General features: G+C 41.7%; 13 protein-coding genes across 21 annotated transcripts in view; 10 read left to right on the top strand and 3 right to left on the bottom strand.

Annotated features, from left to right (window-relative positions):
- myt1b (myelin transcription factor 1b) overlaps positions 1-759 on the bottom strand; it is a 103,051-nt gene extending 102,292 nt beyond the window's left edge. Inside the window, exon 1 of the mRNA XM_054608475.1 lies at positions 654-759. Coding sequence (XP_054464450.1) covers positions 654-759 — 106 coding nt within the window. The remainder of the gene's footprint in view (positions 1-653) is intronic.
- Positions 760-3,967: 3,208 nt separating this feature from the next.
- On the top strand, positions 3,968-17,463 carry tbc1d22b (TBC1 domain family, member 22B). The gene is made up of 13 exons (XM_054609040.1): positions 3,968-4,236; positions 8,133-8,322; positions 8,417-8,579; positions 10,715-10,882; positions 11,022-11,092; positions 11,299-11,427; positions 12,123-12,188; positions 14,326-14,440; positions 14,707-14,810; positions 14,917-14,992; positions 15,330-15,457; positions 15,620-15,715; positions 16,109-17,463. Exons 1-13 carry the CDS (start codon positions 4,181-4,183, stop codon positions 16,235-16,237), a joined length of 1,491 nt encoding a protein of 496 aa, XP_054465015.1. The 5' UTR covers positions 3,968-4,180; the 3' UTR covers positions 16,238-17,463.
- A 1,498-nt stretch (positions 17,464-18,961) lies between these two features.
- On the top strand, positions 18,962-21,713 carry si:ch211-148l7.4 (uncharacterized protein LOC563603 homolog). Of its 7 annotated transcripts, none has more exons than XM_054609495.1 (2): positions 18,962-19,140; positions 19,551-21,713. In XM_054609495.1, exon 2 carries the CDS (start codon positions 19,570-19,572, stop codon positions 21,145-21,147), a length of 1,578 nt encoding a protein of 525 aa, XP_054465470.1. In that variant the 5' UTR covers positions 18,962-19,140; positions 19,551-19,569; the 3' UTR covers positions 21,148-21,713. The 7 variants fall into 7 exon arrangements, with proteins under 7 accessions (XP_054465470.1, XP_054465466.1, XP_054465468.1 ...); XM_054609491.1 differs by having other exon boundaries at positions 19,548-21,713; XM_054609493.1 differs by having other exon boundaries at positions 19,545-21,713.
- A 1,360-nt stretch (positions 21,714-23,073) lies between these two features.
- snrpg (small nuclear ribonucleoprotein polypeptide G) lies at positions 23,074-24,993 on the top strand. The gene is made up of 4 exons (XM_054609620.1): positions 23,074-23,210; positions 23,401-23,423; positions 24,010-24,134; positions 24,749-24,993. Exons 1-4 carry the CDS (start codon positions 23,179-23,181, stop codon positions 24,797-24,799), a joined length of 231 nt encoding a protein of 76 aa, XP_054465595.1. The 5' UTR covers positions 23,074-23,178; the 3' UTR covers positions 24,800-24,993.
- Positions 24,994-29,307: 4,314 nt separating this feature from the next.
- plpbp (pyridoxal phosphate binding protein) lies at positions 29,308-33,321 on the top strand. Its single transcript, XM_054609033.1, has 8 exons — positions 29,308-29,569; positions 30,194-30,301; positions 30,432-30,467; positions 30,566-30,641; positions 30,722-30,862; positions 30,966-31,108; positions 31,923-32,021; positions 32,507-33,321. Exons 1-8 carry the CDS (start codon positions 29,480-29,482, stop codon positions 32,684-32,686), a joined length of 873 nt encoding a protein of 290 aa, XP_054465008.1. The 5' UTR covers positions 29,308-29,479; the 3' UTR covers positions 32,687-33,321.
- A 617-nt stretch (positions 33,322-33,938) lies between these two features.
- Positions 33,939-38,601, bottom strand: tmed4 (transmembrane p24 trafficking protein 4). The gene is made up of 5 exons (XM_054609319.1): positions 38,427-38,601; positions 37,723-37,823; positions 37,513-37,638; positions 37,203-37,349; positions 33,939-36,336 (listed from the first exon to the last, which is right to left on the bottom strand). Exons 1-5 carry the CDS (start codon positions 38,563-38,565, stop codon positions 36,187-36,189), a joined length of 663 nt encoding a protein of 220 aa, XP_054465294.1. The 5' UTR covers positions 38,566-38,601; the 3' UTR covers positions 33,939-36,186.
- A 439-nt stretch (positions 38,602-39,040) lies between these two features.
- On the top strand, positions 39,041-52,354 carry ikbkg (inhibitor of nuclear factor kappa B kinase regulatory subunit gamma). 2 transcript variants are annotated; one of them, XM_054609728.1, is made up of 15 exons: positions 39,041-39,391; positions 40,141-40,282; positions 41,322-41,593; positions 42,039-42,113; positions 42,205-42,306; positions 42,910-43,095; positions 44,166-44,227; positions 46,011-46,113; positions 46,257-46,372; positions 46,474-46,626; positions 46,845-46,917; positions 47,020-47,154; positions 49,151-49,287; positions 49,684-49,760; positions 51,167-52,354. In XM_054609728.1, the coding sequence occupies exons 2-15, from the start codon at positions 40,144-40,146 to the stop codon at positions 51,337-51,339; spliced, it is 1,803 nt and encodes a 600-aa protein (XP_054465703.1). In that variant the 5' UTR covers positions 39,041-39,391; positions 40,141-40,143; the 3' UTR covers positions 51,340-52,354. The 2 variants fall into 2 exon arrangements, with proteins under 2 accessions (XP_054465703.1, XP_054465704.1); XM_054609729.1 differs by lacking the exon at positions 42,205-42,306.
- Positions 52,355-53,051: 697 nt separating this feature from the next.
- On the top strand, positions 53,052-60,094 carry sephs3 (selenophosphate synthetase 3). Its single transcript, XM_054609242.1, has 8 exons — positions 53,052-53,451; positions 54,085-54,188; positions 55,039-55,146; positions 55,360-55,514; positions 57,436-57,526; positions 57,664-57,763; positions 58,515-58,727; positions 58,895-60,094. The coding sequence occupies exons 1-8, from the start codon at positions 53,175-53,177 to the stop codon at positions 59,143-59,145; spliced, it is 1,299 nt and encodes a 432-aa protein (XP_054465217.1). The 5' UTR covers positions 53,052-53,174; the 3' UTR covers positions 59,146-60,094.
- A 1,860-nt stretch (positions 60,095-61,954) lies between these two features.
- Positions 61,955-78,456, top strand: ap4b1 (adaptor related protein complex 4 subunit beta 1). The gene is made up of 14 exons (XM_054609189.1): positions 61,955-62,215; positions 63,037-63,261; positions 63,369-63,499; positions 65,810-65,957; positions 66,345-66,590; positions 66,647-66,689; positions 70,158-70,256; positions 70,740-70,851; positions 71,480-71,563; positions 71,717-71,820; positions 72,585-72,792; positions 73,568-73,882; positions 76,018-76,170; positions 76,419-78,456. The coding sequence occupies exons 1-14, from the start codon at positions 62,103-62,105 to the stop codon at positions 76,898-76,900; spliced, it is 2,463 nt and encodes an 820-aa protein (XP_054465164.1). The 5' UTR covers positions 61,955-62,102; the 3' UTR covers positions 76,901-78,456.
- Positions 68,310-84,133, top strand: LOC129099805 (alpha-1,3-mannosyl-glycoprotein 4-beta-N-acetylglucosaminyltransferase C-like). 2 transcript variants are annotated; one of them, XM_054609187.1, is made up of 5 exons: positions 77,771-77,848; positions 79,659-79,740; positions 80,329-80,470; positions 81,289-81,543; positions 82,235-84,133. In XM_054609187.1, coding segments are annotated over exons 1-5 (960 nt in total). In that variant the 5' UTR covers positions 77,771-77,846; the 3' UTR covers positions 82,714-84,133. The 2 variants fall into 2 exon arrangements, with proteins under 2 accessions (XP_054465163.1, XP_054465162.1); XM_054609188.1 differs by lacking the exons at positions 77,771-77,848; positions 79,659-79,740; positions 80,329-80,470 and adding an exon at positions 68,310-68,733.
- Positions 84,134-86,915: 2,782 nt separating this feature from the next.
- Positions 86,916-88,714, bottom strand: cfap126 (cilia and flagella associated protein 126). The gene is made up of 5 exons (XM_054609979.1): positions 88,665-88,714; positions 88,517-88,579; positions 88,281-88,355; positions 87,925-88,113; positions 86,916-87,192 (listed from the first exon to the last, which is right to left on the bottom strand). Exons 1-5 carry the CDS (start codon positions 88,686-88,688, stop codon positions 87,088-87,090), a joined length of 456 nt encoding a protein of 151 aa, XP_054465954.1. The 5' UTR covers positions 88,689-88,714; the 3' UTR covers positions 86,916-87,087.
- A 2,448-nt stretch (positions 88,715-91,162) lies between these two features.
- On the top strand, positions 91,163-96,003 carry ccnq (cyclin Q). The gene is made up of 5 exons (XM_054609706.1): positions 91,163-91,619; positions 92,437-92,620; positions 93,718-93,850; positions 94,224-94,442; positions 95,636-96,003. Exons 1-5 carry the CDS (start codon positions 91,478-91,480, stop codon positions 95,723-95,725), a joined length of 768 nt encoding a protein of 255 aa, XP_054465681.1. The 5' UTR covers positions 91,163-91,477; the 3' UTR covers positions 95,726-96,003.
- A 12,757-nt stretch (positions 96,004-108,760) lies between these two features.
- The window catches only part of atp2b3b (ATPase plasma membrane Ca2+ transporting 3b), a 43,628-nt gene continuing 11,962 nt past the window's right edge, over positions 108,761-140,426 (top strand). Inside the window, exons 1-21 of the mRNA XM_054608354.1 lie at positions 108,761-109,007; positions 115,058-115,255; positions 117,545-117,802; positions 118,455-118,580; positions 119,999-120,124; positions 122,283-122,324; positions 122,457-122,621; positions 123,272-123,343; positions 123,490-123,632; positions 126,121-126,253; positions 128,941-129,050; positions 129,234-129,368; positions 130,203-130,309; positions 130,478-130,553; positions 131,690-131,848; positions 132,630-132,809; positions 135,571-135,658; positions 135,757-135,863; positions 136,992-137,183; positions 138,052-138,265; positions 138,543-138,754. Of these exons, the coding sequence (XP_054464329.1) occupies positions 108,761-109,007; positions 115,058-115,255; positions 117,545-117,802; positions 118,455-118,580; positions 119,999-120,124; positions 122,283-122,324; positions 122,457-122,621; positions 123,272-123,343; positions 123,490-123,632; positions 126,121-126,253; positions 128,941-129,050; positions 129,234-129,368; positions 130,203-130,309; positions 130,478-130,553; positions 131,690-131,848; positions 132,630-132,809; positions 135,571-135,658; positions 135,757-135,863; positions 136,992-137,183; positions 138,052-138,265; positions 138,543-138,754 (3,090 nt within the window). The remainder of the gene's footprint in view (positions 109,008-115,057; positions 115,256-117,544; positions 117,803-118,454; positions 118,581-119,998; positions 120,125-122,282; positions 122,325-122,456; positions 122,622-123,271; positions 123,344-123,489; positions 123,633-126,120; positions 126,254-128,940; positions 129,051-129,233; positions 129,369-130,202; positions 130,310-130,477; positions 130,554-131,689; positions 131,849-132,629; positions 132,810-135,570; positions 135,659-135,756; positions 135,864-136,991; positions 137,184-138,051; positions 138,266-138,542; positions 138,755-140,426) is intronic.

Below are 140,426 nucleotides of genomic sequence, written 5' to 3'. Positions count from 1 at the left end.
GGTGTGCATTTTTTAATTAATCTTAAATCTTAATTTGGTGTAGTCTCTTCATCCCTCCATTTTCTTCTTGTTTCTGTCTTGTCAATCATTTGTTAAAAGCAGTTGGAATTTAATTTGATTGTGAAATATATTATTATTGATTATTTGAGCTAGACCAGCAAGTAGACACTAATAGGAAGGACCAGAAATTTTGTGAAGACTTGAAGATGAATGTCACTGTGCCAATGTAACAGTGTGACCGGACCTTGAATCTATTTATTTGTTTATTTTTGGTTCATGAAACATAGTATTTGGCAGTACTACACAAACTTCTCTTCATAAAGTTGCCGCTTATCACATTACAGGGTGAGCCTGAACGTCCATGAATTTACTGTGGCTTTTATCAGTGTATCTAACCATGTCGTGTTCTTGTCCAGTGTACATAGAGACTACAGTATGTGAGCTCATATACATACAGACACAGTGTCATTGAGGTATAAATCTTGAAAGCATAGAAGTAGGGGAAATCTACAAGTGTATGATGAAGCGTGTAGGAATCCCTGGTGTAAACGTAACTGTACATTGTGGTTCTACTACAGTAATATGGTGTTGGATGGAGGTCAAGAGTTAAGAGGAGGGAGACGTTAACACACACAGTGAGACGTGTGTCTTACCTTTCTCTGAGAATTCACCATCCCTCATGGCCTGTTCAGAGCGAGGGAGCAGAGCTGTTGATGACCCATTGACCTTGAGGTGAAGAATCCGGCTGAACATCACCATGTGCCTGAAGGGCAGACTCAGAAAAATCAGGTTTTGTTGTATAGTCCACAGCGTAGCCATCTTATTGACAACTTAAATGATATTTCACTAGTTGTGTCATTATACAAAGTCCTCAGTTTGGTAAAAAATGTGTTGTTGTTTTTTTATCTATCAAAACAATGTTCTCATGTGACTTATGTAGCTGAACATTTAAACAAAAAGAGTCAAACTATACATTAGTGAGAAAGAAAAAGTATCATCAACAAACACATGACTTTAAGTCCACTTACTTAGCATTTATAAGCAGCATACAAACGTTAACTAATCGTTAATTACACTCTTTAATGTATCGACGGATTTAAGTGTTTATTAATGCATCTGTCAACAAATCTAACTCCCCATGACTAGAGGCTGCTGTATACACAGATACTGAAAGGACAATATAGTAAAACACAGTAGTAATGTGAAACATATCTTCATAGGAGAGGTTATAATTCTGGACAAATGTTTTACATTAATACACACTTAACAATGTCCGCTTATAATTTCATTGTAGCATGTTATAAACCATTTATTAAATATCTATATAGCACTTCTAAATCTTAAAGGGGGACATAAAGTAAAGCATTACAGAATTGTAAAGTTTACATTCGTGACATGAAGAAAAAACTTACCTCTTCTGACAAAAGCTTTGAATAAACTCCTGCTTAATAGTTAGAATCTGACATTTAAAAAAATATCTGTGCAACTATTCTTCAGAGACTTTTCACTATAACTCCCCAAAAGTTCTCTAAACTTGAAAATAACTGCAGAGCTGAGCAGGACAACAGAGGTTTAAAAGTTCCTCTTTACTTAAAGAATGCTGTCAGAGCGTTTTTATTTTTTTTACACTTAAGCATTCAGCAAAGAAGAAAAATCACAATGCTATCCTTTCAGGGGTTAGAGGGAGAACAAGACAAGACGGTCACACAAACCAAACTGTAGCCGGGGGCTTAAACTCCACTGAGCATTTGCCACGAGAAAGCACATTGTACATTTCTTTTTTTAAATAAAAGAGTTATATTCGCTGTATTCTGTTAAAGAAATGGCATTAAAGTGATCATTTTGGGGTTATAAGTAAAACAAATCCCATTTGCATTTACAGCAGAGACTTAGTTTAAAGAAGAAATGTCACCCATCTCAAAGAAATTAAAAAGAAGCAACAGTGGTCTGGCCCGAAAAAGTTCAAAGTAAACGTAACAAACTGTTGTGCCTCGGGCAACTCCAGAGGTCCCACACACAGGTCCCCATTGTCTGCCTTGTGACTCTTTTAGTGAGTCTCCTCTTAGCTTACTACTTTCACACCACTGATCTCCTCAGGGCGCTGGTCAAACCAAAAGCAACGCACTGACAAAAAGTCACAAGACCCGCTTCAGGGAAAGGTTCAAAATCTCTCTCTTTCTCAAAAAAGAGGACTTAGAAATAGATAATCCCAGAAAATGTGTGAATGGAGCTATTCTCCACTCGAAATGGCATTTGTTCTCAGCCTTTAAAAATGCTGCATTTGAACAGCTAGTAACCCAAATATAAACTCTCACCTGGATGTTGTCAGTTGAAGTTTGTCAGACTCTGGAGGAGGTGAGGACAGGTGGGGAACTACAGTGATTTCCCTAAACAAACAGACACAGGAGAGCACCTGCCATTCAAATACACGCTGGCATGTAAAGGAAACTCGGTCGAGTCTTCAAATTCTCTATTTGCCTGCATTTGAATAGGACAAAAGGACTTTAAAATATTCAGAGAAATGAACAATGACTTTGTTCATCAACAAATGATTTTTCAGTTGATTTCCTTACAATGGCTACAAATCATTCGGGCAAAAAACGGTTGTGATGCTGTCAGCTGTCTGTTTCTGGACTCACTTTTCAAACATTTACAGTAAACAGGAGGTTGTTCAACTGGTTTCATTTTCACCAAAGCTCTGTGATTGTAGAAGAAAATGTCTGCCCTCGTGTGGACAGAGGATCTAGATGCAGCATCGGATAAGATACATGGGTTAGAATGGAGAGGAAGTATTTTGGTTTGTGTGTGTTTGTGGTTTGTATAGCTGGTAGCTGTAGGAGGACTACTTAGAGCAGTACAGACTTCTTAATTTATTTATTTTTCTATACCTGAACTGATTTGCACGGTGGATGTCTGGATTTTTCCAGTGAATGCAATACAGGATTTTATATGAAAATGATGGGGTGAAATTGTTTGGTTCACAGCTGTTAAAATGTATGCTCAAGAAAAGATGTTTTCTAAAGTAATTAAATCATTAAAAAAACTACAACTAAGTAGGGCTGTCCTCCACCAAAGAATGTCTTAGTCAACTCAACTCATTCGATTTTGTCGACTATCAGTGAGTTGTTTTAATAGACAGATCTGTAAAAACTAAATCTTTCCACAAAGAATCACATAGGAGCACCACTTTAAATCTAGTTTTCACCAGAGGTGTGCTTGTAAATCTCTTGAATAGAAGTCATTTAGCATGAAAAGGCCTTTTAATCTTAGTGTTCAAGAGCAACGACTGATAACTTTACAAACAGACTCAGATGAAGAAGTGTTAAGTGTTAAGAGTTTTTTAACTGTACATTTTTTTCAAGATCAGTACCATCCAAGAAAAAAGTTAACCACTAAATGAAAATTGGCATCTTCCCTCTGTCTACCCTAACTATAAGGTCAAATGTTCGTACTTTACAGTTTGTGATATGAACATTAAGGGGTTATGAGTTTTAGTTAACAGCTAGCAAAATAAAAACCCATGGAGGCAAAGGTTTCGTTAATAGCTGTCAAGATTCAGTAGGTCTGCAGCTAACGTTTCTTTTTCTTTTTCAAGTTTTCCATTAATCATTTGTAGGAAAAAGCCCTAATGCACTAATAAACCGTGGGTCACAGAATGTGGTGTAACACCTGTGTCTCGGACTTTGCAGCCATGTTGGCCTGTTGTGGGAATTCCACCACCTGATTGGTCGAGAGACATGTCAACATGCAGGTGTCAACATGTCTACACAACGGCTCTACCTCTTAACAAGAACAACCCCGTCCCACACTGTCCCCGCCAGCGCGTTCCCCGTGTGTCTTCGTTCCTATATCAGCGAGCATCCCTGACGTCACTCCACCTCCTCCTCCTCCTATTGGCTGTTCCCCACTGCACCTGCTCTTCTCACCCGCCAATCACGCGCCTCGGTTGGTGTGCTCCAAGATGGCGGCTTCCAGTGCTCCTGTATCAGACACCATCGCGTATGAAAGCCGAATGTCGCTATCAGCCGCTCGTTTAAACTTCTAAGAAAAAAGGCGCAGCAGCAGCAGCCGAGCGGGGCTGAGTAGGCAACGGCGAAAGGCGGAAACGGTTTCCCTATGGTTTGTTCGTGCGAGGAGCCGGTCTCGGTGTCGGTCTGAAGGGGGGTTGTGTTATCCGAGTATGGCCACCGAGAACAGGATCAATTTTTGGAGGAGAAACGCAAAGGTTCCCGGAAGGTGGGTTTCAGTTGCGTCTAACGTGACACTCCTTTAACTCTCCTTTGGGACGTTTCACACTGACACTGTTAAATGTTGGGACGTACCATCTGTACAGTTAAAGATAATATTGTTAATATGTTATGGTAGCTTGAATCATGTAAAAATGAAGCAGGCAATATATTGAAAAACAAACGCTATGTTAAAACTGAGCTGACTTTAACGTGCAGTAGTCATTAGGTGACTACATTGTAGTAATGGGAGTCACGTCATTCACTTGAGGACTTCTCCGGCCTGCCCACTGTCTGGTTCCAGTGTGTATCTATGTGCTAGCCTCCAGCTGAGAGAAAGACAAGACAGACCTTCATCTCCATCTTGTCTCTAACGCTCAGAAGTGGAGGTGTCACGCCCGCCTTAATGCTAACCCAGTGTGTGCTTAGGAGAGAGGTGGTAAGCTCTTAGGAGAGAGGTAAGAGTGGAGGAGATGAGGATCACAGCTGTGACCTCAGATCTCTTATTTTGTCAGTGTGTTTTGGTAGATGAGTCATAGAGGGAAGAAGTTAAATGACAGTTTGATGAGATGACCAACAGCTCACCAACTAGTACAGATTAACCAGGTGGTAGTTTGTGTTTGTCTTACAGGGGACGCTAATTACAATGTACAGACTACTATGTGTTGTGTGGGGGGGGAATACCACATGATATTCCTGAATTGGGAGGAATCGTGCGGACCATTGCTTTTCATTTAGGTCAGATCACTAGGCTAATCCCCAGCTTGTAGAGCTTGCTCAATAGGCATCCTGGTAAAGAGTTGTGGTTGTTATGGGCACTGAGGACCTGCAGGTCTCCTCCTCACCCTGCACACTAGTGGGGGAAAGGAAATCTTTTCAGACTTCATAGATCAGACATCAGGGGCTATTCATACGTATGTGTTTATTTATCTGTATACAACAGACTCTGAGTGGTTGTCATGAGCCACTATCAGAGAGGTGTGTGTGTGTGTGTGTATGCAGTGTGTTTGGGTGTGTGCCATGGGGGGGGGGGGGGTACAGTACAGTGTGTTTGGGTAATCATAGAGGAGAGGCTCTCTAAGGAAAGGGTGTTGCTGTCCATGTCACACACACTGGTCTCTCTCTAACTGGTTGGTGGAAAGCTGGAGAACACGTTGGAACAGGAAAGAAAGCCGCTGGGCTCGCTGCCTGTCCTTGAGCAGCTGATAAACAAGAGACTCTGGCACTGCCAGATAATCAGCAGGCCCAGTTCTCAGCCACCAGGATTACTGTCAGTTTGTTAATGCAAACGACGTGAAATGGGTTGACACAGGTTAGCCCCAGGCGTGGGAAGCTACCGTTTGACAGTCCACAATACTAATATTTGTTGCTTTGTGATATTCACACAAAAGCCTCTGAGCTACTTTGAATGTAGAGCTTATCATTATTGAAATTTCTGCCACTCTGACTGAGAGCATTTTAAATAAACCGTCATATTAGACTTAGTGTTCGCCACCACTTTGGACAAAGAAAAATAGAAGTTGTTAACAAACTCCTTTGTTCCCAATCTGTGATCAGAATGCTTAAAGAGAGCAGTCTTGAACAGAAGATCTTTAGTTACTTTGACCAAAAGCTTCCCTCTTTTGACAAACCGTCTGAAAAGTAATTAGTTGTTTACAACACTCTAACTTATATCTGATTTGTGCTGCTAACGCAGAAACAGATATGACCACTTGCCTTAATTCCCACACTATGTTATCACAATTATAACTTAAGTTAACTTAAGTAGACTGCATTACTTAATCCATTAAATATTTTACTTTTTAGAAAAGCCCAAACGCTTGATTAGGGTGAAAGAGGCTGCTGCCTTTGGCTTTCTATATAGGAAACGAGATAAGGAACGGAGTGTAGTCAGTCTGGCCCAAACCCCATCCTGTTACTCTTGACTGCGTCTGCTTTGGGTCGCCAGAGAGTTGGAAAGAAGATTCTCACATCCGTTGAACATAATGGCCACCACAGGGTGGAGAGGAACGGGGGTTGTGCAAGCTGTCCCCTAGTTCTGTTCAATAAGCACTGCAGACAGTACAATCCAAATAAGACGGGGTGAGAGTTATTTAAAAGAAGGGAAGAACTGAGCAAAGGCAGAATGCATGGCTGAATTTGCTGGCTCTATGCTTCACAAAAAACTCCCCACTGTGGTTTTCAATTTACGCTAAATCATCCAAAAACACTGGCACGTCACTGAGCGGTCCATCAATCTCAAGCATCTTCTGATCAAAGCTGATACCTCCGCCTCTGGTCTATTCTCAGAAATCATCACTCGCCCAGCAGGAAACCCCGGATGTGGTAACTAGCTACACCCAGGGTGCCTTCAGCCATAAGTCTCTTAGCCGTCCTCACACAGGCTGCAGTAGACCTAAGCATGGTGTGCAGCAACTCACAATGTAATAACTGTGCATAATGTAATCATTTATATGTAATTAAAGCTCATATCATCATAATTAGAGCATAATGTTATAAAAGTTTGTGCATAATATAATACATTATTTAATTATGTGGAAATTATTACATAAGAAACACATTTTTTTTTAATGCTATAATATATTCAGCACATAGTGTAGTGTTGAAAAAAAAACTTTGCATAGTTAATACAATTTTTTCATATTGTAATAACTTATTACATTATGCACCAAACCACTATTATGTTATGTGCTTGTGGTTTTCTTACATTGTTTGCTGAATTATCACATTATGAGCTATGATTACATTATGTGCAGTTATTATATTATGAGTTGTTACATGGTTTAATCACCTGTAGTACCATTTATGTAATCTACCTGATTGAACCAACATCAGAAGTGACGATGCGTGAAGATCCATAGCAGTCCATCTCCAACAGGCCGGCCATGCCATCACCGGCCTATGGTCTCCTGTTACTGAGACAGTATAAGGGTCTTATAGGGGTGGGGATTTCAAAAAGACCTTGCATATACAAAAAATTTACATTAAACCCTTCTTATGAAAACAATAAATATAAAACTCCATTTCTTTTACCCCCTCTTCTTCTCACATTACCTCTGTGTGGCACTGATTCTCCTTCTAAATGTATGTAAAGCAAAAAATGCCCCATAAATGTGTATCACATGGAGTTGTAATTTTTGTCTGTTTAGTTTTGTTCACATGGATGTTTTGATAACATGGGTGTTTTGTTCACATTGATGTTTGCCTGACAAAGGCCTTGTAGGTAGAAACATTGCATCAATAAACTTTAAATTTTTTAATTTTTTCACATACATATATATATATATATATATATATATATATACACACACATCATACATACATTAGAAAACAAGGGAAACGATGTCCACAAAGAGCAACACATACAAGGAACTTTCCTCTGAATAATGATGGATGAGTAGATTAGCTGATTATTAGCATTAGCTGGGTGAAAGACTGGGAGGCTACATGTGTTTTTCCGCACAGAAGTGACAGCAGCTCACATGTCATCTTCTACAGCGTACAACCAGTTTATGGAGCGCAGCATCCTCCTCTTGACCCAAGGTTGCGACGCACGTAAGTGCTAAACCCAACCGGACTGCATGGCGTCACGTTACCCGCACGGATGCATTTTATTTGTGTTTGTTATTGGTATCTCCCATATTCAAACCTTGTTTTGCAGCACATTGTTCCATGCTTCAAGGACTTGAACATGTATGGATTGCATGCACCAGTGCCGTACCAGTTTGACTCAGTGCTGACGTTTACACTGTTCAACCTATCTGATTTTTATTGGACTGGCTGTTTAGGTTTTTTTGTGTTCGTTTGGGTGATATCATCTCCTCAATTTCTGTGTTTATTATGCACCAGCACCGTCTTTCTGTCTTATTTTCTTTCCTTTTGATCCCATGATCTGTCCCTCTGCAGGTATCCCAAAGACACAAAGCCCAAGTTCAACAATCTCAAGTCTAAAAAGGCCTCTAGCTTTCACGAGTTCGCCCGCAGCACCAATGACGCTTGGGACATCGACGAAGAGGAGGACGAGGATTTCCTTGGGACCCCAGCCCAAACTTCCTCCCATCCATCAGGCCTCCATTCTTCGTCCACACAGAACCAGGTAGCTACAGGACATCCTGTTTATCCCTGAGCGGTTCATGGGCATTGAGTCGGTGTGAAATGAAGGGAGATGTTCTGAATGCGTTTCCACTCAGCTGCAGCAGAACCAGTCCAGGGACACAGAAACCAGGGTGGCAGACAGTCTTGAGACAGACGATCAAGACCTCCAGGATGCGTGGGAGGAGGACGCGGAGTGCGAGCACGTCAACGGCAAGGTTGTCAAGTCTAGCAGTGACGTCCATCTCAACACGTCCTCAGGTATGTGGGTAATACGCTGCAGAGCTGAGGAGCTTATCAGGTGATTCATAGTGAAGCTAATTACAGACGTTGACATTGCAGATGGGAACAGTGGGATTATATCAGGCCTTTAGCATGCGCTTGGCTGAAAATGTTTCTCCAAATTCGGCACTAATGTGCTTCCAGTGACAGACACTGAGATAATTAACATGAACACCACATTAATGTGCACTCATAGTGTAGCTTATCACAATTCGCATCCTGGAAAAACTGGAAAACAGTTGACCAGTTTTCCAGTCAATAAAAACACCTAGTAAATGAGAGTAGAAGTCAAATGTTTCGAAAAATCTTGTCTTATCCGGGGAAATTATATCCGAGACATTCTCATATATATCTATCGGAGCTCCCAAAAACGGATAGCATTACCATCTGAAAGTTATGTTAAGACTCGTATTAACGTTCAAATGCTAGTTTAGGGACCAGAGTATTTTCAATAGGCCGCTCTCTGTTATGTTGTGGAAACATCACATGGTAGCACATGTAGGTTGGATGGCATTTTAACTTAGGTAACTGAAACTCTGAATAATGTAAGTTACATTAATTAATTAAATATCGTATGTCAGTGCTGGCTGCTAACTGGTCGTTTTTATTAATACATTTTTCCCCGTCATTTTGCCATCTTTTCTAATCACGAAAGAGATTATAGCCACAGACTTTTAATGAGATGTGCACAGAGAGGAACATGATCATTGTCTGGTGTGATCCCTGTCTGTCATACCAGCTAGATCATCACTGAAATGTGCTGGGAAAATGATCCGTAGGAAGGAGTGGGAAACTGTTAATATCTTTGTGCAAAACGAGTAATAAAGGTTATAAAATAAATGACAATGAATAATACTGTATGTCTGAGCCCCAGCATTCCCATATGGTCTAGCGGTTAGGATTCCTGGTTTTCGCCCGGGTTCAACTCCCGGTATGGGAATGTACTTTTCCCCGGGCGTATATATGTAACAATGTATATATGAACAGTAAAGCTGATATTCATATTCATCTTTGCTGCAACACTCTGCCGTTACTGTGCAATTCCCATTTGCACATGCATGAACCTGTGTGATTGTGAGACAGGGTGTTTCCAGATATGGGATAAAGAATATGACACTGGTGCATGAGCTGAAAGCGTGCAATAATTGGAACAACATTTGAATATGTTTTATAATGCCAAAGAATTAAAATGTGAACAGGTGTTAGAAGTCCCTGATTCCATTGGCCCTGTCTCCTATAAGTCGGAGTGTTCTTTGATCCTCCGGGTTTGTTGTGGCTATTTATCAGTCCAGCTGACTTGCTGTGAATAATAAGTTATTCACTGGTCACCTGGACAGCTCAGAAGTCAGCTGGCTTCTGAATATTCAGGCTGTTATTCATAAGTCACCCTCTGAGCCTGTTCAGTCAGGGCCCCATGGCTCCAGGCTTGGATCCCCTTAGGGACAGATAAACAATGAGATCTTTATATCAATGATTCATGCTGCGTTTTATTCTTTTGTAGGTGTTTGGGGGGTTGTTTGGATGTTGAGTTCAAACTGCAACAATCTTTCTCCAGAACCGCTGACTCTCCCATCAATGCTTGTTAATGACTATAGTAAAAACTCAATGTAATGTCAGAATAACCAAAGATTGATCAATTCTGGTTTGATCTCTAACTAAAGTACACATAAAATACTTTCAGCAAGTAATTACATAGGACAGGGTCACACCCAATTAAAGAAAGTGACCCCTCAGCTGATTTATACCCTACACATCACTATGATGCTGATGACAAGATTGGTTTGTTTCGTTGTATGTTGGAATAGTAAATTATTATAATCCACCTCTGTGATCTAAATCGTCCCTCGTTCCAAATTTCATCTGGTACCTGTACATTTAAACGAGTCCAACCGTCCCTAACATTAGAAGTTTTAACCATAGAAGTAACAAAACGGGAAATGAAATGTCAAGATTGAGATTTTTGGCCTAACTTTGGGTGTTAAATTGAACATTATGTCTCCTTTGCAGTGGTTTCATTTAGTGGTTGTGGGTTGTTTACTGTTTGTGAGGTCTACAAAAGGTTTTTATGTCTATATTATTGGATGTTCTCATTTTTCTTGTGTGGCACCCTACAGTTCGCTCCACACCACAGAAGCAGCAGTCTCTCCCAGTTCGTCCCATCATTCCACTGGTGGCCCGCATGTCGGACCAGAACGCGTCGGGAGCACCACCCATGACAGTGAGGGAGAAGAGCCGACTGGACAAATTCAAGCAGCTGCTGGCTAGTCCCAACACTGACCTCGGTAGGAGAGCAACACTCTCTTAGCACTATTGAGAGGAAATATTGGCTCCAGACCAACACTACTCTCTCTCTGTCCGTCACTGTGTGTGGATCCCTGCTGGTGATGAACTGTGTTTATATCCTGCTCTGTGCTCTTACAGAGGAACTCCGGAAGCACAGCTGGTCGGGCATACCAAGAGAAGTCCGGCCAATCACGTGGAGGCTTCTCTCTGTAAGTCTAAATTCGAGTCCAAGTTCCATTCTTTTTAGTTTCAGTGTGAGCCTGTTGCATTCCTTTTTTTTTAAATGTTCATAAGCCTTATCTTTTACAGGCAGCCTTGTCTCCTCTCTCTCTCTCTCTTATCTCAAATGACGGGCCAGTTCAGTTCCTCTGAAACTCTACATGTAACTCTCTCTCATCTGCTCGCTCTCTGACAGGGCTACCTGCCGGCCAACAAGGAGCGCAGAGAGCTGGTGCTTAAAAGGAAGCGAGAAGAATACTTTGGCTTCATAGAGCAGTATTACCACTCCAGAACAGACGATCACTATAAAGACACATACAGACAGGTGATACTACAGTTCAAGTTAAAGCCAGCTCCTATGTGGATGTTCAATCAGTGTTCATGACGAATGAAGTGGATGGAAGTGTGGAATATTGTTTATCTCTTGTACTTCCTGACTCCAGCGCCGTCATAGGTGGAGGGAAAGAAGAACTACAGGCTGTTTTAAGCTTGGGTTTCTAGTCTCCACGTCTGGGTAGCTAGGGGGGAAGCTATAGGTGCTGCTTAACAACAGAACTTCCTGAATCTGATGTAAGTTCCATTTTGTAAATAACGATAAAAACAGAACTTGGCCAAATGGCATCCAAGATATGAGCGCCGAGGATGTTCTGGACGAGGGCACATTTTACAGTGTTTTGGCTCAGATATTCAGCCGTATTAATTGGTGCCAGTGTATATTACCGAACAAATGCAGGGACAGAGAATTATCGGCGAGGATCCAAGAGGCGTCAGAAGCCTGCAAGCAAAGCATCCTGGTACATGTAGGCACTGATGGCACAGCTAAGCAAGTAGAAGAACTCGGCTTTCTGGGTCAATATAACACGCACTGAGGAACTTATTGCATTTACCATCAACAATGATTGGACATCCACGTAACAGGTGTTGAATTTTCCCTTTTAACAAATGGGCAAAAAAACTCCACACAGCATGATCGGCTTTAATTATGCTGAGTAACATGTCAATCATGTTTCTTCCTGTCAGATCCACATCGACATTCCAAGAACCAACCCTCTGATTCCCTTGTTCCAGCAGCCCGTAGTACAAGAGGTAAGATCTGAACTGCTAGAGAGCAGTGGAACAGCTCATCAGCTTTGTGTACTTCTTCATAATCTTCAAATCTTCAGTTTGTCTGTCACATTAAAAGTGAAGCAGGAGGCTGTTTCATCAAGGTCAAAGGGTTAGCCAGCTGGCTCACTTTTAACTGGGCTGGATCACCATGGCAACCTATGCTGCATTGGTTTACCTGCTCGTGCGCAGATTAACAAAAACACAGTTTAAGCTTACAACAAAACTACAAGCAATAAATAGAAATCAATAGAATCCTGATAATTATATCAGAGAAAAGCACCATGTGTCCAAACTGGGTTTAAAATAGGGCTTCCAAAGAGAACCTTATTAACAACCTAATAAATGGTGAATTGTGGCTGTAGTTTCTTTAACACTCTTACACGGTCTTTGCAGCTCAGAGTCGACTTTGTGAGTGTTAAATCTGCCTAGACTCAATGAGATGATGAGTGGGAATACAAGGTATAATCTCTATCGTCTTTTATTAGGGAATAGAAATCCACAGATTTTTTTGTATAAATTCATTGGTCAAACTCTCTTTCTGTCCTTTAGACCTGGTTTTGCTCAGAGTTTGTGTAGTTTTTAGCCTTGATTTTAGTTTAGTCATGTGATGGTTTGTAAGTAGGAAATCTTTCACACACGCTCATAGCTGGATTAGAAAACTCAGCGTTCTGATAGGGGTTATCTAGGATCACAGACGTAAGCCTCAGTGACGCCTGGTAACCTAAACAGAGAGCCAGACTAAGTCGAACTTGTGCCGTGATACAGGCCTCAGGCTTCATTGTAAAAAAATCCCAATTTTGCTATAACTGATGTCCAGCAGAGACAAATGAGATGTGAGACTCTCTTTAGATACACTTTGATGCTATGTACTGTAGATAAGTCATGCCCCTGTGAATGATACAGTGCTGTGACTGTGTCAGTCACTGAGCAGGGACCAGCATTAGATTGCTACACTTGCTGTAAAAAGGAACTTGGCTTGTTCCTCAAATGTGGTGATATATTGTTTTCAAAACACCAAAAGATTTGTGTCCAGATTTACCAGAAACGTGACTGGGTTTAATCACAGCCTCATTAGATCAGGCCACTATAATACTTTATTTATGTTCAGCATTATCCACTTCCAGTCAGTTTACTGTAACAATATTTTAATGTTATGACTGTGCAAGTTTTGTTTTATGCATGGGACGAGTTTTGACTGATGTAACTCATAACAGCAGCAGAACATGGGTTATTACCAGATGTATTTATTTGCATATACAATAGATAAATTCATTCAAGACATTGATTTCCACCACTTTGCCCAGCCTGAAGCACAATTCATCATATGCAGATGATTTTGCTTTTTATTGCTTTAAAATCGGCTTGTAAACTGGCTGCTTGTGAAACAATCCGGTCGTAAACGTCGTCTCTAAACTCCAATTCCAGTGTGACTGAATGGACAAACTAACACTAGCTCCAGAGAGAGTTGAAAAATCAAACGGAGCATGAAAGTTTCCTCCTGAAAGACTTCAATCAAATTAAAATACATGCTCCGCTCTGTTAATTACTTCAGTTCAATTCAATATACTTCATAGAATAACTGTAAAAGGGACGGTATTGCCAGAGCATCAAAATAGCAGAAAAGGTTGTGACCCTGTTAGAATTCTGTAGAACTCGAGTCAGCTGTTGGAATATTGATTCTAATAACATTTTGATGCTGGTAACAGTTTTAATTCAGTGTTTAAAGTTTGCTAACTCGATGATGCTTCGGTTGACATCATGTGCTCGCATATTTTTGATCACATCTGCTGTAAAAGCGTCTTGATCTATAAACAGAAATGTACATCTCAGGAGAAATGATGCAAACTCGTGCATTGACTCAGCGATCTGGACACTGAGTGATATGGGGGTCTGTATTCTGAGGAAGGTGGTTGTGATTTTCAGTGAGTCACTTTGGCTCTTTGCATCAAAAGGTTTACACGCTGTAACTCAAAGCAACATACTTTATGTCTGAAATACTCAACCTGAGATAGTAGAATTATAGTGGAAATGATTGAGTGACATTGACCTTGTAATCCCATAATAAATCTGCTATACACATGAATCAACCGTTTCGTTGTGGTCTTTCTGTCCTCAGGTGTTTGAGCGTATCCTGTTTATCTGGGCCATCCGTCACCCAGCCAGCGGTTACGTACAGGGAATCAATGATCTGGTCACACCCTTCTTTGTGGTCTTCCTCTCTGAGTTTGTCAGTAAGTTACTGGTTGAAAATGTCCTGCATAAAGCCCCGTTATATTCACACTGGACCGAAGTGACTCATGTCAGCCTTTGTTTCTGATAGCAAACGTTTTTTGTCTGTTTTATGTACCTATATTTTTACAATGTTGTTACTAAAACTGATACCACATCAAATCCAAGGTCTAAAACACTGTTTCAATCAATCTGAGTCAATCAAAAGAGTAATGCATGTGAGTCAGGCCATTTCTTTTTCATTCAGTGTTAATTTTTGTTCAAGCAGAGGATGTGGAGAACTTCGAGGTGGCAGCGCTGCCTTTGGACACCCAGAGAAACATCGAAGCTGACAGCTTCTGGTGCATGAGCAAGCTGCTGGATGGAATACAGGTCTGGACACACACACACACACACACACACGCACACATCTACATCTCAATAAACACATGTTTAAAACTGCAAATGTGCCCATTTACTGAACATGCTATCCTTTCAGGACAACTACACCTTTGCTCAGCCTGGAATCCAGAACAAAGTGAAAGCTTTAGAGGAGCTGGTCAGCAGGATAGATGGTTAGTGGACTCCTGTTAGTGTGTTAGGAGTTCTGTGTGTCACATGTACTCTGCACTGACATGCACCCTGCTCATGCCTCTCTTTGAGCTTGTTTAGAATTAAAATCATACATGCACAGCTGATTCCAGATACAAGCTATTAGCATCTTTAACATCTTTGTGTGTGTGTGTGTGTGTGTGTGTGTGTGTGTGTGTGTGTGTGTGTGTGTGTGTGTGTGTGTGTGTGTGTGTGTGTGTGTGTGTGTGTGTGTGTGTGTGTGTGTGTGTGTGTGTGTGTGTGTGTGTGTGTGTGTGTGTGTGTGTGTGTGTGTGTGTGTGTGTGTGTGTGTGTGTCCAGAGGACATTCACAATCATTTCAAGAGATATGAGGTGGAGTATCTGCAGTTTGCTTTTCGGTGGATGAACAATCTGCTGATGAGGGAGCTGCCGCTCCGTTGCACTATTCGTCTCTGGGACACCTACCAGGTAGAGCAGAGTGTACACTACCTACAAACCTTTACAGTAAAAAGTAACCCAGTATAACAGCAGCACTGCAAAAAACTACTGTAGAATTCACTTATTCATTCCATTAATTATACAGTATTTGTTACGTTGACCGGGTCCGACTCTCTTCTCGGTTTTCTGCAGGCTGAAGCAGAGGGTTTCTCCCACTTCCACCTCTACGTCTGTTCTGCTTTCCTCATTGAGTGGCGCAAAGAAATCCTCTCCATGGTTGACTTTCAGGTACAAATTTGTCCTATTTGTGGTCATGCACACTTAACTGAGAAAATAACCACTAAATATTGATTGAAAAACTAACAGGGGGTACCAATACTTACTGTAAAGACAAGTTTATGGAAGAAAAGAAAAACGATGTGATCATTTTGAAATTAAAAGCAACTATATTGAAGAAGAGATTGAGATCATAAACTCATGTTTACAATGTTTACTGAGGTAATAAATCAAGAGAGAAGTAGAGTCATTTTCTCATAGACTTCTATACAACCAGAGGAGTCGCCCCCTGATGGACAGTAGAGAGAATGCAGCTTTAAGAACTTCCATATTCCATGTGCATTTTGTTAACATCTGCCTTCCAAAATAGTGTAAATGTAAATGTAGATTGCTGTTGCTCTACAGGGCCTTCTCATGCTACTGCAGAACCTCCCCACAATCCACTGGGGCAACGAGGAAGTTGGTCTCCTCCTGGCTGAAGCTTATAGACTGAAGTACATGTTCGCAGACGCACCCAGCCACTACAAGAGATAGGCCTGAGGCCGCCTCCCAGCAAGCACAGTCTCCCCTTAGATCAAACCAGACTGTGACTGGAGGGACCCCCAGTATTCTAGACACGAGACACTCCAGACGTCCATGTGTTGTCTTTGAGGGGACCTGGAAGAGACTGACCAAGCCACAACTTCTCCTGTGAAAATGAAGTCCAGTGAATGTCACTGTGGATTTGGGTTAATGGTGCTCTCACAGAGCTCCGTGAATATGAGACTATTTGCAGTGGATGGACTGCACTGTATCAATGGACTGTTACAGTATGATAACCACAGATATGCTACCTTGGTTTACTTTTACAGCGTATGGTCATGCAACATAAATTGTCTCATGTGAAACGTACACTCAGAAGAACACGCTGTGATATAAAGGGATGATGATTTTAGTGAAGATTGCGTCCACATATTCTATTTTCTTGTTTTGAAGATATGTTTTGGAAGTTGTTTTAGAACTCTTATATGTAAAACAGGCAAATACTTTATTTTCTCTTTTAAAACCTATTTAGTCTGACACTGTCAAGCTGTTATAAATAAGATGGACCGTCCCTTATGTTTTGGTTCAGGGTAACCAAATATGCACTGTACAATCAACATATAAACATCCTTATTTTCGACTTCAGTGAGTCGGTACAATTGGTTGCCAGTACGTTGATCTGAAATGTAATAGGTACTAGACCTAAAAGTAGCAAATAGTAGGTATTGTCTTTTGTTTTAAAAGTGGAGAAACTGATTTGGTATCAGTTGGCATTGGTTATCCTAAAACAGCATCTTCATTCATTCAGTTAGTGGTACAATTATAATTGAACCGCCTCTGATAGAGAAGGAATGATGGAGTCCTTATGGTTAATGTAGCTTTGAAATTCCTTGCTTGATTATTTTATGTTGAAACTGACTGAGATAATTCTACTTTTTATTTTATTTTATTTTTTACGGAATAAAAATTTAGTAGGAGATTCTGGCACATAGTATCACTGACACAAATAGAGACCAGTAACGACAGGTCTGTTTTGACCTGAACCATTTTAAAACTCCTTTCTTAATGCATAATGATGTAAATGGTCGTTATACCCACTATCCGGAAGTATCTGATTGGATACCTGTGGTTACTGTAAATACTGCATATGCATAGAGGTAGTCAACATGTTTGATATCCTCAGTTGAGGATAATTTTAGTAATTGTTTATGGGGTTGAAGATCTTTTTTTTTTTTTTTTTTTTTTTTTTTTTAATGGAGGAGATGCCTTGTCAATGCTTGTTCAGTACTGAAGGACATTTAGCCACACCATCCTTCTTGAGACAGTCCTGTGGACACAGTGCAGCTCACCTTATATGACGATGCCTTTGTTACGAGCATTTGTAATGTTCTGTTGTCTTTTAGAGTGTACGGTAACACAGATAAATGCTTTGTTATCATTAATGCTTGTGATTTATATTTGTCTAAGGTTCAGGTTTTTGCACTTGTATCGGTGACCATTCTTGGTGGGGGGTGTGAATATGTGTGTTACTATTTACCTTCATTACCAGTGATAATTATAACACAACGTATGATTGAAAGATATGACAATCATTAGCCACTGATACTTTGATTTCTCTACCATAGGTTTTTTGTTTTTTTCTTTGATCGTTTTGAAGCAATTGCTTTGTTAAATTGTAGTCAAGTGTAAATCTGGATTTCCTGAGCACTAGATTCGTGGAGATATTAGAACACAACAAATTGAATGGATAAACATCTTTAATGGTTAGCATGAGTCTTAATTTATATTCAGGAATTATTAATTCCCTCTGAAATATGGGGGTTCAGCCATAGATTGAGGTCTACGTTACTTCATTGCGTTATATGAAGTTCTCCTGAAGTCACCATGGTACTTAAATTGAGTCTGTGAAAGAGATAATTGTATTGCAGGAAAAACCTAACACTGTTGTATACTTTTTTTTAAATATTTTTGATTTATTCAGTGCAAGTTTTTGCTTTAGGCCAGCTATAATTGTGTGTTCATCAACCTTGTTTTACCCATCTGAAACATGTTGAATGTTGGTGTTGAATGTATGCCTTTAGCCTTAAAGACTTTTTTTTTTTTTTTTTTTTTTATCATTCAGGTGAGCCAACTGATTGTTCACTCCATGCTGTTTTTATCTAAAAGTCATTATGTCTTCACAATGTGATTTGATTACCTTAAAGCTGACAAAATAAAACCTTTTGTTTCAGAGTGGTTCATGCAACAATAACATGCAAATTCTTTATTGGGCTTCAATAGTCAGGGCTGGTTTGAATGAAGAAGTATAAACATATTACAGTAGACCTGCTGCTTTTGGGTAGAAGTGTGTAAAGTGGGGGATTATTTGTCTTGATTCGATATCTCTTTTAATGTTTTAATTTATCGAAGGTAATGTAATGTACAGTTCCAGTCAAAAGTTTGGACACACCTTCTCATTCAACTACTTTGAAGAATCTAAAATATAAAACATATTCTGGTTTGTTGAGCATTTGTTTGTTTACCACATAATTCCATATGTGTTCCTTCATAGTTTGGATGTCTTCAATATTAATCTACAAAATAAAAATAAAGAAAAACCATTGAATGAGAAGGTGTGTCCAAACTTTTGACTGGTACTGTAAAAACAAATGAATTATGTTTTTGATAGCAACAAATCGGTAAACTAACTCAACATAACGCTTACTGTCGAAGCTCAAAAGGTTTTCCTAAAATGAGCACGTGACGCGACGGAAGTGATGCTGACAAGTCAAGAGAAGTAACGTGAACGTCTCATAAACTTCGGTTTCACTTTTGCAGCCATGTCAGTGTTGTTTTTGGCTACAAAACCTGATGCTAACGCGACATACCTTGTGGATTTAACCAACTGGAAAGACCCCCCGTCGAGCCTCGTCAGTGTGAGTGTCGGGGTCAGGTGTTTTAGCCAACGGAAGCCGCATTTAGGACATGTTAGTGCAGCTCGCAGCAAGCTAACGTTAGCAAACGCGAAGCTAACCTGTGGTCACGCAGTACAGTGAGTAGCCCAGCTGCCCCCACGGCAGCAGTGACTTTGCACTTAATATACATCTAGCTGTCATGTTATTATTTACCTGAGGTTCTGTATTGCTTGTTTTGAAACTGTAGCCTAGCTAACTTTAGCAATAATCGGTAAAACGTTACCAAGAGAGAGGAACAAGCTAACAAGAAGGCACGCACCCCTTTAAAAAAACCACTCTGCTGAATGCCTTAGCCTTTTATTTAGGCTCTTATTCATGTGTGAGTGCCTAGCTAATGCTCAAAACTTCTACTGTGTCCTTCAAAGCAGCAGAGGAGCTAGGTGAAGGAGGATGGATGGCGTCAGCTGGAGCACTACAAGGGCCCAGGAGTCGTTCAGCCGCTCCAAGACGGCATCAGACACTCTGTCCAGGCTCGCCAGCTTCATTGCACGGGCTGACCCAAAGCAGCACACACAGAACCAGAGGCAGCAGCCATCCCACATGGCCACGTATGTGTGTAAGGAATGTGGTAAGGGTTTCCCTTATGCCACAGATATGTTGCATCACCAGGAACTGAAACACACATTACCCAAGCCTCACCGGTGTCCATCCTGTGGGCAGGAGTTCTCCCTGAAGTCCTCCTTACAACTTCATAAGTGCAATCATGACTCTTCCCCATGTGAGCTTTGTCCTGCAGAATCACAGCCGGGTTCTCCGTGCCCCTCCTGCACAGCCTCAGATCCCGGCAGGCTGCAGGACGCGTCGCTTCACCGCCAGCCTCGCCTCCCGGACGGTAGCGCTTATTCGTGTGCCCCATGTGGGAGAGGCTTCAGCCAGAAGCAGGCTCTGCTGCACCATCAGCAAGCTGGTTGTAATGAACCACCATCGCCATCAGATATAGTTGATGCAAGTAGCCTTCCAGATAATTCTCCAATTTCTAAAGGGGGCTTGAACCGCTCGGATTCCTCAGTCACCCCGGGGCCCAGCAGCGGAGCTGTCAGTGTGTGCCTAGTCTGTTCAACAACGTTCCGCACAGAGGTTGGGCTGCAACGCCACAAACAGACTTACCATGCAGAACAGGGGCATAAAACCAAAGGAGGAGGTACTGGTGGAGAAGCGAGGAAAGGAGGGAATTCCAAGGTGAATGGAGATCTAATTAAAATGCCAAAATCCAAAACAAAGCTTCTAGACTGTCGCTCTTGCGACATGGTTTTCAGGAGCACCTCTAAGCTGTACATGCACAGAAAAGAGAAGCACAGCAGAGAGAAAAACGTTATGACAGAACCAAGGCCGATCACCATCAAGCGTAGGAAAGTACACTCGTATCCATGTCAGATCTGCCGCAAAGTCTTCTTGCATCATTTGTCACTTAGAGCACATTACAGACAGCACACAGCATCAAGCTCCACCACAATCCAAAACAAAAGTCAGCCTGTAGGATCTACCACCAAAGACTCAGAGTTCTTAGAAAATGGATCAAATAAAGTAAAACCCAGCTTAGCAGAAGACAAGCCTGTGAAGGCTGGTCCAGGGAGGCCCAGGAAAGTGGCCAAAGTAGAGGACAAAGTTACAGATCCAGGGAGATGCAGAGAAGTGCCTGAAGTGGAGGAGGAGGAGGAGGATGAACTGGAGAGAGAGTTTCCATGCCCCTCCTGTGCAGAGGTTTTCTCTCTGCAGTCGCGGCTCCGGGAGCACGTGGAGCTCCACCAGTCCTCCGTGAGGAGGAGACAGTGCAGCGTGTGCACAAGCGAGATGGACACCTGTAAATGGCCGGGCTCGAAGAGACAGAGGCTCTACCACTGCGTGCCTTGCCAGCAGGGTTTCGCCGCACTGGACTCTTTCCTAGAACACTGTCAGGAGCACCTCCGAGTCAGGGTGGAGGAGGACAGCATCACAGAGGGCTACGCACATCAGGCCAGCAAAGCCTGAGATCCGGTTTGAATGTCGTCAGCAATTGCCTTTTTTCACTTGAGGGGTTAGAGAGTGGAGAGTGATTTAAATCTCTATGAAATTCTTGTTGATTTACCAGTTCACTGATTGAGCATTCAGGACATCTTGTTTTTTTACATGCCATGTCGGTTTATTGTTCTCCACAGCAACATAACAAGGGTTGACTAGAATGATTGTTTAAGGACCACACCAGGCTTTTTGCATGTTTTATTTAGGCATTTCATTACAAAACACATCCACCTCACCCACAATACTTTCTACATTATAGGCAGCCACCTGTTTCACGACCAGTACAGTATGTGAATCAGCTTGTGTGAGTGCCATTACAATGACCATTTGGTAGTTCTTGTACAGTCAAACAAAGCAAGAACCAAATGTTGGCATGGTAAATTGTATGCACCACTTATGAACACTTTTCAAATTCAAAATCAGTTTCAGCTTTATTAAAGCATAGATATATAACACTACTTTGACTAAACATAAAGCCGACAGGTTCACTGTGATGCATGACTCACTCTGGTGTGTCTGCAAGTTGGTTTTCATAAGCAGCCGTACAAGTAAAAAAACAAACAAAAAACAAAGAACATGCAAAAACTCTAGTGTAGTTCTTTAATAGAAATGGAACATCCACTCTACGCCACTGTTTGGTACACATCAGAATCTCGTTTCCCAAACACATCTTAAAGCTGAGATGGTCCTCGCTTTAAGGTGCTTTTTGGGAAACAAGGCCGTCTGCACAGTCTTGGCACGTTCCAGCCACAGCAGCGCCAGAGATATCGTTTGTCCGAGTAAGTTCAGATATGTCTTCTGCTGTATTTTAGGTTATTTTTCTTACACATTTGGCAATATTTACAATATTTGGTGACAGATAGGTGGGAGCTCTGGTGTGTCACTTGCTGGATTCTCACTGTTGCATGTTGTCAAGACTGCAAAGTGTCAGCAATTGCTGCCCAAGGTATGAATAAAGTCACAAAGTACGATATGTTTTTGTTTTTCGAGCATTTCTACGGGCTGTTTCGAGGCTCCAACATGTGGTAATTATTGTCACAAAATGATCAAACTTTGAATGGCTGTCATAGTTCTATCCAGTACAATGCCTTTCATTAAGGCCTGTCTTTTTAGCTGGCGAGTACTGGGGTGAGATTACCCAGCAATGCAAGCAGATAGACTGGTGGCAGCCCTTCAGTAAGTCTGTGATGCTTGAAAGGTGTGCTGAGGTGAATGAACAAGGATCAACGAGAGGTTGTTGTTTTTCTAAAGGATTTTCAGTTGCTGATTTCAAAGTTCTACTGTGAAAATGTAAACAATAATTTAATAGGTTTGATGCTTCCACTATTATTATTTTCTTTTTTTGAGGGCTTTCGTAAATTAGTCCATGGGTCTTAATAGATGAACATAATTAAAACAATTCTCATGAGATGTTTTGTCTGGATTCTTTATCGTGATTTTTATGAGTACAGTCATTTTTTCCATATACCACACCACATCTAATGTTTTACATAAAGGTATTTTTGTCCATATTCAAATAAAATGTTACGTTGTCTTTGGCGGAGAGAAGCAAAAAAAAAAAAAATGTAATGAACTGTGGACCAGCTCCATGTAGCAGAAATATTTTTGTATTAAATTGTTAGGTCTTGTTCCTGCCTCACTAGAATATCTACAGTAATACAACAAGTCAAACGCTTTCATTTTTCTGGAAGATGTCGATTAATGAAAGGAAATTAGCTATTCAGATGATACCGTCATTTCATATTCATTCAACTTTATCTCCTTTTGTTCCCCTTTTTATACTTAAAATATGCCCGCTGATCAAGATAAACCCCCACATGCAGTGCCTCCTCCTGGCCTCGCGGTGGCGCTGTGATGAAACCGCAGCAAATAAAAATGTCCACGATGGAGGTTCGTCTTCCGCTCCCTCAGTACGCTCAGTGCACGTTTTCCTTCCGTGGATTTTCGAAGCGGTAAAAACATCTCAGCAACTGTGTCGGTTTTAAGTTAATACAGAACAAAATGAGCAAAGCACATCCGCCAGAGTTGAAGAAGTAAGTTGTCCAGCTTGTTTAAAACTACTGTGTCTGTTGAACCTGCTTTGTACTGTAGAAACGCACAGCTACACCACTACATTGTTTGCACCGGTAACTAGCTAACAGTAGCTAGCCTCTCTAACTGCTATCTATGTAGCTATGTAGCTGTGAGCCTCTCTAACGCAAGCCTTTGTTGTTTCTTCTTCAGGTTCATGGACAAGAAGCTTTCACGTGAGTATAGCTAAACGCTGACGTACAAGCCTACTCTCCCTCACGCGCTCGTGAAACATGTTTTAGCTGTGTGGTTGAGTACAGGTGAAATGGAAAGAGACAAAGCTACTCTGAGAGACAGTCCAGTAAGAACAGAAGAAGAAGCCGCCCATAACAAGCTGGGATATTAACAGGCAACGTGTTGCATTAGCAAACTCTTCTTCAAACTTAATATGAATAAAAAGTTGCCTAGGCTTAAGGACTGCACTTACTGAAATCTCAGTATGGCTTCCTGTCATTTTCTAATCGCTTGTTAAAGGCGAACTTTGTCAAAATATCATGTTACATTAAATATTATGGTGCTACAGAAATGTCTTTGCCTACTCATCATATTCCACACAAAAAAATGTCCTTATCATAGCTTGTTTGATGGCAGAGTATATCGTAATTGCAATCAGACATAATAATTGCTATTATATATTTTTCCGTAGTGTTTGAACTGGATCAGGGAATCTCAGTTGAACATACTGTGAAAGCAAACAGTGAAAAGAACACTAATAAAAACCTGACACACAGGGTACATGACTGCCTTCTTTTGTCCTTTCAGTGAAGCTGAATGGAGGCAGACATGTGCAGGGTATCCTGCGCGGGTTCGACCCCTTCATGAACCTGGTGGTGGATGACTCTCTGGAGATGGGCCCAGGAGGACAACAAAACACCATTGGCATGGTGGTCAGTACCTTTGTTGGTGTTTGTCTGAGTTTTTTTCTTTTATAAATGTCAACGACTCATGTTGAACAGGACTGTGTCCAAAATCACTCCACCTCCTATAGAGTGCACTTCCCTCTGGCATTTTATTTGGTGGTCCAAATGCTAAGCTGACCACCGCACTGACTCTTGTGTGTCAAAAAATCTCAACTGATGCTCACATTTGGTGTCTGTTAGTTAAGGACTGTTTGGTTCCTTCTTACGAGATTGATCTCTAAAAGCAGGTTTTATTATAACACTTGTGATGAGGCATAAATCTCACCATCGTGCATTTTACCGTCCACACAAATGTTCACTTGACCGCCTCTGATAACGTGCAGGCTAGATCCCCCTTATCATAAACACCGTCTGTGCGTGGGTGACCTCATAGCCGTTAGGGAGGGTTAAAATCAGAGGGCTTCTGTTCCTCCAGGTGAGACAGACGACTGAAAACAGGCTGAAACTCCTCCCATGTGAATGTTAACAATGAGCCAGAATGCACAGTCAGGCCTGGTGATATCGGGGAGCTCTGTTCTCTCTAAATGTAGCAGTTTAACCTTCAGGAGGTCCTAAATGCTGTGTGGTCTCGTCTCTCATAGGTGATCAGGGGAAACAGCATCATCATGTTGGAGGCCTTGGAGAGAGTATGACAGCGGAGCAGACGGCTGCACATGGAGAGGAGAATGATCCACACCTTTTTACGTTCTGTTATCCTTTTAGTAGTTTGTATTGAAAGAGGCAACATGTAACGTCTATCTGATCATTGACAGTAATGGGTTTTTTTGTTTGTTTTTTACGTATTTTGAATTGCTTAATCCTGTGAATAAATCACTTTTTCTTTGTATTTTGTGTTTGTGTATTTGTTTCACTGTGTACAGTGTATCACTAACATAATACAGTTCATTTTGTCTGAACTTACAGACACATGTTATACACATGTTTTTGTAGCCCTACATGGATACTCCTTTAGATTGGGAATTAAAAATATTTATGTTATCAGTCATTTTAATGCAGTTATCTCTGGTTGCATTAGGCAATTGGTGATATTATTATATAAACAGGGCTACTTCATAACTATTTTATGCAAAAATCATAACATTAATGTGGTGATGTACCTTTTATCTGTAAAATTTTTCATTTGCTGGATTAGCCAAAAACAAACATGCCCATCTGGCTATTAAACTTGGTTGTTTTTTTTTAAAGAAAATTTACCATACAACATACATTTTTATCACATTGTAAAACCAAATAAACCTTAATTGAAGATTTTATCCATATCACCACTCCTGCCTTTTACATTTACAATTCTGTCACCACGTGATTGTCTGTTTGCAGGAATCTCAGTGAATGAGACTGTAGTTTCATCAATGAGATGGAAGTCTTTAAAAAACCTTCCAGGTGTTTCTACATGCTGTGACGATCCACTGCATGCTCCAGATAACAAAGACAGCTGTTCCCTACTTTAACTAATGTGCTGTGGTATGTTTGAGTCAACTATTTGATAAATAATTATTTTTCCCTTTTTTTCCACATTTTAACAATTCTATCAACAAAATGCAGTAATTGTCACCCCCTTTAAATATACCTTTATTGTCTTATATTGTGTAAAGGATTATCTAAACTTGTAAATGAAGTTGGACTTTAGTGTTTAGAAATGTCAGACTCATTTTCACCTTTATTCTGTTTTCATTAGTGAAGCAAGTTCCGGTTTGATTGTTGGATTAGAACACTTAACACAGTCACATCCACATCTGGATCAGTGATGATGTTAGCTCATCTGTTTACAGTGTTTTTATTTTAACCAAGGAGAGCACAATTGTCACTGATGGACACGCCATATAACCCAAACGTAGTCTGCAAACTACAGGTAGCCTACAAATGTAACGAGGCGCAGTCATCTTGAACGAACCTATTGTCTGCCGGTGGAGGCGGCAACTGCAGGTTGCTGGCAAAGGCTGTAGGTGGGGGTTCAAGTAGCAATATTTTTCATAGTCTGCATCTGGAGGCAGCGGCTGTAGGTGGAGGTCTGAGCGAAAACTGTCTACCAGAATTGACAAGTGAAGGCCGGGGTTGCCAGGGCTGTAGACTGCTTGGGAATGATGGAGGCAGGAGCTGGAGGCGGTTAGAGCACCAGCTATACGCCATTGTCTGCAGGTGGAGGCCGCAACTGCAAATGGAGGCAGAAGCCGCAGGTTCCTGGCAGAGGCTGAATGATGAGATTTAGGTTGCAGCTGTCTACCAGAATGTGCAGGTGTAGGCAGCCTCTGCAGTTTGCTTACAGAGGCTGTGGGTGGAGGTTAACAGTTGTTGCAGATGGAACAGGACTTTTCTTTGTTGCTGTTTTAGGTTGGGCATGTGTCTGCAACTGTCTGCAGGTGGAGACTGGACAGTAGATGGTTGCTATGAAGGCAGAGTTTGGATCTGTGGATCAGCTGGCTGAAAGAAGCTGTTGGTGCTAAATGGAACACAGCCATCAACCCCGCCAGTCCTGCTCCTGTAAGGAAGAAACAGGAAATAAATCATAATGAAACTTGTGATTAAAAGATAAATAAAAATATTGCATATGATAGAGTCAGGATCTTTTACTCAAACATACCACAGCCTATCATCACCACTTCACTGTAGATCTGCTTGTACTCTTCCATGTCAGCAGCTGGACTGGAGGGCTGAGGAGTGGGAACACATTTCTCCCCCTTTTTGGAGTTTCAGCAGAAAGTTTGGAAGGACAAGCAGCAGCAGTAGCAGAGAACTCGTCAGCAACACACCAGAGGATGTCAGGCTCCAGTAGACTTCTGACTTAGCAACAGTCTTTTAAAATCTCACAAGAGAGAATTCGACATAAAATGCTCTGTAGAGGACTACTTAACCGTTCTGTGCAGTATGTCCAGTTTTTTGTGCTGAAATATTAAACATATTGAATATTGGCTGTGTGGTAACTTGAATAAACACATTCATTTAAGAATATGCAACACTTAAGAACAAAGGTGAATTAAATAGTGACACAGAACTCGTCTTCAGACATACTTCAACTTATTCAGGCCTTTAGTCTCCAGAGATATGTGACATATTTCCATACAGTTTACACAACTTTTAGTTTGGAGTTTTTAACATACTTGCTATCATCACACAGCAGCAGGATCAATATGTGCATCCCAAAATTAAAAAAGATAATTTGTGCATTTGACACACATGGCACATCATTTTAATGAATAATTTTCCTGAGAACATATCAGTCGTCCTCAGGCTGGAGTCCAGCTCCATCACAGCTGTCAGGACATAAATCCATTTCCCCTGGATGTCAAAATCTGTTTTATGTCCCGTATAATTTAATATGACAGGGAGTTTTATATGTTGTTGTGTAAATGCAAAGTGTCACAGTAATTACAGCAGTGACATAATCATGCCCATATCATGCCAAATCATGCCCTTCAAGGTGATACATGTTAATTCAAATGAATTCAATCTTTAAAGTGGGTTAATGTCTACACAGTGGGACCGCAAAGCAAATTTAAAAAAAGTAAACTGAAAGGGATGTCTCTCTTTTTCAATGCTGCAAAGAGATCAGGAGTACTTTCACATTAGTGTACAGGTCAGTGGTTTGTGGAAATCAGATTCCCAATCGTGTGTATGTAATGCTATGTTTTATTACACTCAGTATGGATTGTAGTTTGTGAATTAAAATAGTGATGTACTAGAGTAAGGACCCTTTTTGTTTGTGATGTCTGCCATCTCATTGTGAAAGTCCACTTCACATTTTCAGAAAATTATATCAACAAAAATAGTTTATTGACAGCCCATTTTATAATCTAATGTACCTTAACATTTATCTGTATTTATTAAAATATTAGAACCTCTACAGAATTTTTAAGTGATATTGTAACGCCGGGTATGACTTGATGTGTTGCTTTGAGATGGTTTTATTGAGGGAGGTGTCCCCCTTGATGAGTAAGGCTGAGAAGTAGCTCCAAGGAGGGACAAGTACTCTGGCCTAGAACAGCAGACGCCGTGTAGAGTACAGTCTTAGGGTGTCTGGAGGCCAGTCAGTGACCAGGACGGTCAGAAGTTGATGCAGCCGGTTCATCCTTGAGGGGGCCGGCGGTCACAGCAGGAGGGCCTGGCTCTGTGTGATGGAGTGATCTGGAGATGTTGTAGGGGGCCAGCCTCGGGAAGAGAGAGACTGCAGATGGTAGAGCCAAAGAGCTGACAGGAGGAGTTGCTTAGCCCCCATCATGGCCAACCAGGAGTACGGCATGGAGTCACTGGCATGAACAAAACACTGAACAGAGATCTGCAGGCTACTAATGGAGCACATGAAGGCGTGATGAGGAAGCCTATTGCCAAAGATGCCCCTAGCTCCAAAAGGCCCCATAGGCCAAAGTAGGGCACCACTGCTACAGAACCAGGTCGGAGCACAAATGGACAGAGTGGTTGTTGACCATTCTGTCCATTGGTACCCTGACACCCGAACAGACGAATCCAGCCATGGTTATATAGAGTCTCACCAAATGCACAAGAAATTCAGAATTTTTCAGAGTGTGAGCAGTAAAGGTCCTGAAGTCCTGTCCTTCACACGTTGTGATTATGGGATGCTTCTTCAGTGTTTCAGTCACTTTTTCTAAAATAAACCACTGGCTCATGTGTTAATGGATAGAAAAGGCCTTTGATAAATGTGTTTTACCCTCTGTCCCATGCACCATAGCTCCACTGTACAGGAACTAGGCTGTATACGCATGAATAAGTCTGAGCTTAGTTTCTCCTCAACATTTCACTGATCTCACTTACAGATTCTTAAACCAGCGAGGCCAGTGAAGCAGCTGGGATGTTACATTAAGTAGCATCAAATCAAAAATACTCCGTTTGGGGATCACACTAATATCACAATTCACTATCATGAAGTTCGACTTGATAACTTGTTGTTCTTGAAGCAGAACAACACTCTATTATAACTTTTCCCAAATGAGCAAAATCATATGGAATATATTTTGGTTCTAATTCAAATTAAAAGTCCAAAAAGAAAATTAAAAGATGTAAAAAGTTATTTTAAAAAATATTTTTAAAGAAATTTTAAGAAACGCAAAAGTTTAAATGAAAACATCAAACTGAAAGCCCAATATGTAGAGATGAAATTGTTTATGTCAATGGAATGTTTTCCAGTAATGCAACATGGTGGATGCCTACTTCCGGTAAAACTTCAAAGTAGAAGCTCGGACAGTAGATGGCGCTGTATCCGAAGCAAGCGCCTCCTCCTCGGGCGGACTTTTATTTTGAAAGGCGATTGTCGTCATCGCTGACAAGTTTCTTTACGTTTCATGTCGTAGACGTTTGACCGTATGTGGAAAGTAGCAATGTCGGAGGAGGTTGGGAAGGCGCTACAGTCGGTAGTGGAGCGGGTGAACCAGGCGGCGGCACGGCGGCCCAAGGTAACTGCAGCCCGGGAGGCTCCGCTCCGGTGCATCGCTGCCCGTCGCTCCACTCACTGGGGGTCCGAAAAAAGTCGTGTTGCGGCAGCACGACTCGTTATGTAAGGCTGCCGAACACCTCAACCTCTGGACGGCTCGCGGCAGCACTCTCATAACACCCTGCATGGTTACTGGTGGCCGCGGTACATGCGTGGGAACAGGATGTGACTTACTCTAGATCACTGTGATCACTGTGTGTGTGTGTGTGTGTGTGTGTGTGTGTGTGTGTGTGTGTGTGTGTGTGTGTGTGTGTGTGTGTGTCTGTGAGCAGGCTGTTCATTGACAGCTCTGTGGGAATGTCATCTTCACGAACGCTCCCCCTGTTAGAAGAGCATCAATGCTGGTATCTAGGTCAAAGCATGCAGGAGAACGCACAGCATCTTTCCAGTACCACCCAGATGTGCCCCCGTACTAATCATCTAAATGAGGTGTAGAGCTGACCGCGTGACGTGGACCAGCACCTGAACGCAGCAGCAGCAGCAGCCAGAACCAATTAGTTCCATCGTTGTATTGTATCATTTGATCCTGACAGGGATCACACACACTGATACAGAGCAAACATGAGCATGTGCTGTCTTTCCTCAGACACTGCCAGCCGTGCCGCCCCGCCTCGTAGCCGTCAGCAAGACCAAACCCCCAGAGATGGTCGTGGAGGCCTACAGACAAGGGCAGCGGAACTTTGGAGAGAACTATGTGAGTGTACCATGCTGCTGATGTGTGCATCACTCCAAACTGCCCAAGTGTCCCAAACACAGAAAACTCTCAGGGGAATTAAAGTTGGAAATAACGTAGAGATTGACCTCGTCCTTTATGTCCACTCCAGGTCAACGAACTGGTGGACAAAGCTTCAGATCCTCTGGTAGGTTTACATATTTCCTAAAGTAGTAATTGACCTTTCCTCCACTGCAGTCTGTGACAAAATAATACAGTGTTTTCTTTTTTTTTTCCCTCGTCAAGATTCTAGACTCGTGTCCAGAAATCAAGTGGCACTTCATAGGCCATCTGCAGAAGAATAATGTCAACAAACTTTTGGGTGAGTGATTGTCAACTCTCCCTGCACAAGCTGCACATTAATGAAAGCTCTGCTCTGAGTCTCTTCTTTCTGTTGGACAGGCGTGCCAAACCTGTTCCTCGTGGAGACCGTTGACTCGGCCAAACTGGCTGACAAGGTCAATAGCTCGTGGCAGCGTGTCAGAGGAGCTGGCACCCAGAGGTTAATGGTCATGGTGCAGCTCAACACCAGCGGAGAACAGAGTCAGTGTTGATTTCATCCCTTTTTTATCTTCTTTTGTGAGGCGACCCCAAAGGAACAGAGCCGATTTTGTTACTGAACGTTGTGTGGGAACGTGTGTTGTAGGTAAACATGGCCTGCCGCCAGAGGAGACGGTAAACACGGTGAAACACATCGTGTCCCAGTGCTCCGCCCTGCACTTCTCAGGACTCATGACCATCGGTCGCTATGGCTACGACCTCGACCTGGGCCCCAATCCAGACTTCAAGGTACTAAAGACTGTGATGGGTACAATGTGGTTGTGAGAAAGGCCAACAAAAATCAATGTTGTTGTAAATGTTTGACATACACCAGACTGTGAAAAAGAAAGCCCTAGCATTAAGCATACCGAAAACGGTTCAATCATTTTTTTTGTTTTTCTCTTTTATAAACAACTGCCATTTACAGGGTTAATTCAGAAATGCTTGATACAATTTGCTAGTTATGATCAGGACTGAAGTGGGTTAAAAGATTTAACTAGGTGAAAGTGGAAAATATTATTAATACATAAGTTTGTGGCAATTTTTAAAGCCGAACTGTTTTCCTTTTAGGACATCAGAGCAGCTTTTGTAAGAGAAGCACACGGGATAAAGTAACAGAAACGTAGACATGCCTGTTATTAACCTGCCAAATGAATAAGATATATCTACAGTCAACTCAAACCCTTCCCTACTAATAATATTTAAGTTAACATACAATACAAATATGTGTTCTTTCTTACCTAACAATCAGTCAAAACACTGTCACTAAAAAACAAATCACACTAACACAAACCTGTAAATCTAATTTGAAAACTGAAACTAAACAGAAACAGATTGTCAACAACAACAACAAAAAAAATCATTATAGAAATATACACGCACCTCTACTCGAGGCAGAGCAAACAGAAACATCAGTATCAGTGTTTCTATATCGGCTGATAAAGAAATGTCAGTACAGAAATGACTAATTAGGTTTGGGATCATTAGGGAAAAATGTTTGTTACCTGATGTGTGTTTTTAAATTCCCAAATATGGGGCCAAAAACTCAACAACATGTCTCTAGATGCTGCTGGATCGGAGGCAGGAGGTGTGTGACGGCCTGAAGCTGCCTGTGGAGGAGGTAGAACTCAGCATGGGAATGTCTACGGACTTTGAACACGCGGTGAGTAGCGCTGCTTATCGGCATTTCTAAACTCTGTCTAAGCACAAATATGGAAGACATCATGAAGTTGTTCTACTCCGTCTAGAAGCCAACAGTGCTAATAGCGCTAACAAAGCAAACTTGCAAAACTTCAGTTTTCGTATATAGTGCTTTGAATATTGGACACCTGAATTTTCTATCTGAATTTGTGAACGCAAAAAACTTAAATCCAGTTTTATTTAGTTTTATTTAGTTTTTACATTTTGCCTTAGTTGAGAGATGTGGAGACAGGCAGTATACTTGGGGATAGATAGTTTTTAAATTGAAACACCCATATTGTAAATTAAGTGGGATTTCAACTTTTCCGTCAGTTGTTCAAATTCAGCTTCTCATTGTTGGCTATTATTACATCTGATAACGATATGCTTGATGTGTCTAAGTCATGTCAGACTCAATAAGACTGTCTAATGTGTTAACTGAAATCTTTTTTCCCTTCACTTCTGAAGATTGAGGTGGGCGCCACCAACGTGCGAGTGGGCAGCGTCATATTCGGCAACAGGGAGTATCCCAACAGTGCAGCCAACACTCCAAACCCCAGCCCGGCCCCCAGCCCCGAGAAGACGAGCAAGAAGGTGTCCGAAGAGGCCGCCAAGAAGATGCAGCACCTCACTGTGTCCGAACACTAAGGAGAGCGTCCCCTCATCTGAAACAACCTTTAAGAAAAACTAAAAAAAACAACAGTCTTCACATGCAAACTGAATAGAGCAGTGAAGCAGATCATCTCCACAGAAACATGTGGAGCTAGGATTGCAAAATTGTTGCATAATTTTAAAGTGTAATTGCCTAATCCTCTTCACTTGTTTTGTGTGCCCTTCTTGCTCTTTTAAGCATTAACAAGTGGCATTCACTACAGACAATAGTTTTACCTTTTTTTAAAAGTACTGTGTTACTAACCTTTAGTGCCCCATGGAACTCTCTCCTTCAAGATTAGTGGCCACAACACAAATGTACAACCACTTCAAACAGGGTGACGTGTTGGAAATGATTTCACAGCAGTTATAAGATACATTTGTTGTGCTGACGTGACATTTTCTACCTTTCCAACCCGACGTGTGACAGTGCTGAAACGTGCTTGATTGTGTCCAGTGTCCCAGAGATCAGGAATTCCACGTTAGTTTGTTGTACAGATGAAACTGAAGCCTTGATTTAATAAATAATTTATCCCTTTATAATGACATAATATTGTGTGTTTGATATTGTTTCTTATGTTGTGTCAGATCTCTATTCTTGATATTAACAGGAGTTAACCTGAAGAAAAGGGTTTTGTTGGTGTCCGTGCTGTGGTGTGTGTTTGAGACGGGGTGGGGTGAATCTATGCAAAGTAACAATTTATTTTTTACGCTGCTGCTAGCATGCTGTGGCAGTTTTTTTCTTCAAAGATGTCATAAGGTTGGTGTGTTTTTTTTTTTCTGTCTTCGTGGTAAGTGCTTTTAATGTGCGTAATAGAAAAGCTTGATTGAATGGTGGTAAGTGGTGTGGTTATTGACACGTTTCAGTATTATTCGGTTTAGAATCTGAGGGAAGCCAAAGCCAAGCAATAAAGGGTTTTGTTGAAAGTTTCTGCCATTGGCTGCGTATTTCTTGTAGTTGGGGAAAAGTGGCTCAAAGGACATACAGAGCAGTCTGGCCAAAATGTCATTTTATTAAGCACATGGAGGTGACATCTGGACCACAATGAAAATACAAAGTCTTAAGAGTGATAATTTAACAACCTGGAGCCCACTGACTCCCTATATTCCCTTCCAATGACTCATGAATCTGAATTAGCAGAATTTTCAAAAGTATCAAGATGCTGCCCGGAATTGATAAACGGAACTAAAAATAGCTCATGATAATGACCGTAAACTTGTTTTTATCTCAGCAATAAAACACGACTGCTCAATAAATATGTTTTATGACACTGAGGAAACAAAAAAACCTGGTGACACAACTGGAAAAAAACAAAACACATTCAATCTGTGTAAAAGGCATTAGAAAACAGTCAACACACTGTTATTTACAACATACAGGAGAATGCTGTTACTGAGAGAGGCCGATCACGAACCGTATCTACAGACCTAGCTCTGGTAAACTGTACAGCAAACAGAACTCTAGCTAGAAACTATATACAGTCAGTAGAAGGAAGGATGGCAACACATCATTAAGAACCTCCATTACACATTTACATCATTATATACACACTTAATTTGGTTGTAAGAAGATATAAGGACAATGTGTTAATTAACTTCTCCTTTGAGCATTTGAGACTGAGGTATAAACACATAATGAGGGATATATGGAACACGAGGTATTTGTTATTAGAATGATTGCATTAACTATGTATTTTGTTGTATTCATTAAGTATTTACTTAAATCTTCTTCAGCCTCAAACACAAGGAAGCCTACTCCATAAGCTGCTGAGGCTGAAAGCTCTGGAAGAAAAACTAGTAAGTGGAAAATGCTCGGTCTGAAATGAAGAATGAACCTTTAAGTCTTAATGAGATTTGAACACATTTTTACACAGTCTGTGAATGAAACGTTCTTGTGTATAAACAGTTAATACATGTTTTATAACACACCGAGGACCCTAGTGTGTTAGATTACACTTTTGTTACACTGTTATTAATGAGTAATTCATCAGCTACAAATGCGTCATGGGAGGCTATAATTGTTCACAAATACATTAATGAACACTTAAAAATGTCCTCAATGTTGCTTACAACTGTATTACTGTGTGTAATAAACCGTTAATTAAGGGTTTATATTATGCATGCTAAATACGAGCTTCAAAGTAAAGTGTTATCTAATTGACATGTAAGGATGCAAGGTAGAATATTTGCATGTGTGAGACCACTTGATGAACACTGCTGAGAGCCGACAGGGTAGAGTTAGAAAACCTGGAAATAGATTGGATCAGCCTTTCTCTTAGTGAAACATACGTATGAAAAGGAAGGTGAGGAGTCTAATCAAGGTGATGTTGACACTTTCCTGCTATACTTTACATGTGATGTAAAATCAGACAATTTTGCCTCTTTTTAGGTGGCAGGAGTGAACATGAATCATCCTCAACAGTTGATATTTTATGGTTTCAGGATGACGAAGACAGTAGAAGAAATTCTATTAAAAAATAATATATATATATAGGATGTAGGCTCTACAGGATGGTGTTTTTCCCCAAATGATTTAGGCATTCAATTATCGGAAAATTCTTGAAAAAAAGTGCATATAGCTGCCGTGAAGGGGAAAAAAAAAATCTTGCCATAGGCAGAAGCACCAACACACCCCTGGGTGTGGGCTGCTTACAGCGTCTGGCTCCGCCCCTGGTTGCCACATAGGCTCTTTGAGTCTGATCATGTCAGCTTGGAATAAAAGCCCATGACGGCAATTATATGTTTTTTATTTATTTCTCTTTGTAAATATGCTCTCAAGTGGTTTAGAGAAGCTGGTCACCTCACCTGTTGTTGAGTGTGTGTGTGTGTGTGTGTGTGTGTGTGTGTGTGTGTGTGTGTGTGTGTGTGTGTGTGTGTGTGTGTGTGTGTGTGTGTGTGTGTGTGTGTGTGTGTGTGTGTCTGCCCTTGAAGTGTTTCTGTACATTGTTTTTGTTGTATTATAAATAGGGAAAATAAAATATATCAACAAAAAATAAAAAAGGCCTGGTACTAAAACTCCGTGCAACATAACAGTGAATAAAATTGGCCTACTTAAAAGGCATGTATCAATAAAGCACTGGGTCCTAACGTGTAACAGCTTTAACAATCTCCTTCCTACATATCTATTACAGCAGTCATTCACTCCTTTCTGACCTTAAAAACAATCCCAGCTCACTAATGTCTCTGCTTCTTCTTGACCAGAGGACAGAAAACAAGACATGTCCAGTGTTGTCAGGAGAACGCAACAAACACAATGAAAAAAAGGCAATTGGAATGTTGTGCTACTGTGTTGTATGATAACAATAGCTTAACTTTTTTTTGTTTTACTCAGGATTGATAAGTGCCTTTTGTGGATTTCCTCGTACCATTTAGTGGCTGATATCAGGAGTGCATCTCATCCTGGGTGTTTCTTGCACTGTGAGGCGTCGCTCCATTCCAGACTGTCCGTCTACTCGTGTTTATCTGGTTTCCTAATGCTGCCGGGGCTCAGACAGACATTACACCAGTTTTTTGGCCTCAAAGAAGCTCTTGAGGTGCTTCATCTGCCAAATGCCGGTGACGATGAGGATGAGTGTCTGAGCGATGGACCACCAGAGAACACGCTGGTTGGTGCTCTCGCTTGTCATGCGAAACCGCTCCTCCCGATACTGCAGAAGACACCAGTGAAGACACAAGAGAGGTCACAAACAGCAACTGTACCCAATCAGCCATGCAGTAAACCTGTCATCTCACACTTTAGTTAGGCTGGATGCATCAACACAGATTCATTTTTAAACCCAATAAAATGATGGTTTCACTTTAAATCATGCTGCACCAAACTTTAAAACTATCTTAAAACGAGGAAAGATTCACTTTAACGTCTAGATTAGAATCAATTCTTATGCACCAGAACTTTAAACTGTGGTCCAGTTTTAATGTTGATGCTGCTGCAGAATTTAAGGGATCAGTTCAGCAAGGAAACTTTTCTGGAGCTGAACAGGAAGAGTAGACCAACAGGCAGTCTCTTATTTTTTCACAGTGAAGAAAGTGTTCTCCTCAGTGTGCTGTTGACTGTCTTTATCTTCTATTTGTTGGCAATATTGCTCTATTAATTCAGCCAACAGGTTTTTCTCAAAGGAGGAGAATTTTGAGTTTTTCTGCTGAGTCTTCAGGAGTAGTGTTAGGCTTACTAACTGACTTTGAGCTAGCTAGCTAGCAAACAATGTGACGTTTTGTTAAGGACTACAGAGCAGCCCCCTCTGTTATAGTCTACTTACTAGGTCATGACAGCACAAACATTTATTTATTTATGTATTTAAATGTAGGTAAGCAAGCATTGTATTGATTCCACTCTATTTGATTTTGTTTAAACTTGAACTAATTAACCAAAGAATAGTTTTTAATGGTGCAACAGAATTTTCAATCTGGATTCACTCGTTTTAAAGCTAGTTTTTCTAAACTCTGATTAGAACTAATCCTAGATTTAATTAACCCTTGTTGGTTCAACCCAGCCTTGATGCATTTTTTTACTGACCCTCTGGTAGTCCTGCTCCTTCTGGATCTGCTCCACTTGATCCAGCAGCTGTCGGACTCGCAGCTGCAGCTCCGTGAGTTTGTCCTTAGCTGCAATTTCAGGGTAGTTGTTGGTGTGTTCTCCGACCTGAATATCCAGATGCACTCTCTGCAACATTGAGAAACACATGATTGGAAATCAACACGCGTGTATTCTGTGAGCATTAACAGAAACAGTGTTTCATACAAAGAGTTTGGATCTGCACTGTTGATAAAGACAAAATGCTACCTCTTATCTTACTATCACACCAAAGCAGTGACTACGTTCATACCAGTTTTCCTCCTGCAAACAGAGCAATCTTGGTGGAGTTGGAGTGCAAACAGATCTGATGTTCTCCAGGAGTGTGGGAGGTGAAAGTGAACCGTCCGTCAGACCCATATTGACGAGAGAGGATAATCTGAAGAGTTGAAAAAGAAAAATCTTTAGATGCTATCGATATGTTTTGGGGTATGTTTTAGAACACCAGCTCCTCTGTCCTTACCTTTGTCTCTGGATCCTTGATTTCAACATGCATCCCGAGGCCAGGCGTGGCTGGGAGGAAGGAATTAGTCTGCTTGTCCCACAGCTGAGTCCTGTACTTTCCTGTAAAACAGGCAAAGCAACATAAAGACACATCAGAAATCATTCAAAGGAGAAGAAATCTGCAAGACTGCTGCACCAGTAACATAGCAATAGAATGAGAATATAATAAGTAGACATATTCATATAGAAAAAAGGGGTTATTAAACATAATGTAACCTGCAGTACCAGTAAATATAAATACATCAGAATTATGTGATGCAGTGTCATATAGAATGCAATACATAATCTAAATGCTTATGTAGGTAACAGTTCCCTGAGGGGTAGTAGTTTTACAGTCTGAATCCGACACAGATTACGTCGATCAACTACATAAAATAGTGCCTTTTATAAAGTATTACAGAGATTATTCTGAATGTACAACATCCCCTCTGGGGTAAGATCATCTATATGCAATAGGTAATAAAGAGGCTAACAGTTAACCAGCAGCCACACACGTCAGCGTTGGACCATTAAATACTACAAACTACCCTGTTTTTTTGTTTTAAGCTGCCGGTTCTTTTCGTCCTCACTGCTGACATATTCAATGCAGCATCTCGGATGGAGCCAGCTGTTCGCTCTTAGCTAGTTAGCTCCGTCATGCTAACGACCCCACAGCGGGCTTACCGATAACCATGGTCTCGTCCGGAATCTCTTCAATGAAGCATTTCTTTTCCGTCTCTCCTATGTGGAAATAGAGCGCGTGACTTGGATAAATCCAAGCTAAGACTAGAACAACTCCAGCGGCGGAGGAGGACAGCATCATGGAGCTGATCTCACTTTGCGCACATCAGCAAAAGAAGCCGTGATGCTGCAGCCAGGTGACGTCACCGACCACTGCGGAAGAAGGAAGGGGGATTTCCTCAACCTGGAGACTATTATGCCCTGAGTTCAGCCTGTAAGGCAGCACCCACTTCTAAAGTATTCTTCCACAGATCATTTGGATAAATAACACCGGGGCAGTGCATATAGGACCATTCATAGTTTTAGGATAAGGTCACAATATTAGGCTACTGTTGGAAAAATGTAAGAGACAAAAAGCAAAGAAAATTCGAAGAAAAGAGTCATTTGTTTGATTGCATTGCTTGGTGTGCATGTTTTGTCTCATGAGGGTTTACATTCGAATGCCACAGCATTGGTTTAAAGCACAGACTCCACGGATTAAACCAAAGGCGTTGTTATGGAGTTTGAACGGAAGTGATGCCTGAGAGGCCGCACTCAGGGCATAACAACCACTCTGATTTCCTGAGCCAACAACAGTCGCCTCGGCTTTGACAGATAACCTAAACCCACCTCAAACACGCACATTGTACCAGGGTACCGCTACGACACCGGGCACAATGCCTCTCGGAAGACACACGCTGCGTTGATGTGGGTCGTTGTTTTTGTCAGTCAACGATTGCCTCGGATAACCCGGCTACTGGCGGCTAAAGCACACAAGCTAGCTCATAAGCTACACCGCTAGCCATCGATCCAGCATCGGCCAGCAGGTCTGAACGGGGGCTGACCGGAGACGCTCACTGACAAGTTGAACCTGCGTGACAGCTCACGCGCCTCTTATTACGGACGACCGAGCCGAGAGAGAAGCGGGGGTAAGAGGACCGGTCCGCCTGTAATGTGACTGTCACGTACGCCAGCAGTGCGGCGTTATGCCCGTGTTAACACCATCTGTGTGAGCTCAGCTGTGGTCAACGCGAGACAACACCCAGGACACGGTTGATATTAACGACTGGGCATTACACTTCTGTGTATATGGTAGATAAAGACGTATGTTAAAGCTGTTCCGGGCGAGCTCTTTGCCTCATGGTATTGGGAATGACGTAATGTTTTCGTCCTGTTCACAGATACCAGTATGTAGCTTATAGTACAGCACAAAGAAGAGCATTGACCCTCCACCAGGGAGTCTTTAGACTGGAGCCCATCAGCAGCCCCGTGGCCTCCTCACACCGAAAATGTAGCGGCATTGTGACACGGGGTTAAATTGAAACTGAAAGCTACTATCTCAGGCCGCCTAACGGGGACGAGGCGTGGTGTGTGCCATGTGTCAGTATGTGGCGATGGATGCGGGGCTAGTGTCGAGCTCTGGGTCCGTTTAGGGCCAGGTTAAGCCCCCCAGAAGACGACTGGTATGGGGTTAATAATACAGTTGAGATCAGGTCAAGATGAAGTGAAATGCATATCGACGGTGAAACACAAAACATGCGTTGTTATCTATGTAGTTAATCCCACAAATAGCGGTTTCCTGAGGTGTGTGTCGATGATAATCTCTGTGTGTGTGTGTGTGTGTGTGTGTGTGTGTGTGTGTGTGTGTGTGTGTGTGTGTGTGTGTGTGTGTGTGTAGGGGATGGTGCAGCCCCAACCTGATGGCCCAATGCAGTGGGAGATGTCAGGAGAAGAGAGTGGCGGGACCCTCAGGGTACCACCAGAGCTGGCATCCAATGAAGTGGTGAACAGGTTGCTGGGGGACAACCAGCAGCTTAGAGGTATGATGCATTCCCATGATTCAATTCTAAGTGAATGATCTTTTATTTTATTTTAAATAAAGCAACATATTTGCTTAAATCAAAGTATGGCATATCATTTTACCAGAGGACTGGTACAGAATATACATGGCAGACATGAATTGGGGATTTTAAAGGAAACTGTAAGAAACAATGTTTAGTAATACAAGTTGAGGCATTCTACTCTTCATACTTCATATTCTCTTTAAGCCCCTGAAATCATGAAAAACAAAATTAGGAAAAAAACTACATATCTAGTTTCTCATCACTATTTGTTTAATCTAAGGTCCCATGTATTTGAAAAGTGGGTTGGCAGCATGGCAGCTCGGCAGCTCTAGACTGGTTCAAATCTCATTAGTTGATTTATGTATTTATCAAACACAAGTTTTTCAGTTGTGGTCTGTTATTTGGCCCCTCTGACCTGTGGTGTACACCAAGGCCCCATCCTGGGCCCCCTATTATTCTGTGTATACATGCAGCCACTGGGTCATATCATACACAAACTCAAAATACACTATCATTGTATGATACACAAATGTATGTCCCATTAAAAAAACTAACAAAAAAACAATAAGGAAGGCAACTTTCATCAGTTGTATTCCGGGTTAAGACATACAACGATCTCACGTCTTCAGCTCGTCCAAAATGCAGCGGCTCAGCTCTTAACAAATACCTAAAGAAAAGATCATATCATTCGGTTTTAGAATGATTAACTTTAAGGTCTTAAAATCAGTCATCTACCTTTAATTACTTCTCAAAACACATCTTTCCCACATTTATCATCTTATTTAATATCATTTTTTGTGTTTTTTCTTATAATATTGTTGATTTTATTTTATTTATGTATTATTTTAGTTGTGGGATTTTATTTACCTCATTGCAGTCTTGAAATGTTTTAATCCAGGTTCAACCATTTAAAGCACTAGAAAAATGCTGAATACATAAAGTTTGTTATTACGCATTCATTCTACCGGTTGTGTCACTCTGTATGACGTATCAGTCTCATCCTTCTGTCCTCCAGATGCCTTGCGGCGGAGCAACATAGCCTTACGTCAGCGCTGTGAGGAGATGGAGGGATGGCAGCAGAGGACAAGAGATGAACGGGAGTTTCTCAGCTGTCGTTTCCAGGAGGCCAGGGCCCTGGTGGAGAGGCTGGCTCAGGAAAACCACTCCTTACAGAGCTTGGTGAACGGACCAGCCTCTAACCTCTCCTCCAACCACTGCTGCAGCCCCAGCCAGACTGAAGACCTGCAGGGGCGACCAGCCAGGAGCGGAACACTGGAGGGACCACAGGTTAGCTCGCCAAGATTCACATATCTGCTTCCTCATATTCACACATTTTCGGGTGATTTTACATTTTGACAAATTAGTTCCACCATTCCATAGCTTCCCCTGTTATATTTTATAATCACGTGTCGGTATATGAATTTTTATGCAGAGATTATTTCACCTCTTCATCACTGCAAAGTTTTATTTCTGTATATATTTACATTAGCTGTGTGCTCATTTTCCTTAAATGAATGAATTGATATTTGAAGATGCATTTCATGTGTTGCATTTCATGTTTTATATCTATACAAATCCATAGTAAGAGTTTTTTGTTTCTTGGGATTAATGCCACTGTTGTTGTTGTTGTTTTGTTTTTTTACATCAATGCAATGAGGGAGAGAGAGAATGAAGGGGAAAGTAAGGGAGACAGAAATTGTTAAACTGTGGATGTTGGAACCCCTTGTTTCAGACACTAGATCAGCGGGAGAAGAGAAGAGTTGAAGAGACGGATCAACACACACAGACCACACCGCCTCGCAGCCTGGTAAGATGTGTGCCGCTGTGGAGCCCTGCTGTGATTTCACTTTTGACGTATTTGTTTGTTTTCCATCTAACTGGTATGTCCGTGTGTCTAGGGCGACGCGAGTGTGCGTAGCTTCTTGAGTAGCGCCCCCCCCTCTCCCTCCACCTCACTATCAGAGGTATGGGGGGAGATAGTGGGCAGGGGAAATGGCCAGGTGAGCCTGCTCACTGCTTCCCAATTTTCCCCCAATCAGACCCCTGACACTGACCCTGTGGCTGCCCCTCTTCTGGTTAAATGCTTTACCCCACCTAATCTGTCATTGCATTCAGGCAGAGGTTAAAAATCCTGACTTCATATTCAGAAAAATAACATGGGATGGCCTGTGAGGTCATAACTGTAAATACAAATACTGGCACGAATCATCATGCAGCATTTAAAACATATTTTAATAATAAACCAACATGTTACTAGGAACTGTTTTACATTGGGCAATATAATTCCTTAGGTCATCCATGTTTTTTTCCTTGTATTTTTGGGCAGGAGCACTGGATTGAATGGTAGTTAGTAACCAGAAATTCCACTGTGTTTCACGTTGTATGGAGCACAGCATTAACACACAGCTCCAACGCACCACATCCCTTTTTAAAATCCCTCTCTGTCTCCTTTTGTAAGCCTCCGTTTGTTCCTCTCACATCTTGGTTTTGCTTGGTGTCAGTCCTCCGGCGCAGGGTGAACGTGGTCTGTTTCTGTCCAAGTCCCTCCTGTCATCACTTTCTCCCTGCATCCACTCATCTCCGGTTCTTTCACTTTTATTTAGCCTGTGGAAGGTGCAAATGAGTTTCTCCAGCTGCTGAAAAGCCACAAAGAAAAGCTGGAGGAAGGGATGAGGGAGCTGAGGAGGAAGAATGAAGAGCTGGAGAGGGACAAGGACGAGGGAGAGAAGGAGAGAGAGCGAATGAAGCGCTGCATTGACCAGCTACGGGGAAAACTGGTCCAGGCACAGGTAACACTGTGATTCAAGCACCATCAAGTTCTACATCAGGATCCAGGGCAGTGATCTGGTTCTACAGATGAGCAGGATAGACATAAGGATATAACAGCATTAACAATAGACAAACCTGGGATGGATAACACATTTATTTTTATTTTATGTTGAGTCAAGAAAAAGCTAATGAGGCATTCAAGTGATAGGTCAGTGTGGTTTGAGATGGAAACAGACAGGAGAACTGGGACAAGAGCAAAGCAATGTACTGCTGTGACGTTACATCTAAAAGAAAGGCTCACCTACACAAAAATCAGTCAATAATATTTTCACTGCTGTACCTTGCAGTCAGACAGCCCTTTCCAACAGGAGCTGAAGCCGTTCTATATCTATCTATGCTCTCTTCAAAGCCACAAGAGTCCTTTGACAAAAACAATTTAACATGCAGGTCACAGGGGTTGCTGGTCATCTGCTGCGTCGACCGGTTAGTTAGTTTAGGTTATTGCGTGACTTTGGTGAATCTGAACTAACCCTTTTAAAACACCAAAGTCACCCAATAACACAACCAAACTAACTAATAAATGCAACAGTAGACCAGCAACTGCTGTTTTTCTACAAGGTAAAGTGACTATTATGTACAAGGAGTCTTGTGGCTTTGAGGAGAGCGTCGATGGATATAACAGCTTCAGTTCCCTGTCGGAAAGGTTCGTCTAGGGTATAAAACTCAGGCTATATGCTATACTATACCACTTTCCCACTTCGGTGGACTACACACTGTCCGTATGCATGTACTCGTATGACGGGCCTGGACCACACATGCAAGTGCTACTTTAAAACAAGTGGTTCTTGCACAAGGCCATTTTTATGTTCAATTATGAAACTAATAATTGTTATTTATACAGCACTTTTTAAAACAAAGTACTTTATGTGGTTGAATCAGGCTTAAAACTGTTCAGGACTGGAATGAGGCAAACACAATCAGACAGTCAGATAAAACTATGATGTCTTCATGTACATTAGAGATGATATGTACACAACAGCCCGCTTCCTTATCTGTGACCTCATAGACTTGTATGAATGTTTTTTTACAGGCAAGCAGCGCTACCGAAGAGGTTATTCAGCATCGCTCTGAGGCACAGCACTCCTCTGACAGGTATGACGCTTTTTTGGGTACAAAATATTTCCTTGCATTGTTTGAAACTAACAACACTAAATGGACTTTCTGTCTTTTAACTAGTGCTCTTTGGCAGCTTTTTGACTGAATGCTGTTGAATTAACCATAACTAGACTGTATACCTGCAGACGAGAATGAATGGCATAAGGAAACTGGCATGCTGTTTTTATTCCTGCACTTCTTCCTCTTAATAAATTGAAGACGTCTTCCTCCTCCTTCCTCTCTTTTTGTTCCCTCCTCCAGCTCTAGCCTGGCTAAACTCACAGAGCAGCTTCAGGCCACACAGGGCAGGTGAGCCCACAGCTCTGTGTGGCTTTCTTTTACTCACCGTGTGCATGCCTTCTCTCTACAGTTCTGTGTCTTTGCCGCTGTGTGTGGATGTTACTTGTGCCACCTGCCTGTCTCTTATTTTCAAGTCTAATTGGTTTTCTGTATGTTTTTTTTTTTTTTTTTTTTTGTATCTGTTGTTAACTTCCAAATAAGGCAGGCTTTACATTTTCTTTTTCAATCATGTTGTTGTATTATATATACCATTACAATTTCTTATTCATTCAGTGGACAAGGCATTTTCATTTCCGACAAACTTGCAGTTCCTGTCTTTGCATTAAAGGGTTAAAAGTTGCGGGGTTTTTTTGCTTACTTTTCAATCATACTGGCAAACCGAATTGGAGAGAAAATAGTTTCAAAAATATTGTAGAGTGGGATGATTTGAGTGCAGTATTTATTTGGGATTCTAATGACCAATATTGCAATTCCTATTAAGATGACTTTATTTTCTTTGAATATAATAAGAGGCCTGTATTTGTGGTCTACATTGTATTAATCCTCACTAGGGACATGTTTGGCTTGATTCCTCCAGTATTTTGGTTGTGTTAGTGCATATGGCATACATGTTGTGAGGTTTTTTTTTTTTAATTTTGAAGTTCACTTCAACCTCAACTCTTATGGTAAATAGTCTGTACTTGTAAAGCACTTTTCTAGTCTTCCATCCACTTAAAGCCCTTTAACACTACATGTCATCATTCATCCATTCACACACTGATGACAGGGGCTACCATGCAAGGTGCCACCTGCTCATCAGGACATTCACACCCATTCATACACCGCTGGCAAACCTTCTATCTAGAGCCTGGCTTCAAAATGTTTTTTAAACTATCGTTCACCAGATTGAATAATTTTCTCATGTTTGTCCTATGGGGCAAATGCTATTTTCCCAGCTTCCACTAGGGGCATTGCTGCTGTACTATGGAGCAATGCAGTGTTTGATGCAATGCATCAAAATCATTGTTGTTGATAATCAGTGACAGTAAAACTGTAAAAAAGAAAAGAAAGGTGTTTTTGTTTTAATGAAAAACAGCAGTGGCAACTTAAACAACCTGGCTTTTAAATGGTTAAAATTCTGAAAATGATAAATATTTGGTAGTTTTGATCAGGACTGATGCTGGTTAAGAAAATGATTGCTCTGTGAACTAGGAAAATGATATTAAGATGTTTTTTTTACCTACAAGGTAACAAGTTGGAGGTTGTTTTTGGAATGTGACACTGCCTGAAAAAATACAAATGCATCCACATCAATGTTATATTATATTTTTACTGCAGTATTTTGACGCAGACATTTTGTATATATTGACAACAAGGGCTTAAATTGCATTTTCGACATAAGAATGATCACACCTTCACTCACACTTTTATTGTTGTGATACATATTTGTGTATATATTGGTATTTAGCCCAGTTTAGTCATGGACCTGTTGTGTCTGTAGGTATCGTGAGTTGGAGGAGAAGCTTGATTACCTGCAGAAGAGCTCAGCTCAGCGGGACAGAACTGAAGCTCTGCTCAAACAGAAGGACAAGGACTGTTCCCAGGTATGAACTGTGAACAGCTTTGGTGTTTACTCCACAATCCAAAATGTTAAAATCTTCCAACTACAGATGATGGCACTGTAGCAAGCAGCCTTAAAATATCAACTGCAGCCCCAGATAACTTAAAGCTTTTCCTATTTTTACAGCTGGCCAAGGACTGCGAGGCTCTGAAAGCTCAAGCAACCTCCCTACTAGGAGAGCTGAACGAGAGACAGAGCTGCCTGGAGAAAAGCGAGCATGAGCGCAAAGTGTTGGATGAAAAGTACGCTTGCGTGTCAGCATAAATGCATATATAAGGCTTCTCTGTGTTCACCTGTAGTTGTGTATGTGTGCTGACGTTCTTTCTCTCCACTCTGGTGTTAGGCTGTGCAATAAGATGAAGGCCCTGCAGGTGGCAGAGCGGGAGCTGGAGCAGCAGAGGAAGCAGCATCATGTGGCCATGGACAAGCTGCTGCTGCAGACCCAGAGCCTGGAGCAGGCCCTGAAGACAGAGAGACACGTCGTCACAGAGGAGAAGTGGGTCCAACACACCAATGATTCAGATAATTCTTATTTTCAGGGCCTTCAGAGGTGTCTGTAACAATGCCAAACAGTTTCGATGCATGATTTTTGTTCTATAAATGTGATGTTGAATGCTACAAATTCTTGAATACTGTAAGCAGAACACCATCGGATATTTGACTATATATTTGAATACTGTGTGGAAAAATGTTGTTCCCTTTTTTTTCTCTCAGGAAGAAACTGACCCAGTTGCAACATGCATACACCTGTCTTTTTAGAGACTATGATTCTAAACTGAAGAGTGAGGTAAAAACATCCAAAGATCTACTTAGTCTATTTCTTTAGCTATTAAGCCTCTGGATTCACGTAGTAACATCCGTCTGTGTGTTTTGTGTGTCTGTCTTCCAGGGAGGAGATCTGTGCAGTCGACTAGAGGAGGCGGAGCGAGCGCTGGCCCTGAAGCAGGACCGGATAGATAAACTGAAGGAGGAGGTGGAGCAACAGAAGGGCTCCCTGGAGACTGTTCCGGTCCTCACTGCACAGGTACAGTCACACAGCTGTAGAGGGCACCTGCACACTCATCACTTTCTTCATTGATACTTAAGTATGTAGTCACAGACTGTGGAGTTTGTTCATTCTTATCAAGCAAAGTATTGCATCATTGTTCACTGTAGTAAACATCAGTAAACGATTGCATCACTGTTTGTGACTCTGTGCATCAGGGCACTGCTACTGACTTCTTCCACTCATAGTCATTTGGGTCTTTTGCTGGTTTAACTGCTATATTCAGGGTTCAGTGCAAAACCAGGTCTATATAGCACAGTTTAGAATGTGAACAGAGCTAACAGCTGCCTATCTGCTAGAGACTTATCACATGGGGATTTCTTCTGTGGCTTTTGACTCTTTGAGCTTTTTCAGCAATCCCTAAGATTTCAGTCCTGGTTGATTTGGTGATTCAGTATTTTTTTATGCTAACAGTAAATATGATTTAATTCTACAAGTACCAGAATACTTTGGGCTGCAAAACAAACTATTGTTGTTTAAAGGGGAGACACTACAGGTAAATAGGTTAAACATTTTAGTGTATTACCTACACCCTTTTTTTAACTAATAGATATCACCATGAAACTTATATTTCTTTTGAAAATGTATGTTTAAATATGGAAATTAGACTTTATCCTAATAAATATGTGTGCATTTGCATAAATGTCCAGAACAGAAATGTGTACTTTGGATAGAGCCAGGTTTAAATCCTTGTTTCATTTTGTTGACATATTAGGGTCAAAGGTTTTAACCGAGTGAATTTTGGATAAGAATCAGAAAATACTGTCAGCCATAAAAAAAAACCTTTCACCATATTTTTAGGAATAAGATGTTGAATAGATCAGGCTATGAATGATATATGAACAAACCCCTCTGTAAAAAAAAAAAACAACTGTATGTAAGTGCTACTTAAGTGGAGAGTCTGAGAAAAAACGTATTTAGAGTAAACAGCCTTTAAAGAAATGTTTTATAAAATTACATACATTTTGATTTAAAAAAACAACTTTTAGGTATCACCACATAACTTCCCCATTTGATTACTTACATTAAGACAATTCTTTTTCTGGTTAAAATGCAATTGAAGCACTATCTAATCTAAGCTTTTGGGGAATTTAGGAGAAATCTACAGATGCGAATAGACAGTAGTAGTAGTAAAATAAACACCTGCACGTGTATTTTGGATGTTTTCTCTCCACTAGTCTGAGACAAGCAAGATAGTCCAAACTCTTAAAATGAATCAGTGCATGAAGATGTATGTCTTAGCCTGTGGTGTCTCACCCTAATAAAGAAGTCTGACAATAATTGGCCTTTTCCCATCATTCTGATTTATGCTGCACTCAGCATGACGGGAAAGAAAACTGACAAACACATTGCATTTCCTCTGACTACTTCATATAAGAGTCAACTGATGTTTCGCCAGTTAAATGCTTTAGATGTAAAGCTGCACATTAAAAGCTCTCTCTCTCTCTCTCTCTCTCTCTCCTCGTCCACTCTTCAGTTTCTAGGAGCTCTTCATCTGTATAATCTGGCTCAAATAATATGGGCAGCCATTGCATTCAAAGAGCTTCCATACACATTGTCTAAGTCAGCTTAATATTTAGCCATGAAATTGAAAACTCTGCCAGACTGGCACTCACGTTTCCACTGTTGTCTAGATTTCACAACGAGGCTTTCCCTTGAATCTTTCTATAATGTTGTCAGACACCTACAATAACAACCTGAGCCTATCAGTGACCCAAACAAGCAATTTTAGTGGGCGTAAAGGACTGCCTGCTTGCCCCGAGTAAAAATACCAATGTTTAGCTCAGTTGAATGAAAATCATTCTGAACACCATGGCAGTTAATTTAGCCCATCCTATGAGTCTCTTGTCCGCTACTAATCAGCCCGTATCAGCCACGCCCACATTAATAACACGCTCATATAGAACAGGTACATTGAAATGAAACTAAATAGCTTTGTCTCCCTTCCTCTCTCACTGTCTTTGTGTTCGCTCAGGCTGAGATCTACAAGGCAGATTTCCTAGCAGAGCGAGAAGCCAGAGAGAAGCTGAACCAGAAGAAGGAGGAGCTGCAGGATCAGCTGACTCAGGCCGTGGCTGAGATTGACCGGCTCAAACAGGAAGCCACATCACGGTAAAAAAACAAAATAAAGTTAACTGCGAAAGGAGTAAAAAAAGCACAATGCGGGGCCCTCTTCCATTATGTTAATTATTTGTCTCCTGAATGTGGGCATGTGGACATTTCTGCATCACACAGTTGATATCTCAGTCTTTCTTGCTGTCACTTCTGATCCAGGGTTACATAGTTGATGTGCGCTGAATTCCTCCCCTGCCTTCTAATCAGCATTTTGAGGTGACTTAAGCTTTACTGCAGCTGTCATCCAAGCAGGGCTGCTGGAACATCATCCAGACTGACCCTTCATATATGAAGTCAGAGCTGTAGCTACAACGTTCCTCTGTGTATAAAGAAATATTGATTCTTTAAAGTGTGATAACACATGACAGTTGTCCTTGTCCACTGCTGTTTCAGTGCACGTATGGAGCAGATGAAGCTGAGACACCTGGAAGACTTCCCAACACGGGCCCCACACATTCCCCCTCCACAAGGTACATTACAACCAATACATTCAAAATAAAATGCCCTTATGAAGGTGAATTAAATTATTTATGGCATGCATTAACAAGTAACAGAAAACTTGGAAAATCCTGTAAAACTAATATTTTCAACATATTTTGATAATATATGATTTAATTATAAACCATTTTAACTTAGGCTCTACTGTCACTACTGCAAAAAACAAAGCTTTCCCCTCCTTGTTTTTCTCAAATGTAAAGAATGTGACACCTGCTGCAGAACTGAGGGTGGACACCTTAACTGATAACACTTAAGATTCCTATCCTATAAAGTGTTTATTGTTTAATTTTCATTATTAAGATGACTTATAATTGCATAATCTCTTAATTGATAAGAGCTAACAAAAAATGGCAGACATATTTTCAGTTTTGGTAACCAAAAGCTGATGCCTGGTTGCCAGCGTGGCCATTATTGAAAGAAAGTGTTGAGCCAAGATCCTATTGGTTAGTTTACTTCTTTACTATATATCATTTTGAAAATGCCTTTGTTTTGTAAATGAATTACAATATTTCATTCAGGAATGTTGTGAAGTAGAGGATCGGAATTAAAATTCTACTCAAGCAGTGGTTCTCAACCTGTTTCCTTAAATCCCTCCCACTTGTATCTAAGAAAAGCTGAGGCCCCTCCCCCTATTTTCTGACATCACCCCAATCCTTAATTTGAAAGAAATTGATTAAGCATATTAAATTAGTTATTCTGTTTTGAATACATCAACTTTCTTTACTGAATATATCCATCAGCTTCTTTTACATAAATCAAGTAATGGTGTCTTGTCGGATTTACTTAGACATTCATGTCAAGTTATTGGAAATGTCTGGATCACACAAGTAGGAAACAAACCTACACAGCGAGCCCTGGAATCTAATTTTACACATAGTATGAAGTATAATACTACTAATAATAGAGTAGCCAGATCTCTATCTCACACTGTGCAAAAATACAGTTTTTAACAGAATCTAGCCTTCTTTTTTTAAGTGAGGGCGAAAAAAAAATATTTTCACATAGTTTTATATACAGACTTTTGTATTTATTATCCCGAAAGGTTATTATAATGATACTACATGTGCAAATCTTATATTGACAACCTCAGTGCAGACCAATACTGGCAGACCCCCTTGTGATCATGACCAAACCCCGGAAGGTTAGAACCACTGTACTAAAGCACAGCATTAAAGTAGATGTACTGTTACTTCTCACTACTGAGCATTGTCTACTGGCTGTTGTGCAGCTTATCAATGAAACCCATGCATATTCGAGACAACGGCTCTTGCTGGTCGACTGTAAACAAAACAAGGGAAATGTAATTATCAAAGAATTTCTCAAAATGTTTTTTTCTGGTCGGAAGTTGTTTCAACATGCTTTTTTTTCCCTGTCGCAGCTTTCAACACGGTGCCCCCTGCCCCCTCGTTCAGAAATCAGGGGTCGTTAGCAGTCGGGGATCAAGGGGCAGCCGGAGCTGAGGAGCTGCCTGATTTATGTTGTCCTAAGTGCCACTACCAGGCTCCTGATATGGACACGCTGCAGATACACGTCATGGACTGTATACAGTAGCAAGGGCATAATTCAGCAGGCCATGGCACCAACACTCACATACATATATACACAGTATATTGACGTACCTTGTGTCTATTCCCGGCTCTGGGCACATCCTGGAAAAACATGTTGGTAGTTGCACCTTACTCTCTCTGCCATGTAAACACACACACACAAACCTGAATACATACTGAGGATCTTACCAATTTAAAAATCAAATGTGTTGGATTCAAGACAAGCAACAATCGGATGACAATATGAACAAGTGAAAGAAAAGAATGATAATCAGCATGGTGTGTTCCCAGAGGTGCTCCGAGGATTCAAAATCTACTGTAGCTTTTCCATTTCTGCAACCCAATACTTTATTTCTCCTGGCACCTGTTCTTTTACCCCCCATCCCCATGTCTCGCCTTTTAGATGGCACACTGATGCACGTGTCCATCACAATGTGTTTATGATCCCTGATATCATACGGTCCCTCTTCTACTGAGGAGGTAAATACATACTGTGGAATAAGTGTGTGTTGACTGCATCATCTGTGTAATACGCATAATAATCATTGGGCATAAGGTGAAAAACGTGACAGTTCAGAAGGTCACTTTCCCCTCTAAAGGAGAAAACACATGACAATGTGAATAACCTAGTGAGCTTTAAATAATATAGAATATTTAAATAAGTTTTGTTCATAAATGTTGCTGTCTACATTGCCTCAAAACATGTATTATTATGTATTAGAGATGGATTTACTCTTATTGAAAAAAAGTAGCCATACTCTGTGTCCTGTGCCTGTGTAGACCACTGCTTTATCTTTGATGCTAGACCTGACCTTTAACCCAACATAGCTCTGTTTGTGCCTCCTATTCGGTCTTATATGTTCCTGTGGCACCCAGCTATTTATCCATCCCAAGCCCATGGAGTGTCTTTTCAACTTTTTGTGAATATTGTCAGTAATTAGAGATAATTTGGTGCAAAGAATATTGTTTCAAACTTTTGAAGATTCACGAAATAAATAATAATAAATCAATTGTTCATTCATCCTTGTGGCCGGCTGTGTCAATCTCATGTGTGTGAATAGATGTTCTGCAGCTTGATTATTGAATTCTGCTAGGCGTTAGTAAGCTTTTAATTGGCATTTCAGTGACAGTTGTAAGTTTAAAAAAAAATGTCGTATTTAAGATGCGGCCCCGGAATTTTTCAAATTGAGGCTTTCAGGGGGTCTGAAGTGTCAATCACAGGGTTGGACCCCCCGTGACCGCCCGTATTTCGCAACCTGCGCGTTTATAACGATTCGGTGAAAAATCATGATTGTTCTCCTTAAAGTTTCTTCAAACTTCACCTCAACTGAATTTTTTATAGTTCTAAAGTAAATGCATAAGAACAGATAAACGGGTCGACTATAAATGTCAATGACATAAGTTACTGTGTGTCACGGCGGATCAGAAGTCACGTTTACAACGGTCCTGTGCTGCGTCAAGTTGAACAGCGAGACACAGAAAGAGACCGGAAGTTGTAAATTCCGCCTTCAAAGTAAGACGTCTACGCATTTATCTCTCGAAGACTGTGCCGTCGCCAAGACTTGAAATGGGCTTTTTTTCCCCAATGTAGTAATTCAACTCGTAAGTCAAAGGCGTTTGGTATAAGTGTGCAGTTGAGGAGCCATGAATCTTGTATCGCCATGGAGTGTATGAGTTTACACTGAAGGTTGTGGCCGGAAGTGGCATTGGTCCGATGTGTCGTCACACTACTCTCTTGTTTCAAGCAGCGCTCGCCGGACGCACGCTCCATTCATCCTCACGTCTTTATCTGCCGGTGAACGCGACCGGCGTTGTGTTTTAAGTTGTCTTTAGCCAAGCATGTCAGGCTCAACTTCCCCGCCTCCCTCGGCAGAGGTTCTGGGAGCCGAGGGCTGTTTCCCCCCTGGATACAAGCCTTTCAAACCCGAGGACCACGGCCTGGAGCGCGGCTTCCGTCTCACAGCGTTCTCGGACCTGAAGGGATGAGGCTGCAAGGTCCCGCAGGAGGCTCTGCTCAAACTCCTGGCGGGACTGGAGGCGGACCGGGCCGACGGGACGGGGAAGGCCGGAGACCAAGCATCAGAGTTCGGCCAACAACTGCCCGGCCCTCGGCTCGGTGAGAAACAAACTGGGTATTAGCAGAGCTAGCTTTCATGTGGTTAATGTCAGTCATCTAGCGGGACTGTTGCTAACAGCGTTAGCTTGTGTTTTAGTCATACGACAGATGGCGTTTGTTTTAATCGTTCTCAGCTATGGCATTTGTCAACATTTAACCTGAGTCCAGTCGTAGTTTATGAACGAGCTGCGTCGTAAATGCACATCATGTATAACGTTAGTCACCTGGCTCACTAGCTGAGAGGACACGAGTTCCCCGAGTTGTCAGATGACCACAGGTATGATTCAGCAGAAATGGGGTGAGTGCAAAGTTCATGCTTTTAGTCAAACATTTCCACTAGTAAAGGCGTTTCGTAAGTGCTGTAACGTAACCTGGTTTACTGCTGTTAGAGGCGCAGCTACAGTATGAGGAAAGTATGTAGTAATGCTCAGTGGCCACAAACAGGAACCCCTTCACTGTCCATGCACTATACTGTCCAGAAGTACTACCACGAGTGCACAAACAAACCAATAATGCAGTATTCTCACTCCCAACAAAAATAGTAACACTTACTACTACTACTGCTAATAATAATAATAATAATAATAATAATAATAATAATAAGTTCTTAAATTTGCCAAACGTTGCTTCCAGGCGTAGGGATGGACTGCTGTGTGATTCCACTGAGGCATGGAGGGCTCTCACTGGTCCAGACCACGGACTTCTTCTATCCTCTGGTGGAGGATCCGTACATGATGGTGAGTTACTGGCAGGTGTTTTTTTTTTTTTTTTTTTTCCCCCTCTGTGAAGCACACAAGTTTGCACCCTATCCAGGAAGTAGATCTGTCCAAACACACTTATGTTTGTGGGGGGGATAAACGCATAGTAGTTGATCAACTAATTGATGCAGCTTCACTATTTGGTGTTTTGGGGTTTTTTGTACCCCTTTTTTTACCCTCGCCCTAAAATAATTGGTAACTTTTTGGCAACGTCTGTTGAATATGTACAGTACAGTACCAGTAAACCGCCGCACAACGTGCACCAGATTTGTGCGTGAGTCATTACATTACGTTACATTTGCATTACAGTCATTTGGCAGACGCTGTTATCCAAAGCGACTTACAATAAGTGTATTCAACATAGGTATTCAAGAGAACTACTAGTCACCAGAAGTCATAAGTGCATCTCCTTTCTTAAATAGCATCTAAAAGCATAAACCAGAGCAAAAGTATAGTGCAGAAGCAAATTACTACGAAGACAATAAGTGCAATAATTCAGCTGCACTTTGAGTTTGCTTTACCATAAGCAATATGTATTTTATTTTCATGGTGCTGTGCGTTGGACAACTATGGCTGAAGGCATGATGTGCTCTGGTTGTCTGTACATCACGTGTGTATATATATTTATTTATTTGTTTATTTATTTATATATTATATTTATTTATTTATATATATATATATAATAAATAAATAAATAGAATTTGGAGGTTAAAGGTCATGTTCACTGTGACCTCACGTCCCTCCCCTAAGTGATATCTTTTGAACACCTTGCCTGTTTTGACTAGTTTCCTGCTCTCTCAAATGTTCTTTGCCTGTCTGTCTGTCTCAGGGCAGGATAGCGTGCGCTAATGTCCTCAGTGATCTCTACGCCATGGGCATCACAGAGTGTGACAACATGCTGATGCTACTGAGTGTCAGCCAGAAGATGAACGACAAGGTATCATTACGTGTTGTCCTGTCCTTTGCCTTTATTCGTTGATGTTGTGTTTCCCCCACTAATCTAGTTTGTACACGTTCCAATGAGTGCATTATATGTTTTGAAATTAATTTTGACTTGTGGAGTTTACACATGTATATGTTGATCTGTTTACGGTAAAGAAGAATGTCCTATCATGACTCCTGGTTGTCTGTGTGTGCATGTATGACCCAGGACCGTGAGCGGGTGATGCCACTGATTATTCAAGGGTTTCGTGATGCAGCAGAGGAGGGGGGGACTTCTGTGACGGGTGGCCAGACCGTGATCAACCCCTGGATCATCGTTGGAGGAGTAGCATCCGTCGTCTGTCAGCCTAATGAGTTCATCATGTGAGTCAACTAAACTGTCCCTGTGTGTCTGCATATTTGCTGACTTCTAACACTTTTTGAGGATTCAATTATATTTATTAAAAGGGTTGAACTCTTTGATATCTCATGTTATTCAGTGATGAGGCTTTTTAAAATCAACTTTTTTCCTGTACCCACCTTGTTCAACTTCAGTTGGAGGTGTCTTAGCTTTTCCTAGAATGCATTTCATCAGCCCCTGACAGAATGTCATTGACCTTGTTGATTTCAGCCAGCATGGGTTGTATAGAAAGAATTAAAGCCTGCTAGTGAGCTGGTTTGTTGACAGCTGCCACAGCCTCAACACTAACTCAAAATATCCTGCGACTAAAGACCTTTGTCCACAGCAGATATATTGACATTAAGTCAAGTAAAGTAGTTCATTTTAATTCTATAGACCCATTAACATGTAAACAATGATGACGTACATCAGTGTGTGCAAGCAGTTTTCAACATTAACCACCAAAGATGGAGAATGCAATCTAAAAAAAAAAACTTTCCAAATCTGTGTGCTGTAAGTGAGTGTGTAGAAAACATTATCAGGGGGTCCAGTATTTAGTGTCCATATATATACACGTGTATGTGGTCGGGAAACCTTACGTGTAACGTCACACCAGAGAGACATTACGAGCTACAAGTCACTAGTTGATCCAACTCTGTTATCTGTGCCCATGTACAGAACGTCAGGGACACCAGGAGTTTTAAAATGGGTGCCACAAACAGTCCAGAAGTAGTCAACATGTTTAATTGCTTGCGGCCATAGAAACCTCAGGTGTTTCAGTTTCCGTGTTAACTGGTGACTCTCGGTCTAATGCGTCTCGGTCGCTCCAAGCGAGGGCAGCTGTTGAAAACACCAACTGAACACTGTTCAAAGCGTTCAGTCAATTTTAAATACATACTCATCTGTGTTTATTATCGAACGTTACACCAACCATCTACATAAGTTACACCAAAAACCTATATTATAATATTTATAATAATTTTAGTCCTTTCTTAATCAAAACAGTATCTTGTTCCAGCTTCTTAAATGTGGGGATTTGCTTCTTTTCTCTGTGGTATGTGATGGTAAACGGAATATCTTTGTAAACAAATTATTTAAATTTGAACATGTCACTTTGGACCCCCCAGAAGTTTTTATCACTATTAGTTGACTATTTGTCGATCAATCTATAATTACATTTTTGTTAGTTTGCAACCCTGAAATACACTAAACAATAAAAGAAACCCCGGAGTCCAGGGTACATGATCAGAAGCTGTGTTCATTTCAATAAAGTGTTTTTGGTTGTTTTTCTGTTTGCAGTTTTTTCCCCATTGCCTGTCAATACAATGATGCAGTAATCATTTAAATTGTTTGAAGGAAGCCTGTTTTTTTTTACAACTTGCATATCATTGCTGTCCTGTGAAAACCTTTCATTTACAAAATGTTCTCTTCTTATAAGCTACAAAAACAATGACTTTAAGGGTCATTGTACTTGAGACGGTTGGCTCAACCTGTTCACACCACAGACTCTGGTGCTTGCCGTGTATTATTCCTGCAGTGGATGACCTAATAAGATTATACTTAGCAGTCGGATTTAGCAATAAGAAAATTCTCGTGATTATAGCCCAGAAACAGGCCCAGTGAATCTGTTCAGAAAAAGTAAAGTTACCTGTTTTATCTCGGAGAATATCCAGGTGTATTCAGAACCAACATGCTGATTTTAGTATATTATAGATATAATCTCTCTCCCCCCGCCAACCCTGCATTTCCCGTCTGTGTGTCTACTATCACTATCTGATGAAAGCAAAATGTCAAAAAACATCTCAAAGAAAAGATCTTATTTAATTTACAGGCCCATTGAAGGACTCCACCTCTATTAACCAGGGCTATAAGTGCATATGTAACATGCTCCATCTCATTCCTCAGGCCGGATGGTGCTGTACCAGGGGACGTCCTGGTTCTAACCAAACCTCTGGGGACACAGGTGGCTGTGAATGCTCACCAGTGGCTCGATCAGGTCAGCCTCCACTCCACTCACATGCATGAACAGAGTTATGTGTTATATTGTTTATGCTTTTAGTTGTGTTGTCATTCTATTGACGTGTTTCTGTGCTCTGTCCTCACCCTCCTGTCTCTGTTTTTACACCTCACCAGACTGAAAGGTGGAATAAGATCAAGCTAGTCGTCACAAAGGAGGAAGTCAAAGAGGCCTACCAGGAAGCCATGTTCTCCATGGCAACGCTAAACCGCACAGGTACACTCCACCTGTGTCATTATCCTCTGCTGCTTTGGCTTTCCTGACACAAACGCATTACTTTAAGTCTGACTAGATGGATTTTCATGATATGTGTATCTTGACATCCAAAAAGTCAGCTGTCATGCAAGGTAATTTACACCACCCCACTCTAGTCATACTCACAGGGGAATAAAGCAGCCTTCTTTAAGGTGTAGGGTTTAAATACAGAGGCAAGCCTTTCTCCGCCAAGGATATATATATATATAGTATATATATATAGTTATATATAGTTATATATATATAGTTATATATATATATATATATATAGTTAAGTGCAGCAGGAAGGCCTGCATGATAATCTACAATAGATTTTATGGGTTATGTTTTAATTGCAATTCTTGTAGTCCTTCTTCGTTGTAGTTTCGCCATGGCAGAGCTACGTCAGTGACATCCCCGTCGCATCATAATTACGTAACTTAGTGAAAGCGAAGTCGTTTTCTCTCAGCTTGGCGGCTGTCTTTTCCTAAATCCTTTTAGATTCTCCTTCACATCTTTCTTTGACTCTGTGACGTTTTCCATGGAGGTCAAGGGAAATGTTTAGGAATAGTCGTTAGGAGGTCATTTTTGGACTTTCTGTTTTTTAGCCTACCTATTTGTATATATTGGTGCAGTTGCAAATGGACTGAACGTGCATTGTCCTACTTGGAAATCTTTCTGTGACTTTTTGTTGTTGTGATCCAAGTTTCTCAAAGTCAATTCATGTCTCCAGCGGCCGGCCTAATGCACAAGTTCCAGGCTCACGCTGCCACAGACGTGACAGGTTTTGGGTTGTTGGGACATGCAAACAACCTGGCAGCACAGCAACGAAACGAGGTGGCCTTCGTGATCCACAACCTACCAATCATAGCCAAGATGGCTGCCATCAGTAAAGCCTGTGGAAACCTGTTCAACCTGATTCAGGGCACGTCAGCAGAGACTTCTGGTATGAAAACTGAGACCAACACACAGTAAATGTTGTCTATATTATATTATATACATACATACATACATAAACAACATTTACTATATACATATATATATGTATAGTAGAGCATATATTCTTATAACCAAGGGTTGACCTGAAATCCGTCCTCCTCTCCTCCCCTGCAGGCGGGTTGCTGGTGTGTCTACCCAGAGAGCAGGCGGCCAAGTTTTGCTCTGAGATGAAGAGCCAGAGCTCGGCAGCCGGAGGTCAGGGAGCAGCGGGTGGAGCGTGGATAATCGGAATCGTAGAGAAAGGCGACCGCCACGCTCGCATTATTGACAAGCCGCGCATTATCGAGGTTCCACCACGAGGAAGCCAGGCAGCCAATCAGGAAAACAACTCCGCCAGCCCCGCTCCCAGCCCCAATCTGTCATAGACACTGGTTGTGTGTGTGTGTGTGTGTGTGTGTGTGTGTGTGTGTGTGTGTGTGTGTGTGTGTGTGTGTGTGTGTGTGTGTGTGTGTGTGTGTGTGTGTGTGTGTGTGTGTGTGTGTGTGTGTGTGTGTGTGTGTGTGTGTGTGAGATATGTTTATGTTGCTATTCTTTCATCCCGTCAAAATGCTGAAAGCACAGAGACCATAATCACTGTCATCTTTTCCAGCGGGAGAACCAATGGACAGCATCCACTATTTAACCGTCTTTGGAGAGAGCTGGGCCTACCCTTCAACATCTTGGCTTTAAATGTTAATTCAGGGTAGTGTGCTGTGATACTCCTCCCCTGTTTTATTTAGATTGGCATTTAATAGACCTGCCTTTCCTTTTTCCCCTTTCATAATGCTCATAGACAACTCATCTGAAATGACTTTCAATTCTAAAGAGTAAACATTCCAAATCTTTCTTGCAAGTCAATAATGCAAATTGCGTGTAAATGTGGGTGTTTGAGTATTTTATCATGTGACTGGGGTCCTTTGCTGTGGGGAAGTGGAACAGAGGTGTTTACTTTTCTTGAAATCTTTTTTTTTTTTTGGAGTGGATGATGTTAATATTATTCATGTTGGTGAATGTATCATATGGAAAAGAAATGGTTAATCGCTTCTGGCTCTGCCCACACGGCCCGGAGGAAGGCTTGAGCAGCTTCCTTTGGACCAGCTGGGTGGTGTTCAGAAGTATGTCTGTGTCAGCTGATTGGCTGTCCAGCACCAAGTCCCTCCCACCCTTCCTTTTTATGAAGCTCCACCTCTAAACCCCAGCCAACGGGGGCAGGTGGAGCAGATGTTTGCCTTTGGATTGGGGTCGGGCTCAGGCTGCTGGAGGTCTAAAGCTGTCTGTGTTTGTAGATTTCCTGCTTTTCACAATCAATAAAATCATCATCAACTCACAATGAAATACTGTTTGGGTTTTATGCCAGTAAAGTTTGGACAAATCTACATTTTTTTTGTTGGAGCCTGGCTAAAGAGTTCAAACAATAAATACATTGACTACCTCCATCGTCACCCAAGAACAACTGTCTCACAGCAAGAAAGGACTCATGTAGCATCACTGCTTCTGTGTGAGCGAAGCAGTAAGACATGCAAGTGAGGAAGCATGATTGGTATGATATCAGGAGCTGAAACACCTTAGATGAATTGTGCAATCATTGACGTTATTGATAACATTTGTTCACCTGTGTTTGCCACGGAAAGTAAAATAGTTCTGTCTTCCAGCATGGAGCTTAAATCAAGCTTGATAGCTGCCCAGACTAACTGGAGGGAAAAGATTTCTTTCAAAAATAATTGTTTGAAAATTAAAATCTAGTCAGTTCAGTTAACACTGCAGCCCAACATTGTTAGCAGGAGTATCTGCCGTCAGCATATTGATAACGGGGAGAACCCTGGAGACCTCCCCCGTTCCTGGAGACAGGACCAGCACTTTGGAGAACGATGATCCACCACTTTTACAGTTAACCGACTGGTTAACTGTAAAAGTGGTGGATCAAGGAGTACATTATGGAATCAAAATAGGGTCCCTTTGTAGCTGTATATCACCATCTCTGAATGTATGAATACATTAAATATGTGAATGTGTAGTCACTGTAAATATGTAAATCACTGGACTTCTCCTTTACGATCCACCAGAGCTGTAAACGACGAAGGCTCCCGATAAAGTGAAATGGACCTGGGCCCCAACAGTGAAAGAACTACTCTGATCATTTCAAGTAAAAGCCTGCAGCAATACAACAAGGCAAATATTCAATTAAAAGTCAACTTTAAACATTCAAAATCTTACTAAAAGTACAGCAAAATGTACTCAAAGTAAATATCAAAAGTACAAAAATCCAGATTATCACTGGGATGCATGAATATGCATATAATATAGAAACATTCAAATATTGTAAGTGGTAGTGGTTGGGATCATTTTCACTACTTTACATCATGTAACTGTAGTTCTGAGGTACTAAAAAACCCCAAAAATATACTCAAGTAAAGTTGTAGTACCTTAGAAGTGTATTTGAATTAGTATCTTTCTTGTCTTCAACCACTGCAGAGCCCCTGCTTGAACATACATTTGTAAGGGATCAACATCATCTTTAAAATTGTGCTCACATCTCTCCAACTGCTTAAGTGTCAATATTTGGTTTGCATAGGTCTGTGGCATTGACAGTTATTTTCTGTTGATGTATTGTTTTGTGAAAGTGGCTGGTATGATAGACTCACTTCCTACTATATATTCATAAAGGTGAGATATTCAAACTTCTGATTGACTATGTGTAAATACTCTGGAGCTGTTTGTCATTTTCATGGCTTCAGATTGGGTTGAACAAAACAAACCAAGCACAGAAATCCAATTTACGAAATAATGTCAATACACTGACTCTGAGGTCACATTTATTTGGGCATCGGCTCATAGGGGCAATCTGGGTAGTGGGAGAGAGGAAATACTTGCCAAAACATTTCTTAAAAAAAATAAATAAGACCAAAATAAGAGGGAAAGGGACTTGTTGGATAGAAAATCAGTAAAAAAGTGGCAGAGAACTGGGATCATGAGACATAAGAGGTAGACAATTATGTTTACAGTTATGTTGCGAGAAATCATCATCATCATCATCATCATCATCATCATCATCATCATCATCATCATCATCATCATCCAGGTCCGGCTTCCCAGAACGTGAAATGAGTAGAGTGCAATTCCCACCCCAAACCAGCAGAGGGCAGCATACTATAAAAACAAAAACAGAAACTAAACGTAGAAGAAGAAATGCGGAAGTTAGCAGTGTGTAAACAAGCGAGTCATATGAACCCATTCCTACACTTGAAGTGTGAAACTGTCCCGTTTATAAAAGTATAAATGGTGGGACGTCGCGAGGGAAACTTGCGCATTTAACGGCCCGAGCTGCGGTCTGTGTGTGGCCGCCATGCCTTATCTGGGCAGCGAGGACGCGGTGAGGGAGCTGAGGAGAGCTCTGTCCAACCCCAACGTCCAGTCCGACCAGCTGCGCTACAGGAACACCATCCTCAAAGTCATCAGGTAACCTAGGTTACACACCACCCATCCTGTCCAGAATGCCACTGACTGTTAACCACGTGATACCTGTTGTCTCTAACGTTACCGTGAATCCACAAAAAGTGTTTGCTGAAAAGTCCAGTGGATTACTATTAAGAATGTCCTCGCCTACTTGCATGTGACATTTGATGCCATGGTCTGGAGACGTTGACGTGTTGGTCTCCACACCAGTGTGTATAAGTGCAGCCACTAACAGAGCCATGTCCTGTTTCTAAATGTCAAGTGTCCCTTCCGTACCTATGTGAAGGACAGTCCTCTCCTCTTTTATAAAAGAGTCCCTTAAATTCAAGTTTCTAAAGAAACGGTAAAATGGTAAATGGATTGTACTTGTATAGCGCTTTTCTAGTCTTCCGACCACTCTTTTACATTAAGCGCTTTTACATTACAGGGGATAAAATAAGATAATCATTTCACCCTTTCATACCCATTCAAGATAAAAAAAAAATAAAAAAAAAAAGTATTATAAATACACTGATGACAGGAGCTACCAGGTTTTTATGTCAAGGTGCCACCTGCCCATCACAATCTATCTAATCACTCACACCCAATCATACATCGCACAGCCTTCGGGAGCAACTCGGGGTTCAGTGTCTTGCCCAAGGACACATCGACATGGACTGCCGGAGCCTCTGATTGGAGGACGACCCTGCTCTCCACTGAGCCACAGTCGTCCTGTTGGCTCCAAGATTATAACCGGCCTTTATCGTTAACTGTGGAGTCTGGTTCCCTGACCCCTTCACCGGTTCACTCCTCCTTCTCTCTCTCTTTCTCTCTCTGTGTCCCAGGGCGATGTCACAGGGTGTGGATGTATCAGGCCTGTTCAGTGAGATGGTGAAAGCCTGTGCCACAGTGGACATAGTCCAGAAGAAGCTGGTCTATGTCTTCCTGTGTTCCTATGCCGCTTTGAACCCAGAGCTGTCTCTGCTGGTCATCAACACGCTGAGGAAAGACTGTCAGGACCCAAACCCCATGGTCCGCAGTCTGGCCCTGAGGAACATGACCAACCTCAGGTGAGGCGGGCGACGCACTACGACGTCGGCACCACAAGCCATCACGCCGGCCTGTGACTTTCTGGGATCATTTGGTCTTTGACTGTGTGTGTCTGCGTGTTTCCCAGGTTACCCAGTCTGGTGGAGTACGTGGAGCAGCCTCTGACAGCAGGACTGAGGGACAGAGCAGCTTGCGTACGACGTGTGGCTGTTCTCGGTTGGGCCAAACTACATAATCTCCAACCCAACTCTGAGATAGGTAGGGGGATGGATGGCTATCCTGTTTTTTTCTTTCTTTCCCATTGCCTTAACACTTGAATAAAGATTTTGAGCATGCAGGGGTAGAAAACAAACCAGAATGGCTGAGAGATTATGAGGAGATCAACACGGGGAGTTGTGTTTGTACCTTAAACTGCAAAGGTTGAAAGAAATAAGTGGTTTGAAAATGTTCATTATCCTGAGAAGTAAACCTCACTGTTTGCTCAGAGTGCAACGTTAGCTACTAGCATCTGATGATATGGATTTCAATAAGTCGGTGGAGCGTTTTGCAGACAAACTAGTAGGGATGCTCCGATCCGACTCTTTCAGTCCCAATACCGATATTTTCTATTAATCAGAAACCAGTGCTTGATTAATAAGTTGTATGCCTCAATGTGTGGAAGAGACTGGGACTACTCTTTTATGTGTAAGGCAACATCAGGCCTGACTTTATTGTTGCTTTCTACACTTTGTAAAACAAAATATGACAAACAAATACATAGATATAAATGAACTGTATTGTAATTTATCAAAATGATGGTATCCAATCGGCCTACTGTCAATGATTCCAAATTCAGCTATTTGAGTCAGTATTGGGCCAATATCTAATATCACTAATATCTAATATATAAATAACTAGCAAGAGGACATTGAGACAGAATCTTGATCGAAGGTTCTTTCCTTGTGAAAGGTCGGTACACATGAGGTCAGTCAGGAGGTCAGGCAAACAAATCCAGCCAAGAGAAGACAAAGGTGAGGGCCAGGAAAACCCAAAGCAGGGATCACTAAAATGAGGAACACGAGCTAAACATTAGGAGAAAGGCTAGACACTAGGTAAAGATTGTATTTCCTTTAAAGGAAGTAGTATTACATTAGTAACTCTAAGTGCGTCTGTAGCGGCCGTGTACTCTGTCTTGCGTTGTGTAATTTATCCAGACACACTCATTCCTTTTTGGCTCCAACCAGCCGTTTATTCTGGTAACAAAATAATAAAATCAGGGTTCTCACAGCCGATTCGCGGCAACAAGCTCCGGGAACACGGAGACGGCGTACAGCAGACTGGTAAATGAACACGGGGCGCACCACTCAAGTCTGCAGGGGCCCAGCAGAGGGCGCTAGTGCCACACCCGTTACACTAATCCCAGTGGGAAACTAATGGCCAGTGATGGCAAGTGGAATCAATGTCAAAATCAATGTTAAAGGATCTAAATCAACTGTTCTATTCCAATGTGTCTGTGATGCCAGCATGCGTGCACTATGCTAGCATAAGGGTGAACTTTTCATTGAGTTTTTGTTGGGACCATTACAATCCTTGTAACTCTAGTGTTAGTGTCAATGAGTTCAACTGCAAAAGTGTAAAACGTAGTATGAAGCCATTTTTGTCTCCAGAGGGAGATGCCTCAATTGATGATGTCACTTTAGTCAGCGTAGACAGTAGGCAGTAGACGTGGACGTAGTCACGGTGATGTCACCCGTTGGTTTGTATATTGCCAATTAACTTTCATAAAGGGAAAACACGCTGTGAAAGTTCTAAAACTAAAACACACAAAACTCCTAGAAAGGACAACACCATGGTAACGACCTTTCATGAAAAGGTAGCCACACTCTAACACATACCCTGCTTTATGGTCTATCTGACTCTAAATGGACCATAACTTACTAAATGAACATCATGCTGTATTGAGAAAAAAAAAAAAGAAAAAGACTTGAAACTAGAGATTGAGACCATAAACTCATGTTTACAATGTTTACTGAGGGAATAAATCAAGAGAGAAGTAGAGTCATTTTCTCATAGACTTCTATACAACCAGAGGAGTCGCCCCTTGATGGACAGTAGAGAGAATGCAAGTTTAAGGTACTTCTTCTGTGGCTGTACTTTTCAAAACCTTTGCCGGTTGCCAACTGGTTGCCGCCTGGTCGGGCCTGAAGACTAGGAGTTTGAAAATGTTATGAAGTAAGAAGAAAGAAGTGGGCTTACCAGACCTCTGTGTCCCTCTGATCATCCCTGCTTAAATACATGAATCTGTGACAATACTGTCAAAGGTCAAATTGCATTGTGGTTAATAAAGGCACCAGGAAGAAGAATGTTTAGAATTAAAAATATATCTCTGTTTCATTGATTTTGGTCCCTTATTTGAACTGCCTGTCGTGTATCCGACAATGTCATCAGAGTGCATTGATAAATGAGTCAGTGGACTGTATGAGTATCGTTTTTAATGCACCTCTACAAACAGTTCAGTTATTGTTGAAGTGTCCATGCCTAAATATTTTTTAAATGCTCTTTGTATATGCATCCTCCTGATTCTTCCAGATGCTGCAGTGGTGAACGAGCTGTACGGCCTGCTGAGGGACCCCGACCCGGTGGTGATGGTGAACTGCCTCCGAGCTCTGGAGGAGATCCTGAAGGAGGAGGGAGGAGTAGCGATTAATAAGCCTATCACCCATCACCTCCTCAACAGGTTAGAATGATGGAAAACCATGTCACCAATGAAAAGGCTTTTCATGAGGTTGAGTGAAACGTTTGGACAGCATTGGGTTTTTGATAAATGGTGCTGTGCCACATGGTGACATCACAGAGGCAGCTGAAGCCCTTTTACTCAAATTTACAACATTGAGCACCGGCCATCCCAACAGTTTTTTTTTTTTTGTCAAGTTGATTAATCACTTTTACTCAAATTTACAACATTGAGCACCGGCCATCCCAACAGTTATTATTTATGGTTTTAGGACATGTTCCCACTGACAGAGTGAGCAGGTACTGGTGCTCAGCATTTTGCTCAAAGACACTTCAGCAGCATACAGCCTGCCCACGTTGTCTTCAAGTCTCTGTATGTCTGTCTTTCTAGGTTGAAGGAGTCAGATGTTTGGGGTCAGTGTGAGGTGCTGAGGATCCTCCAGCGTTACCGTCCCCAGTCAGAGGACGAGCTGTTTGACATCCTGTCCCTGCTGGACGCCTCTCTGGTCAGCCCCCACCCCTCTGTCATGGCGGCTACCCTCAGCCTCTTCCTCGGCCTCTGCTCCGGACTGCCTGCCGTCAGCCTGGCGGCCCTGGAGAGAGTACGGGGACCCCTGCTGGCCGCCTGCGGGAGCGCGTCAGCCTGGCGGCCCTGGAGAGAGTACGGGGACCCCTGCTGGCCGCCTGCGGGAGCGCGTCTAGAGAGACGAGGTTCACTGCCCTCTGCCACATACAGGTCAGTGCTATTCCAATTTATGAGGTAGAGGGAGTGAAAGTATTCCAGCATGTGCACTTGGCGCTAATGCAGATTTTGATACTGTGGATTTCCACCGTGTCATGAACTGGCACACAAAAAGCTGGAGGTAAAAAAAAGTGTGTGAAGATGCTTAAAGAAAAGACAATGCCAAGCAAAATACCATGGAGGCCCTGAGAGAGAGAGCAAGGCAGACTGAACTGCTTCTGAATCTTTTTAGGCTCATCAGCCCAGGTGAGATAATACTGGATCAGTGCTATGTGCAAGCGCACAGAGATAAAGAACTAGACTAAAACTGCATAGACTACTAGAGAACTTTAAAGAGTAATAAGACAGGAAACAAACAGGTGAGAAAGTAAGCATTAATGCTAACGTTAATGCATGAGACATCTCATCTGCTATAACGCTGTCAGAGCCCTTTATGTGACCAATGTTTAGCTGATAGGCCTGCAAGAATAAAGGCCACCTCACCAACAACACGATAGAAATGCTGCTGACAAAAACTGCTGTTCTAACATAAAATAACGGGAGCTTGTATGAAGCTTCCTAACACTTAACAAGACAATCTAACACGGACAAAAACGAAACGGACAAGAGAGTGAACAAAGGAAATCTCCTGGTTTTATCTATTCGGGAAAGGTGTCGAGTCGTAAGGGGGGGCCTGGTTTACGACTTTGTTTTCTCAAGATTTGGGATTCCTTTGTCCCTAGTATCGGCAGTCTTGTTTAGTAAATTGAAATCTAACATTTTAAACAAATAACCCACATACTTTTCTTCACTATGAGCTTAATAAACCTTACACTTGTATGGGTACAGAAATGGAATTTCAGTTACATACACTTGATACACAGGATTTATCAAAGATAATGCAGGGTTTGCAAACTATGAAAAATGGTTTTAACTCTGTTTCCCACATCATAAAGACGGGAGAAAGACGTATTTTCATAAAATCAAATGTGAAACACTTTGAGTGGGGTTATTGAATACTCCAAAGACGTATACAGTGTTATACCGAGCTACAGAGAATAATTGCAAGACACTAAGGGTCAGTTCCTATTTCCTTGACCTAAGTAGTTTATAACTGTGACCTCTGAAGACCAGATGTTCAGTTATCAGATAGAAAAAGAGGGGGAGGAGAGGAAGAAGGTTATTCATTATTTCGGATTTCCTGGGCTGACTTCGTATCTTGACTTGAGAAATCTTCCTCTCAGCCTGTGGAGTGTCAGACCTGACGCCTTTATAGACTGGGGGTTTTGGGAGTGTTAGTCACTTCAGGCCTCTCCAACCTCGCTACAAATGGTTGATAGTCTGCCCAACAGTGTCACAAACCAGTGGATTAATCTGATTGGAAACATACAAAATACTTCCTATTTTGATGGCCACATACAAATTATATACAATTCTAGATATTTAGGACAACAAGGGCCTCTACAGTCAACATGCCCAGCGAGACACATAACCGAGACACATAACCCCAAGTTGCTCCCCAGGTGCTTCTCAGCAGCCCACTGCTCCTCAGGGACGGGTCAAATGCAGAAGCAACATTTTGTGTATTTATATATCCAGGCCCGCCGACAGGGGGGGACAAACGGGTACGTTGTCCCGGGCCCTGGACTGGCCCTGGAATGGGGGGGGCCCATAACTGGACCCCCATGAAGTTGGGATTAATTATTGTATGTATACTTCAAAATGTGTTGATTTAGAGAAGAAAAGTGCTTTATTTGCATTCAATTAATGACTCCTAGATTGTTTGCCTTCATTGCCCTTGAAAAAACGGCCAATAACCCCCTATCACCCCTATGCCAAAATGGTTTGGTCTTTGGAGAAGAAAAAAGACGACATCATTCCATTAGTGGTCAGTGCGCGAGTTGATTCAACATGCACAAGTCAGGAGCCCTGAAAAAAAAAGAAAGGCGAAAAAGAGAGGAAGAAGCCGAAAGCCTGAGGGGATCTCTTTATAAATATTTCAGAAAAGACTCAGGTGATGCTGCAGGTACCAGTAAAGGCAGCTGTGCAGCACAGCCAGGTAAGACACGGCCAACTTTTTCCAGCCCCGTCGTCAAGTAACACAGGCACAGGCGGCGTGTCAAACATATTAGCGCAGCACCACATGAGCAAGTCACACGGAGATCAATATCAGACAGACAGGGGGCATTGAATAATTTGATAACCACAACGGCTTTATTACACTGTGTTTCATACGCCTATATCTAATTGAATCTTAGAATATGCACATTACCCCGCAAATAGGCCCATGTCCAAATCAAATGTTTCAGGCAGGCACGCGCTGCGCACTCCAATCAGGCTGAATTGATTTGAGAATCATTCCCAGTCAGCTGAATTACAGCCAGTGTAACGCGGCTCATGGTTTAAAATAAGCCAGTGGCATGGCAACATGTGAAATTGCCATTTAGATAGAGTTGGATGTAACGAATGGGTTATAAACGTGACGTTTTGGGGTAGCCTGTAACTTAGTTTCTGATTGCCGTTAACTTGAAACTCGCCAGATGAATGGGCTCCGCCTTGTTCCCCAAACATTCTCTGGAAGTTCAGCGGACATAAACGCGGGTCTGGCGATAAATAAAAGTACCCTTGACATGATTCCCCTTGGTCAAGTGAAAAATGGTCGATGAAATGTGCAGTTAATGAGCTCTAAGTGAATACAATAGCGTGAGTTTTATTGTGGTATGATTCTGAAAGCCATAACTTCACTCAGTCCATATCCATAGCCTATCCAATTAAAGTTGTAAATAATCCTTTTGGTTTATCCGTAATAAATGGGCTTGTCATCCCGACGTCATGTGTTTGGGAGCTGCACAAGGGAATTCTGTGGTTGTGTTTCGGCGTTTGACAATTTTGGGAAAAAAAAAAAAACCTTAGATTTTTAAACTTTTGTAGTCTTTGGGATAGAGTTAGCCAAGTTGATCAGTCTATTCTTTTCTGTGTTAAATCGTCAAATTAAGGGGTTTTCAATTTGTTCTTTTTTAAATGGTTCATTTTGACCCCTGTTAATTTAGATATAGCCCTTTTTATCGAAATATGTTCACCTTTATAGGAGAGGCTAGAGAGGATGAGAGAGAAGAAGAACAGGCTACCAAACAGGATGAGAGAGAAGAAGAACAGGCTACCAAACAGGATGAGAGAGAGGAAGAACAGGCTACCAAACAGGATGAGAGAGAGGAAGAACAGGCTACCAGTGAGATAGAGGTGTGTGTGGTTTTTTTTTTTTGGGGGGGGCCCATTGAGAGAATTTTGTCCCGGGCCCAGCCAAACCTGTCAGCGGCCCTGTATATATCTATGTATGTACATGACCAATAAAGCTGATCTTGTAAATATTATTTCCTGCATCACAATTATCATGAGTTGGTTTGTTTGTCAGTGGAAATCTCTTGTCAGATGGATGTGTTGACATATTTTGAGGAATGAAATGGTGTCTGTGTCTTTCTCCAGCTGCTCCTGCGTTCTCTCCCTGGCCTGATGGGGGCGCACTACAAACGTTTCTTCTGTGGCTACGCTGAGCCAGCCTTCATCAAGCAGAGGAAGATGCAGGTGATTTAATGTTATTTTTTTCCAATATATTTGTTTTTCCTACTCCTACCACAGCTATGCTATGCTATGCTTTGAAAGCTACTGCTTTGAAAGGGGGAAGCTAGATGGATTTTGGCAGGAAGAATGAATGTACATTAAGATAACTGGACTAACAACATTTCTCATTTTCTTAACAGAATGCTTTGTGTTTTTGAAAAAACAAAACAAACTTGTCTCACAAACTCCCTCTCCAGGGGCCTCATTAATTAAGAGTGACATGACAGGAATTTTGAAACCAGTTTATTAGAGAAACTGGTTTCCCAAATGCATTTAGGAAAAAAAATCCAACAAATCACATTCTAAATTCTAAATAACTGCCAAAAATGCAGAAGATGGGGAAACAACATAGGACAACATCAAGGATATCCAAAGTTCCTACCCTGTGGTACCAGAAGCTGTGCAGAACTAGCAGTGATAGTAAAGCTAACACTGTGGTGTTTGCAGGTGCTGGTGGAGCTGGTTAACGATGACAATGTAGCAATGTTACTGGATGAGCTGAAAGGATACTGCACTGATGTCAACACTGAAACTGCCCAGGCTGCAATCTCAGCTATAGGTAAACACACAGTCGTACTATTCTGTGGCAGCATAATGCATGACTATGCACTATTTTGTCTTCTTTACCACATCTCTTTTACAAGACATACACTTCCAGGCAGTCACTTTTACACATCTTCTTTTCTTCTAGCTCACAGTAACACCCTTATACAAACAAAACATCTGCTGTATTATCCTTTTTATTCTCTCCCAAACTGTGATGGTACACCTAATGCTCAAATGTAAGTGCAGTCAGATTATGAGTCAATGTTTCTTTGGCAATATTACCTGGACTCTGTTAACTCCAAATGATGTATGCTCATTTGTTTATTTTCTCTACCAAATACCAAATCGTCATTTCATGGTAGAAAAATGGCTCAAAACGCAATTTACTGTTTTAAAAACGGCCCTAATGTTAACGCTCTCTAATCAGACCCCCCTTCTCACAAAGATGGTGCACCAGCACGCTCAGATTTGACACAAAGTTAAGCATTTCTTTTAGGATTCTTAAAACATAGATATTTAAAGGCAGGATATGAATACTTGTAACATTCAGAGTGCTAAAGAAATTCAATTTCTAAAAGCTTATCATCCAGTAGTGGGGGGGCGATAGACTTTCCTTAAGTCTCCTGTTTGGATGGGTTCAGGTCGTATTGGACGGAGCTACAGCGACAGATGTCTGGAGATCCTTACTGGACTGCTTGGGCTCAAACAGGAGCACATCACTTCTGGTACAACTCATTACTCACACATAAACACCACATACATACTGTACTGTCGAGAACAGGCAGAACCAGAACCTGTTTTCACAGTTGTTGTTTTTTTGTTTTTTTTCTCTCTCTCTCTCTCTCTCTCTCTCTCTATCTCACACCCACACTCCTCAGCGGTGGTGCAGACGATGCGTGACCTGGTCTGGGTGTGCCCTCAGTGCAGCGACACTGTTTGTTTGGCTCTAGAGGGCTGCGAGGAGACGCTGCAGGATAGCCAGGTCAGACCGGAGCTGCTGCTTCATCCACACACTGCTTGGATGTGAAACAATGCTCCCTGTTAGAAAAAAAGATATATATCAAAGGTCTTAGACCTTGAAAGGTCTTGTTTTAATCAGCATCTGTAATGAGTAATGGGGTCCTACATGAACACACAGTTATTTGGGTCCTGTCCCCTTTCATTCTTTTTTCCTGATTTTAGCATTTCTCACTGGTATTGTGTGTGTACATGTGCAGATCGTGAGGGAACGGGCCCCGGTCACAGGCGCATTAAGGCCCTGTGGCACATGCTGTCATTTTATCTCTTTCTGTGACATTTTACAGGTTAACAACACAACATTGTTATTGTTGGTTAAAAACTGAACTGCAGCATGTTTACATGCTGGAGGGGAAGAGAGGCCCCCCTTGACACCCATCTCCACAAATATTATACAAATAATTCTATTCTTTATGTAACAAGTTGCTTTTTATACATGAGGTAGGGCGATATGATAGAATATAAAGTGTGTGTGTGTGTGTGTGTGTGTGTGTGTGTGTGTGTGTGTGTGTGTGTGTGTGTGTGTGTGTGTGTGTGTGTGTGTGTGTGTGTGTGTGTGTGTGTGTGTGTGTGTGTGTGTGTGTGTGTGTGTGTGTGTCCAAACTCCACAGGGTCCCTTTAAGAGTGGTGCAGAAATCTGATCACCCAGAGTAACGCAAAACATATCAGTGGGGGTCAAGGGCGTTTTACGTTTGGTCCAAAATCCTCATTCTCCTCATCCTTGTTTAGGGCAGGCAAGCCTTGCTGTGGTTGCTGGCTGTGTATGGGGAGCGAGTCTCCAGCGCCCCCTACACATTGGAGGTGTTCATTGATGGAGTGAGGAGCGAGGTCTCTCTGGGAGTCAAGATGGAGCTGCTGACGACCACCATGAGGCTGTTTTTGTGCCGGCCTGCTGAGACACAAGACATGCTCGGAAGACTGCTGCACTACTGCATAGGTGTGTGCGTACTTGTACATCTATCTTTGTTAGAATCCAGTTTGACTTTTAGACCTTGAGGCTTGGGACATTTTTGGAAAGTGAGGACATTTTGGCTCTAGTGCTGAAAAATGAAGGCAACAGGTAAGTGCCAAAACTGCAGTTCCTCAAACGGCCACCTGAGGCTGGGTCCAAATGGAACTCAGTCTCTTAACAACCCCCATTTTAAAATGTCCAACTTAACAGCAACTCACCCTTTCAAATGATATTATTGCTTACAGTTTTGCATAGGGCATGACTGCTTTGAGTCAGAGGTGCAGCTAGCTACTTCCTTTGCTGAGTCATCGAGGCTGCTTCAGCTCCACCAATCTACCTCGTTGCCTATTTTTGGATTAGCCGAGAGTTAAGATGGTCGTCACCGCCATGATGGCGACGGTCAGAGCTACCCACTTTGAGCTTCACAACGGCTCATCAGAAACCTATGGGCATCCATCTTTCATACAGTCTGTAGTCCTCACCATTGGACAGACCTACAAAGGCTTGTATGAGGGTTCAGACTTGGTTTTAAAAATCACTTTAAATTAGGTTAAGGTTAGGGTAAGGATTGTGTAAGGAATTTAGTTGTGTGGGCTGGGGAATGCCTTATGTCAAAGAGTGTCCTCACAATTATAGAAGTACAGGGGTGTGTGTGTGTGTGTGTGTGTGCGTGTGCGTGCGTGTGTGTGTTTTGCGTGTGCGGGGTAAAAGAGAGTGGGAAAGCGAAAGAGATGACATTGTCAGACTTTGTGTTTTCCAGAGGAGGAGACGGACATGTGCGTGCGTGACCAGGCACTTCTCTACTACCGCCTGTTGCATTGTGGGATAGAAGAGACGCGGAAGGTCCTCCAGGGTCGGCGGTCAGACCCTTCCCTGGGTGTTCTGATTGGTCGCCCTGCCGAGCCCATCAGCCAGTGGGCATACAGCTTTAACACTCTGGAGCCTCTGAGGCAGGGCAGCGTAGAGACAGAGCCAGCCAGCAGAGGAAGCCCTGAACATGTGACCTTTGACCCCAAGCCTAACACTGACCTCTCAGACACACTGAACTGTAGCCAAATTGACAAAGTTCATTCAGGTGAGTGAAGACATGTAAATATTTCTGTAAAGTATCTCAGTATGTAAATTTCCCCCCTGCGGGACTAATAAAGGATTGTCTTATTTTATTACAGTACATTACAGTCATTTAGCAGACGCTTTTATCCAAAGCGACTTACAATCAGTAGTATATTACATATCATTCACCCATTCACACACTGATGACAGGCTACCATGCAAGGTGCCACCATCAGACTCTAACTAACATTCATGCAACATCCAGTCCACACCGATGGCAAGCCTTCAGGAGCAACTTGGGGTTAAGTGTCTTGCCCAAGGACACATCGACTGCTGAAGCCGGGTATCGAACCACCGACCCTCTGATTGGAGAACTACCTTGCTCTCCACTACGCCACAGCCGCCCCATGTAGCGGTTGCTACGTGATTATGTAAAGCTAAAGCCGAGGCCTTAAAAATTTTGATTGAATGCCCGCAGCAGGTGTGGCCGGGGGCCCATCCGGAGGCAGAATCAGCACCTGTGGCTCAGAGGGGCCGCTGTGGCTTTTTAGAAAAATCTTCCAATGGAAAGATTAGCAGTTAAATCCCCAGCTCCTCATGTCGATGTGTCCTTGGGCAAGACACTCAACCCCAAGTTGCTTTTCTGATGGGCAGGTGGCACCTTGCTATTACCCCCGGCCACCAGTGTATGAATGGGTGTGAATGGATGAATGATGACATGAAGTGTTAAAGCGCTTTGAGTGGTGGGAAGACTATAAATGCCCTATACAAGAACAGTCCATTTACCCTTATCATTCTTCCAATAAAAGGCATACATTTTACAAGGCCTCCAAGAGCTTCATTCCTAACACTACAACTTGTGACACACAGGTTGTTGTAGATGTTAGCAGGTCAGTCTCTCTCCTCTGCAGGGGAGTCATAGCAGCTGTTCCCCACTTGGAGGTGCGGACGGGCTTTTTCTCCCCATACTTCCTTGTGCCTAGAAGTTGGGAAGCACAAGGCTGGACTTCCCCTGTCACATCAACCTATTGGAGCTTGTTGCTATTGTGAAGGTCTTGCACCAATTCGCTCCACAACTGGGGGGGGGGGGGCACGTCATGGTGAGGAGGGACAACACCACAGTGTGTGTCGGATCCCTGGTGCTGCACAGTACAGCGGTGTATGTCCTGTGTGGTAGCCAGTTCCATCCTCCCTACCCATGATGATAGTTCTACATTGCACGCTACATAATAGTTATACAAAAATAATGCAAAGCGCACTTTGCATTATTTTTGTATAACTATTATAATATAGTCCCATGCATGTACACAGTCAAGCCAGCAGTTGTAAACATTACAACATTAGTTATTAGACCAAAGCTTGAGGGAAAACACTCCTTTTGAGAAGATGTGCAATTTTTATATTACATTACATTGCATTACAGTCATTTAGCAGACGCTTTTATCCAAAGCGACTTACAATCAGTAGTATATTACATATCATTCACACACTGATGACAGGCTACCATGCAAGGTGCCACCATCAGACTCTAACTAACATTCAAGCAACATCCAGTCCACACCGATGGCAAGCCTTCAGGAGCAACTTGGGGTTAAGTGTCTTGCCCAAGGACACATCGACTGCCGAAGCCGGGTATCGAACCACTGATACTCTGATTGGAGAACTACCTTGCTCTCCACTACGCCACAGCCGCCCCCATCTTATATATTTAAGATGGTGAGAAAAAGCCTATCTCCTTGAATTACAAAAGCAGATGTCAAAATGCATGCATCTACATATAACACATTTTGTGTTTGGGCGTCAACATGTGAAAGTGGAGATTCAATGAACTTGATAAAAAAAAGAAAAGCTTACTCATCTCCACAGTGATACTACTGAAACGGTCACAAATATGGTCATGCTACTTTTAAATGGGTCCCCAAGGATAAGCTTATATATAAAGTTTTGTTATTTTGGTCAAAGACTGAGAGCATTGTTTTCCACCAAGGTTAAGGTCCATTCCTGGGAATGCAGTGCCATTTTTAATCACAAATCTCTTCCTCTGGCACTCACTCTAACTCCACTCCCTCTGTCCACAACTCGGCTCCCAGTCATTCGTTTTTATTTTTCCCCCTCTTCCCTTTCCTCCGTCTCTTTGTCCTTCCATTTCTTCTCCAGGCTCAGGCAGTGCCAGTGTGTGTACCTACTCCTCTGCTAATGTCCTGGCTTCCGGCATCACAGCCCCACTCAGTTTGTCCCTCTCCCCTGCTCTCAGCCCAGAGGAGTTTGAGCGTCTGTGGCTGCAGCGAGAGGATTTGCATGCTGAGCAAGGTGATAATGGAAGGAGATCCTTTTATGCCAAAAGCGTCCTCTTCATGGGACAGTTATTGTGGATGACAGGAGCAAACAGGCCTGTTGTAAAATACTTAAAAACCAGTGTGAAATCTCCAGTTGTGGAATGTTTCTAAATATATTTACAAATTTGATCTACTTGCACTTTTTTGAATAGTTCCTGTTCATGCCTTTTAATACTTCTACTGCTCGACATCAGTTTCTCTGACTTGTGTTGTTGCGGCTAGGTGCTGAAAAGCTGGAAGAGGAGGAGGATTATGTGTGCTTGGAAGAACGCATCCAATGCCCTGCCATACCTCACTGCTCACCACAAAGCCTTCAGGCTGCGATGCAGCTGGTCAATATCCAGACACTGGCCTTCACGCCGCCGCACACACTCCCGTGGAGGGTCTACCTGTACACGCACACCCAGCACGCACACTCCGGCTACGCACCCGGCAGCACGCTCATAGTCGGTGAGCTGCTGTACACTGGAGAGGCAAGTCGGAGGGTAGTAGCGGTAAAGGAAGGCACGGAGGATCGGGATGGGGATGCGGCAGAAGACGGAGAGGACGCTGGGCAAAATGGGAGAGAGTTCGTGAGAAAAGATGGGGAAGAGGAGGAAGTAAAAGTGACTGTTAAACAGCAGCCAAGAGATGACACAGCTCTGAAGGGGTTTCTCTCCATCCTCACCACTGTGCTGCACACATTGTCCTTGGAGAGCAATTAAATATGCACAATGCACACATACAAACATTGTACTTACTAAAAAAAACAAAAACTCAGTGACCACTCTCATTTGCCTAACCATGACTTAAAAAAGGGCCCTAAGCAATAGCAAATACTGCAAGGCTCAAATTGGACTTCAGGGAACCAGAGACAGAAGGTGCACGAATGAGTAGTAAAAACCAACAATTCTGTTTTCTTGTTATTTCCTACTTTAAGAACTGAAAGAAAATAATGTTTGTGTTACCCGATGGAAGTAACCACATTACTCATTCGCAGGAAGCTGAGCTGCACACGGCCCTGAAACGGGGAGTTATTATGGGTTTTATTTGTTGTGTGTACACCTGTGAGCTGTCCTCCGAGGCTCCCAGATGTCTAGACTTAACCCTTCAATGTAGGATCAGATCTCACAGATTGTTGTGTGGGCTGTCATTATAATAGCTGGCTAAAGATGGATGCATGAAGTGACCTCAAATAATAAAAACGTCTGGATTCCTCCTGCTTTATCTGTTTTAATAAGGCACTAGCTCTGTTGCGATAAGGCCGATGAGTTCTTCCACTTACTACAGTGACTCTGTGGGTTGTCACACATTGAGGACACACCTGGAGTAGACTGAGGCGGCGGCCACCTGGCGGCTTGTAGCCACGCCCCCTACAGCGTGCGTGGCCGTGGGAGAACCGGCAGAAGCGGCAGAAGCGGCATCAGCGTTGAAACCAAGAGAATGTGGCTTCGCAGGTTTTGATCTATGTGTTCTTATTAGCGCCCGACTGCCTCCCTTTTCCGCCTATATGATGCCTTTGATTTTTCCGTTCCTTATAAGTACAACATAGGACGCCGGAGCCGGGTGAGTGGACTTTGAGTGGAAGTTTCTCCTTCAACAGAACCGTCACCTTCCTCATAACGGACTACGCGAACCGGCGCCTTGTATCCATCCACTGACAGCTTTAGCATGTGCGACACAGTTGGTTAACTCTTATATGTTCTTGCTTTGTTTAGGAATATTTAGTTTGTTTTTTGTGGTGTTTTTTGGGTTGTTTTTTTTAATGAACTACCTCATTACTGTGTTATTAACCAGGCTGTGCACATATAACGTTACAGTTAGACGTAGCGTTTGGCTACTTAATATCTAACCGAAACGACGTAAGTTAAATAAAGTGTCGGAAACGTGCAACAGATCTCTTACTTACGTACCTAAGAGAAACCGATAGGATTTTTATGGTGTGTTTTTTTTGTATTTTGAATAGCCAATCCATGTAGATACTCTCAATAATAACCAATATTACAACTGTATGTGTCCTCTAATGTAATCCTCTAGGCCATCCCATAAAAACTCAACTGTTGGACCAGCTGCAGTTTTTCTTGTTTAGTTAGTAGCCTCGTTGTATTGTTTAAACTCGTCACATACACACACACACTCCTGCCCTGTCAATCGTGTTTGGTAACGTAATCTATCGTGACACATGGTTTTGATTTTAGTCATCTGAAGTGTGGCGGAGGACTATCAGCCTGGATTGTCCGTAGCGGTAGGATCGGTAAACTTCGCTGACTAAACTTCCTCTGAAGCCCGTCCGGTGCTCCCCTACACCCCGGGAGGGATTTATTTTATTTCGTTTTATCAGGACTGCTGGACCATACATGTGCTCGCTACCCGTCAGTGCGTGTCGACAGCGGGGGCGGTGGGGAGTTGCCTGCCCTTCGCTAAATATAGATGTCAGTGTGATCCTCCATTCAAGTCCTTTCTGCCGTGTTTACACAGGAGGCTGCTCTCGGGTTTTGTCCGTTGATTATTATGGCAACAGGAGTCCAGTGCAACTAGACCAGAGGAGAGCAAAGGCCACAATGGAAAACGAGTATTAATGGGAATACATCAAATAACAATAATCAACATAAGTGTTTTCTTATCTGCTATATAAGATAGAGCTTCAATTTAAAAAAAAAAAAAAACCAAAAAAACAACTTTTGCTGAGTTTACATTGTGTTATGGCATGAACCTATTTACAGTTTTGAAATCTATTCAAATGAATGTCAGGAGCAGGCAAGGTGAAACTGTCTTTCTTTTTTTTCAAATCCAGTCAGGGCTTTTTTGGATGGGTTGATGACGAGAACATGCTTTACCACTGAATTAGCAGCACAGTTGTATACATAGTAAAGGCATGATTAATTTCCTTCAAGTCTCAGCAAGAGCATATCATTTTTTTTCAAAATGAATCTCAGCCGTCACATCCGTATTGTCTAAGACTAATGATAGACCAGAGCTGTGTGGTGATATTAGATGACCCTTTTGTAGACCTTACTATCCACAGTATCTGATATAGGGATACACGTATACAATAAGGGATATCGGGCCGATACTGACTCAAATAGCTGGATTGGGTATCTGTGACAGTGGGGCTGATCTGTTCAATTAAATTCTATGATTATATACCATACGCATTTATATACTGCAATTGTATTTCCTGTTAAAGTTTTGACCAACTTGTTGTGGTATTAAAAGTTTTTCAAAATTTGGATGGGTGCTTCCCTAGTCTGATACATACAGTACTGCTAGTATTTGCGTGTCAATGCATACATAGGTCTCCAAATTGGGTCCAGCATGTCCAACATCTTGCTGTGTCTGGGCCTTCTGAAGCATTCATTAACTATTAACTGAATTATTTACTATTGTGGTGACTGACTTACACACCAGCATAATGGAGTATCCACTGTGTGTGCGTGTGTCTGTGTCTGTGTCTGTGTGTGTGTGGCCATGGGTATGTGACAGGAAAATGCGACGTCATTCAAAGAAGACCGTTTTGGCAGTGGGGCTTTTGGTTGGAGTATTGTACTTTCTCAACATCCTCATTGTGAGTAACACTACACTCACGCTTCCACTGCTTACACACAAACAAAGTATGCATCCAATTCAAACAAACTGAAAGGTGTGGCTTTTAAAGGAAAGCAGTAGTTGCATTGCTCTTGCTTTACAAAGGAGCTTACAAATCATCAAAGGCTGCACTTTGTTTAGAGAAGCACCGATACTGACTCTATACTGATCTATCCAATTCATTTAAATGTGTTCATAGAATAAATGCGTTCTTTGCTTTTACTTTTCTAAACAATTTGTTACTGTAATAAAATGGTTTACATTTGAATTGTAATTACTAAGTAATAAGTCATTTTTTTTAACAACTTGCTAATGTACGATTTCTTTTTATAATTATAAGTTTTGATGTACAAAATTAGGAAAGCAATTGCTGATGTTGCCTTACACGTAAAATAATGATCCCCGTCTCTTCCACACAGTGAGGCATACAGCTTATTAATGAAACGGTCCTCGGTATCGGCCGATGTCCAAAGCTAAATCCAATACTTTTTTTCATGCCTTAGTGTATGGAAACAGTGTCACAACTGTAATGTCATGTAAATGTAATGTAAATGTTTTTGATTTGCAGGGATGGGAAAAAGAACCGATTCCAATTGAGTTAACTTTTCAAGCAGAGAGGCTGGTTAGTAAGGAGTCGTGGGTGGAACAGGGAGATTACCTGCCTCTCAATGTGTCCTATCAGGTGCTTGCTGGAGCACCATCTACTCAGAGTGAGTTACACACTTTGTCTGTCCTTTTTTTGATGAAAGATAAATCAATTTGATGGTCATTGACTTTGTGCAAAAAAGATATATATACTTTAGCAATTGAATATTTACCGTATATTAAGTGTATTTATATGTCTTTATCATTGAATATTGGGTCACTTATGTATTCTACCCACTCACTAATAGCACACGGATCTGGAAAGTCAATTTGTTGAGGTTGCATTCAACATCTTTGGTGGTAAATGCCCTTCATAGCTTGACAAGCCATTGCACTCTTGTGTACTTCCTTTGCCAAACTGTGTGCACACAATTACATACATAATCATTGTTCACATGCACTAACATGCGTCAAAAGCATTGCTTAACAAACCCCTAACACCCCGCTTAACAGTCCTACAAAGCTGGTTATGAACGCAGTAAATAAACCCAGGGTTTCTCAATCTGGCTGTCCGCACGTTCACATGTTCGAGGCAGAATTTGCAGTATACGACCAATCACAAACATGGACATGAAGAACAAACTATAGTATAAGACGAATATGAAGAATTTAACCCATAAGAACCCACGGTGACACAGATGTCACCAACACTTTAAATATCCTGGAAATGGTTCAAACCGGTTAAACCGGTTTCAAGGACAGTTTAAAGTTGTATTACGTAGTTTAAAGTTGTATTACGTAAGAGTAAGGGAATAGAGAGAGGACCAAGTAGATTTATGGTGGCCTGACAACCCACTGCATAGTGTTAGATCACAACAGATTCATGTGGTTCAATGATATTAAAACCCCACACATTACACTTTTCTGTCCGGACATGTTTCAGGTTACTTATCCATTGGATTATCATCAGTGAAGAGGAAGAAGGGCAGCTATCTAATCCCTACCTTGAAGTCCCTGTTCTCCCAGTCATCTCCTGAAGAGCGTTCTTCCATGGTGGTGGTAGTGCTGCTGCCAGATTTTGATGTCAGCTGGAGAGTCACTACAGTGAGAGAGATCAAAACTGCATTTGCATCTGAGCTGGAACAGGGCCAGCTGGTGGTCCTCCATGTTCCTCAGGATCAGTATCCATCTGTTACAGGTGTAGTACCGTGTACAGGTGTAGCAGCACATGTGCTCCTACTTGTGTACAAATTGATTTACATCCATTTCATGATTGTTTGGTTGATGCTGTGATACTGACTGTATATAAGAAGTGGACATAGTCACCGTGACATCCCCCATTGGTTTGTGGACCGCCGTTTTGCATCCATGAATTAACCAACGTTTTGGAACCAAAGTGATACGAGTGGAGCTAAGACAACCAAACTCTGAATGAGACATATTTAGGCAACCAAAAAAGTTATAAAAATGTTTTTATGAAGTAAAATCACACTTTAAAGGGTTAAAGTTCTAAGACAACCCCACACTCAACTCCCAGATATGGTAGAGACCTGTCAATAACAAGGTAGCACCGCCCTAAAGCATACCCTTCTTTATTGTCTATTTGACTCTAAATGGACCATCATTTACTAAATGAACATCCTGCTGTATTGAAGAAGACTTGAAACTAGAGATTGAGACCATAAACTCATGTTTACAGAGAGAAGTAGAGTCATTTTCTCATAGACTTCTATACAACCAGAGGAGTCGCCCCCTGATGGACATTACATTACATTACATTGATGGACATTAGAGAGAATGCAGCTTTATTACATCTGCATTGGCTTTACTTTTCAGAACTGGAGGTTGCCGCCTGGCTACTGATACAGGTCTCTTTGGTTCTTCTGCAGGTCTCAAGAGGAACTTCAACGATGCTCCAGATAGGGTATCGTTCCGCTCTAAGCAGAACCTGGATTACTCCTTCCTGATCCACTACTGTGCGGGTCTTGGCAGATACTACCTACAGCTGGAGGACGACATCTCTGCCGCAAAAAATTTCCTCTCCAGCATCAGGAGGCGCATTGAGGAGCAAGATGGGAAGAAGACCACCTGGGCAATGCTGGAATTCTCAGTCCTCGGCTACATCGGGAAACTCTACAAATCAGCCGATCTTCCTCTCCTGGCCCGCTTTCTCTTCCTCTTCTACCAGGAAATGCCTTGCGACTGGTTGATGTATCGCTTCCGAGAGTTGCTGACACAAAAGGAGCCAATCATTTTCAAACCCTCGCTGTTCCAACACATGGGGACTTACTCCTCGTTCCAAGGGACATACAACAGGCTTAAGGACAAGGACTTTGTGGAGGGTTTAAACACCAATCGTTCAGCTTAGGTTTATTCTGATACATCCACATCAACAAGAACTAATAACCCAAATGGGCCTGGTAAACTGGTGAGGGATTTTTCCGCTCCCCAGAAAATGGAACTTAACTGACTGCACTCCTCGAGTCAGCTCAGGTGGAGATAGGCCATGACATGATTACTAAAGAGGTTTGAGAAGCAATAGATGGAGAAAAAGTATAGCTCTGCCTCTTCTTGTCTGAGGATAAAAGTCATCAACAAAATCAGGATCTCAACAAAGCTGAGTGCAATCCCACAGCAAACCTTTGAGGGGATTTGTTCTAAAATATGTATATTTTTTTTGACCTGCTGAATTGTGTATGCAAGCTGAACATGTGATTTTTGTGCCTTTTTAAATGTCTATTGACGAAGCAACAATGCAGTTCTTAAAGAAATTGTGTGAAGCTACTGTCAATAAGAACATGTTTGATTGAGCTTTATGGTAACTCCACATATGAGGAGATTTGCAATGATAAAAACATGAACTGGTATTTATAAAGAAAGAGTATGCTGTGCAGTGTAATCATGTTAACTTCCCTTATGGTTGACCATGGTGAATCCTATACAATTTAGTCTTTGGCTGAATGAATCCTGGCCTGATTGCCTAAACTAAGGCATTTTTGCCCACCTGGATATCATCAGAAGATTATGAAAGGGCTATTTATTTTTTTATTACAGTGATGGTGCTATGATAAGCTTCAGCTGTGCGTATTGGTTGTGCATAAGGATGGCTGCTCTGGCATTGTTGGAATTGTTGATGTGGCTTTAAGAAGAGATTAAGTAAATAGAGATTGTTCTCATTTTCTAACTCAGGCTTTAGAAACCATGTAATTCCTTTACAATCTTCAGGTTTTTACAACTATGGGGTTCCTTGCTGGGGATGTCCAGATCTACTTTATTTATTTATCTATCTATTTTTCGTCTATTTGTGCAACACTTCAGCGGCAATTCTCTGACAATGTAGCGTTTTGCTGCTTATGATGTGTGATGTTGTGGTGTTGGTGTTGTGTGGTGGCGCTCAACCCATGCGCGAAAAACCGACAACCTACTCAGGGAAGGGGCATTTCAGAGGAGGCTGGCGGAGAGGTCTTCAATATCTCGGTCAAAATAAAGTTGTGTCATGCCCATCGTGTGTGTGACCTCCTCTGCCCAGAGATGCACTGTTGTTCCTCTCACATCCTAACGGAGGCAGCAGTCTCACTCCCTGGGATTGGTCCCGACCACTGGACGTTTCCTCAGACCTACTCCCTTTGCTCTGATGTCATAAATCCAGTCCACCAATCCCACTGCTGTCTTCTTTTGAACACAGATTTGAACACATTTCCATTGAACAGTTCACCATTGTGCTTCTTAGAGTTTGGCTGGGATGCTGTGTACTTGAACCTTGTGTTTTGATTTCGATTAAATCTGACTTTCTTCTAAACAGAAAAACGCTGACATGGCAGACTTATTGCTTCAGGAGTGTGATGACAAAGTTTAAAGACCGGAAAAAAACACATGGGGTGGGATGGAGGGAAGGCGGATGGGTCTATTTTTTTTTTTTTCACTAATTGTACCCCAGTCCGGGTCCACAATACCCTCTCAGGGCCTGGATTACTCAGCACTGTTGCCCATCAGGGCTGTTTCTTGACACTGTACACAAATGATTGAACAAAATCCATCCTGAAAACTGATACAGCCATCCTAGGCCTAATTGCACAGAGACACCAGCTAATCAGTTTACCGCTCTGAAAAAAAAGAGATTTGGGCAGGCACAGGAAATAGTGTAAGAGCCAACTCAGAAGCTCCCTCATCATGATCCTAGGGTAGGTTTAGTCTGTTCGCTGTTTCATTTTGCAAGTGACTATCCTCATCATGTCTGGTTTCACTTCTGTTTTCTACCATATCTGTGTTTCATTAGTTGATAAGTCTCTAGTCTAAGGGTTTTCTGCTTCTTGCTGGTTTCTACGTGCTAGCTTGCTCCTTGTGTTTAGTTTCCCTCAGTGTTAAGTTTTCTTAGCTTTTAGGATTGTCTCCTATTACCTGTCTGTAAGTCGCTTACCCCATTAAGTCATTGTACTCTAGCTGCTGCCTCCTGCATCTGGGTCTAAACCAGCTACCTGAGATCGTGACACTGGTAGAAGATTCCAGGTCCTGAACCTCGTATAAACATTCATTTCTGTCTATGTCAACACAGCGGAAGTAGGATGTTGACAATGGGTGTTGTGCGTGTGGCTCCATTCTCAGAAATTGCTTATAAGCAAACTGCTGTAGATAAAGTTACCATTGTGCTTCGTGGAGGAACAGGTAAACGTGAGTATGACCATACCTAGAGCCCTGCAGTGTTTAAGATAAGATAAGATAAGATAAGATAATCCTTTATTAGTCCCGCAGCGGGGAAATTTGCAGACTTACAACAGCGTAGCGTAAAGTGCACACAAGAGACATAGTAGAAGAAGACAAGCTAAAAATAAAAAATAAAATAAAACAAGTATTATAAATAAGCAATAAAAAAAAAAACAGTAGAAAAAACAACAATAACTGAAATATTATATTTACAGACAGAGAAAAAAACAACAACTATTTTAACTATTTTTAACTATTTTAACTATTATTGCACAGTGTAATGTGTAATGTATTGCACAGGTTTTTATTGTCATGTTATTATTGTCATGTGGTCATGTGGTCTGCTGGGAGCAGAGTTAGGACTTAGGACTTTCTTCATGCATCCACTTTGATTGTGAACTAAAATTTTATTACACCCATAAAATGCTTTAACCTGTGCTCTCACAAAGTCCAGTCCATGATGGTTGACTGCAGAACACGCTTATGTTATTAGAGCGTATGTACATTGAGTGCTCTTGGAAAAGACACTCATCATTGTATTTTCTGATTGTAAAGGGAAACATTTTCCTAGGGTACGGTAAATGTGTTGCACTAATGGAATTATTTCCCCAGTGTGTGCTACAGTATATCAACAGAGAAAGCTGATCTCTCCTGATGTGGAGCTGTACCAGGAAACAGAGATTCCACTATGTTACGCAAGGTCTCTTAGTTTTATTCAGTCTGATAAATAAATCAAGACTGTCAATCGGGGAAATATTCCTACACCTAAACAGAAACATTTATTTATTTATTCTGAATCCAAACTGGAAAGTAACAAGATAAAACTCACCAAACATGTCTTGGTTAGTCTTTCCACTGTTCCAACAACCGGCAACTCTGGGTGGTCAAAATAAATACTTAATTCACAGAGTAAGATGTGAAAATATGATGGCTCTACACGCTGTTTAGTCAGCGAGGGACAACTAATGAAGCTCTAGAGTAAGTTCAGTCAGGATGACAACACTGGTAAGCTTAGTTTAGTAGTTTATTTCACAGCGACACAGTTACATCGTTAGCCTATCCTCTTGCTGCTGTCTCTTTTTAAATATGATCCTCTCTCTACCTTCAGAATGTTCATGCTGCTGCTACGCGCCCCTCCGCCTCCCCATCTCCACCCAATCTTTGCAGATTCATCAGCTTCATCAGCTTCATCAACTCATCATTCTATCAGCCTCCTCAGCCACCACCACCAGTGTCTGGACTCCACAGGGGGGGGATTTATCTTGCTGCTGCTCAGGGCAGACACCCCTCGATAACAAATCTCCCTGTAGAGTCCAAGCAATTATCTTTTCCTCATCTGACTTGTCTCTCCTGATTTAAATATTTATTTTTTTACTGTTGATTTGCACCACAACCCACAATGCCTTCAATCCGGTTAGGCTAGTTGACAACGTTGTTCAGTAGACTCAGACTCCTCCCACTGCTCCATAGTTATCTAGTAGTTAGATTTCCTCCTTTACACGTCAGTGTCTGTCAGTGTTCAGATGTGAATGATTAGGTACTTTCGTTGCATGCATCAAAGCTAAAAAGAATACTTTAAAAAACGTATTTTATTTGTTACGTACAATACATGCGACATCCTCTGTCCCGGAACAGTCACATCGGCACAGGAAAAACTCAGGAAAAAGAAACCTATGAAGAGCGACAGAGGAGGGATCCTTCTCCCAGGATGGACAGAATGCAATAGATGTCATGTGTACAAAATGAACAGCATAACAGAGATACAACACATTCAATGTATATGACATTCACAGGAAGTAGTTGTTACAGTAGCATTTGGAGCCATAAAGAGGTACAAGCCAAACACTAAGAGGAGTGAAGTTATGGGTGGATACAGGCATTGTAAAAAGGGTAGAAATCACAAAAAGCTTTGTCATGCTTTTTACAATGACCAAATGTTGACCTGTCATGAGTCATGAGTCATGAGTAACAATCAGACATGCTAAAATAAGTCGAAACTGAGGCTGCAGGTTTTTGTAATCCATTAAGAATGAAATGAATGTCACTGGTCTTGATGTTCGTCTCTGTGTGTCTGCTTGGAGGAGGAGGAGGGTGCTTCTTGGCTCGCTGCCAGGGCAGCACCATTCTGCTGTTCATCCCTGTTGGTCTGAAAGGATAGATAGAGACTAGAAGATAAGCCTTTATTGTTCTAAAGAGAGGAAATGCAGGTGTTGCAGCAGCACAAGGACTTAATAAATACAGATAAATAGGGAAGTAAAAAAAACAAGAAGTATATACAGCTAGTATAAGAATAGAAGTCAAATAGAAATACAAGAGCAATTAAAGACTAAATGAAACTAGAAAAATCTAGGTTTGCCTGTGAAAACAGTATTGGCTTTTGAAAAAGATCTTGTAAAAAGACAAGGCAAGACCAACATGTTTGTCCGCTCTGAAATGACATTTTGAGGCAGGTCAATGAACGTTTCTACCGGCCTCTCAATGTTTTGTTTTCTGAAATCTACGGCCTCTCAATGTTTTGTTTCTGCAATTATCTTTTCCTCATCACTTCTGATTTAAATAAATGATTTGCACCACAACCCACAATGCCTTCAAGAATGCTTTAGAAGACTCCTCCCACTGCTCCATAGTTACACTGAGCCAGATGTGAATGATTGGTACCAGATCAAAGTAAAAAGAATACTTTAAAAAACATATTTTATTTGGAATATATCAAGGAACCTTAATCAATGACTAGAATTTTTAACTTAAAAACAATACTTCTAAGTAAGGAAAACCTATCTATGGCATTATGGCAGGTGACCCGGTAGTTTTACCTGCCACAGCCAACATTTACTCTGTATTTAGCAGGTGCTAATTTCCTTCCCTAGCAGAAACTAACCTGCATAGTGGGGCCGCCAACATCCTGCAGCCCGTCTGTGTTTTTGCTGCCAGAGTGCTGTGGGTCAAAGCCCCAGGACTTCAGCCTGTTGAGGCCCTGTGCAGAGCGGCTTGTAGGGTTGATGCGGCGCGCTGGAATACGAGCAGGGAGATCCCAGGTCCCCTTAAAGTCTGGCCATGCCTTGCCCCTCTTCACACACACACACACACACACACACACACACACACACACACACACACACACACACACACACACACACACACACACACACACACACAGGAATGGAGTCAAACATAGATTCACAATGACAGCAGTTTTTAATTAAGAGGGGAGAATATGTTTGATATATTTCTAACCTTTATCACTCCTGGGAGCAGATGTCCTCTATTATCAGCAATGAAGGTGGTGTGACCCTCCTGTTCAGTGGGTCTCTACACACACACACACACACACACACACACACACACACACACACACACACACACACACACACACACACACACACACACACACATTTTCAGATGGCAATATGAACTACAAGCAGTATAGCTAATACAACAGCACAGCACTGATCCGATGTCTACTAGGCTACCTCTTTGAAGTGCTTGGGTTCACACCAGTTCTGCAGCCTCTGCGACTTGAAGGCTCCGTCATACTGAGGAGGAGAACACCAGCTACGTCAGAGTAAAACAGCTCTGTCATGTTCTTAACGTGCATGTCTTAGAACGCACAAATGTTACCTGGTTTGCTGAATACATGGACATGTCCACATCTGTCTAGCATCCGCGTCAGCTTTTGTTGACTCGTCGCATAGCAACGCGATCCTTTCCTGACTTGTCCTAGGGTACATCCCAGTGTCATATGGTACATCCCAGTGTCATATGGTACATCCCAGTGTCATAGGGTACATGCCAGTGTCATAGGGTACATGAAACTACAGTGTCCCAGTGGGTACATCCCAGTGTCATAGGGTACATGCCAGTGTCATAGGGTACATCCCAGTGTCATAGGGTACATCCCAGTGTCATAGGGTACATCCCAGTGTCATAGGGTACATCCCAGTGTCATAGGGTACATGCCAAGTTTCTTAAATTGCCTCCTCGATTCCCTCACTTGCGTCCTTTCCTTGCGTCTTAGTCCCGCCCACCAGGGATGCATGGAGAGACGCAAGGAAACCAGGGGAGAGAGGAAACGAGGAAATGTGTTTTAAGAGACATGAGACGTCCTTTCCTCTGAAGCGTCACGTGAAGCGACGTCTGTTTCTGATCAGCTGCTGATCAGCTGTCAGTCGGCTTTAACAGCTGGAGAGACTTTTGATTTTATGTCTGCACACATGATCACTGTATTAATATTGATAATGAAACAAAGTAATCATCAGTGCAATAATAGTTAAAATAGTTTTTCTGTCTGTAAATATAATATTTCAGTTATTGTTGATTTTCTACTGTTTTTTATTGCTTATTTATAATACTTTTTTTATTTTTTATTTTCACTTTTTACTTTTATCTTGTCTTTCTTCTACTATGTCTCTTGTGTGCACTTTATTCTACGCTGCTGTAAGCCTGCACATTTCCCCGCTGCGGGACTAATAAAGGATTATCTTATCTTATCTTATCTTATCTTATCACTGTACTAATATTAATAAAGTAATCATCAAAGTATTAATCATCACTGTACTAATATTAATAATGTACTAATATTAATAAAACAAAGTAATCATCACTGTATTAATATAATAATGAAACAAAGTAATCATCAGCCTGTTATATTAAATCATCACTGTCCTGTGTATTTATACAAAGTGTATCTTAGTAATTTATACTGAAAAACAAAGTAATCATCACTGCATTAGTATTTATACTGTGTCCTGTGTATTTATACTGTGTTCTGAGTATTTATACTGTGTTCTTAGTAGTTTATACTGTGTCCTGTGTATTTATACTGTGTTCTTAGTATTTATACTGTGTCCTGTGTATTTTCTGTGTTCTGTGTATTTATACTGTGTTCTTAGTATTTATACTGTGTCCTGTGTATTTATACTGTGTTCTCAGTATTTATACTGTGTTCTTAGTATTTTTTAATGTGTTCTGTGTCCTGCTCATAAGCGCAGGACCGATTTCTACCAGCGAAATGCGTTTGTCTTATTTATTCATTATTAACATCTGTATGTTTGAAATTCGGATTGTGATGTCATTATTAAATAATCCAGAATATGATTATGGTTTTTCCTGGAGAAACATGATCATTGGAATTAATTTATTGGAGCCATAACCAATGTTTCAGATTTTTTTCCTCAGTGGTTAATTGTGAATTACTGAAATAATGTCAATCCAACAGGATGACACCAGTCAAAAGGAATTATTATGGCCTTTATTTTTCATTTTTATGAATGAATTAAATGAAGATAAACTATGAAGGAACACATATGGAATTATGTGGTAAACAAACAAATGCTCAACAAACCAGAATATGTTTTATATTTTAGATTCTTCAATGTTGAATGAGAAGGTGTGTCCAAAAAGTGTTTCTGCTGACAAACAGACAGACTCTCCAACTCTTTAAACTTTGATTTCTCTCTGACTTTTCAATCTGTTTATTCTGTTATCTGTAATCACTCTGTTGTTTAAAACTCCAGTGATGATGATCTATATCAGATCTGTACGATCGGCTGCAGCGTCCAATCAAATAACTTAATATTAATTGAACTTTATTCACATGAAGTATTCAAAATGTTACCTGCATCTCGTGAGTTAAATGGGGAAAATACAAATAAATTGTGTGAAACGTCTTAATTCTTTCATTTGAGGGTTGCTGGAAAGATAAGTGAATATTATCTGACTGACTGATATGTATGTGTTCACGATGTTTCTGACCACATCCATATTAAAAAAACAAATAGCTTATCTGTAAAAGTCATACATTTAGTCATACAATTAATAATATTTTTTTGGCACCTTATAACATTTTGAGATTAGCTATTTGAAGCTACTTCAAATAGCTAATCTCAAAATGTTATAAGGTGCCAAAAAAATATTATTAATTATTAATAATTCCAGACAATGACTAACTAATGCCTATGTACGCTTTTCAAATGCCAATATTCTCATGTATTTCGCTTCCTGCCCCCTGTCCTTAAATGATACTTTTACTTTGGAAGATAACCGGAAGTATATGTGGTACGTTAACTAAAAGGACCGACTCTCCAAACGAAAGAATATCGTGTTTAAATATTTTAAATTTGTGTACGAACAACTTCAATTTCAACGTGTTTTTTTTTGCGTGTTACACAAAATAACCCTTTTATCCTCTTGTTAAATAAATTGCATTATTTTTTGGAACATTGACCGGAAGTACAACTTTTTTTCTTCCGGATAAGTTACTGCTTCGGAAGTATGGTTACATATGCAAGCAACACATTAGACCGAAGCTAGCGAAGACGTCCGGCAAATAGGAACGAACACCGAGCCTGTCGTAGCGGAACTTTACAGCACTAGTGGGGGACTCAACAAGACGGTCCGTTACTATACAACGTCCTGCTGACGGCACATGAGCCATGGAGGGTCCGTCCTCTCGCTTATTGGCCCCCCGGGACGGCCCGTCGTGGCTGGCGGGCAGGAGAGACTCCATCGGGGATGCAGAGTCAGACCGAGACATAAAGACACACTTTCGCGTCTGTCGCTTCATCATGGAGACAGGTAAGGGGCTGTGTGTCAACAGTTCATTTCCTTCAGTGTATTCAAAGTGTGCCATGGAAGCCAGGAAAAGAAAAGTAATGCATAATAACAATAAAAAAATCCTGGTGAAATTCTGAGTTACTATTCTTTCTTATTACAATTTTTATCTGATTCTTTTTCTTGTCCAGTTGGATATAGAGAGAACACAGAATTAATCGATTTAATATAACTATGCTTGCTTTTCTTAATTATTGTTCAATCCCCCACACATCTTATCCACCAAACAGTATGCATTCAGTTTAGCTTTTGCCTTTACACTTTTGATTGTTAACAACTACGTTTTTTTTTTTTTTTATGGAGAAACATGATAATTCAAAGCAAGTTAAAAATTGACACTTGGAGCCATAACCATACTGGTGTGCTGCCCAGATTTTTTTTCCTCAGTGATTTCAATTATATATTGTGAATTAAGCTGAAATGAAATGTCAATTCTGTTTGATTATCAGGATATATACAGTACCAGTCAAAAGTTTGGACACACCTTCTCATTCAATGGTTTTTCTTTATTTTTATTTTGTAGATTAATATTGAAGACATCCAAACTATGAAGGAACACATATGGAATTGTGTGGTAAACAAACAAATGCTCAACAAACCAGAATATGTTTTATATTTTAGATTCTTCAAAGTAGTTGAATGAGAAGGTGTGTCCAAACTTTTGACTGGTACTGTATATATATATAAAAAAAATTCAAAGGTGATTAAACTTTGATTTAGAATTGAGTTCACCTCTAACCAGTTGGCCTGCCCGTCCCCGTCCCCGTCCTTCCCGTCTCAGGAGTGAAGCTGAGGATGCGCTCAGTGCCCGTAGCCACCGCCTGCGTGTTGTACCACCGCTTCTTTGAACGTGTCAGCGTGCACGCTTATGAACCCTACCTGGTGGCCATGAGCTGTGTGTACCTGGCCGGCAAAGTGGAGGAGCAGCACACCAGGACCCGTGACATCATCAACGTAAGCCACAGGTAAGATGCTTGGGCGAAGAGCGGACACTACCTGCAGTGAGCACGGCTCTATGTGGCCACATTTAAATCTTACTGCTGGGAGCAAAAACACTCAGCAAACTGTCTGCTGTTTTGATCAAAGTAAATAACTTAACCTTATTCACATGGAAACACAGTTAGTCACCTTTTTAAATATCGAATGTTACTCGAGCTGAAGGTTCTGCCTTGACTTTCTGAACTCACTGGTGAGTGCATTTCAATAAACTAACTACATTGATTTGTGTGCTGAATACTTACAATACACAATTATTTGATCACTTGTTTGGTCTGTAAAATGTCAGAAAATAGTGAACAAGACTAGATGGAAACCATAGAAATGTCTTCTATATCTATGGTGGGAATTCTATATGTGTGTAGACAATTTGCTAAATTGTGGTCAAAGATGTCATTTTCAATTCTCCAAAGGCCAAGTTGACATATTCAAATAGCCTGTCTTATTTTACCAACAGTCCAAAATCCGAATACATTCCGCTTGCAGTCACAGAATACAAAGGTAGCAGCAAATATTCACATTTAAAAAGCTTGAGCCGGCTGATTTTTTTGACCATTTTTTATTTCTTTCCAACATCTAATCAGTCAGTTTTCAGCTTTAGTTTGATTTCACATGATCAACAATGTTCTTGTCAGTAAACCAGGACCATAAAGTGTTAGGGTTACACAGCGAGACATTTAAACATGTTGGACTCTTGGAACTTGTGATGGACACATTGTGAGAAATGTGATTAATGATGTGATTAATTTATCAATGGTGTGTCTAATTGCTAAATGAATAATTGCTAAATGAACCAATAATGAAAACCATCTTAAACCTGCTTTACACCTCTTATTAAACTAGACAATGTTTGCATGTATTTGATGCCAAACTCATGATAAGTATCAAATGATCAGCATCATCATCAGATATGTCCGTTTTTATTTAGCTGGCAACAAGTCAAATTTGACCAATAAATGAAAAGAGCGATACTTTTAAAAATTGAATTAAAAAAAGTTTCACTCTTTTAAAGTATTCATCTCGAATGCTCTCCGCCTCACTCCCTCCTCCTATTCCTCCCTCACAGGTTCTTCAACAGTGGCAGTGCTCCTCTAGAATGTGACAAGGAGTTCTGGGATTTGAGGGACAGCGTGGTGCAGTGCGAGCTCCTCATCCTCCGACAGCTTAACTTCCAAGTCTCCTTTGAACACCCTCACAAGGTAGGCGTGTGTGCGTGTGTGTGTGTCATGTACTCCTGTCTCCCCCTATTTGCCGTTGAACCTCCGTTTCTGTAAGTGTTACTGTCGATATCGTCATGGTGGTCCAAATGTGTTTGTGTGTGCTGTTGCTGTACGGTCTGGGTCAAAGGATTGTTTTCAAATAATAATTGGAAATGCTGTATCACTTTTCTTGTGTGATCTGATATTCTTAAACTTTTATTATTTTTTCATTTTATTTAGAAATTGTAAGTCACTAAGGCACAAGGTTTCTAGTGCAAGTGACAGAAAAGCCAATCAAAATTAATTTGCTGACCCCCTTGCACACAATCAATTTGTGCATATGCTACAGTTATGTTTTGTGTTTTCTCACCAGTATTTACTCCACTACCTGTTGTCCGTGAAGTCACTTGTGAACCGCCACGCTTGGTCTCGAACCCCCATCGCTGAGACTTCATGGGCTTTGCTTAGAGACTGTTACCACGGAGCCATGTGCATCCGCCACATACCACAACACATCGCCATAGCAACGCTGCACCTGGCTCTAAACAGCTACGGAGTGGAGCTGCCTGTCGGGGAGAAGGACTGGTGGCAGGTGTGTGTGCCCTGTTAAGTGTTCATGATTATTATGTGTGTGTGTGCGACAGAGACTGTGTATATAGGTGGATTTATTAAGATTGTATAAAATGTGACATTAGCAGGTTTGTGTGGCGGTAGTTTCAACTGGGAGATGTGTTCAAACAACGTTCCACAAGCTCTTATAAACTCACAAAATGCAAAGAAAGTAAAAAAAAATGGTACACTTATTCTCTTTAGTTACATACAACCATACACTTTCTGAATTTAGGTTTCTCTCTTACACTGAATTACAGCAGGCTTAATTGCCTTGTTAACTCATTGTAAAACACACTTCAAAGTCGATAGCAACAGAATGAAACTCACCAAAGCCGCCTTGGTTGGTATTTCCACTGTTCCAACAATCACCAGCTGTGGTTTGATTTAACCTATAGGCATTATTTAAAGTGTTATATTTCCTATTTTGTAGCATCACAACCGAGGAATTAAAATGGATATTTACTTGGATTTTATGTAATGGACCTTCAAAAAAGGTAGTAAGTAAAATCACAAAAATATCTAAATACGAATAGTGGTGTGTGCATATGTATTCACCCCCGTTTGCTATGAAACCCCAAATATATGATACACAATATACAATACAATACGTAATATTCAAGTGTCATGTGATCTGATGGTCACAAGATCGAACAGAGCACCATTAAATCCGTTATTATAAACTGGAAAGAATATGGCACCACAACACACCTGCCAAGAGAGGACCAATACTCACAGCAGGCAAGGAGGACATTAATCAGAGAGGCAACAAAGAAAGCTCCACAGCAGGCTTTATTTTACTAGTCTGATTTTGGATAGGGTTAGGCACCAAAACTATGTGATTGGATTTCGGAGAAAAGATCTAGGAGGGTTAAAATAACTGCATTAATCCAATTAGTTATCTAGGGGGCTGTGCCTTTTAATAGACCCTCCACACAACCCACAGCTGGCTGTAGACATGCAAGAATCCGTGTTTCACTGACTGCAGTAAAAACTCCACTTGAGACATATATTTTGACTGCACTGTACGCGTGTTTTTAAAGAATGCTCCTGAACCTGAACGGTATCGGCATTTCACACATCTATTAATCAGAAAACGCCTTTGTTTGCCCTTTTGAAGTCCACTGTTTGAGGAAAGCCAGGTGTGGAACTGAAGCCTGTGTTTCCTTTGCATAGGTGCTGTGTGTGGACGTGACCAAAGCACACATCGACGCTGTGGTCTCTGACCTTCTTCAACTCTACGACATGGAGGCCAAGTGTGTCTGAGGGACACGCCTACGAGGCGTACACACTGGAGACGCATGAGAGTTGTTGTGTCTGTATGAGCAGCATGGGTCATTTCGCCCGTGGGTGTGTCGTTCCCTGCATGTCTGGGTTCAGGTGCAATCGTGTATTTGTGTGTTAGAGAGGAACACTCTGTTTTGCCCCAGTTAGTCTGTGAGCTGTGACAAAAACACACCCGCACCAACCGCTTCCTGCCACCGTGGGGAGACATATCACATATCAGCATACTGATGTGCTCTGGAGTTTATCATCAGCACCAGGTTGTTCAAACACACCCAAAAATGCATGGGAATGATGACCGCATCAGTGCCATTACCCCAACACATTTCGGCATTAGGATACTGCTAGACCAGCCATTCTCAAACACTGGGTTGGGACCCACAGGTGGGTCACATGCACAAAGCAAAGTTGACATTTCATGAATTAGTGAAAAAGCAGTTTGTAGTTTTATGCGGAGGACCAAAGATGAAGAATATGTGGGCACATGATCTGCTGTATGTTTTTGACTTTTGTCTCTGCTGTTAAAATAACATAGTTTTCATTTGGTCTGTGTATTGTTCAAAATGAACTCTACAGACTCTGCTCCGTCCTGTTTCAAGGACATGTCTGGTGATATTCTGTATTTTTTTCTTGTCAATAAAAGCCATGGAACAACCAAAACAAATGAATTGACCATATATGTGCAGTATGTGAATATAAGCCTTATGCATCTTATTCCTGTGCCAGTGAGCTCCATTGTCATCCAAAAACACATCAAAGAGCCACAGTATTGCACTGGGGGACATGTTCCTTCACCCCTCATAGTTAATGTTGACTCAGTCCCACAGACACTGTCCTGCTGTCACAGATATCAGCTATTTTCCTTGGATAAAGCATTTTCTGTCTTATCTTATTTTAGAGAATAAAAAGTGTATTAATCCGTTCCTTTGCTCTTGTTTGAGTAACATTTGGTAACTACAGTGACCAGCTGACCATGATCTTCCAGTGCGTCCCAATTTAATGTGTAACTTCATCCCCAGGTTTGAACCTAAGTCCACACACTGCATCATTTTGAGTGGTTAAGAGATGAAACCACGCCCACATCCATATGACCAAAGCCTTGAGGCAGCGTCCACAAACATGACAGCAACAGTAGCTTTTAAAATAGTGATATAGCATGGGGCAGTAAATTTGACAAGAATTACATCACATTACACCCCACGGTCCCTCCGCCTCTCTCCCTGCTGCTGGGAGACTACTTAGCTGGGAGGAAAGCAGGCGCCAGCTTTGGAGATGGCCTTCTGCTCTCCTCCCGGATGTAGTTATGTATATATATATATATATATATATATATATATATATATATATGTATATATATATATATATGTATATATATATATATATATATATATATATATATATATATATATATATATATATATATATATATATGTATATATATATGTATATATATATATATATATATATATATATATATATATATATATATATGTTTTGAGCTGTTTTGCAAGGAAGAATGGGGAAAAATTGCAGTGTCCAGATGTGCCAGCCTGACTGAGACATATCCATACAGACTCAGTGCTGTGATTGCAGCCAAAGGTGCATCTACTAAATACTGACCTGAAGGGGTGAATATTTATGCAAACACTTATTTTACACTATATATTTTTAATTAATTGACATTAGTTTGTAAAAATCTGTTTTCACTTTGACATGAAAGAAGCTTTTTTTGTGTCTGTGACCATTCTTGACTGGCCCAGCCAGAGCCCTGACCTAAACCCAATTGAGCATCTCTGGAGAGACCTGAAAATGGCTGTCCACCAACGTTCACCATCCAACCTGACAGAACTGGAGAGGATCTGCAAGGAAGAATGGCAGAGGATCCCCAAATCCAGGTGTGAGAAACTTGTTGCATCATTCCGAGAAGACTCATGGCTGTACTAGCTCAAAAGGGTGCTTCTACTCAATACTGAGCAAAGGGTCTGAATACTTATGACCATGTGATATTTCAGTTTTTCTTTTTTAATAAATTTGAAAAAATTTCTACATTTCTGTTTTTTTTCTGTCAAGATGGGTTGCTGAGTGTACATTAATGGGGAAAAAATGAACTTTTTCGATTTTAGCAAATGGCTGCAATGAAACAAAGAGTGAAAGATTTAAAGGGGTCTGAATACTTTCCGTACCCACTGTATGTGTGTAAATGGGTACTGTACATGTCTGTGTTTTTATTTGTAGGGTTAGGGGTTACAGGGCCAGCCCAGAGCTCATAGACCTGAGAGAGCAGCCCTGACTCTAGTAAACCATTGGAGTGGAGTGTGAAAATTGTTATGGCACCTTGTCCTGATTTTTTAAATAGTGACAATATTTTAGAGGAATATAAAGAAACAAAATGTTACACTACCGGCTGGATGAGTGAGGAGAACACAGCCATCACTGCTGTTTATCACTGATATAACATTTGACTATGTTTTGACTGTCTGCTATGAAGAATACTGATAAAGGTTACTTGAATCACATTCTGTTCACTGCTTCTTGTAAAATCAGGTGTGCCTGTCTAAAGTGTGTGCGTGTGTGTGTGTGTGTGTGTGTGTGTGTGTGTGTGTGTGCGTGTGTGTGTGTGTGTGTGTGTGTGTGTGTGTGTGTGTGTGTGTCCCAGCCACATGATCAACACTGACACATACAAGTCTTTCTTTCTATCTCATGCAGCCTGCCTCTCTTCACGGGACAAGAGACATTTCATGCATCCCGATAGCATCACGTGTCACAATATTCCTCTTCCTGACACATTCTCTCTCTCATCTGTCACTCTTCTCTAACTCCAGTTTTTTTTCCCTCCCTCATGTAGCTGCTGGGAGGAAATCTGTCTGTCTTCCTCTTCATTTGCTCCATTCCTTTCATCCTCCCCACCTTTTTTTCTCTCTATCTCCATCTGCATCTCCTTTGCCCGCTGTCTCCAGGTCTCCCCTTCTCACCCTCTTCCTCACTCCTTGTCTATCTTCCACTCCTTTTTCTCTCCTCTTCTGCCTCCTCCCTTTCTCTCCTCCTCTCTCTGTCTCCCTTATGTTGTATTAATAATGGAGTGCATGTTCAGCCAGACTTCATGAATTAACCATCAGATGGGAAGGAGTACTGAGGAAAGGAGTCAGGAGGAACAGGGGAAAAACGAGTGACACAAGGAGGTGGAAGGGGTAAGGCGAGGACAGGTGAGGAGAAAAAGGAGGTGCAGAGGGAATGTGGCAAGGGATGGAGAGGAGCTTATCTTTGCATCACCCTTCAACACTCTCCAGCCTGCTCTGATCGCCTCTCCTCTCCACCGTGCGCCTCTGATCTGCTTACACATCACTTCAGCCTTTACTCTGGGCCTGAGGGGAAGGCAGAAGGTCAAACAAACGACCGGCTGTGTGTGTGTGTGTGTGTGTGTGTGTGTGTGTGTGTATACGTCTTTGTGTGCATGTGTGTTTATGTCAAAATCACAGTTTAGGATGTTAATGTTATATCAGGCCTGCAGTCTAGGAGCTGAGTGCCCTTGAACTGATAAAAGCTCTTCAGCCTCAGACCTATTAGACATCAACCAAGCACTTCTAAACACTAAATGCCTAATGCATAGACAGTAGATTCAAGTTTGTGTGTGTGTGTGTGTGTGTGTGTGTGTGTGTGTGTGTGTGTGTGTGTGTGTGTGTGTGTGTGTGCACGCTCTCTGTATTGTGGGAAGGAATGGAGCAGAAAGAGCAGTCCACGCTGATTGAGATGCAACGATGGATGGGTCAGCAGATATGCAAAGACATCAAGCCATCAGTCAAAAGTCGATCAGGACCTTTCAAGATGCCCCCTTCCTAGCCAGCAACATCAATACATACATCACTTGTTAGAGTTGAGCCCCTGAAAGCTTGGTTTCTAATCTCAAATATTTTTCTATAACTGTAAGTAAGTGAAACACAGAAACCCTCTGAAACCTAAGATATCATTTATTGAGAGCTTAAAGGGGCAGTTAACCCCAAAATCAAAAGTATATATTTTCCTTTTATCTGTAGTGTTAAGAGGAAAAATCAATTTGTTTTGGTATGAGTTGCAGAGTGTTGGTGATATCAGCTGTAGAGATGTCTGCCTTCTCTCCACTATAATAGCATTTGAATACTCAATGGCAATGTCTATTTCCAGAAATCAGTTTCATGTAGGAAGTAGTTTATTTCTACCAAACTACACCAACCAACCGAATCACCGTGGAGAAGGAAGCGTGCATCTACTCATGGACATTAGGCTCATAGCTAACCCATGTGTTTTAAGCAGGCCTAAGCACACCGTTTGTGTGAATTGGGCGTAACTCCTATTCTTAGAAGATTCCACTTCTCTCCAGATGAGGGGTTTGAAAGGAGAAAGAAGCCCTGACTGTATATTTGTGGAAATAATGAAACAAATTAGTACACATCCACAAAGAAAGTGTGATTTGTCTTTATATGTGCCTCTGGGAGACGGTGTGGAACAGTTAAAGATAAGAAGAGGGAAAGATAAAATCAGCAAGAAAGCTTTTCATCAAGATGTGTGCTCGTATGTATATGTGTGTGTGTGTGTGTGTGTGTGTGTGTGCTGCATGGACAGGCAAGTCTACGGTCCATCTCCCTGCAGTGTAGAAGATATCTATTAATAAGTTCATCTGATTCATCTATAAATACATTTCTTCTCTTTCTCCTCACACTGTCTCGCTGCATAACAAGCTTTGACAGTAGCCAGTTTAGTAAAGACATGCATGCGCAGGGGGTGAGTGGGTGAGTGGGCCTGGTGTGTGTGTGTGTGTGTGTGTGTGTGTGTGTGTGTGTGTGTGTGCTCGCTGCATGAAATGAACGTATATGGTTCTTTGTCATCAGCATTAGTGCGTGCTAGCTTCCAGCACAGCAGACAGCTCCTCGGGCCTCTGCTTAGTTTTGTCGCACGGAGGAAGAGAGGAGGAGGAGCAAGGGTCTGCTGCTTCTAAACACATCCATGGGTTTATTCCCCCAAACCCGGGATCCGTGGACCTCCCACAGGGGGGACCCAATCCTCCAGTGCTCTTTGTGTGGGCTCAACGGTGTCCCCAGGTATCGTTAATGTGCACTTTTTGCACTTTTGTTCACTTGTCAACCAAACATTGTGTCCAACAAGTTAAAATTTTAGTCTGTGCCACTCTTTGCCTCTTCAGTTGCTATCAACGCACATACAAAGCATCAATTTCTCTTTATTTCTCCTGTGCCTTAGAGTGGACTCCTCCCAGAACCAGACATAACCAATGTTTGGAACAGGAAATGGAAAAAGTTTCATTAACTGGATACATGTTAAAACGCAAATGTGGTCATCAATAAAGGATATAGCCGCAAACAATACAAAAGTTAGATGTTTGAATTTCTACTGACTGAGAAGTTAACATAAAGGCATAAAGTGGTGGTAAGTTAAGTAAATACATTAGCTCATGTACTGTACTTCTGTGCGTCTTTGCACATCTACTTCACCACATTTCAGAGTGAAATAGTTTTACTTTTTTATCAATTCAGTTCCTTTTTTACAAAAAAAAATTATGATCAGCTATGACAAAGATTATGGCTCCCAACCTTTTTGGTTTAAAAAAGCTGTGGTTATCTTCAGATGTCTACGAGCTGTTACAAGTTCCATTGAAAAGATAATTCACCTCTTGATGTCTTAGATTGTTTCATTTGAAGACTGGTTGAGGTCCAAGTTAAGAAAAATCCAACATCTCACAAAAACATTTTTTTTTTAAAGAAAAGTAGAAAAAAAGGTTACAAATTTGAGCAACAGTTTTTCCCACAATTAGTCATGTCTAGACCCCTCACATGTATCCTGTGACCCTTTGGAGGGGGCTTTACCCCCTGGTTGCCTAAATATATATAAAGAACTCAAAGCTAGCTCCACCTCCTGAACCGTCATACTTCTACCTTAGATCCGCTGCATCCCTCTCCACCATTTCAAGCACCTGACCTGGGGGGACAGGACCTTCTCCACTGCCATGTTGAAAGCCGTGTTGAGGCAAAAGATATGCTCTGGATTCCATGTTTAGCACCGTTCACTAAATTATCCATGTTTTTCTACCCTGTGTATACAGATGACAAGTTTTAATTAGAGGTACAGTGTTTTATTACCCATGTGTAGCCTAAAGTATGGTTACACTATAAATCATTTTAAGTTCCTCTGCTGTCTTAGAAAGCCAGTTAACTGAACTTAGCTTGAATGATTACTTCAATGTCATCTCATGTGTTTTGGCAATGTAAAAATTAACTGAACTTCAGAAATCAATCTGAGGAATCAAAATCAGTAAACTTCTTGTTGGAGCTACTTTGTACCTGCATTGGTACTAAATACCCTGTGAAGCTTGTTACAGGTTAAAGTTTTAGGGACTGACAATCCTAATTTGCAATGTTTCATTATTATGAAAAGAAACAACGATGACTTATCTTGACATGCAGTCAAGACTCATGCTTTCTTCAAACTGCTTTTCAAACTTTCTGACAATGCATGCTGGAAAGTCTCCTGGGCCGCTGCAAAGGTTTCTTTAGAATCACAAATTATAAATCGATTGAACACAGTACATTCATTCAACTCATCATTTAAAGTCATAAACCTTCATGGCAGGTGAACTCATGTTAATCGGAAAAGATGAGTAGATTTCACTTAACTTCAGAATCAAAATGCAGTTGTTTCAGGTTTCCCATGCATCTTTTCTCTCATTAGGCTGTCCCAGTTTTTTTTTTTTTAATCTTCCAAAGAATCATCACTAAGTGAGCTTACAGCCCAGCATGCTTGTTTTGGGATCATCTGCTCGACCCTGTTAGCAGTAGAACTATTCAACTAAAAAGATGGCTCTTATCACATTCTGATAAAACTCCAAAGGTAGAGGGGTAGCTACACTGCGGCGTGTCTGCTGTCGTCATCACGCAGCCGAGGGTTGACGTACACAGCATCACTCGGTTCCCTATCTCGGATGCTGCGACCGAGCTCCTGTGCGCGCGGGCTCTCGCAGTGGCTCAACCCCTCCTCCTCCTCCTCCTCCTCCTCCTCCTCCTCCGAAGATGTCGCATGAGCTTCTCCTCTCACCGCGGCGTCTCTTTTCTTTTTTTCTGTTCTTTCTCTCCCGGTGCCCTTAACAGTTAACCTGAATCTGTCAAATTAGCAGCTCTCACCACCGGGAGCATCTAGCCCGAGTCTAGGCGCGCGGACTGCCCCCCCCCTCCTTCAACGGAGGTGTTTAAACCCTCAACCCGGCGCAGCATCTCTCTCTCTCTCTCTCTCTCTCTCTCTCTCTCTCTCTCTCTCTCTCTCTCTCTCTCCCTCTCTCCTCAATCGCCGCAGAACTCCGCCGACCGACCGTCAGGTGACCGCGCGGAGCGGAATACTCATCAGCACCGTCGTCGTCTCGTCGTCTTTCATCCCTCCACTCCTTCGGACGCCAGGCAACCGGGAGCTGCCGCAGCCATTGGTCCGTCGTCCGTCCCCCCCCACCCCCGTCCCACCACCACCACCACCACCACCCCACGCCGCCCCCCCCACCCCTCACTGTATAGCTACTCTCATCCGGCTCGGGACGTTCTCCGCTCCACGCGCACGCAGATTAACGGGGATTCTGCCTCCCCGCTCGCACGCTGATGCTGATGTCCTTGAGCTCGGCCTGCACGGTGAGTCGGTGAGTCCGTGCGTGACCGCGCGCGTGGCTGTTATTTAGCCACGGGGGTGCCCAGGCGCTTTTTTTTTTTTTTTTTTTTTTATTATTAGTGAAGATGCGCTGTGATTGATTATTAGCATGTGGCACGGAGGCATTTAAGTGTGGAAGCAGGCCTAACGTGGCATGTCTCACCACAGGCCTAACAGCCATGATAAGAGCACATACAGTAGGGCACACCATCAATCCCAGCGCTGAGGCATTATAAGGAGTATGTGTGGATGCGTGTGTAGGGCTGATGGTATCCATCCATCCTCTCATCCATCCGTCCGTGTCCCGTGTCAGTTGATGGAGGGCTGCTGCTCTCCTCCTGGTGTTTCCGGGCGCTAGTATGCGCCGGGCTATCAGCTATTGGGTATCAATTGCGTTGTTTGTCTCGGTTACGGCGCGTCGCACCTGCAGCGCCGAGCTGCGGGGGTGTCGGTTCGATCCGGTAATGATCTGTGGCCGGGGGGACCTTGATGAGTCGCCCTGATCAGGGTTGCTTTGAGTCGGGGCCGGGCCGGTAACCTTGCGGAGGGACATAAGGGTAGGCATGTGGCGCACCATAGGCTCCACTCTCTTTTTTTTTTTAGTACGCCTACAGTGCAGCTTCTCGGCTCTCATCAGGACCTCCTCCTGTTGCCATGTATGTGATGAGGATGAGCAGAGGGATGAAGCTTGGGCAAGTCTGAAGGTGACCAGGAAAGGTCGTTTTGTGTGGGAAGCACTGTTTCATGGGTCCGTCCCTGCTCTGAAGTGCACAGTATGCTGGCAAATGCAAGTGTGTGTGTGTGTGTGTGTGTGTGTGTGTGTGTGTGTGTGTGTGTGTGTGTGTTTGTATTGCCTTAGGTGGAGGTGGACTGTGGCTCATGTGGGACAGATATGGGACACTGTGCATGTGAGATAGACACACCTCAGATTGGACACCGGCCAGTCTCAACTGGGACTTCTTTCTCTCTTTCTGTTCCAAGTCCAATCACATGCCCCTCCCTTTGCCAAGCTGCCACCATCATCATCATCATCATCGTCCTCGTCATCGTCGGCATCATCCACTCGCTTTAATGTGCTCCACAGTTAATGCAGATATCTGTGCCCTGTTTGCTCCACACTTCTAAGTGTGCTATTCCCGCTACCGCTAGGCATTACAGAAGTGTGTGACTGGCGGCGAGCCAGCGGCGGCAGGCAGCAGCCCAGATGCAAGTGCCAGAGGTGACCCTTTAGATGCCTGTCGAAAAGTAGGAACTGCAGGTGCACAGGTGGACCCCGGACGGAATATCGACACACACCAATTGTGTGCACAAAGAGTACAGACAAGAATGCACGGATGCACACTTACTTGTTAAGTCACATGTTCTCCACTGTGTTCGTAGCCTTGGTCGCCGCATTACGATCACACACAATCACAAAGCATGCGAGGCCCCGCTGGCCTAGATCAAATCCTGTGAGGACCTTCTCTCCCCTGTGCCCCCCCACTCTGTACCCTCCTCAACTTTCTTGCCTCTGCAATAAAGAGGATATACCTAAGGGAAAAGAGAGGCCACTGTCTCTTAAAACAAACACAAAAAAAAAACAATCAAATTGCCACCACCCCCTGAGGGATGGTGTACGGAGAAGCTTGGCTAGTATTCAGGATAAAGGGGCAGGCCGCTGAGGAGTATAGTGACCTTTTGTCTGACTCTTTTCATGTTCAAATACATTTTCAGCCGGTACAGCAGCCCCCCCGCCCCCACACCCTCTCTTACTTCATTTTGAAAGCAGTGTATGACACATTTGTGTGTGTGTGTGTGTGTGTGTGTGTGTGTGTGTGTCATGGCACTGATCATGTAAGTGATGTCTCAGGGCTGTTGGTGTCTTTTTGTGTATTGCACATTTGTAATGCTTGTATCCTTTGGCTAAACTGTATTTGTGTGTGTGTGTGTGTGTGTGTGTGTGTGTGTGTGTGTGTGTGTGTGTGTGTGTGTGTGTGTGTGTGTGTGTAAAAACACCAGCCATGAGTTAGGAAGGCATAACCAATTGTGTAACACAGTTGTTGTTTTTTACAATTTATGTAATGCAGGCTCACATGTGCGGACACACACACATGTGCACTGTGCACATCAAAGCTCTGAGACAAACAGAGAGACACGGTCAGAATTAGTTGCAATAGTTGGGAGGCTGAACAGAAGTGCCTTTTTTTTCTTTTCTTGTGTGAGCGTTATAAAATCAGACAGAATCAGTGAGTAAGAGACCCGGCTGGGAAGAAAATGCACGACTGACTGAGTAAATAAATGATTGCAGTAGCAGGAAGCAGATAGACAGGGATAGCAACAAAATGAGGGAGTCAGGAGGGAGAAAGCGGATGGTAAAATAATAACAAGCAATGAAACAAACCAAGGAAGGCATGCAAAAAAAAAAGGTGGTAAACATGTATAGATATAGTAGACAGGTAGATACAGATAGATTAAGATAGATGGGAGAGCAGGCAAATAAGAAAATATGGAGTGAAAGGAAGCTTGAAAGGCAGAGCAGGGTGACTCAGTCATAAACTAACACTCTCAGTCAGGATAGAGGCATGGCAGGGCAGAGAGGGAAAAAGGGAGGGAGAAGATGCAAGAGGCAGAGGGAGAGTGAGGAGAGGGGAGGAGAAAAGGGAATTCATGATGAGATTCCCTTCTTTTTTTAATGCTCATCCATTTGTAAAATACATTTAGTATATCTTGTGTCATGTGTGATGCTGAGGATGTTTGGTTACACGCAGAGCTAATAGCTCACATGGAGGGAAGCCTCTTCTCACCTTGGTGTGACCGAAAGTTACTGTTCTACCGGAACGCCATTGGTGTCAGAATTATTTTGAATAAAATCAGAGTCATGGGTTGAAATGTTAATTCAGTGATTGGGTAATAGTTTTTCAGGGGATTCAACAAGAGCAGTTCACTTCAGGACATCTCCCTCTTTGGGGCATCACAAGTCTTTTATTAGACAGGACAACTGAACCTGAATCAATCGCACCTACGAGGCCCGTGGAAGTGGTCCGGGCACGGCATGGTTTGTGACTAAGTGAATGGATTGGACATACCTGGTTTGAAGTAACATAACCTTGGTTTAACCGACAGCAGGATGATGGTAATCATCTTTATTTTTCCTAAAAAAAACAGACCCAACAATGAACTGTGCCATAGAGCTCCATTGTTGTCCAGTATTAAAAACACATTGCTATAAATTATCACTAGAGCACCAAATGCTCCTGTTTGATTAATGGCTGATAAAACTCTCAGTGCCCAGTTGATTGAGAAAAAAGTTGAACCGTTTCAGTAATGAAGCCATATGTTTATGGTGTGTTTTTATAGATTGAAATCTTGAGTAGGAACCAATGGACTTGGAGCTGAGAGCCACAGATAGACAGGTGGCATGTTGTTGGTTTTGGTCTTTTCTTGGGGTTTCTTGACAAGAAACAATATAGAATCAATCCATCCTGTATGGAAGGTGGTGATGTTATGATACCCAGTACAGATAATGTAAGTTAAGAACTTTTAATTCCTTATTTTGGTTTTACGGCGAGCAACTAAACTGTTTTGGTGTTTTGGTTCTTAACAGAGTTGTTTGCAGATGCAGCAGGCAGGTGTTTTCAGCTAAAAATAAAAAAATGAACCTAATGTACTCTACCTACCCAGCATTACAGTCAGACAAAGCTAGAGACTAGCTGGTGAACATAATTGAGCATTAAGCATCGAAAAAGCGAGATATCTTTTTAGGGCTGGACTAAATATTCCACTATTTGGATATTTGTTTGTTGTTAGGTATTTGGTTTTCAACCGAAGCTTCAAATATTTGCTAGAATAGTAATCGAGACAGCACTAATATTCAGTTGGGAGTAGGTGGAGTGAATATTGGACATTCATTTGACTAAACTCACCCTCAGTCAGCAGGATGTGTAAATATGCCACTGTTTGCTAGCCATATCCACTTTATAAAGTGATAATATGTCAGTGTTTTCAGTGTGCTGTGCCCAAAGTGGCCAAACAAATCAATGGATATAGGTTTAACAATGCATGAAGTGGGACAAAGGTGTTGGATAGATGTGTGGACAAAACAGAGGAAAGGTTTGGGTTTGCTTACAGGGCTGTGATTGTCTATACAGCCAGCGATCTCTGTATGTGTGTGTGCGTGCGTGTGTCCTTCGCATATCTCCAGAACCGTCCTTCCGACCTACTACACAGTTGGCTGGTGTATTGCTGGGGACACAAGGATGTGCAGTGTCAAAGTCGGTGCATTTCTGACACGTGACACATTCAATATTAATACATTTTAAATGAACAAGCGACAGCGTTCTGTGCAGGAGAGGGGGGGCGAGCTTTAGGGCTCTATGGAGCACGTGGTCTTCAGCGGACCGTAACAGGCCGCAGCTCATTGACTGCAGTTCACTTTCGCTCGTGGATGCTGTATATACTAACGTTTCAGATAAACTCTTCTTCGCTTACCTGTAGTCGACGAGGGATAAGTGTTTCTCGAGAACGCTGCAAGAAGCACTTCCAGCCCGCTTCAAATGGGCACGCTTCGAACGAGCATGAAATTATGATCGGACCTTAATATATTATCAAATGTATCATGTTTGTACCCCATGAATGTATACGACTAGTGTACTTTTTTAGATTAAGACTGATGTAGTGATGTTAGCAACTGAATCAACCTTACAAGTTTCACAACTGAATCCAGTCCCAGCTTAATGATGGTGTTAATGTTTTATCTCTACATGCTTTCTCTTAGGTCCTGGTGGTGCAGCAGTAGCTACCTCTGAACTGGATCCACTTCCTTTCTCCCGTTTATCAGCCACCTTTGCCTTGCTCGCCCCTTTCTCCATCCGTCCATCACCCCTCTGTCCCCACCTGTGAGTCTGTCAGCCCGTCCATCCTTCTGTCCATGGACTGGCTGTGACCCTGGAGGGAGGGGGACAGAAACGAGGAAAAAAGCGGAGTCGCAGAGGAGTCGGAGGAAAAGAAAGCTGGATTCATTCAGACCTCACGCTTCCGAAGTGCCCCTGCTGGCTGTCCTTGATCCCCCTCACCCTCCTCCTCCTCCAGTTATGGAGAATTAAAGGAGCAGTGGGAGGCTAGGCCAAGATTGTGAGGAGAGAAAAAAATAACCAACCAACGCCCCTTCATTGCCCTTAAATGAAATTAACAAAAGGGTTCAGGTGAATGATTGTGATTCACATTTTTAAATAAGAAATCAAGACAGAACCAAGATTCTCACTGTTGAGCACATGAACAAAACTCCACCAACCCAACAAGAGGGGAATTGAGTTGAGGACAGAAGACAGGGCGAGAGTAGGAACAAAACAGAAAAAAAACTTTACTGACATGTCAACAACAGCCACTATGGGTGAAATGGCAAACAGCGCGGTGGAGTTTTATCCCAAAGGGGCGAGAGGCGCGGGCAGTGGAGGAAGGGCAGAAGGCAGCCATGCAGGGGGAGACTTTGGGGTAACGGTGACAGAGCTCACGGAGCTGATGGAGCTCCGGGGGACGGATGCCCTGCAGAAGATCCAGGAGAGCTACGGAGACACAGAGGGGCTCTGCCAGAGACTACAGTCCAGCACTACTGAAGGTGAGCAGGCATGGATGGAAGAATGGTTGTTCAACTGGTAAAGAAAGGAGATTGGTTGATGGATGAATAATGGAGGAGTAGATGACAAGATGGATGAATGGATGGGAGCACATTTATGAAAAGACAGATGTAAGGAATGGTTGGGTGGATGAGTGGATACATGAATGGGTGAATAGACTGCTGGCTTGCTGTATGAATAGATTTGTAGAGTGGATCCACGGTTGAGAGAAGGAGTGGAAGGATGGATTATATTGTACTCTTGGGTGGAGTCACACATTAACACTACCATGTGAGTGGTGTTGCTGCAAACTGCGTCCAAATCATCTGTCTGATTTCTACACCATCATCAATGATGTGCTGACAAAATGTTTTGATCACAAAAACTGAATGAATTCTATTTCACTCATGCATTATTACTACAAAAGTAGACTGGATTTAAGAAATGCAACAACTTCACTGCAGTGCAGCACATCTCAGAAAGAAGAATGCAGAATGAATGAAAGTACCTCCATCAAACCGTCAAAACACATTTTATTCTGAACGGTAATCCAGGCTGGGATGGACTCCAGGATGAATTGATTGGTGAGTGGATGATGGGATTATAATGGTTGAATGAATGGATTGAAAATTGATAGAGTAAATCCATAAATAGATGAATGGAGTTAAAGTGAGCAAGGAATGACAAGAATCTCTAATAGCACACCTGCAATTATTGGTGTTTGTAATTGTAGGTCCATGTACAGCACTGCAACTTCTGATTTTATATATATATATATATATACAATGAGAATAAAGTTGCAATATATATATACATATATAGCTGCAAATCCTCACTTTTGAGAACCAGCAACTGTTTGCCTTTTTTGATTTAAACAGGCCATTGTAGCGCTTGCTCCTCCCTCCAGAAAGCAAAGTCTGCCCTGATTGGTCAACGTTTCACATTTCAAAAAACTATTCCTCCGGAGCTTCAGCTCCTTCTCTCTTTTGTTGTTTGAGAGCCAAACTAGGAGTTTTACGTCACTTCTGTAACTTTATGACCCCATAAAGTTACAGAAGTGAAGGAGAGAATTCAATGGAGCCGTTTCAGGCAGCTCAGGAGCAGTGATTCTGAGGGGAGGGTAACTTCTGTAAGATTCTGCAATAAGAGGCACTGAATTTGATAATTTACTATTTATCAGCCCACAAATGAGACAAGAATTCCCTAGCTAGCGTACCCCCGCGGTCTCTCCCGCTAGGAGAATACTTGGCCGGTTGGTTGGTTGCTGCAGTTTCAAATTGCTACAGCTTCTAACTGAAGGTCCGTCTCCGGAGCTGCTGCCGCTCTCCCCCTGGTGGAGTGGTCTCCTGGTGACGGGGAGTGAGGCGGAGGGGCCGCGGGGTGCGCCAGCTACTTCTTGTCTAATTTGTCCTATCTTTATATTTAAGTGTGTGTGCGCTCAATTGTTGTGGTTGTTTCCATGGTGCTTAACTGACCAAATGTTTTTCATTAACATTGACCTTAATTTAGAAAAAAAATGTAGTACATTGCTTTTTATTTTTCAACCTTTAATTTTATTTTCACCATGTCCATTGCTGGGCTCCGTAATTAATGAATTATCAAAATAGTTGATTATTTTTTAGATGGTCAACTAATCAATTAATTGACTTATCTATTCTGCTCTAAATCGTTTAGTCTATTTCTATCTTTTCTTTTTTTAATGAAAAATAAAGAATAATAATTGGAGCTGAAATGAATGGTCCGTTAATCGATCTACTGAAATTGAATAATCAACAGTTTTAATATTTCGAGAATATAGAGTAATTTATCAAACAAAAATGGTCAACATTCTCACAGCTTTTAGTCCTTGTTAATTTGTTTGGGTTTTTGAATTGTTGATCGAACATGTCTTCATGAGGCTTGTTATTTTTACAATTTGTAGTAAAAGTAATCAACAGGTTAATCTATAATGAAAATAATAATAATCTCTCTAGCTGATATAATAATGACAATGATTTGAAATGAATACTGAGGGTAGAATTTTCTCCCTCTATAGTGTCTGTGTGTGCATGCATGCGCACGCTTGCATGTTCTAACAGGGGTGTGTCACCACACTACGCCCACTCCTTCAACTAGTTTGTAGCCTAGCAACACAACAGCTGGCTGGGAAAGTCGGCAAGAGAGAGAAAGATGACTGAGAACTGTGGGATGGTGAGGAACAGAGAGCAGTGAATGGAGGAAGAAGAGAGTGTGTGTGTGTGTGTGTGTGTGTGTGTGTGTGTGTGTGTGTGTGTGTGTGTGTGTGTGTGTGTGTGTGTGTGTGTGTGTGTGTGTGTGTGTGTGTGTGTGTGTGTGTGTGTGTTTGTGTGTCTGTGAGAGAGATGGAGAAAAAGTGAGAGGGATGGTGGGTGTTAAGTTACAGTAAGTATGTGTTGAGTGTTGCTAATTTGATACTGCGAGCTGGTCAGGAATCAGTGCAGCAGGTCCCAACAAACCAAGCAAATACGTACATACAGGGTCAGGTGTCTGCAGTTGTCCCTACAAAGCACAGTTGGCAAACAGCAGACACGGACACACACTAATGCTGCTCTCCATACACTTGAGCAGCTTCTTTTTCACTGCACTGACTTCCACGGATGACATATGGTGTCATTTGTGGTGACGATCCAGCCGAAGTACAAGCACGGATGTAGCAGGATATTTCCCACCTTGTAGAAATCTAATGTCATTACTCAAAACTGATCAATCATATCTGTCAGGAACAAAAATGGCATAAAATCATATAAGCAATTTATTATAACAAAAATTATAAACTAAGAAGCCACTTTGGATGTGCGGTGAGTTAGTCAGCGACATCAGTAGTGTTCATGTGGCGTATGGTGTTGTGAAGTAAAAGGGGTTGCAGGCGCTGACAGGGAGGAGAGCAGGCCACAAGTTGGGGCCATTATCTCATGAACGCACCGGGCCCAGATGCTCCAGATCTGGCTAATCATTCCCGGCAAAGTATGTATCGCTACGTGACCGTCGTCCTGCCCTGCCTCCTCGGCCCACCCATCCTCAACCAACCTGGGACCAGAGAAGAACACAAACAAAAGGTCAAACAGGCATATATAGGTTCTAGTTTCCATTTGTAGCCTGAGTCTGCTTGTCTCATCTCGCATAATTCGCTGTAATTCATAGATATCCCATGAAATTATTTTAGAAAGTTACCCACGTAATCTTGAAGAAGGAAGTATAAAGACAGACCAAGATGTTTATTGGAAGTTCATTTTAAAAAGACCGTATGCATGAAACGAGCTGAAATTGACACGTTACTGGCATATTTAGGAAAACACAGGAAAAATGAGAAGTAACTTTTCATATGATATCCTACAAACCATTGTATGTGGATACATTGATCTAAAGTAATATTTACAAATCACATTGAAGCAGTCTTTGGTTGAATGCAGGTAAACAGTCAGTTTGGAGAACAGAAGAGGCAGAAGTCATTGGCCGAAAAGCAGTCTGGGAACCCACCTGCTAGCGTCTGCCGATGATTTAGCTTTATATTGGTTTAAACAAGCTTGTAAACTGGCTACTGTGAAACAATCAGGTCGTTCACATTCTCAAGTTGCTAATCAGAGTGTGAACAACGAGCATCGCTAAGAAAAGTAAGTGTTGGCCTTGTTGCTGGCTGCACCAGAACCCCAGAAATATAACTCCTTGGCCCCAGAGGCTAATCTGTTTTCAGACTGATTCTCGGTGTCTGACATTGTGCGAAGCTGTGCGGTTACAGTAGCATGAACTGAAGGCTATGCATCGTCACGGGAACCTCCCTGAATTCAGTTGTTGATGCAGAAAATCTGAGCAAGAATTCTGTATGCTGCAACTAAAAAAATAAAATTGTTAGCTTCATTTAATATTAACTGTTAACATTTTACACAGCATATCATCCATACATGAAAAGAATGAAGGCACAGCAACTTCATTCTAGATGATGTTTTGTTTTGCTTGGTCTTGGTTTGTTGAAGTCTGTTTTACACTGCTGGTATTGAAGATAATAGAACACCAATTAGAAAATGGATTAGGCTATTGTTTTTTATCAGAGATAAAATGCTATTGTATCAAATTAAATTAATATTACTGTGATTTTTTCCACGTATCATTCATTATGGGACAGTGTCAGAGTCCATTTTTGTTAAGGCAGGAAGGTCAAATGGTGCACCGAAGAACAGGCACACTGGAGCTCAGACAGAGTTGGTCGCTGAGAGAAAATCAGTCCATATAATGACATCATATTCAATAAATGTTGGTGCAATTTTACTTAGAATAATAAATGTATAATTTACACGTATCAGCCTTTTTGAACATGTATTTCTTCTTTGCTCTGTAACATCATATTCTATAACACATTAGTAAACAGCAAGTTGTGCTACGTTATTCTAAGAGAATGACTGGTAGATGATTCGCTGTTATCAGCCATATTATGTCCTGCTTTTGCAAGACGTGAACACTGTATCAATAAATTACAGCACCCTCGTTCTCACCCTCCTCTCACTTGCTGTCCCATGCTTTTTCTTGTCTTGATGCTCTCCAGGAGACAAGCAATAATCCAACTATGCACATTCAACACACAGAAGTTCATATAAGACAATAGTAGAGAAATAGCCATGTTGCAACATTACAACTCAAATAGATATGACACACACTGGGGTCAATTTACCACAAGGCTGTACGATATGATGCATCATCTGTTATACGATACACAGAGCAGAGTGGGGGTTAAACCAATACAGAATGGGATCTTTCACACACACACACACACACAGATATGGATATCCCAGCACTGCAGTATGTGACCATTACATCCACATTAAAGAGACAGAAAAAAGGAGGCGGAGAAACGATGAGAAGGAAAAAGAGGGAATGAGAGAAAGAGTGTGTGTGTGTGTGTGTGTGTGTGTGTGTGTGTGTGTGTGTGTGTGTGTGTGTGTGTGTGTGTGTGTGTAGGGGGGGAAGCTAGAACAGCTTGCCGCATTGTCAAGGACACATGAAGGAGAGATTGAGAGAGGGAGAAAAAGAGAGGAGAGCCAACGAGAGTGGAAGAGGGTAAGGAGGAAGTGATGAAAGACGGGATGGATGAGAAATGGAGGGAGGGAAGGAGGGACTAATGGAAGGAGGATACAGCTCACTACGATTACTCAGCATAAGGCCTGTTGTCTCTCTCTCTTTCTGTCTCTCTCAGCCTCTTCTCCTGTTGAGCATCATATTGCTACACATCTCTTCGGCAATGCTGGGAGTTACACATGACTCCCTGCAGCAACAACATCTCCAAACGCACACAGGCTAACGGCCGCAAAGATAGTCACCAATCTTGGCCAACCACAGAGTACAAAGTGCCCCCTCTCCCCAACATCCAATCAAAAAAAATGAAAAAAAAGAATGCTCTGCTCCAAACCTAGCAGGCCGGAGGAATGACATCACCTGTTGCTGGGCAGAAACCTGTTAGAGACAGGAAGCCCTGGACATAATATCATGGTCACCATGGAAACTGAATTACTAAGGGCTGAGGTTGAAGGGGAGAGGATGGTGAGGATGGAGATGAGAAAGACAGAGTTTGGAGGGAGGAAAGCGAAGTTGAAGTTTGCAGCCAGAAGTCACAGATCTGAATTTGTTTTTAACTTTTTTACTGGACAGAGAAAGATTGTCTCGTAGGCTTTGGCTTTTTTGGAGTGATTCTTTTTTCTGCTTTACATGTGTGTCTTAGCATGTCCTAGTGATAAGCTACTACCTGCTAAACAGTGCTGTATGGACTTTTATCTACACTTTTATGGATGATGGTGAACCTGAACCATTCAAAGGTCACTGATTCACAGATTTATTTCTGAAATAAAATAAACCAAACTTTTTTTTAAATTAAAATAGCATCAAAGTCTCAAATAGTTTGTTTGTATCCCTCCTGGAATGTGCATTTTGCCTTAAGTGATTTTTTGTTCCTACAGAAAGAAATTTGTAAACATCTCAGCCTTTCTTATTTTCTCCTCTTTTTTCTCCCTGCATCTCTCTCTCTGTACCATCCTCCTTCATTTCTCAGGTCTCAGCGGGGATCCGGCAGACATGGAGCGTCGATACCAAACGTTCGGCCAAAACTTCATCCCCCCAAAGAAGCCCAAGACCTTCATGGAACTCGTGTGGGAGGCCTTACAGGACGTCACACTCATCATCTTGGAGGCCGCTGCCATCATCTCCCTTGGCCTCTCTTTCTACCAGCCTCCCGGACAGGACAGCGAATGTGAGGGCAGGGGCAGAGGGGGCTGGGGAGGATGGTTTGGGAGGGCTTGAGACGAAGTGGGGGAGTAAGAGCAATAGAAGGGGAGAGACATAGACAGGTAACAAAGATGATTAGTCATCGTCAGCATACAGTATCACCCTTTAGTATCCTGGATAAAGACGGGAGCTTGAATGAGACAGGGAGGAGGCTATGGTTGTAGGAAGAGAAGAAAGTTTGGGCTCTTCATAGATAAAGTAAAGGGACAAGGTAAAACAGAGTTTTTAAACAAGCTTTTGTGTCGGTAACGTATATTGGAGAGGAGAGACATTGATTAACCCAACAAAAAGAGAGCAAAATCCATCTGCTGGTGAATACTATAAGATCCTATTGAAAAAAGCTAGTAAGTGGACCTGGAGTTGAAGGTCGAGTCAGTAATTCTGGAGAAATATTGTTGATGTGAACTCATCAAACCAATACCCCCCTCCAGATTTACCATCCCTCTCACTCCCACTGCCTTTCTCTTTATACATCCATGTTTTCAGCGCACACTCACAACGGACATCTAGCTGACTGTGAGGAGATATTGACTGAATTTGACAAAATGTATGTTGGATTAGGATCACAGACTACACCTTTAAGATTATCAATGATGTCAGTTACACAGCAACATATATCTAAAATTTGCTAATTTTAGCCACTTGCTACTGGTTATACCAGACCAAGTAACACTGTAGCAGCAAACCCTGAATGTATTGAATTGAGAAATAAACTATACAAATATGAAGATAATATACATCTATAGAACTCAGTGGCACAAGTAAAAAAGAGTTCTAAAGTCAGCAAACTGATGTAGTCATGTCAGTTACTTGTTGGCAAACGTTAGCCACCATAAATTACTGTCATACCAGGCTAAGAATAGCAGCAAAACCCCCATTTTTTTAACACTTCATGGGTAGGCAAAGTGTTTAGGGTGCAGCGGGAAAGGTTTCATGCCATTGTTCTGAAGGCCCATTGCTCCCAGCAACAAACAGGGACTCATGAAGAATGACCACATCGGCCCTTCCTGGTTGCAATATTTTCTTTCTACAAAGGCTTGACTCGCCCTACTCTTGCTCTGATCTGCTTACCCTGGTATTCTCACTCTAACCAATATTGCTCTTTGTATGCCTAGACCTAACAATACAACCAATGAAGACAACAAGTACAAGCCAATCAGAGGCGGAGTGGGGCGGGTCATGCCTTTGCCATAGTGGGGGAACATTTTTGGAAGGTCCAACAACACCATTCTGCATAATGATTAGCCACGTGCCTCTGTTTGTTGCAGTGTGTACTTCCGGAGCAGTAGGCTTTGTTTTCAGGATAAAGGGCTGTTGGACAATTGGGACATTGCGGTTTCGAAATGATGGGCCGTTGGAACAATGGGCAGTCCCCATGGGACGGAATGTTGAGGGTGTTTGAACACCTCAGTGCAGAGAGCCTGTAGAGAAAAAAGAACCAAGTTTTACCAAAGCTTAGGAGTCAGCTGGCGTCACCGAGCATTCTTATGCTGATCGGACACCTATATGCTGCTGCTATATCTGCCTCAGATGTATTCAAATAACTGTCAACTGAAATTTCGAAATCAAAATGCTTTCTTGGAATATCTTTAAGTGTGATTATTATCTCAGAAAGCAGATTTTTTTCTGTAGATGGTGTTAAGAAATCAACACACAAATACTTTGTTCATCTTGTTTTTGTTTGGGTGAATATCTTCAATGCAATGATCTGCTAAGGAATAGAAAGCAAAGGTTTACCAGAGTAAGATAGAGAGGAAGTGGGCTCAGTGAACAGAACGACACTGCGGCTCTGCCTGAAACCTCACAGTGCGCCCTAGATCAAAGCAGCACATGCACACTATCCTCCTAAACGTTCATTTCGTTAGGTAGTCATAATCATTTGGAGTCATGCACTGTTTGCCATGAACCTTTTTTTAAACTTGTGAATGGTAGTAAATTAATGATGAGATACACTAACTGTAGTCAAATGCAGCCACTTGTTAACAGCCAGTGCAGTCTTAAAGCTCAACCATATTGTTTGGTTTAGCTCATACCTAAAAGTCTTCCTGGGGTTTGATATCAGTCAGTTTTTTTACCATTTATTTACATTTGGATCACAGATTTCTTTCCTTCTTACATTTGATAACCAAACTATCCATACCTCTAACCTGCTGGTTCTTCAGGTGGGTTAAATACAATGTGATTCAGTTGTGATATCATGTCTCTGGCTGAGCGCCAATCTAACCAATCTCTTCCTCTGTTCCCCTCTGCCCAGCTTGTGGAGATCTGTCGGGGTCCGCAGAGGATGAAGGTGAGGGTGACACCGGCTGGATTGAAGGCGCGGCCATCCTGCTGTCTGTTGTGTGTGTCGTCCTGGTGACGGCGTTTAACGACTGGTCCAAAGAGAAGCAGTTCCGGGGCCTACAGAGTCGGATTGAACAAGAACAGAAGTTCACTGTGGTTCGTAAAGGAAATGTCATCCAGATCCCCGTGGCTGACATGGTGGTGGGTGACATGGCTCAGGTCAAATACGGTAAGGAAACCATCACAAACGCTTATTGTATATAAAAGAGCAGCTGCAAATATTTTCTTTTAATTAATCAATTTATTTCTAATTGAACAATTATTGTTCACCCTATATAATATCTAAAGAAATAAACAAATGAAGCAAAAAGGATGCATTACAATTTGAAACTTATTTGAGAGCTCATTTCACCTTTGACTAAAAGTAGTAAAAATGGGGTTCGCATATATGTGTAGGACAAAAATTATTAATCAGCTCTTTTTCTACAGGACATTTGTGTTTGTGTACGAGTCATAATGTGGCAATTAGTAATATTTAGAGGTCTTGGTAGTTGGAATTTTTGTCTTTGGTCAGATTCAGGTCCCCTGTGTTTCCAGGCTGTATGCACATCACCTCCTGGCTGTACGCAGCTTCATATTTAGACATGAGAGTGGTATTGCCCTTTTCATCTAACTCTCAGCATAAAAGCATTTTTCCATACAGTGTTGACTAATCCTGCTATACCTGTACTACGTATCTCTGTAAAATGTAGTTGTATGTATTACCAAATAGGTCCACAAGAGATGCTAATACATAAATGTGCCTTTTGACATGTCCCCAACCAAAAAGGACATAAACTACAAGGTGAATCAAACACTGAACTGTGCTGGTCTGTGTTTAGGGGACCTGCTGCCAGCTGATGGTATCTTGGTCCAAGGCAACGATCTGAAGATAGATGAGAGCTCTCTTACAGGAGAGTCTGACCATGTAAGCAAGTCTGTGGATAAGGACCCCATGCTGCTCTCAGGTATGTTTTCACAGTTTTATGTTTTTAGGTGGACAAAATAACAGAAACACTTTGCACTTTGTGTTAATGTGTATTAATGCATAAAAAAGCATGCAAGCTGGCACTAGGCTATAATGCAGGGAGATTCAATTTACAAATATTGAGATTTATATGAAATGCATACTGGTTAAGACAGGGTACGAATTTTTTTTATATGTGAATTGGACTTATCGAAATCTATGAATTTGTCATGTGATTGCCTTGGTTGTTGTTGCGCTCTTGTTGAAGGCCCATATGTGCTGAACAACAGGACCTTTCAATCAATTAATCAATCAATCATTGGGGTGGGGGGTAAAATTGTGATAAATTGCTAAGAAGTTAACTTTTCAGTTCAGAAGAAGATACCCATAGAATATGGGTAGAGAAGCCAAGTATTATGTGACAGATACAAAAAACAACTTTTTATTGGAAGATCTTTGAAGAAACTAAAGGTAGTGGGACTAAAGCTTACCAATACGTGCTCTAGGTGTTAACGGTACAACTGCTAGGAACTAGCCATCCTTTTACTTAAGCTTAAGAAGTTTGTCTTGGATGTTGTGGCCCACAATATTTCCACGGTGCTTGTGTGTTCATGGTTCAAACTATTTAAACTTAAACCGAGTTTAATTTTTTTTTTTCCCTAATCAAGGTTCATTTATTAACAATGGACCAAATAACTAATGTCTGCATATTTTGAAAAGTCCTTTACCAGTTGGTCTACGTTCCAACCCTCACACATGGTCCTGCCTTTGGTAGTTAACGCACAAGGGGTAGATATTATTTTTTTCCAAAGGGCGGCTGGGCTCAGCCTTTGAGATAGGCAAGTAGCTCTGACTATTGGAGGGATCTCGGAGTGGAGCCTCTGTTCCTTCACATGGAAAGGGGCCAGTTTAAAAGGTTTGGTCATTTGATCATGATGCATCCTAGGCACCTTCCTTTTGAAGGTTTTATGGTCATGTCCAACTGGAAAGTGACCCTGGGCTAGACCCAGAACACTCTCCCAGCAGGAAAACGTTGCTGGGAGAGGGAAGTTTGGATAACCTTGTGAAGCCTGCTGCTGCCACGTCCCAGCACCAAGTCAGCCCCAGATAAGAACAGAAAATGAATGGATGGATTCTAATGACACATAGACAGATAGTTATCACCTGACTCAGCAGTTCCCCTCAGCTGTTGTATGGGTGCACTCCAAAAGGCTTTATCTTTTTTCAAATAACCATTTTTTTCTGCCTAAATGATGATGTTTCTTGTTAAGCTGATCTCAAGTGGTGAGAGCAGCTTACAAAGAACCGTGCAATATCACAAGTTGTTGTTTCAGATCTGTTAGCACTTGGGGATGCCATTTTGCAAGCACCACTGATTTCTTAATTGAATCTAAACCAATAATCTATTTGGACCTCAAGGTACCCATGTGATGGAGGGCTCTGGCAGGATGCTGGTGACAGCTGTAGGTGTCAACTCGCAGACGGGCATCATCTTCACCCTACTGGGTGCTGGAGAATTAGAGGAAGAAGGAAAGGAGAAGAAAGGTATGTGAAAGAGACAAACCAGTAGAGATAAGAAAATGTGCAGAATTTCTTTGAGCTCTAATGAGTGAAAGCACCTTTTTAGTTGTGTTATCTACTCATATAGCAAGATGAACAGACTATTTAGTTAGACATCAGAAGCACAAATGGTTTTGTTCTTAAAATATGCAAACCAGTAGAGGAAGTAAACAGATGCTTACAAAACCCAAGAAAGAAGAATACCATGGGTGAATACCTTAAAACTGCTCTCAAGTCAGTTAACATGTACTCACACACGTAGATTACTGAACGGACCACCAAGCACAGGTCCAGGTGTCCCTGAATGCTTGGGCCTCAGAACCTCTGTTTAAAGTGACTGTAATAATTTCTTCTTTGAAATTCAATCAAACAACTACAAAAGAGACTCATAACAACCACAAAGACACGCAGAGCAACTACATAGAGACCTGACATCAATACAAAGAGACTCATAACAACAACAAAGACCGGAAAGAAACTACAAAGAATTATAAAATGACTACTAAGAGATCAAAACGACCACAAAGACACGCAAAGCAACTACAAAGAGACGTAAAAAGACTACAAAGAGAGTTATACCGACCGCAAAGACACACAAAGCGACTACAAAGAGGTGGTAAATGACTACAACGAGAATCAAAACGACCGCAATAACACACAAAACGACCACAAAGAGATGCAAAACTCCTGCAAAAAGAACACAAAGAAGGGGGCTTTTACATGTCTGTGCCCAGGGGCCCATTGTCTCATAATCTGCCCATGCACACAAATCCCAGCCTGTGTGTGTGTGTAGAATTAATTGGGTGCCTAACTGATTTCAGATAAGAGCTTCAACAGGAAACACACAAGTTTAACCTCATCGATAATTAAGCCCACATCCTCTTCATCCCTCTTGTTCCCATGCCCCCTCTCTCTGCTTACCCATTTTTCTCTATTTCTCTCACTTGTTTACCCCACCGCTGTGCCCTCTTTCACTTTCCCTTTGCTCTCCCCGGTTTTTCCTTTCCTCCCTCAATCTGAGAGAGAGAGGTTGCAGATTGAATCAATTATTGAAAGAGCAGGGGAGAGGGAGGGAACCAGTGAGATTCAGGGAAGAGTGTTGGTTGGTCAATGTATGAAGCATTAGGCTGTGCTCAAATTTGTTTTGGAAGGGCCCTGCAGTCAGTGCAGAGCTGCAGACAACAACAGAAGCCACACATACTTAAGGTTAATATCATTACCAGTGCACTCATCCATGACTCTACCACTGCAGCTCTCACATATGCATGGGAATGTGTGTAGTATTGTTGGCATCTTGAAAAGGAGAAAACATATAAAGCATCCTATGCAGAAACGGACAGCTACGACTTAGATGATGATGCTTACTTTTTGAAAAAAATATACTTGTATCACTTGTTTTTCAAAGTGTTAGTTGCACACTAGTATGTTTTGCACTCAGTGCAGCAGCCTCTGTGGGCTAGATCATTCAGACAGTCATTTACTGGAGCTCATACATTATTCATAAGACTTCTCCAAATGCCATAACTTGTTAGTTTTTTCCACATGCAATGTGGGTTTGCTTTGGGGCTATATACTGTTCTCTTTGAATTGTCTCTCATTTGATATAGAGGTTATATTCTGTTCATTTTTGTCATTCTATATAGTCATCTACAAGAATTCGTACAAACACATTCACTACTTGAGTTTTTTATTCTTCCCTCTTTGCTCTCTTTTGTTTTCCCTTTTTGCAAAAACCTCTCACGTGCCCCAAAACCTTCCTTCCTCACACATTCCCCAAACAGAGGACAGTACTCAGTTGCTCATCTCTACAGATGCCAGTTTCAGCACAGTCACCAATGGTATGTGAGCACAAAGTTGTCTGCCTGTCCCGCTCCTCCCCTCAGCCGATGAATGGACCCCAGCACACAGTGCAGTGAAAGTGACAGTGCCCCATGATGGACTTACACATATGAAATATGTCTCTCAGTCTCTTGACCCAGTGTATGAAGATGTGTGAACCTGTATTCTTCTTCCCTTTAGTATTGTTACTTTGTGGTTTTCTGTCTCTTTGGTGTGTCTTTGGCTGTCCTAAAATCAGAAATATGCACACATGTGCACACTTTTTATGTAGCCATGTGTCTAAATCAGCCTCTCTTTCTCTCAGGAAAACAACCTGATGGAGCTGTGGAGAACAATCAGAACAAAGGTAAAGGCTCATGACGTGTGCATGTGTGTGTTAAGCTTGGTTTGGATGTAGAATGATCTTACTTCATCTTCAGGTACAGTGCTGAAGAGAGTGTATATGTTTTTTTTTTGTGTGTGTGTGTGTGTGTTTCAGCCAAGAAGCAAGACGGGGGTGTTGCCATGGAGATGCAACCCCTGAAAAGTGCAGAAGGAGGGGAGGTAGAGGAAAGAGAGAAGAAGAAGACCAGTGTTCCGAAGAAAGAGAAGAGTGTGTTGCAGGGCAAGCTCACCAAACTAGCTGTTCAAATTGGCAAAGCAGGTGAAGAACCGTCTGTTTCACACCCTTTTAGCTGTTGTTTGGTAATTCTCTACTCTAAAAATAAAAACGTAGAGTCCATTATGTCCAACAGAGCTACTGGTGCAATGGGGTATAGCAATGCTCCCTCTGAATATAAGAAATTAATTGTGGGAGTTGTGTGAAACTTTGCACATAAGGTGCTTTCCTACAGCTCAATAACAGACATGTAAAAGATGCTATTCTCAAGTCTTATAAACTGTGATGGAATGTGAAACCGCAGGTAGAGGAGTGACCTGAATGATGAAGCACTGCCTGGTTCTTCATTCACCAGGCATGCATCACTTCAGTCCTAAAATCAAACGCAGATATTAGGGCTGTCCCCTCTTAGTTGGTTAGTCAACCAAGATTATTTTAATCAATTTCACTTTATATTAACTTTTTTCATTTTTTTGCTAATTTATGACCACATCTTTGGTTAACACAAGATTTAAAGTGGTGCTTCTTGTGTGATTCTTTGTAGAGAAAAACTTTATAGATATCTCGATTAAATCAAGAATCGATTAGTTGGCATAATTGTATCAGTGTTAGTTGACTCATAATGTCTTATCATCCCTCATAGATACTGAATAAAGTCTGAGTGACTAATTCCCTTCTTTGAATCTCCCCCACAGGTTTGGTGATGTCGGCCATCACCGTCATCATTCTGGTGCTGTACTTTGTCATCAACACATTTGTCGTTGAAGGTCTGTGTGTAATCGGCATCTAAAAAAGAAACACATACTATCCCAGAATGCACCTCTTTCACTTACTAGCACATTTCACATTCTAGATATTTACCACCCTGCTAAGTAGGACTCACTCTCAATATATAGTATGGTGTGTGTTGCAGGTCACACGTGGCTGGCAGAGTGCACTCCGATCTACGTCCAGTATTTTGTCAAGTTCTTCATCATTGGAGTCACTGTGCTGGTAGTGGCTGTCCCAGAAGGCTTACCTCTCGCTGTCACCATCTCTCTGGCTTATTCTGTCAAGGTAGACCCACCCGTCCAGTTTACTGAATGCTTAGCAAATGTAAAAGGAAGGAACTGTTGGCTCTTTAACCTCTGTAACTGTGCACATAGAGCCCTCTGGAGACAACCAGGTGTAGGAGTGCTTGGTCCCCACCCCTTCAAAATCCTTTTTCTACTCTTCTCACTTACAGTCTCAGTATGATTTCCTTACTAACATCTCTCTAGGCTGTGCCTTATGACTCTCCTGCGGTCAAAATTAAGAAGATGGAAGAGAGGAGACGATAAAAAATGTTAATACTGCTGTTGTTGAGTTGTCTTTAATTATCGCCGGGCACTAACAGCAATCAGCTTTATGACCAGCAGTGAGAGCTCTGTGGGCTTTTTTTTCTCGTTGCTTCAAGCTGCCCCTCTACATACAGGGCTACATTCTCTGTGATCGCTGAAGGTTCTTGGTGTTGTATGCAGCCTGAGAAGAAAAGCTGCAAACACTACTCAGAGCTTTAAAAAGCCTTCTTCTCCCATCCTTTGCATGATTTTAAGGGTTACAAAAACAGCTAAACTAAAAAAAAATGTAAGGCATAGTTCAGTCCATTTTATAGTACTTTTTTAAAAGATAATTTGAATGGCCATCTTTATTTGACAGAGGACAGTGTAGAAATGGGGGATGGAGAGAGAGGGGTATGCAATGCAACAAAGGTCCCAAGTTTGGAATAGAACCCAGGACCTTGTAGTTATATAGGAAGGTTGTGCAAAATGGCCAAAATTGTCTATCCCAAAATATAGGTAATTTCATATCTTGATAGCAATACGATATGCATCATGATCACAGAGGGTACTATTCAATATATTGCGATATATTGTGTTACTTAAACCAAGGCGAGAAATTTGGATTTTTAAATCTGATTTTAGGATCATATAAAGAACACATCACCATATGCAAAAAAGAAGTCAGTCACAGTCCATGTAACATCAAACATCATAGCACTACTTTTGGGGCAATCTGAGACACTGTCTGCCGTGAATCTTTGCATGTCAAATATTGATTATAAAGCAATACATTGTTTTCGAGAATTAATACAGTAAAAACAAAACATAATATCATGACATTGAGTATCGATATTTTCTCAAACCCCAACGAATATATGGCATGTGCTGTAACCACTCAGCTACCAAGGCCCTACATATGGTACATTTTTGGGAGAGGATTGATACCTTTCTCATGTCTGTCCATTCAATATGAAGCTGTCCATTCAATATGAAGCTGGAACTGTAACCTCCATAGCATAAAAACTGGAAACAGGCTTAAAGTTAACAAAATCCACGTACCAGTATGGTTTAAAATCAAGAAATTAACACTGTATATGTTTGTTTAATCTGTACTAAAACTTAAATTTGTAAAATCGACAATTAATGGTTTTGATTGTTTTTTGGTATTGAGGTATATTAAGTGCCAAACTATTTTTTGTTTCTGAATGAGCTGCAGTTGTAGAGAGCTTGTTTGGGGATACTTGAGAAAAGATAATTACAGTAATGTAACCTGCTGAGATTAAGTCCTAACCGGACATGAGTCATCTTATTATGCTATGTTTTTAAGATGGTAGAATGCACACTTTCTGACTTGGTATTTGGTCTTTAGTCCTCAGAGACATGAGTGCTATTTCTCGGCCCTCTTTTGCATCCCAAACAAATTTTTCTTGTGATGTGTACATATTTGCCTGCATTTTGCTGAATAAAAAGTTTACGGTTCAAAGAGGTTCAAAGGTCCTTGCAAAGAGAATCTATGGAACTGTAGTCGCTTGATGACAGAGCAAGTTACATTTGGGTTTCGTCTACATAATTATGATAGTTGATGTTTGTATAATGTGTGAATGTATATAAGAAGAGGACCAATGATTTAGCCTTGAGGAGCTCCACACATCATGTTGGTCCCCTCAGATGCCTATTTAACAATTATTGAGACAAAATAGTTCATGTTGTGAAGATGGGATTGAACCTTTTGAGCACTGGGTCTGAGAGCCCAATCCAGTTTTCATATTGTATGGTCCACTGTGTCAAAGGCAGCACTTAGATTGGATAAAACTAGACCGGAAATCTTGCCTGAAGTAGTTTCTAAACTAATATCAATCGGATCTACAATCAGAGTGTGCAGCTAATTTTTGCAAAAGGTACTGTATAAAGTGGTATATAAATCCACTTTACAAATCCACTTAACGCAACTCGTCAATGAAAACAGTAATTCATCAGTGTGTCATTGGATGGATGGCTGCACCAATTCAGTATATTATTTACCGTTCTTTACACAAGTTAAATGCACTGCACAAAAACATGTTGAACGATAAAGGATATTTTTATCTGCCCCTATATTTTCACAGTTAGAATTTACCTCCCTCTCTCCTCCCCCTCATTCCACTTCTCTCTGCCTCTGTCCTTCTGCTCTCCTTCAATCCATCATCATTCCCACCACACCCTTCCATCCATCCCTCTGCTCTCCATCACCTCCTCATTTGTAGAAAATGATGAAGGACAACAACCTTGTACGCCACCTGGATGCGTGTGAGACCATGGGCAACGCCACGGCCATCTGCTCCGACAAGACCGGCACCCTCACCACCAACCGGATGACTGTGGTGCAGGCTCACATAGGTGAGCAAAGATTCCTTAATAATAAATAAATAATATACTATACATCAATTTAAATCAACAAGCATGTCATTATTGATTATCTGTGTTGCCTATGGTTCACGCTAATGAAAACACAAGGCAATGATCAGATTGAATAAATGTCAAGAAAAAGGATTACATTTTGAGAAACCTCCTGCCTGCTTACACAAATCAGAAGTCATGTGGCCCAATATATACTAATTTTGAATAGACCAGTGGTTCCAAACATGGGTGCTGTTGTGGCACCCTAGTGTGCCTTTAAGAATGGGGAAAGGGTGCGGCAAGTTAGTTGATTAAATTTTTTTTACAGTACTATTTAATGTTTCATCACACAAGCAACATACATTACTAACAGTACAGTCCTATATGAGGTTTAGCTCAGAGAAACTCAACGCGCTCTCATTTAGTCAAAATATTAATTACACATTAGAAACCCTAACATTTGTATCCACCTAAGGTGGCTCGGAGGACATCACCAATTTAGCACAATTCTTTTTTTTCGACTTGTCAAAGCTCCTCCTATGTCACAGAGGACATAATGCAATTGTTTACACAGTCTCAGTAGCACTTCTATATAGGTGTATGAATGGGTGTGAATGATTAGAGAGACCCTGATGGGCAGGTGGCACCTTGCATGGTAGCCCCTGTCATCAGTGTATGAATGGGTATGAAAGGGTGAATGATTAGTAATGTAAAAGCGCTTTGAGTGGTCGGAAGACTAGAAAAGCGCTATACAAGTACAGTCCATTTACCATTTACTTCTCATGATTCATGAGAAGTAAAATGTGAAAAGTGGAGTGCCCCTTTAACATCCAGCCATCCATCCATTGTCTTCCGCTTATCCGGGGCCGGGTCGCGGGGGCAGCAAGCTAAGGAGGGTCCTTCTCCCCAGCAACACTTTCCAGCTCCTCCTGGGGAACCCCGAGGTGTTCCCAGGCCAGACGAGATATGTTATCCCTCCAGCGTGTTCTGGGTCTACCCCGGGGCCTCTTACCAGTTGGACTTGCCCGGAAAACCTCTAAAGGGAGGCGTCCAGGGGGCATCCTGATTAGATGTCCGAGCCACCTCAGCTGGCCCCTTTCGACGCGAAGGAGCAGCGGCTCTACTCCGAGCTCCCTCCGGAGGTCTGCCCAGCCATCCTACGAAGGAAGCTCATTTCGGCTGCTTATATCCGCGATCTCATTCTTTCGGTTACTACCCAAAGCTCATGACCATAGGTGAGGGTCGAAACGTAGATGGACTGGTAAATCGAGAGCTTTGCCTTACGGCTCTGCTCCTTCTTCACCACAACAGTCCGGTACAACGCCTGCAGCACTGCTGACGCTGCACCGAACCCCTGTTCATCTCTCATTCCATTTTACCCTCACTCGTGAATAAGATCCCAAGATACTTGAACTCCCTCCAAACCCAAAGGGTGCAATCCACCGTTTTCCGACAGAGAACCATGGCCTCAGACCTGGAGGTACTGACTCTCATCCCGACCTCTTCACACTCTCCTCCCCCCAGCTGCGCCTTGAAATCCTGTCCATGAAAATCCCAAACAGGATTGGTGAAAAGGGACAGCCCTGGCATAGGACAACATGCACTGGGAACAAGGTTGACTTTGTGCCAAGTATCCGGACACAGCTCTCACTTTGGTCATACAAGGACCGAATGGCTCGTTACGAACCAGGTACACCATATTCCCGCAGTACCCCCCATAGGACTCCCCGAGGGACACGGTCGTAGGCCTTCTCCAAGTCCACAAAATACATGTAGACTGGATGAGCAAACTCCCATGCTCCCTCCAACAGACCTGCAAGGGTAAAGAGCTGGTCCACTGTTCCATGGCCAGGACGGAATACACATTGCGCCTCCTGAATCTGAGGTTCGACAATCGGCCGGAGCCTCCTTTCAAGCACCCTGGAGTAGACTTTCCCGAACAGTGTGATACCCCTATAATTGGAGCACACTCTCTGGTCCCCCTTTTTGAAAATGGGAACCACCACCCCGGTCTGCCAAGAGAGTGTGTGTCAGCCAAGACAGCCCAACAATGTCCAGAGCCTTTAGCATCTCCGTTCGAATCTCATCCACTCCTGGCGCCTTGCCGCTGAGGAGCTTTTCGACTACCTCAACAACCTCTGCCCAGCATATGGACGAGTCTTCCCCTGAGTCTGCTTCCTCCACAGAGGATGTGTTGGTCGGGTTCAGGAGTTCCTCAAAGTGTTCTTTCCACCAAGTGTTCATTGTTCCGGAGGTGGTAGTTGAAGACCTTGCGGACGTTCCCAGTTCACAATCACAACACGCTTGGGTTTACCAGGTCTGTCCGGCAGCCTCCCCCTGCCACCTGATCCAACTCACCACCAGGTGTTGATCAGTTGACAGCTCTGCTCCTCTCTTCACACGCTACCCTACCTTTAACATGCTGTCACTAAAGTACTGCTTAACCATGTTCTACGTCCATCCCCAGTACCTTTTCCTTGGCCATAGCCCATCATACTGTTTCCCTAAAACTCACCCACTGAAACCAGTAGAAATAAATTCATTTTGATAGCAGAAAAGAGGTTTATCTATTGCTAGCTATTTCCAGTTCAGATCACAGATGGGTGAATAATGTGAAAAAATCCACATAGGCTGGATGTACAGAGATTATAATTGATGTATATTCAAGTTTGATTGTTGTTGCCTAGGTGATGTGCACCACCGTGTGGTCCCGGACCCTGGACAGATAAACCCCCGGACACTGGATCTATTAGTCAATGCTATCGCTATCAACAGCGCCTACACCTCCAAGATCTTAGTGAGTCATGCACAGACAGAGATACCACTCTTTGGTTTTATAACTTCAGTAGTCCTGCCTTTTTTTTTATGTCATCCTCTTCCGTTTCCTCTTGCCTCATCCATCTCTTGTCTTCTTCTCTGTCTGCCTTCCCGATGGCTCAAATCTACCTCTCAAACTTGATTCAACCTGTCTCTGTATCAGCCGCCTGATGTGGAGGGGGGTCTGGCTAAGCAGGTGGGCAACAAGACGGAGTGTGGCCTGCTAGGATTTGTATTAGACCTGCAGCAGGACTACGCCCGTGTCAGAGAGCAGATCCCTGAGGAGAGACTGTACAAGGTTAGGAACCATGCACCGCATCCACCTTCACTAGTTACAGTTTTTTCTTAGACAAATATATATTGATATTTGATATACATCCTGCATACATTTATTATTTATTATTTACATGACAACAGAAAGCAGCTGTAGCGGCAGTTTTGAAGCATGATATACTGTGTGTGTATGTTATTAAACTTATAAGCATTAACACAACAAACACACTCGCTGTCAACAAGGTCCCCTTATGTACTGACTTCAGAACAGCATTCACAACCGCAGCTCACCACCTGCCTCTTAACCAGATCATGAAAGCATGAAATAATAAAGAAATAAAAGTAGCAAATTTAATGTATTTATATGTAACAGAGTAAAAGTAATGATGCTTCATCAAACTACGACAAGTACCATTTACTCCAAAAAGTTACTTGAGTACATGTAATGGAGTAAATGTAACTTGTTACTAACCACCTCCCAACCTAGTTACTGTTGCTAGGTTAGACACGCTTGACAAAAAGAAATGTAAGAAAGAAAGATGAAAACTTTGGCACTATAGGATAAGTCAGGGAATCACCAAAGTCTTCAGGATTCATCCTCTGGTCACCATGAATATCTGTACCAAAGAGTGTTTTTTATACCCTAAAAGTATCTGCTTAGCACACATAGGATTTTACCAAGGTTTATAATGCAACAACTACAATGACATTGATAAGACAAACAAGCGTGTGCTGCATGGTGCTTGTAGATCACAGTGGATCAAGCACTCAGAACACTCAGAACTAGTTTTCTAATCAGGGACATGTCCTCCTGCCTCTACTTTGACCTTTCTGAATCAGAAGTCTCTCTCTCTTTCAGGTGTATACATTCAACTCAGTGCGTAAATCCATGTGTACAGTGATCAAGCTGCCTGACAGTTCCTTCCGCATCTACAGCAAAGGAGCCTCTGAGATCCTGCTGAAGAAGTGAGTGTTAGAAGAGGATGAAGGAAGTGGAGGTGGTCCGGGGCGCATGAAAAAGTAGAGGCAAAAATAGTTAATAGGGGACTGCGTTAAGTGTAAGAGACAAACGATGTTCTGTTAACGAGTATTTCTCCTCTCTCTCCCTATGTTCTGTCCTTCATCTCTCTCCAGGTGTTCCTTCATCCTCGATGCCAATGGAGAAGCACGCACATTCCGTCCACGTGACAGAGATGAGATGGTCAAACAGGTGAGACTGGATCACTCAAAGCTCCAATGTGTGGAACAGTGCCTTCAGAAGGGCTGTGCTGAATGCCATTTTTATGCCTCTGCGCCAGCGACACCCGTGGGGCCGAAGTCATTATGTTTCCTGTTGTCCATCCGTCCGTCTCTCCGGGCCGTGAACGCGATATCCCCAAAAAGTTTGGAGGGACTTTCTTTAAATTTGGCACAATTGTCCATCTGGACTCAAGGATTAAGTGATTTGATGTTTAAAGTCAAAGGTCAAGGCCTCTGTCCACAAATATGGAATGAAGCAAAAATTAAGGCAGATAAAAATGTGAATATTATCTTTTTTCAATCTGCAAAGCTATGGAGTTATTGGAAATGTTTAGATGATTAGATGAGTCACAATCAACCCTACGCAGCCTAATACCAGAAACAGTATAACTTTCATAATATTAGTGTAGCCTGATCTTCATCTGCAACTGTGCAGAAATACCGTGTTTCAACACAATGAATAGCACAAAAACAAGGCTGCACAGCCTTTGGATGTTGGCATTTATATTTTCAACCGCTAACCCTGCTTCCAGTCTTTGTGCTAAGCATTGCTGAACATAAAATGAGTGACGGACTTTTATACATTCCAAATCTGTTATAAATAAAACTACCTTTGCTAGATCAGTCTTGTTGTAACTAAAATATTTAGCAGCGAAACACATGTATTTGTTCCACATACAGTAGATTAGTCCATGCAGGCTGCGCCAGCATTGTTTCACTTACTGACAGGCTGACTGACCTACATTTGGCTCACGACGAACGCAGCCTGTGCATTGAGTAAAAACAACTCTCCTTAAGGCATAACTTTATTCCAGCTCAGCTGTTCAGTTTACATTGCAGCAGCTTTGTTTCATATTAAGGACTTACAGCAGCAGCGGTTGCTGTCTGCAGTAGGCTGGCGGTCTTTTCCCTACAGCTGTGTCAGAGAGGACTACCACAAAGGTACTCAGAAAGTCATCTCACAACAAACCGTATGCGAGCAGTTTAATCCAGTTTTTCTGCATCAGATATTGGAATGTAAATAACATGTTTGTACATAGTAAGTTAAGCAGTCTGTGGTTAGTGTAGCCCCCTCTGACCATACTTGTGATAATGACTTATAACTAGGTGATTGAGCCAATGGCATGTGAGGGGTTGAGGACCATCTGCATTGCATACCGGGACCTGCCGTCTAACCCGGAGCCAGATTGGGAAAACGAAGCAGACATATTGACGGAGTTGACCTGCCTGACTGTTGTTGGGATAGAGGACCCTGTGCGGCCTGAGGTAGGGTACTGTAGAGTATGTGTGTGTTCAATTTTAGTTACAGCTGCTACTGTGGCTCTCGATAATATGTGATTGTAACCTGTATTTCTAAATAGTAATAGTAATTATCTCTGCCAGGTGTAAGCCTTTGTTGAGATCATGCATTCTGTCATGTGTGTGTGTGTATCTGTCTGTCTGTCCGGGGCTAATCTTGCATACTACTGGACACATCAGCCTAATATTTTTTGTGTTTGTTTATGACTGCATGCTCAAGGACCTCTCGTGTTTGCAGTGATTCACAATCTTTAAAAAATATATTTTATTGACTATTTATACTGTAATTGACTGCTGAGTAACCACTCCTCTTAACCGGTTGGTAGGTGCTGCAACTGATCGACATCTGCCTCAGTAGCTAAAAGCATTTCCAGCAATTGGCCAGGCAAAAACAAAAAAGCCTTACCTAGTCTGTTGCAGGCCACATTTTGGCCTTTGTCGTGGCTTGAAAACTGACATCCATAGAAAAGTTCGGTCTAATTTTGAAACACAGCATCTGCAGATTAATTCTATACCCGATATGTTATGATCCACTAACATCAGACACAATACAAGACGATTAAATTGCTGTTATTGCTATCTTCGCCGCCATAGCAACTATAAGAGAATCGTGAAGGACAATCCAGTGAGATTAAACTCTTCTTTGTTTGGGAGGGGAGAAAGAGACACACCTGGTGGGATCTACACTCTACTGAGTGAACTTTTCTCGTTGGCTTTGTGTGTTTGTGTGAACATATTTCCCTCTTAGGTGCCTGATGCCATCCGTAAGTGTCAGCGTGCAGGCATCACGGTGCGGATGGTGACTGGAGATAACATTAACACAGCAAGGGCCATTGCTGCTAAATGTGGCATCATCCACCCTGGGGATGACTTTATCTGTCTAGAGGGCAAAGACTTCAACCGACGAATCAGGAACGAGAAAGGAGAGGTGAGTTGGGGTCTAAAGGGGGTTAAGTGCAGAGTAAACTGTCATAGCATTTTTAAAATGGCTCCTTTTGTATTCACATGAAGTTTTCTATTGCTGTACTGAATAAGATTGACCTAAAACTGGATATTAACAAATTATGTGTGGTTGGAGGAGCCCATTTGATAACCACTCTGACATAATGCTTTCATCAAGCTTTAAATCTCTACTGCTTGACAGATTCATGTGTGCACGTGACGTGTACTGGTAAATCTGATCGATTCTCTTTGGAAAGTAAGAAAACACTCAAGCCTAACTGTGTCTCTTTTACTTACCTGCATTGGTTGGGCTGTTGTTAGTAAGTTAAGTTCTGCCTTACATTAGATCTACACTGTAGTGCGATATATAAGTAATTTGTGCTGCAACTAACAATTACTTTCATCGCCGATTAATCTGCTGACAATTTTTTTTGTATAAACGTTAAGTCTCATGTTCCAATGATATATGACAATATCTGCAAATCCCGGCAATATTTGGCACTTTTGCTTTTAAAATGATCAATTGATTAATTGGTCAACTAATCATCTCAGTTATATTCCTTATTCAGGTGGCACATCAAACCTCAAACATCAATATTCTTTATCTCTCTTACTGTTGTAGCTGCTCGAGGTGACGCTGATTACAACAATACGCTACAATACAGTTAACAAAATTATGAATTTAAATGGTTCCTTACCTTGGGGTCTGGACCCTCCAAAGCGTCATGTGATTAATGTGATGTGATGATGTGTAATGATACACAAATTTGTATTTTCATTTTTGGGATTTTTTCCAATCGTTTCTTTTGTTGTGAAATTATTTTATTTTTTATAAGTGCTCATAAATCCAAGAGGCTCGAAACTATTTGTTTAATCTGTAACATTGTGTATTTTATAGGATTATCATATTTTCTTAATTTAATAATTCCAAATGAAAATATAGCTGAGTAGAGGAATAAAGTCGCACAAAAATACCTCGAAATTGTTCTTAGGTACTGTACTCGAGAAATTCTATTTACTAATCTAGTTACTTTAGTATTTAGAATTCAGATCCTTAACTTCAGTAAAAGTACCAATACAAAACTGTGAAAATACTTTACTACAAGTAAAGGTTCTGGATTCAAAACCTTACTTAAGTAAAAGTAAGTATTAATAGTAAAATACACTTCAAGTAAAAGTAGTGATTGTGCAGTAAAATGTTTCCTGTCAGTGTTTTATATTATATATGATGTTTCTGCTGCATTAATGTGTATGTTTCCTTTTACTGCTCCAGATGTTTTTAACTCCTTTATATCCTGTTGGCTGGTTTAATCTACTTTAATCCATCATATTCTATAAAATCATCAGATGTTTGTAGTGTTGCTATGAGAACCACGTATCTCTATAAAAAAAACAGCCTTTTTCCGCTTTGTGACGATGCATTTTCCAGCTGTTTCACAAGGCTTTTTTTTTAGCTGAAGGAGTAAGAGAATGTTCTCAACATATTAAGGAACATTTCATCTTTCAGTTTATCACAAACATTTAACATCAACACATCTGGAGACACGTGGTTTTACCTGAACAGGAAGGGGATGAAAAACTGTCATGTGAAAAGTAACTAAAGCTGTCAGACAAATGTAGTGGAGTAAAAAGAAGAATATTTACCTCTAAGATGAAGTGAAGTAGAAAGCACAATATTACCTCTGAGAGTTAGTGGAGTATAAAGTACAATATTTACCTCTGAGATGAAGGGTAGTGAAAAGTACAATATTTACCTCTGAGATGTAGTGGAGTAAAAAGTACAATATTTACCTCTGAGATGTAGTGGAGTAAAAAGTACAATATTTACCTCTAAGATGTAGTGGAGTAAAAAGTACAGTATTTACCTCTAAGATGTAGTGGAGTAAAAAGTACAATATTTACCTCTGAGATGTAGTGGAGTGGGCTGCACGGTGGTGTGGTGGATAGCACTGTCGCCTCACAGCAAGAGGGCCCGGGTTCAATTCCCGTGCTAGATGGCCTTCTTAGTGGAGTTTGCATGTTCTCTCCGTGTCAGTGTGGGTTCTCATGCAGCTTAGGTTAATTGATGACTCTAAATTGCCCGTAGGTGTGGATGTGAGCGTGAATGGTTGTTTGTCTATATATATGTCAGCCCTGGGATAGACTGGAAACCGGTCCAGGGTGAACCCTGCCTTAGCCCAATGACAGCTGGGATCGGCTCCAGCTCCCCCGCGACCCTTGCGGGATAAGCGGTTACGGATAATGAATGAATGAGTAAAAAGTACAATATTTACCTCTGAGATGTAGTACAGTAAAAAGTACCACATTTACCTCTGAGATATTGTGGAGTAAAAAAGTACAATGTAGTGGGAGATAAACTACTAAAGTACCTCACATTAGTACTTCAGTACCACACCCCACCACTGTTATATTGTAAGCTGTACGCATTTCCTCTTTTTTTTCACATTTATTTAAATTTATACTGTGAACCTTGCACGATTTTCTACATTCGTTTTATGTTTCTTTGACTTTTGCAGTACTTGATTTTATTTTTTATTGTTACACACCAAAACAACAGGGCAAATTCCTGGTATGTGAAAACCTACTTGGCAATAGCTCTTTATAAGATTTCAATTTCACAGTGCTTCTTTGACGCTTTATCCTCTATCCAACACTCTACATCAGTTAGTGACATCTAGTGAGAGAAGAGTATAGCTAGTAGGTTGTCAATGGTGTTATTCATCCCCCCCCTTCTCTCTATCTGACAGATTGAACAGGAACGTATTGACAAAATCTGGCCCAAACTCCGCGTGTTGGCTCGATCCTCACCAACCGACAAACACACACTGGTCAAAGGTGAGTCTCAAGTGTAATAACCCAAACACATGACATTGACAAATACACACATTCGTTCACGCAGATGAGAGCCTATCTCTGCTTCCTGTTGTGTCCAGGAATCATCGACAGCACCGTCCTAGAACAAAGACAGGTCGTCGCAGTAACAGGAGATGGAACCAATGACGGACCAGCTTTGAAGAAGGCTGATGTGGGCTTTGCCATGGTAACCTGATATATTATTCACCATTAATGTGTATTTGGTGTTAAAACCCTTCTGTAGCTACAATAATGTAATCCAAACAAGTATATGAATCAATTTTAGGGAACAAAGGCCCACTACATATAATAAATATGTTAAAGGTATGGTTTTGGATGTTTTGAAGTGTGGTTGCATGAGAAACAGACAGGAGTAAATGACAGGAGTACCAGCATAAGTTTAAGTGTACGTTATATTTTCACAGCTCTGTAACGAGGAACTCAAGCAGTTAACGGCCCTCTCTTCAAGCTTCACAACTCCCTAAAAAAACATCATGTCATTTTAACAACATGTCATTTGAGGAAGGTAAAGAAGTTGCTGGTCTGCTGCTGCCTCCATCGGTTTGTTTCTTTGTGTTTCTTTGGTTAGTTTGGAGTCATCAGAGTCTCACAATAACGCAAACAGACTAACCAATCGAGGCAGGGGTAGACCAGAAACTCTCTCTTTCTGTGAGGTATAATGCCATTAACAGCCATTATACCTGTGAGGTATAATGACTGTTTTTGTCAAAGGAGTCTGTTTTTTTAAGCGATCATGGATAAGAGCTTCAGTTTCCCATCAGAAGGTCTGTCTGGTAGCAAGGTAAAGAGGTGAACATTTTCTAAACATAGCGTACACTTAAACTTATTTAGATTATTTTAGGTGTCTTAAATACATCACAGCAGTACATTCATTTGCCCCTGTGCTGGTTCTCCTGTCTGTTTCTACAAACTCCATCTACTGTAGTAAAACACTGACTATGGAGAAAAAACGCATACAACCACACTTCGGTTAATCTGAACTATCTGTTTATGACTTAAGATAACTAATACGTTCAAGTATTTATTAAGTATTTTGAATTTCCTATAAATAATACACACTTAACAATGTATTTAAAAAACTATAAATATAAGTATATATTTTATTTTGAATACATTGTTTTAAATAATGTACATTTGGTCACAGCTCTTACATACGCACAAGCGCTAGCACTTGGATAGGTTACAAAACGATATATACAGTATATATATTGAAAAGAATTTGGACGCTCGAATGCTCCCGTGAATTACATCACGGTTCTCAGTCTCCTCCTCACTCTGTCTCAATCTGTGTCAGGGTATTGCGGGAACAGACGTGGCTAAAGAAGCGTCTGACATCATCCTGACTGATGACAACTTCAGCAGCATTGTCAAGGCAGTGATGTGGGGACGAAATGTCTACGATAGCATCTCCAAGTTCCTGCAGTTCCAGCTCACGGTCAACGTAGTTGCTGTCATAGTGGCCTTCACCGGCGCCTGCATCACTCAGGTAGACAGATTTCTACATGCTGACACGCATGCTTTTCCACCACAAACAATATAACAGACACAAAGACGTCACTTCACTAAACATCACTCATCCTATATCTGCTTGGACAAGGCTAATCTTAAAATGCTTTTTATGCATTTTTTTACACTATCCTTATATAAGAAGAGACTACCTGACACACATGGAAACATTTACATATGTTTGATCTGAAATGAATATCAACTAACATATGTATGCTTTTATGCATTTAATGTTAGCTGCAATATTTATTCATATTGAAAGTTAAATACATAAAGAGGAAAATGTACCTCTTTTTCTCAGATATTTTTTACCTCTCAAGTAATCCCCTCCCCATCCAGAACATTAAACAAAACACTGACACTGATATTGATATTTCAATCACGTGAGACTAAATTTGAGTTCACAATAATTTATAACCCATGCATAAAAAATGAATAGTGAAAAGTCTTAGTCCACTATAACCATGGATGTATGAATAGAACTGGATACAGCGTTGGAGGCAGGGCCCTGCTCATTCTCAGTGGAACATGAAGCAAAAAATGTTGACTTCCGAGTATAGAATTCCGCGTCCATGGGCTCAGAGAGAAATCACACAAGCATTCCTTAAGCAACTGCAACAGTACACATACAAATGTTCTCCGCTCTGATCATTCTGCTATGTTGATTTGATTGAGAATGTCCATTCTACTCCTAATATTTTTCTTTGGATTTAATATACAGGAAAGAACAGTGAATTAGGGTCTTGTGAAAATGGAGGCAGTATCCTCACAATCCCCAGTGTCTGTGAAGCCAGACTCCTGTGAATATGGTTCGTGACATAGCTCTCTGGTTGCAAATCTCTCTGCAGGACTCTCCTCTGAAGGCGGTGCAGATGCTGTGGGTAAATCTCATCATGGACACGTTTGCTTCTCTGGCCCTGGCCACCGAGCCCCCCACTGAGGCCCTGTTGCTACGGAAACCCTATGGTCGGAACAACCCGCTCATCTCACTGACCATGATGAAGAACATCCTGGGCCATGGAGTGTACCAGCTGGTCATCATCTTCACCCTACTGTTCATAGGTACACACACACAGACAACCAGGAATGCAATTTCATCTACTATTGTAACAGCCAGAAATGGCCGGCTTTGATAGTAGACTTTTTGTGGACTTGAGTGGGTTCTTATTCCAGCACGCTTTCAACCAAAGATCTAAGACAAGAAACAAAAATCTGCTTCGGTGCAGACAGACACACAAACACACAAATACAGTGTTTATTTGTCCAAATTTTCTCATAACCAACACAGCTGATTCTTTCTCCCCTCTCATCCTTTCTTCCTCCTTCATTTACCCTCCAGGCGAGCACATATTTAACATTGACAGCGGCCGCAACGCTCCGCTCCATTCCCCTCCCTCTGAGCACTACACCATCATCTTCAACACCTTCGTCCTCATGCAACTTTTCAACGAGATCAACGCTCGCAAGATCCACGGAGAGAGAAATGTCTTTGACGGCATATTTGCCAACCCCATCTTCTGCAGTATTGTCGTGGGGACCTTCATTGTGCAGGTAACGTCCTTTGATGGGTTTTTTCACTGTTTGGTGGAGAATTTGGTGGTTTTGATCTGGTATCAGGTATGTTTATGTTAATTATTATTTAAAATATCTGGTTTTTCTACATAGTTTTTATTTCTTATAAAAACTGAATGTTGCCATTGTTATCGTGTTATTCCACTACATATTGTACGTATTATACACTTAGTAGCAACTTTATTAGGTACACCTGAAAAATCGAATGCAACCCAATAGCACATTTCATCCATACCTTCTATCTTTACAACTTTATGATAATGATTTTACAATAAAGGCCTTTTTTCACTTCAACTGCTGATGGTACCAGGCCTTTATTTGAAGCAGGCTTATATTAGACACAGGCTTTTATTTCTAATTCACTCTGTTTGTTACATTTTTCTGACTGTATTATGCTGTTAATATAAACTCAATACTTCCTGTGTTAGGTTAATCTGTGATTCTGGTTGTTGGGTAATTGTTCTGTATTGCTAAAGCAATGCAAGCTGGAATGTCCTCTACAGATGTGTTTTGGTGATGGTCGGTCAGTCACCTTCTTAGTTTGTAAAAGTATAGAAAATGAATGTGAACATTTTCAGGCCTTGTCAGTAGAGCTGGGAAATAAAACAATCTCATTGAATTTAGCAATTTGAATTAGATTTATACGCCCACTCCGTCACCTACTCTGTAGCATACTCTAATTTTGTCATAGGTCAATATAAGTTGTTTTTTTTGCTATATTGGCCAGCCCTACTTGACTGCTTGTCTTTCACTTTGTAGCCTGTTTACATCCCACAGAGAAGTCCAGATTTTAGATTTCAAACCAACAAAGAAGGACTGTTGGTTGCAGTGAATACATAAGAATTGCACTAAGGGGAGGATTTTGAGTAAAGAAAAACCAATTGGGATATTTGCTGAAACTCTTCAGTGCTGGGTGGTGCTCTGGGAAGAAACAAGGGAAGAGAGAGAGTTGGAGGGGATGGCAGTGATTTGGAGTGTGAAAGCGACGAAGAGACAGCTCAGAGGGATTTGGAAAACTGTAGATGAGAGAGAGCTGAAGACTGGAGGCAGCTTGAGAGAGGTGAAAGAGAGAGATAAGAAATAGATGGATCCCTCCTCCCTGCAGGAAGATATTACTGTATATGATACACTGTATCTTACTCCCAGTGAGGTTAAAGCAGTTTGCTGAGAAGATGATAGTGTCACTCTGATAAACCTTACTCTTGCTGTAACTGATCATGTTGCTATTGAAAATGCTGTTGATACATCCACTGAGACAAATAGGCCCACAGGAGAATGTTGTTACTGTGGTCAAAGTTTGAAGGGGCAGACTGGAAACAAAGGTTTAGCCTATTATGTTGGAACCATTACTAATACAGAGTTTCTAGTTCTATAAATTCACTTAATGTGTAATCTTTACACAGCTGGAGTGGAATGATTACTGTGATATACGTTCCCAGCTCAGAAATAAATTCCCTTCGCGGTATTACAGTCGCAGCACAACACCATTTTTTGCTGTTTTTCCTGTTAAACTGTTGAAATCAGAACAAGAATGGTCTTGAAAATGAGTCTAGACTTTGATTTATGGGTATAAAATTCTTGGTAAAACTAAGAAGCTTCACAAAAAGAGGTAAATTGAATCAAAGTGAGATTCTCCTTTAATATTGTCAGA

The sequence above is a fragment of the Anoplopoma fimbria genome, chromosome 12, assembly GCF_027596085.1.
Source record: "Anoplopoma fimbria isolate UVic2021 breed Golden Eagle Sablefish chromosome 12, Afim_UVic_2022, whole genome shotgun sequence".
NCBI classification, from domain to species: domain Eukaryota; kingdom Metazoa; phylum Chordata; class Actinopteri; order Perciformes; family Anoplopomatidae; genus Anoplopoma; species Anoplopoma fimbria.
Note: the sequence above shows the minus strand (reverse complement) of the source record. Positions and strands in the feature narration are given on the sequence as shown.

What these genes read in the sequence shown, in the direction of transcription:
- tbc1d22b (XM_054609040.1), top strand. Translation starts at nt 4,181, where the DNA reads ATGGCCACCGAGAACAGGATCAATTTTTGGAGGAGAAACGCAAAGGTT. An exon ending in TAGTCCCAACACTGACCTCG is followed by an intron (nt 10,883 to 11,021) that starts GTAGGAGAGCAA and finishes GTGCTCTTACAG; the next exon opens with AGGAACTCCGGAAGCACAGC. An exon ending in AGCTGCTGGATGGAATACAG is followed by an intron (nt 14,811 to 14,916) that starts GTCTGGACACAC and finishes CTATCCTTTCAG; the next exon opens with GACAACTACACCTTTGCTCA.
- si:ch211-148l7.4 (XM_054609495.1), top strand. Translation starts at nt 19,570, where the DNA reads ATGGATGGCGTCAGCTGGAGCACTACAAGGGCCCAGGAGTCGTTCAGC.
- snrpg (XM_054609620.1), top strand. Translation starts at nt 23,179, where the DNA reads ATGAGCAAAGCACATCCGCCAGAGTTGAAGAA. An exon ending in CATGGACAAGAAGCTTTCAC is followed by an intron (nt 23,424 to 24,009) that starts GTGAGTATAGCT and finishes TTGTCCTTTCAG; the next exon opens with TGAAGCTGAATGGAGGCAGA. An exon ending in AAAACACCATTGGCATGGTG is followed by an intron (nt 24,135 to 24,748) that starts GTCAGTACCTTT and finishes CGTCTCTCATAG; the next exon opens with GTGATCAGGGGAAACAGCAT.
- plpbp (XM_054609033.1), top strand. Translation starts at nt 29,480, where the DNA reads ATGTGGAAAGTAGCAATGTCGGAGGAGGTTGGGAAGGCGCTACAGTCG. An exon ending in GGAACTTTGGAGAGAACTAT is followed by an intron (nt 30,302 to 30,431) that starts GTGAGTGTACCA and finishes TGTCCACTCCAG; the next exon opens with GTCAACGAACTGGTGGACAA. An exon ending in CTACGGACTTTGAACACGCG is followed by an intron (nt 32,022 to 32,506) that starts GTGAGTAGCGCT and finishes TCACTTCTGAAG; the next exon opens with ATTGAGGTGGGCGCCACCAA.
- tmed4 (XM_054609319.1), bottom strand. Translation starts at nt 38,565, where the DNA reads ATGATGCTGTCCTCCTCCGCCGCTGGAGTTGTTCTAGTCTTAGCTTGG. An exon ending in GGACGAGACCATGGTTATCG is followed by an intron (nt 37,824 to 38,426) that starts GTAAGCCCGCTG and finishes CCTGTTTTACAG; the next exon opens with GAAAGTACAGGACTCAGCTG. An exon ending in AGGAGCAGGACTACCAGAGG is followed by an intron (nt 36,337 to 37,202) that starts GTCAGTAAAAAA and finishes TGTCTTCTGCAG; the next exon opens with TATCGGGAGGAGCGGTTTCG.
- ikbkg (XM_054609728.1), top strand. Translation starts at nt 40,144, where the DNA reads ATGGTGCAGCCCCAACCTGATGGCCCAATGCAGTGGGAGATGTCAGGA. An exon ending in GGACAACCAGCAGCTTAGAG is followed by an intron (nt 40,283 to 41,321) that starts GTATGATGCATT and finishes TCTGTCCTCCAG; the next exon opens with ATGCCTTGCGGCGGAGCAAC. An exon ending in CCACACCGCCTCGCAGCCTG is followed by an intron (nt 42,114 to 42,204) that starts GTAAGATGTGTG and finishes CCGTGTGTCTAG; the next exon opens with GGCGACGCGAGTGTGCGTAG.
- ap4b1 (XM_054609189.1), top strand. Translation starts at nt 62,103, where the DNA reads ATGCCTTATCTGGGCAGCGAGGACGCGGTGAGGGAGCTGAGGAGAGCT. An exon ending in AGGAACATGACCAACCTCAG is followed by an intron (nt 63,262 to 63,368) that starts GTGAGGCGGGCG and finishes CGTGTTTCCCAG; the next exon opens with GTTACCCAGTCTGGTGGAGT. An exon ending in ACAGGAGCACATCACTTCTG is followed by an intron (nt 71,564 to 71,716) that starts GTACAACTCATT and finishes CACACTCCTCAG; the next exon opens with CGGTGGTGCAGACGATGCGT.
- LOC129099805 (XM_054609187.1), top strand. An exon ending in ACTTTCTCAACATCCTCATT is followed by an intron (nt 79,741 to 80,328) that starts GTGAGTAACACT and finishes TTTGATTTGCAG; the next exon opens with GGATGGGAAAAAGAACCGAT. An exon ending in TCAGTATCCATCTGTTACAG is followed by an intron (nt 81,544 to 82,234) that starts GTGTAGTACCGT and finishes GTTCTTCTGCAG; the next exon opens with GTCTCAAGAGGAACTTCAAC.
- cfap126 (XM_054609979.1), bottom strand. Translation starts at nt 88,688, where the DNA reads ATGTCCATGTATTCAGCAAACCAG. An exon ending in CCATGTATTCAGCAAACCAG is followed by an intron (nt 88,580 to 88,664) that starts GTAACATTTGTG and finishes TCTCCTCCTCAG; the next exon opens with TATGACGGAGCCTTCAAGTC. An exon ending in TTGGCGGCCCCACTATGCAG is followed by an intron (nt 87,193 to 87,924) that starts GTTAGTTTCTGC and finishes CTATCCTTTCAG; the next exon opens with ACCAACAGGGATGAACAGCA.
- ccnq (XM_054609706.1), top strand. Translation starts at nt 91,478, where the DNA reads ATGGAGGGTCCGTCCTCTCGCTTATTGGCCCCCCGGGACGGCCCGTCG. An exon ending in TCGCTTCATCATGGAGACAG is followed by an intron (nt 91,620 to 92,436) that starts GTAAGGGGCTGT and finishes TTCCCGTCTCAG; the next exon opens with GAGTGAAGCTGAGGATGCGC. An exon ending in GGGAGAAGGACTGGTGGCAG is followed by an intron (nt 94,443 to 95,635) that starts GTGTGTGTGCCC and finishes TCCTTTGCATAG; the next exon opens with GTGCTGTGTGTGGACGTGAC.